Source organism: Neovison vison, chromosome 6, assembly GCF_020171115.1.
Source record: "Neovison vison isolate M4711 chromosome 6, ASM_NN_V1, whole genome shotgun sequence".
Taxonomy (NCBI): Eukaryota; Metazoa; Chordata; class Mammalia; order Carnivora; family Mustelidae; genus Neogale; species Neogale vison.
The window spans coordinates 5,748,039-5,892,217 of NC_058096.1; the positions used below are offsets into that span (position 1 = coordinate 5,748,039).

The window sequence follows — 144,179 nt, forward strand, 5'->3', positions numbered from 1 at the left end:
AAATGGCAGCCACCCAATCTCTGGCCCAGAGGAGCTGAGAGCTCAGGGCCCCACTCCTCAGTGCACCCTTGGAGAAAAACGCTCAATCCCTCCCGTCTCCCTGGCCTCTGGCCTCTGGCCTCTCTCTGAGCTCACCCAGCCTGTGACCAAGCGTCTCTGTCTCGGGCACACAGCTCTGCCTGGAGTCTCCAAACCTTGCAGATCCCTGAGCTCTTCCAGGGGAGTCTCCCTGGATCTTGTGGGGACCCCACTCACAAAGCAGTGGCCTGTGCCATGGATCACGATAAAGTAACCCCCGAGTTGAAAGCTCACTCCTCAGCTCTGTCTCTGTAGCCGGCTTCCCCACTCTAATACCTGTGAGCTCTGCAACACTCAGCCCCGATCCTTCTGTGACCCCACGGGACCTGAAGCCACACTGTTCCTGTGTGGGCTTCACCCCGGTTTAGTCTCTGGAGTGATGTCCCTCCGCGGAGCAGACTTTTAAAAAGTTCTGATTTTGTGCTCCGCTGCTTGCTGGGAGCCGGCCCCTCTCCCCGCGGTCTATCATCCAGTCGCTTTGGATTCACTTCTCCACCGGTCCTACCTTTCAGAAAGTGGTTGATTTTCTGTTTCTAGAATTGTTGCTCTTCTTCTTTTCGATCTCCTGTTGGATTGTAGGTGTTGGAATGGTTTGATAAGCTATCTAGCTGATCTCTTGCTACCTGATGTCGTCCCTGCCTGCTACTTCTCCCTGCTTGAAATCTTTAAATCATAAAAGGTGAGCTCCAAAAGGCAGGGCCTTGTTTCTGCTCTGCCCTTTCTCCTTATCCCTGTAGTATCATTCAGTAAATATTTGTTGAATTAATGAAAGAACATTTAAGCTTTTCCAAATTACTTCTCCCCCAAAGCTGGAGTTCTTATTAATAACATCATTATAGTAATCCACTCCCTACCTAAATCTCTCAGTGACAGGGAGCTCTCCAGCACACATGGAAGACAATTCACCCATCACTAGACCTGTCAACCACCTGTCAACTACCACACTCAGTTGTTTGTTTGAGTTGTTTTAATTTTTTTATTTGAATTGCTTTACTTCCAACTAAACTACCTGAGTCCGAGTGGATTCTTATACAGTAATGCCCCCTAGGATGATACGTTCATGATCACCTGTAAAAATACTTCTCCCTTGACCTGTAATAGACTCTTGGAGCTGGACAGGATGTTGCGTTGGGTCTTGGAAATCCTCAGCCTAGAGAATGGGTCCAGTGGATGTAGATGCAGTCAGTTCATGGGCCAGCACTAATCTGGTACAATATTCTAGCAACAGGTTCACCTTCAAACTTCTCTTTCCCTCACTTAAACATTTTTTATCCTTTTAACCAGTTCTGTAAATGATGGTTTTCAGTTGCCCATTTCTGGACTTGGTCCAATCTGTATATTCTTTCTGAAAATATGTCACACATATAAACAGAAGCAATACTCTAGGTGTGATCTGACCACTACAGACAATAATGGGCCCAGACAGACACCTTATTTCTCTCAGTGTGGCCTGATCTTTTCCATAGCCCCAACCATTAACACAGCATACCCATAGCACGTGCAGCTGGGAGTGGGGGGGATGGGGGAGACAATAATCCAAATGAAAAAATATATCTTTACTCTTTTTACATCTGTTTCTTGCCCCTCACAGGTATATTTATCCATGCCACAATGGAAACAATATGTCTACAAGTGTAGAGCAATGTTCCTTGTTCCCATCTAACAGAGATGGCAGAGATTTACGGCCAGAATGACATTCCATCTGATGGGTACTCCAAGTTAAGCTAGCTAGTGATGACCATGAGCAGGTGTGGGACTCAAAAGCTTTCAAAGCTTTATCTTTTATCAGCACTTCTGGTTTTATAAACAATGAAACCCATCAACCCCATTCTTACCCAGATTTCCTGGTAAATTTGGGTATGTTAGGGTTTCATGGGGACCCAAACATTTTGAATAAGAATTTGAAGTATCTTGGCACAAGACCTGCAGGTCAGCCTGACCTGCATGGCCAAAAGATTCAGAAAAGCCCTCCTTTTCTTTGAAATTAACATAAAATGTATTATTTGCTTCAGGGATACCCGTCTGTGAATCATCAGTCTTACACACTTCACAGCATTCACCATAGCACATACCCTCCCCAATGTCCATAACCCAGCCACCCTATCCTTAATCCCCCACCCCCAGCAACCCTCAGTTTGCTTCCTGAGATTAAGAGTCTTTTATGGTTTGTCTCCCTCCCTGTTCCCATCTTGTTTCATTTTTTCCCTCCCTACACCTATGATCAGCCCTACCCTGACTCTCAAATTCCTCATATCAAAGAGATCATATGATAATTGTCTTTCTCTGATTGACTTATTTCACTTAGCATAATATCCTCTAATTCCATCCACATCATTACAAATGGCAGGATTTGGGGGGTTTTGATGACTGCACAGTGTTCCATTGTGTGTGTGTGTGTGTATATATATACACACACACATATATATATCACATCTTCTATGTCCATTTCTTTTGATGGACATCTAGGTTCTTTCCATAGTTTGGCTATTGTGGACATTGCTGCTATAAACATTCAGGTGCACGTGCCTGAAAGGTCCTCTTTTTTAATCTTATATTGGTTTTTCATAAATGTTCCACTATTTAGAGAAACTTTTAATCTTTGGTATTCAATGGAAATTTCCATTCAGATTTCTTGTGCTATGCAAATTTAATTTATAAACATTCTGTTTCTTCATTTATTCACTCAACAAATACTCACTGATAAACCATTACGTGCAAGTCATTAGCCAAGGCTTCACATGGGACATGAATTTTCGTAAGACTGCTTGCAGGGGACCCTGCAGTCTCATAAGCAAATCTACTAAGTCTTCATCTGCCTGACTGCAACAAAAACCATCCCAGGACAGAAACATGTGGCCCAAGATTACAGCTCTTTACCTCAACACTGTGTCCTTAATCGGCTCCATTTAAGACAGTCATTCATCAGCTAAGAATCTGCCTTCTGGCTGCTAGCCTCATATTTCCCTTTCCCCATCTTCTCAAAGAATATGAGAAACTTCATCAAGTGTTTTAATGAGATGAAAACACGCACACAATATACCTAAATTCACTAATTAAACACAAGAAGGAAAATGAGGCTAATTGGTTATGGTTCATCAGGAACCTAAGCTGGTACTCAGTGTTCATTATTTCCTATTGTGAATGTTCAGAAACCATCTGTTTTCACACACCATTCCGGGAGCTGCCAGGGGCTGACTTGATGTTTACCAGTCCAGAGAGTCTCTGTTTTTCCCTCACATGAGCCCATTCCCAGTCTTTGGAACCCTTATCCAAAACTGAATCCTCAAAGGCACCTGGCAGTTCTGACGAACACTCCAGGCTGAGAAAGGCTGTTAGGCTTCATGGCTATCCTTCCACCTTCCCTATGTCTACCTCCCTTTATATATTGTTCTACTCTTTCCATCCAGAAGACGCTCTTTGGCAAACAGTAGCATGAGTGATTCTTTTGACTCTCCTCCTTCTTCTGCATAATAGAATCTTCCTAAAGGAAAGATCTCATAATTCTCAGCGCCTTGCCCCTCTTCTTAGAAATTCCTGCTAAAGAGTTTTACTCTATTTAGATAAGCACCTCCCCCTCCACCCTTTGTACATTATCCCTCAAATCTGAGTTCAAAGACCTTCCTGTGCAGCCTTCTGTCTTCTTTACATGTCTTTCCCTATAATTTTATTTGTGCATTTTATATCCCATTTTGTTTTCGCAAATCTTCTATTCTTTATAGTAAATATCCATTCAAAGAGTTGGTAGTTGGGTCATTGGATTTTTAAGACATTTTTTAAAAATAAAGAGGACAGAATATTCCAGAGACTGGGGAAATTTGTATCTAAACAGCAGACAGAGTCAGGGATACCAATAAAATAGTTTGAGAAGTTTGTGGCCAAAGGAAAAGAGATCATGTTCAAAATTTGTAGCATAAGAACATCAAAAGTAAGAAGCCACCTCCACTATCATTGGAATAGTTGTGCAAAGAAACACAGAATTTTTCTCATACTTGCACTGAAAACATCAAAATTACACATGCTTGCCATGAAATAATCCAAACATTCCAGAGCTGCACCGAGTTCTGAAAATGCCATGAGCAGTACCCAGAGACAGACCACAATAAACAGTTCTGCATGTATGGTCCTGAAGACACGAGGGTTTCTTTTCCTCAGTCGGTATTGAATCTGAACACAATAAATGAGGTTTTATGTCAGAGACATCAGAAGCATCAGACTTAGTAATGTTTGGCAAACAGGATGTTCTAAACCCAAATGGACAAAAATGTTCTAAATAAGCCATTTAGTCCTCAGGACACTCAACCAAGATGAAATCCTGCCATTTAACCCCCATTTAAATACACCAGTTGAGAGGTGTCCACATTCTCCTGTTTCTTTTTAACTTTTTATTTAAATTGAATCTGATTAGCATATACTGAATTATTAGTTTCAGAGGTAGAATTAAGTGATTCATCAGTTGGATATAATGCCCAGTGCTCATCACATCATGTGCCCTCCTTAATGCCCATCACCCAGTTACCCATCCCCCTACCCACTACCCCTCCAGCAACCTTCAGTTGTTTCCTAGAGTTAAGAGCCTCTTGTGATTCACCTCCCTCCCTGTTTTCATCTTATTTTATTTTTCCATACTTCCCCTATGTTCATCTGTTTTGTTTCTTAAATTCCACATATGAGTGGAATCATATGGTATTTGTATTTCTCTGACTGACTTATTTCACTGAGCATAATACCCTCTAGTTCTATCCACATCATTGAAAATGGCAAGATTTCACTTTTTTGATGGCTAAGTAATAGCCCAGTGTGTGTGTGTGTGTGTGTGTGTGTGTGTGTGTGTGTGTGTGTCAGTGTATCTTTATTCATTCACCTGTTGATGCACATCTGGCCCATAATCAAGGTATTATAGGTTTGGTTCCTTCCAATGGCTGTGAGGTAAAGATTTGTTCCAGGTCTCTCTCCTTGTCTGGTAGATGGTTCTCCTCGTGTTCATGTTCACATGGCTTTCTTCCTATGTGCAAGTCTGTCTCCAAATTTCCTTCTTTAATAAGCACTCCAGTCATATTGGACTAGGGGCTACACTAATTATGTCATCTTTGCCTTTGGAGACATATCTTGACAGAAGTTGCTGTGGCTGATATCGAAGAGATTACTGCCTATGTATGCTTTTCAATGGTGTCCTTAGAGAGCTTATAACCACACCTCTTTGGGAAGGAGTTGCTACATTGTAAGAAAGCATTTTAGATATTTGACTTTTTCTTAATATTTACAATCATTAAGAATTTGCTTCTCGTGCACCTGGGTGGTTCAGCAGGTTAAAGCCTCTGCTTTCGGCTCAGGTCATGACCACATTGGACTCTCTGCTCAGCAGGGAACCTGCTTCCCCCTCCACTGCCTGCCTCTCTGTCTACTTGTGAGTTCTGTCTGTCGAATAAATAATTAAAATCTTTAAAAAAAAAAAAAGAATTTGCTCCTCTTCACTTTAAAGTCCATTTTGATCCCTCTTAAATACTCATGATCCACTCTGGGCTTGCAACTTACAAGAGTATTTCGAGCTTCATGCCTTCATGTCATCCGTGCATTATTCACATGAGACTATGGAAGTCATTACTTTTGCTTTCTTTTCTCCAAGAAAAAGGCCACTTTCTAAATTAAAATTTCTAAGGCAGTAATATATGGTTCTCTTTCTTCTGCCAGTCTATAAAAGGTTCTGTTATAATTTGTGTAAATTAGCAAAGTGAATTAAATCCATATGCAAAATATATGTGTCACCATGCACATGCCGAAACTGAGTATGAAGGGAACCCTCTCATCTCAAGCAACAGAGCAGTGGAGCTGTCCAAACACAGTGTTTGGCTCAGGACATCAGTCATTTTATCATCCACTCACCAGGTTTCGGAAGAGTTCATCATTCAATTTCCTATAATCTCAACTCAAGACTTCCTTATTTATTGGACTGATGCTCCCCCACCATCTGCAAATGTGCCAAACACTTGTCCAAGGGCTGGTTCCTACCAGTTTCCCCATATTCCACCAGAGAGTTCTTCTGACCTTTTATCCAAAATCGAGATAAACATGTCTATCAATTGGTTTTAAAGTTTGTACATATTTGTTTTCTCATGATATATGTATAAACAATGAATATAAACCATACCTCAAAAAATTCTAAATCTAACCAAAATCACCATTTGTTCATTTCTCACCAATATTTAGACCTCATGTCCCCTTATTCTCCTCTCCTACCCAGCACATGGTTGGCCAACAGCATTCCCACAATGGGGAATGGGGAGAAGAGAAACAGTGCTGGGAGGGCAGGTCATCACCTTACCTCCTCTCCCTACAAATTGTGCCCCTACCAGAGTCAGCTTTCCAGGGGCTTTGAAGGGACCAAATCATTTGCAAGGAAAATCAGAGCAAAGCCCTGTGGAAGAAATTTGTCCCACTCATCTTCCTTCAGCTTCTGTCAAGTTCAGAGTGCCACCTTGTTCTCCTCAGAATCCCAGCTTAGAGCTGTAAGATGTACTTTGTAAGGAGAATACATTGACTTGTGGCTTCTGAAGACAGATTTCCTCTGGCTGGTGGAAAGGAGGACAGTCATGTTCACATTAGAGCACTATGCTCACAACGCTGTGGGGGTGACTAAGGGGTGGCAGAATCCCTATGTCCCAGGGAGCCCTGTCCTCACCATGGCTATCCAGGGAAGTTCTAACATTCCCAACAGCAATGCCACAGACATTGCTCAAAAGAGGCTTCACATCCCTCTGGGGGAGTCATGTTCCTTCCCAGCTGGGAGGTGGATTTGCTCTTTGGACACATTCAAGTCTGATGAAGGATGCACAGATGATCTGTCTGCATCATGGAATTTTTGGCCCCAGATGATGTGTGATGAAAAGGGTTTTTTTTTCTTTTTTTTTCTTTTGACACAGAGAGAGAGATCACAAGTAGGCAGAGAGGCTGGCAGAGAGAGAGGGGGGAAGCAGGCTCCCCGCTGAGCAGAGAACCCAATGTGGGGCTCAATCCCAGGACCCTGGGATCATGACCTGAGCTGAAGGCAGAGGCTTTAACCCACTGAGCCACTCAGGCACCCCGATGAAAAGTTTTGATACTCATTTTCTGGTGTGATTAGTGAGCACCTGTTGAAAGCAATTTTAAGTAATGGCAAAAATATCTACATACGTGCAGCACTTCCCAGTAACCTGTGGGAGGAGGACCAGCCAAGCAGCTGACTCGGGAGCTTTCCACTGAAGGTGCACGGATGAGGAAGCTGGAGGAGACCTAGAGAACCATCTGAGGGGCACCATCAGAGGGCGAAGTCTGGGGCAGGAGCACCTGTTCTGGGATCTGCCGATTTGAAACTGCAAGATGAACAGCAGACAGTGGACCCAGGTGAGGCCCGATCATGGTTCCAGGAGCTCAACAGGCACAAACACATCAAATGTGAACTCAAACACAGTGAAGTAGAAACCACGCGCCAAAGCCCAGAGTCTGAAGTCCGGACGCAGGAGACCAGACATGTGAATGACAGAAGTTCCAGAAAGAACAAAAGGCCTGATGGAAGTGAAGGACCGCCTCGTTGAAGATGCTGCTGCCCCTTGTTGCTTTCATACCGTGCAGGTAAACTCCAGGAGTTGTCTGAGAACCAGAAACAAGGGAAGAACGCTTGGAAGGTGGGAGGCAAAAGGGCTGATTTGAAGGGGGAAATTAAGGCCCAGCCCCTGGCCAGGTGGGAGTGGCTCCCTGCCCCCAGGAGGTATATTCCAGCCACTGGAGGGCCTTGGGTGGTTGTGGGGGGGTGATGTGGAGCAGCCTGGAAGGTGAAGCCTTCTTTCCCACCTGCATCCTGCCCTCAGCCCCACAGGGTCAGCAGTCAGCGGTCATCAGAGATGCAGGTCCCTGGGCGGGGCGGGTTGTGATGTGGGTGGGGAGGCAGGAGGTCCCGGGGCTGCTCCTCCCCAAAAGGTCAGAGAGAAGGCAGTTAGCCTCAACCAGGGCCGCAGGTCGGGAGCCCCTGTGGAGCTGTTAACACTGTAGGATGCCAGGGGTGCCTCCAAGATCTATTAAACCCAAAATCTCTGGGGGGAGCTCCCAAATGAATGTAACATGCTGCTAATGTTGAGAAACATTTCTTTTTTTTTTTAATTTAAAAAAAATTTTTATAAACATAATGCATTATTAGCCCCAGGGATACAGGTCTGTGAAACACCAGGTTTACAGACTTCACAGCACTCACCATAGCACATACCCTCCCCAATGTGCATAACCCTACCACCCTCTCCCGACCCCCTGACCCCCATAGCCATGAAGTCAAGAACTTTAACCCCTCAGAAAACTCAGGTGTTGTAGGAAGGAGAGTGTGAGTATAGAGACAGGGAAATAACACTTCAAAGAATTGTGAGTTTGCTTTTGTTCATTCTCTTGTGCCTTGAGGTATTACCTATTGCTCATTTATGTTTGTTTTGGGGGCCAGAGAGTACAGGTGAAGGACTAGTCCAGGAGGAACTTACTTGGACAGATTGGAATTGGAATTGTCAGCAAGATTGGATTTTAGGGCGCTGGGTTGGCCCAGGAGCTTAAGCGTCTGCCATCAACTCAGGTCATGATCCCGGGGTCCTAGGATTGAGTCTCTTGTTGGGCTCCTTGCTCAGCAGGGAGCCTACTTCTCCCTCTTCCTCTCCATCTGACCCTCCTCTGCTCATGCTCACTCTCTCTTTCTCAAATAAATAGAATCTTTAAAAAAAAAAAAAGACTGAATGTTTAACATACACTAAGTTATATGTTATTTATGCAAACACAATAAAACAGTGATACAAAGAAAAATTGAAACAAAAGTGGCCTTGATAATAGCAGATGAAGGGGAATTTAAAGCCAAAAGCATTAACTAGGAAAGAGAGATGTGACGTGATGCTAAAAGACAAAAAAAAATGCATGAAGAAAATATAGACGTTTATGTAACATACAACATGGCAGATAGGAAAATCAAAACATCCAGAAATAAAAGGACTTGTTAAAAACACATCTTTCCATAAACACCTCGTGCTAAGTATATGCCAGATGCTATACTAAGGACATACACGAATATAATGAACAAAGTTAATTTAATAAATATGCATGTAATATACAACTATACTAGTAGATGTTAATAGAATACATGTCATTCTCTTATACTTGTTAAATAATTTCTAAACCCTTACGCTCTTGGCCACAAAAGAAACTTTTATCAGTTATGAAGGGGTGATTTTTGTAGACTATATCCTATATCCCAAATATAGAATCAAAAATCTATAAGAGAAATATTATTAAAAACATAGAAAATTAGGGGCATCTGGGCGGCTCAGTGGGTTAAAGCCTCTGCCTTCAGCTCAGGTCATGATCTTAGGGTCCTGGGATTGAGCCCCACATTGGGTTCTCTGCTCAGCAGGGAACCTCTTTCCCCCTCTCTCTCTGCCTGCCTCTCTGCCTACTTGTGATCTCTCTCTGTCAAATAAATAAATAAATACTTTTTCTAAAAAAACTGAAATTACAGGGATGCCTGGGTGGCTCAGTGGGTTAAAGCCTCTGCCTTCGGCTCAGGTCATGATCTCAGGGTCCTGGGATCGAACCCCGCATCGGGCTCTCTGCTCAGCAGGGAGCCTGCTTCCCCTTCTCTCTCTGCCTGCCTCTCTGCCTACTTGTGATCTCTCTGTCAAATAAATAAATAAAATCTTTTTTTTCTCAATTTATTTATTTTCAGAAAAACATTATTCATTATTTTTTCACCACACCCAGTGCTCCATGCAAGCCGTGCCCTCTATAATACCCACCACCTGGTACTCCAACCTCCCACCACCCCCCCCGCCACTTCAAACCCCTCAGATTGTTTTTCAGAGTCCATAGTCTCTCATGGTTCACCTCCCCTTCCAATTTACCCAAATTCCCTACTCCTCTCTAACGCCCCTTCTCCTCCATGCTATTTGTTATGCTCCACAGATAAGTGAAACCATATGATAATTGACTCTCTCTGCTTGACTTATTTCACTCAGCATAATTTCTTCAAATCTTTAAAAAAAACTGAAATTACAAATTCTCTAGAAATAAACAAAAACAAGAATATCTCATACCAAAAATCCTATATGTAGTAGGTAAAGCTACATTTAGAGAAAAATTCAAAACCTTATGATTAAAAAAAGTTAACAATTACTGAACTTTTTACTTCTGTTTCCTAGACTTCATGTATTTTAAGATTATCTTCTTAGATGAGTATACCTTTACAATTGTAATATTCTTCCAATATAATGAAACCTTACACAAAAATTAACTCAAGTTGGATCAAAGCCTAAATGTAAAAGCAAACACTATAAGACTTCTAGTTGTAACATAGGAGAATATCTTCAGACCCTAGGACAGGCAGTGAGTTCTTAGATACAAAACCAAAGGCAATATCAAGGGGGGGGGATGAGAAAATGTATTTCCTTGAGACCAACACTTTTGCACTCTGAAAGATACCATAAAGAAATGAAAATGCAAGCCACAGACTGCAGGAAAATATTTGCAAGTTACATGCAATAAAGGATTTGCATTCAGAATGTATGCAGAAGCTCTCACAATGCCGTAATAAGACAAGCCAATGCTTTAAAGGGTAGAAGATTTGAACAGACATTCCATGAGAGAAGGCATATGAATAAGCCCACAGAAAGGTGTCCAACATCGTGAGCTATTAAGAAATGCAAATGAAAACTGTACAGAGAAAGCCCTGCCCACCCACCAGAATGACTGCAATCAAAAAGATAGTAAGTACCAAGTACTGGTGAAAATGTGGAGAAACTGGAATCCTCATACATTGCTGGGAAAGCAAAAAATGCAGCCACTTTAAAAATCAGTTTGGCAGTTCGTTTAAAAATTAAACATGTATGCAGGATGCATGGGTGACTCAGTCGGTTGAGCATCCAACTCTTGGTTTTCAGCTCAGGTCATAATCTCAGGGTCCTGAGATGAGCCCCGGCTCCGTGCTCAGCACAGAGTCTCCTTGTGCCTCTCCCTCCTCCTCTACTCTTCCTCCTGCTCCTGTGCACTCTCTCTCTGTCTAATGAATAAATACAATCTTCTTTTAAAAAGTTAAACATGGGGGCGCCTGGGTGGCTCAGTGGGTTAAAGCATCTGCCTTCGGCTCAGGTCATGATCCCAGGGTCCTGGGATCGAGCCCCGTGTTGGGCTCTCTGCTTAGCAGGGAACCTGCTTTCTCCTCTCTCTCTGCCTGCCTCTCTGCCTACTTGTGATTTCTCTCTGTCAAATAAATAAAATCTTAAAAAAAGTTAAACATGCATGTACTTATTGGCTCAGCAAGTCCACCCTACCCAAGAGAAATGAGTGAACATTGTACCCCTGAAAACACTAGAACACTGGAGGGCACAGACAGCAGGTGGATTGTGGAGGCCAGCTGGAGCCAAGAAGAAGGGGTTAGCAGAGGATGGGATGCTGGTTTGGGGGACCTTCTGCTGGAGGCCAAGCTAAATTTGGCACTTCATCGGTTGGCTGAAATTTGGACGAAAATAATCTGCAGGCTGAAAAATCAAAGGACCGGGCTCAGGAAAACCATGGCCACTGAAAAATAAGCAAGGAGAACTGGTGGGGGCACCTGGGTGGCTCAGTGGGTTAAACCTCTGCTTTCCACTCAGGTCCTGATCCCAGGGTCCTGGGATCAAGTCCCGCATCGGGTTCTCTGCTCAGCAGGGAGCCTGCTTCCCTCCTCTCTCTCCGCCTGCCTCTCTGCCTACTTGTGATCTCTCTCTGTCAAGTAAATAAATAAAATCTTTAAAGAAAAAATGAAAGAAGAAAGAAAGAAAGAAAGAAAGAAGGAAGGAAGGAAGGAAGGAAGGAAGGAGAACTGGAGAAAAGAGAGAGAGGAGCCCCAAATTCTGTGTCTGCCCTGGCCAGACCTCTGGCTGACCCCCTAAACAGGCGCACAGAGTGAAGACGCAGATGACCTGGCCAGAATAAGACCCTAATGCGACTTTGCGCTGTAGTTAATAATAACATCAATATTTGCTCAAGTGCAACAAATGTGGCCCTTGACCTCAAGACGCAGATCAAACAGGACTCTGTGAGAACGGGGGACAGGGGCATGGGAGAATTCCCTGTACTTCCTGGTCAACTATCTTATCAAATTAAATCTGCTCCAAAAAAATAATTATAACTTTCTGTTAATGATTAAAACTGCAAGGTGAGGGGGGCACCTGGGTGGCTCAGTGGGTTAAGCCTCTGCCCTCGGCTCAGGTCCTGATTTCAGGGTCCTGGGATTGAGCCCCACATCAGGCTCTCCACTCAGCGGGGAGCCTTCCCCCACCCCACCCCTGGCCTGTCTCTCTGCCTACTTGTGATCTCTGTCAAATAAATAAATAAAAATATTTTTTTAAAAAAATTTTTTTAAACTGCAAGGTTAGGGGTGTCTGGGTGGCTCAGTCAGCGACGCGTCTGCCTTCAGCTGAGGACATGATCTCAGGTTCCTGGGATTGGAGCCCTACTTTGGGTTCCCTGCTCAGCAAGGAGTCTGCTTCTCCAACTCTCTCCGCTCTTCTCTCTCTCTCTCTTTTGCTCTAAATAAATGAATAAATAAATATCCTTAAAAACTAAGAGGTTGATCTTTGGAAACTTGAAGGTATGGGTGAAGAAGAAATGCCAGACTCCCAGGGCTGATGGGCAAGGAAGGGCTCGAGAAGCTCTTGAGAACAGGGCACACCCGAGCAGATTTGCCATGAAGCCAAAACTGCCAGCAGCCAACTGCATCCCCCAGAGGACACTGCCTTCATTAAATCAGAACAAGTGTACAGTGAGGCGACAACCACATTGTTTAAAAAACTCAGCAGTGGCTCTCCCCAAAAGCTCAAGCTGAAAGTGGACAAACTGGGCTTTTGGCACAATAGAGTAATAAAATCCCCCCCCAAAAAACCGAGAACCTAGATTATTTAATAATTAAGAGGTCACAGCCCCATACAAATTAGGCCATGGAATAAATACACATTTTAATAAATGGGGGAAAAAATCCCAAAACAATAGGGGCCCAGTGGCAGCACTTAACCCTCAGGGCCCATCCAATTAGCATAGTGAGCTCTGAGCTCAGAGAGGCGTCCACAGAGGCCTGACCTGCACAGAGCTATCAGGAGGTCATCAGGACTGGCATCCCCAAGGTCGGCGAGGGCATGTCCAGTCTGTAAACCACAAGAAGTGAAGGATGGGTGAGAAGGAGAGTGAAGGCAAACACTCCAAAGACAAGTCAGTCCCTTGTCCAGGCACCTGTGTCACTTCTCAGACCCAAAGGCCGAGGACCCATGAGGAAGGACCCTACAGCATCACGGCAAGACTACTACGTAATGACTCTCCAAGTCCTTCCCCAAAGGGACTGTGGTCCTTTACTCAGGTAAGCACACACAGGGAAAGGGATACACACACGTCTGAAGATGTTGGACACTGCGTCTGAGGAAGCAGAGAAATGATCACAAACTTGGGGAGAAAATGGGGCCAATAGATTTTTTTTAATTTTGTTTTATTTTTTCAGAGTTCCAATATTCATTATTTATGCATCACACCCAGTGCTCCATGCAATCCATGTCCTCCTTAATACCCACCACCACGCTCACCCAACCTCCCACCCCTGTCCCCTCCAAACCCTTAGTTTGTTTCTCAGAGTCCGCAGTCTCCCATGGTTTGTCTCCCCCTCTGATTTTCCCAATTCACTTATCCTTTCCTTCTCCTAATGTCCTCCATGTTATTCCTTATGTTCCACAAGTAAGCGAAACCATATGATAATTGACTCTCTCTGCTTGACTTATTTCACTCAGCATAATCTCTTCCAGTCCCGTCCATGTTGCTACAAAAGTTGGGTATTCATCCTTTCTGATGGAGGCATCATACTCCATTGTATATATGGACCACATTTTCCTTATCGATTTGTCTGTTGAAGGGTATCTTGGCTCTTTCCACAGTTTGGCAACTGTGGCCATTGCTGCTATGCACACTGGGGTACAGATGGCCAACAGATTTTTTAATGGGAGGGAAAAAAGCATGTTTGTGTGCTTATCAGGCAGTAAGGAGATAAGAAATGATGGTTGAGAGAAATTGGAAGGGGAGGTGAGCCATGAGAGACTATGGACTCTGAGAAACAATCTGAGGGTTTTTAAGGGGTGGGGGTGGGAGGTTGGGGGAACCAGGTGGTGGGTATTAGGGAGGGCACAGGTTGCATGGAGCACTGGGTGTGGTGCAAAAACAATGAATACTGTTACGCTGAAAAGAAATTTAAAAAAATAAGAAAAAGAAATGGTGGTATAGGGAAGGGACAGGAAATTGAGACAGCCATGTCCTGGAGTAGGGGGCAGGAATGGGTCCTAGGCACAAGCAGGAGAGTCTGTCTACACTGGAAGCCAAGACAGCTCCTCTGTGACGCAGCACACATACGCACACGAGCAGGGGCAGGTGTGGTGGGAGTACAATGATGTTCTATCCAACACTCACAGGAAGGAGGAGGCAAGGTCATTGGATAAGAGTGAGGATGAAGGAAGTGTGGTGGGAGTCTGAGATGAGACACTCTTGGAATCGACGTCTAGGGGAATGGAGCAAATGGACCAGAAAAACAGTACCGTGCAATGGCAATGGTTGTACTTTTATTTTTTATCAAAGTATAACTCACAGACAGTATCATATTAGTTTCAGGTGTGCAACAAGGTCAGGAGTTGAAGTAAGACTGTCAGAGTGGTTGTGTTTTCCTCCAGCTCCATTCTGCTGATCAACTGTGGGCCAAGAGCATGGGGAGACCCGGATTAGCCAGACTGCCATTTCATCGAGCACTCACGGTAAAGCAGGAGAAGACAAGGAGTTGAGAATGTGCAACCAATGACCCTAATGTTTGAGCCAGAAAGGCCAGCAGTGAGAGGAGAAGAGAGGCTCATGGAGGCAGGAGGAAGGACAGCAGAAAGGGGTTAGGATCGCTGAGCTGTGTGTAGGTTCCTGAAGGGTCCAAGGACTGGCAAAGTCCTTGACAAGACAGAGGTAAGCCAAAATGCCGAGAGGTGGTGGGCAGAGACTGGGGAGCACCCAGCTGAGTCTGGAGGGGTTCACAAATTGGTAATGGCAAAGTCCCGTGCAGTGCTAGAAAGTTCCAATGGAGCTCTGTGATGATAGATGCACTGTGTGTCTGACGAGCCAAGATGGCAGCCACTAGCCACAGCCACCTGAAACACGGCTGGTGCAACTGAGAAGGGAGACTTGACTGACTCTGAATTCTAACTGGTTGAAATGTAGACAGCTACACATCACTAGTAGCTACCATATTGGAGAGCCCAGATGAATTGTATGAATGGAGGTCTTTGGGATTTGTCCTGCGAAACCGACCACCCTGACCTGCACATACACAGGCAAGTTAAGGAATGTTATGTGTGAGACTCATGCCATATAAGTGATCTCGGGATCCTGGTTAGTGGACCTCTGTTGGCCTACCAGTCAGAACTGGCCCTTCTGGTCTGGACAGCAAGAGCTGTGAAATTTTCTTTGCATCCCCTCCTGCTTCAGGCCAGGGTGGTCCCCCAGAATGGAATCCGGAAGGGGAGGCAAACACACCCAGCCCAGGCTCCTTGAAGATGTAAAGACATGGTAACATAGGAATGCAGCTCGCTCCAAACTGCACACAGGTGAATAACTGTTTAACTTCGAAACCGGTCATCTGCCCTATAAGTCTGGCCCTATGGGGATGGTCAGTTGGAAGTCCCAGCTGAGGGGAGGACGCTCCGCCCGGGCCTCTCCACCGGGACTCCGGCCTGGCTGGCTCCACAGGCCTTCCCCAGCTAGAGAGGCCGGCTGCGGTAAGGACCCAATTTGATGGAACTCTGTCTTACTCTCCTTTACTGCTTACTACTGCCCCCACCTGTACAGACTTCCCTTTTCTTCTTTCAGTTCCGATTAGATTTTTACAATATCAATAAAGTGCCTTTTCCCCTTCAAAACTGAGTGTACGGTTATTGTCTATATTTTCTTCAGAACAACAAGTGAACAGCAGTATGAGACATAAAAGCAAGGAGTCTGGTGGGGTACAAGTCACAGTTGTAGGCAGAACAGGATTCAAGACCCCCTCCTTCGATGAATCAGCTCTGCGAATTCAAATCACAAAGAATCAAGGGTGGAGGGGGAACGGAGACAACAGTAGTGACCCAGAAGGTAGAATCACTAAGAAGGAAGGGAAGGGACCCATGAGCCATCAGCAGATGATTGCAGCGAAAGGGAGAGAGGGGCATGGTCTGATGACCTGAGGTTCAGAGCTGAGGAGTTTAAGGAAGCCCAGATGGGGCAATAAGGAGCAGAAGCAACACCTCTGCTCGAGGGAATTCCAGAAGGTGTGGTGGGATTACCTAAGCAGTTGAGGAGGAATAGGACATGGAGGGGATGTTCAGATACCTCTGGGCATGGGGCATGAGGAGAGCAGGAATGACCTGGGATTCCACATGGAGATGAGTGGTGGGGGACTTCTGTGGGTGGAACTGTGGGTGTTAATGGTGGACAGACAATCTGAGTTCCCTCTTCCACCTGCAGAGGGATGAAAGGATTCAGGGAAAAGGCAGCATCCACGACAGTCTCTTGGGAGGGAGTACAGAGACCAGGAGAGGGGTGCTCCTTTTTCAGGGACAGGAACACCCGATTTCAAGCACTCTGGCTTTACTCTTAACCTTTGTCAATGGGCACGGAAGAGTCAAGAGACCATGAAAGATGCCTCGTAAATGGGAAAACACTGGAATAAAGACAACAATCTCCCTACGTTAACCTGTAAGTGCAGGGCCATTGCAGTGGAAACCCCAGGTGAATGTTTTGAGGAATTCAATAAGCTTATTTTAAGATTTATATATTAAGATTAATAAAGGTCTCTAAATGCTAAGTCATCTTTTTAAAAAGCCAAGGGAAGTAGTGGGCTTGTCCAAGTAGACTTTAAGACACCCCTCAAAGTTATAGAAATAAAGAGCAATGTGCCCTGGCAGAAAAGCAGAAAATACGTCAAGGGCACAGAATAGAGAATACAGAGCAAAATCTATGTCCATATGGGGATGTAATATATAGTAGAGACAGTAGCAAAAACAGCAGGAGAGAGCACATTGCTTAGCAGATATGTTGGGGAAATTATATCAAGGAAAATGGCATTGAATCTCTACCTGATACATCAATAATAGTGAAACCTGAGTGGATCTAATACTACAAGAAAGGTAAAACTATGACATTGGTAAAAAGATATATAAGAGAATATCTTTATCATTTACGGGTAGGGTAGGACTTTTTAAACAAAACCCCAAGTGCACAGAAAACTAGCAAGTATGATTACATTTACATGAAGGCAAAGATAATAGATGACAGGACGAGACAAGATTTTGCAATGACAAAACCAAGGTATCAAAAATGTAGAACAAGAAATGTCTGCAAGCCAACAAGAACATTTCAGCAATCCTAACAGAAAAATGAGGAAGAGCGATTTACAAGGAGGAGGCTGGGAAAGGTGGCCTGCCTCAGAAGAATTACTCAAAATCTTCAGTCCGTCAGAGAAACACAAATTAATGCCACTGAAAATCACTTTACACCTATTAACCCAAAACAAATTCAAAAGCTGACTGCTCTAGCTTCCATCTTCCTGAAAGCCTGGGCTCCCAGACCTGCTGGAATTGTGTCTAAAGCCCACTGATACACTCAGCACTTGATAACTAACTGCAAATCAATTTACGATTATCCTGGGTTGGACTGGCTAAGAAACGTGGGAGAGCATGAGGGGGACCTGGGGAGATCCTGGAAGGCAGGTCCATTTTAGATATGGAGAAAGGCAGAGAAGACTTTCCCAGAGACCAGTAAGTGGCACAGAGCTGTGCACTGTAAGTGTGTAAGGGTGTGGGTATGTGGGTGGGTGGGGTGTGTATTCGTGATGGCTGGGTGTTATGTGGAAATCTGGGGCTCTGGTAGAAAATGTGTATGGGTCCACAGTGAGAGTTGAATCAGAGGACACAGGTTGGGGCCAGACTCAGAGCTTGAACTTGACTTCTGAATACCAGGCCAGTCATCTTTCAGAACAATAAAGAGCAGTATTTGGGCAGAGAGTGTAATGAGGCAGGAGGAACGAACGTAATGCCATTGAAGCAGACTCCCCTCACACTGTGGACTAGATCAGGAGAACAGGTGTACCCCCTCTTCTACTCCCAGTTCCATCTCTTAGTAGCCTTCAGATCCAGATAGCCATCTGGGTCCCTGGTGTCCAAGGTGGACACACTGGAGGTGCAGTCTGCCTGAAAGAGATTGGACCCAGCAAGAGCTCATACCAAGCCCTAGACAGAACCTGGGGCATTTGCAGCAAGGTATGCTCAATGGTGATACCCAAAGCTTCCCAAACTCAGGAAGCTGAATTTGAATTGCTCATCACCTACCCTGCCTAGAATGTGTTAGACTTTGGAGAGATTCTCTGCTAAGACAACACACCTTCTGGAAACCCTTGGAAGAAACAGATGGGTGGGAATATGGGCACTAAGGCAGAAAACAACCATAATGCTGAATCTGGTTCCAAATCAACCCACACTATAAGCAAACAGGGTGGAGAAGGGGACAGGATGCAGGAAGCTACACGGTACTGCCACTGCCAAGGTGCCAAACAATGAGAACAGATGCCAACCTACAGGCAAACCAACTCTTTAGAGTCTGGCTTGCTGCACTCTGGGAACACCTAGACGTCACATCCTGGCAATAGGCAATCTTGATCACTCACATGACAGGAAGCCCAGAAGTTGTTTCTTATTGGGAGGACTCAGGATGATGACGCTGAGCCACCGGCTGCTTATTACTGAAGAGAATGTTCTTGAACATTGTTCTACAAGAAGAGAATGTGGCACAAGCTGATCAAGAACCCAGAAGATAAAGTGAGTGAGAAGACATCGCTCAATGTGCCTCTTTAAGACCTACTCCCTAGCTTTCTCCACCCTGTTTTTCTGCCCTAGGAATCTTGTTTTCACGGAAACTGTGTTGATGACACACACAGCCCTGGTGACCAAAAAGCTCCCTTGCTTTCTGGCTTCTAGATTCATTGAGCAAAGGGGAGCCACAGCAGGAGATTGGGAAGAGGAAGAGCAGCACCTTCTTGGTATTTGTTCCTGTGACTGCCTCCTGCAGGGCGGCTTCTGTCACTGCTCCCATTACAGCAGAATTAACAATCTGTAGATCCTGGAGCCACGTCCTCCTTCTCATTCCCTTGATCCTGAGGTAACAGCTATTCCAGCTCCCTCCTGCCCTTACTACTACACTCCCCTAATGGTTTCCTACACCCTGACTACACACCTTTGTACCTGTACTGAGTACTTTTTTAGTTTATTAGTTTAATTTATTATAAACCCTTCTTGGGTTTCCCGAGTTTGAGTGTCTAATGTACTTCCTATTGGGACCCTGACTGATTCTGCTGCCCCACCATTATGATCAAATCCAACAATGTATAAATCTCTGCCTGGGCCCTTCTATGGGCTTCTTTTATGCCTTGATTTTAAGAAACATCTATATCCCTCTGGGGCACCTGGATGGCACAGTCTGTCAAGTGTCCAACTCTTGGTTTCGGCTCAGGTTGTGATCTCAGGGTCAGGAGATCAAGTGAGAATGCTTGGGATTCTCTCTCCCTCTCCCTTTGCCCCAAACATTGTGCTGTACAGGAGATTTTTCTCAGTTCTTAAAGAGTTTTAAAGCTTTTCTTTATTAAACATTTACTATATTTCAAGTACTGCACCAAAAATGGCAAATGCATTTTCTTATTTAACTCATATACCCTGAAAAAATAGAGTATATCGCCATCCTCATTTTATAGATGAATACTCTACAGCTCTTTCCAAGGTCACCCAGTAGATAAAGGTTGTGTTCATCTGTGAGAAATTATCAAGAATCTCTGATCTAGGTCTTCATTGATTTTGCATTACCGTTTGGGGAGAAATTTGGTGGTGTTTCTTCTCAAAATGGCTCAAGGAACTTGTAGTACTACCTCGAATTTCAGCCTCAACAATTGTCAACTCTGCACCTGGTACTTGCAGCTCTCAGGTTCTCAGTTTTTTGAGAAACCCCATACTGTTTTCCACAGTGGCTACAACAATTTACATCCCCACCAATAGTACACAGATGCTTCTTTTTCTCCATAGCCTCACCAACACTTGCTTCTTGTCTTCTTGATTTTAGCCATTCTGATGGTGTGAGGTGGTGTCTCATTGTGGTTTTGATTTCCATTTCCCTGATGATGAGCAATGTTGAGTATCTCCCATGTGCCTGTTGCGCTTCTGGATGTCCTCTTTGGAAAAATGTCTATTCAGGTCCTCAACCCATTTTTTAATAGGATTGTTTGGTTTTTGGTGTAGAATTGTATGAGTTATTTATATACTTAGGATATTAACCCCTTAAAAGGAGTCACATTTACCTTAAAGTTTTGAGATTATTGACATAGTGGACTAAATAGTGTCTCCCCAAGATTCATATCCACCTGAAACAGAGTCTCCTCACAATTTATGTCCATGCAGAACCTCACAAAGTTAGTTTATTCAGAAATAGAGTCATTGCAGATTCAATTAAGTTGAAGTTCACAAGATGAGATCATCCTAGATTTAGGCGGCCCCTAAATCCAATGGCTGGTGTCCTCATAAGAGAAGGAAAGGGCACACAGAGGCAGAGAAAGGGCAGCCACATGAAAATGGAGACGGAGATTGGACAGATACAGCCACAAGCTAGCAAACGCCTGGAGCCAGCAGGGCTGGAAGAAATAAGGAAGGAAAGATCCTCCCTAGAGCCTTTGGACAGAGCACGGCCCTGCTGAAACCTTGGTTTTGGACTTTTGGCCTCCAGAACTATGAGAGAATCAAATTTTGCTATTTCAAGTCACCACATTTATGGTAATTTGTAAAGTAGGAAACGTGTGAATCTTATTTGAACCATCATGGAAACACCTCATAATCTGAGGCAAAAAATTAATCTGAAAGAATTATATAAAATAACAAAAAATCAGGAACTCTTTGGAGATTATGGTTTATTAACCCATCACTCCAGGTCTGGCCTGAGGGAGTGTGGTCAAATCACTAACAGGCCCAATGTCTCCTGTCCTGTATTAATTGGCATCCCTGTGTTTACCTCGGAGCTTACAGGGGAAAAGGAAGGCATTTGGGGATTCTACTCCCTCTGTACATATTTTTTTGGGATTTTCACCTGAGCAGTTCTCTCAGTGGAAATCTCAATCAAGCACCGCTTTCCCTATTAATTGGGATCAAAGGCCCACATCACACAATAGTCAAAATAAATGAGGCCAAGCAACATGTCATTTCCGTAGGAGAACCTACAAATGTTTGCTCCTACAGGGAGCTGAGAACCACAGACCCAGAGGCATTCTTGGAAGTGGTGGGGTGGCAGCATTTTGGTTAACCTTCCTTAAATTTCCCCAAGCCCATAAAGTTGGGTCTCTGTAGACCCAACTGCTTCTCCAATCATAAGACATTCTACACCCACCACTAAAACACCAACTCAACCTCAGGGACCCTCTTGGTGGTTAAAGATTGCTGCTCCCAGATGTCATTTTTAAAAGGCTAATAATTTAACTCCATAACCCTTTCCAACTGCTGCATGAGAGAAAAACACAACATCATAACCAAAATCAGAAGACAAATGACAATCTATCCTAAGTATGACATATGTAGATGGAGCTTGTTTCTTTTTTTTTTTTTTTAAGACTTTAATTATTTATTTATTTGTCAAAAGAGAGCACATGCGCAAGCAGGGGGAGCGGCAGGCAGAGGGAGAGGGAGAAGCAGGCTCCCTGCTGAGCAAGGAACCGGATGCGGGACTCAATCCCAGGACCCTGGGGTCATGACTTGAACTGAAGTCAGATGCTTAACCGAGCCATCAGGGGTCCCAACCCAGCTTATTTCCTCACTATACAAAGAGTTCTTACAGTAAGGAGCCACCAATAGGGAGAGAAAAACAGGATTGGAAATGAGTAGTTCACAAGAAAGCAAAGGAAAATTGTCTCAAACTGGTTCATAGTCACAGAAACTAAGACAAAAATAATAAAAAAGAGTTATTTCAATGTTGGCAAAAATTTCAAGTTTAAGTATGAGAAACAGAAACATTCTTATACACAGTGGGCTGGCTCATAAGTACAGGAACTGGGAAGGAATTTGGCAACATTTATTTAGAATGTACCAACTAACACAGTTTAAATTCTTAAAATACCATTTAAGAATGTAGCCTATGGATATCTGCATAAAAATACAATAGCGGCTCTATGGAAATGCTCACCGTAGCATTATTTGTAATAACAAACAAGTAGAAACTACCCCCAAAGTCTAGAGTACAAGCTTGGGTAAGTCAGTATAGTAACACTGACTTTGGCTTTTCAAAACAATAAGAAAAATCGGTATGGGCTGAAATGGAAACATCGCCTGGATATTTTTCGTAGAAAGGAAAAAAAAGAACAGAATGTATTATCTTATACTATACTATATTTCCTATCCATTACACTATATTATAGCCTTCTCACCAGGCCACAACTTGCTTTTTCACTTAAAGGGCATATATATATGTATATATATACATATATATATTTAAATTCTAGAGGAATCTACAAAAACTATATTAATAATTGTTATTAGTTACTAATACCTCACTAATAATTAGCCTTTATTAAATAGTTACTTCTGAAGACTAGGAAAAGGACCAGCAAGTGAAGGGAATTTTTACTTTCCTTTCTGCTTGATTTTTTTCTTTTCACCACAAGGATGAATTATATTTGTGATTTCAGAGGATGATGCTGATGTTGAAGGTGATTGGGGTCAGGGTGGCCTCACCCTGTAGGTCAAAGGTACTTGGTGCAAACTTACAGCTGTTCCTGTGAGTCCCTATTTGTTGATATCCTGACATCTTTTATGCCAATACTTTGAGGCCTTTACCATTTCAAGAAAGTTCTTGACCTTCTTCAGGCTGTCATTACACACAAGCACAGTTAATTGGGTCTTTTCGAGTGCATTAGGATTTGCCTCTGCCCTATAACACCTACTGCTGCATCACAGACAGAAACAGAGACAGAAACAGCAAGAAGGAAAGGGAGAGAGAGGCAAAGACAGAGAGAGGGCTGTGAGCATGTCTCCAGCCCTGGCCAGCTTTGTGGAGGTGTCAAGGGTCCTATCACTAGAAGCCTAAAACCCTTAACACAGGTGGTTACTTTTCTGAGTTTGTTGCCTGGGGAGACTCCACCAGTCTTTATGGCTCAGAGGGGCTGGGGAGGCCGTGTCCTTGCACCTACAGCCCAGAACCCCATGACTCCAAGGCCCACCCTGCCCCACCCTAGAGGGAGCTCACCTAATTCAGAGCACAACAGGGAGGTGTGGGGGAGCACTTGCCCTTGGGCAATCAGAGGCCCCTCAGCCCCATTAGGGAGCATGTATGTGTATCCTGAGCTGAGGGCTTTGGAGACGCCATGAGCTGTGCTAGGCACTTCCGGTATTTTTTCATGGAATATGCCCATTGCCCCTGTGTGTCAGGTACCAGCATTCTTCACAGCTCTCCTGATGGCACCAAGGCCACTCGAGGTCACACAGCCATAACGGAGAAGAGCCAGGAGGGCTGCCCCTTCTCCCCATCCCAGCAGATTCCTAGACTCATGATTTCACACAAAGACCCTGGCAGATCCCACCCTTGTGATTTTAGGAACCAAACCCAAGCCATCCGCTGGAAGATGCAGTTTGACCTTCAATGGCTTTGATTCTTGAGTTGAAGACCCAAAGGATGCTGTGCTGTCATGGGTTCATAACCACAGGTCAAGTCTCTAGGGGTGAAAATGAACCCAGACATGAGCTTATAATTCCCTGCCTTTGGAATTTCTTTTGGCATTCCCTTTTCTCCAGTCTAGACCCCAGGCTGGTTATTGCTGAAGGAACACCACTCATCTCCAGATCCTTAATTCCAATTCTCCTTTGTTGGAAAAAGAATGCTCTTCCCTTCGCCAGGGTAGGATGCTACATACAGAGCAGAATGGTTTGCCGATCCCATGGTGAACCCTATGGTGAGCTGTAAAATCCAGAAGTTGAAGCCGAGAATTACGTTAACCCTTACTGGATCTTCCCATCACCACATTCTGTATTGCAGTAATAGTTTTCACTGAAATATGCACATGGCCTGATTAACAGTCATCATGGAACCATGAAGCATGGATCGAGTCATAAACCGTGGGGAAGCGCCCTTCCTGCCCCCGTGCTCGGCGCACTACGCAGACGAAATCATTGTTCACATTCACAACGTTCTGAGGGTTGGTATTATTTGTATGCCCATTTTATCGCCTAAAAAGAGGTTTAATAATTCACCGAAAATTGCACACCTGGAAAATAAGAAATGCAAAATTAAGCCACAAAGCCTAAGATTTTACCATTGTAACATTCAGCATAGCTATTGTCATGGATCAAAACGACTGCCATTCAGGCACATCGTTACCATCCCAAAATTTTCAAACTAAGCACTCCTCTCTCTCTAGAATTCAAAAATGAGCCTCTTTTCAGGCTCAACACTTTCCATCCCAAGGGTTTTGTTACCTTCAGATCTATTTTCTCTTGCATTCATTACACGGATCTGCTAGCTGACAATCAACTCTCTAAATAATGCGAGGAAACCAGACAACCTTAGAAATAAGGCATCATGGAAAAGCTGCTACTTTTAAGCCCCCTTTATTTTTTTTTTAAAGATTTTATTTATTTATTTGCCAGAGAGAAAGAGCGAGAGAGTACAAACAGGGGCAGCCGCAGAGGGGGAGGGAGAAGCAGGCTTCCCACTGAGCAAGGAGCGTGAAGCAGGGCTCGATCCCCGGACCCTGAGATCATGAGCCGAAGGCAGACGCTTGAGGACTGAGCCACCGGGATGCCCCATCCCCTTTCATTTCTGATGGAGAACCGATGACAAAACCAACTAAGCTAGCAGCAAAGGAAGGATAATATTCTGACAGTAGGAACTATCGTAAAATCACTTTAGAAAGGATGGCATTTATAGTCCCTTTTAGACATTCGAGACGGCTTTGGTCGCTGTGTTTTGGGGGCACAAAACAAGAAAGACTGAAAGGACACGTCTAGACTGGGTGGACAGGCATCAGACGTGCTGGTGTGGGAACACGTGCCGTGAAGCCACGATACCTTCTAGGGGAGGAGTCAAATCCCAGGAGGACGCTCATCAGTTTCGCCAGCGTCTTTTATTCGTTTTTTCATAAAATGATTAATGATGCAAAGATTAAGGCGCACCTCTTTCCCTCAGGGGTCCTTGGGCTGAAAGTTTGTCAGCCTCTGTCACCACCCCGGGCTCTCCTGGGCCCTCTTGAACACAGAAAAGGCTTTGTTATAGGAATTAGCCTCCCGACCTGAGCTCTGAAAACCACTTCACTGTGGCAATGTCGTCGCCATGGTTACAGGGCCCTCCACTTCGGTTTCCACACCTCACCACAAAATCCCCAGGGGGGGAAAAACAAATAAAACTCAAAGCTGGGCCACATGCTAGTAAATTAGTCTAGATTATTAGTCTTTGAAGTCAAATATAAAAAACTATTTTGGAAGAGGGACGACGAAATATGCAAAGAGGATTTTAGAAAGCCACCTGTAATTGCTGAGCTATTTGGAGTTTCAAATCGACAAATAGGGTTGTCAGGAAAAATAAATGCTTTCCCGGTTACAGATATTTCTTTGAAAACAGACTGGTTCCTTAGTGCCTATTCATGCAATTTCTACTGGTTTTGTTCCTGAAGGGAGAACCACTGCGACCCTTTGAGTCAGGACAAGAATCCCCTGGGTGTCACTATTTGAGAGCTCACAGCATCGTGGTCTTGGCGAGCGGAATTTGTGCTTTTATATAAGTGGCATTACATTATGTCTATTTCATGTCTTGGTGGGGATCCCACGACGAGTCACTTCAATAGGGAAAAGGGAAAAAACACTCCTCTTCAAACATGTATTTCTGATATAATAAAGTAAAAGTAAGAGTAACAATCTAAAAACCATCATTTATTCTTTCCCAGAGACCAAAATTGCTTATAATGAATCACAGATGTTCCATATTGGATCCTGGAGGAAAACAAAGGTCCTAGGGAATGGCCAGATCCTGGAAGGAGCTGCAGGAGGGCTCCCTGGAGAGATGGCCATACGCCGGCCCCACGCACCAGCCGTGGTGAGCGATGCAGAAGGAAATGACCAGCTCCACATGGGCCAGAATCTCGACCGTCATTATGAAAGTAAGGTCGACTCATAAACTACATAAAGATGGCACAGTATGAGGGGCAGTTACTATTTACCTTGAAATTTTGCAAAATTTACAAGGCCTGAGGACAACTGAATCATGCCAAGAGGGGAAGCCATGTGCTTTTTTTCTGCACAGTTCAGAATTAAGGGGAAGTGGTTCTATGGAGCCATAGACACATCCATGCCCACAGTAGTTAAGAACCCCAGCTTTGAAGTCGGGCAAATCTGGGAGGCAAACCCCAGCCCTTGAGAGCCAGGAGAACTTAGGTGTGTTATGCCCTAATAATAGGTCTGTGATTAAAGGAGTGAGACTGATACAAAGCAAAGGTCAAGCAAAGCTTTATTTCGCGCCAAGCATCAAGAATCTAACCGAATCTAATCTAATCGGGGCCACACCTTTTACAAGAGAGGGCAACCCTTCTCTGTTTCACAGCCTAGCTTTTAAGGACAAAGGCCATGCGGTCGGGCCTGGCCACGCACAGGTGGCCAATGAGATTGTAACACACACAGGAAACTCCACAGTGATGCTAGGTGACCAACTGAGTTACAATTTACCCTAGTAGACCATTGACCCAGCCTATTACACCTTGATTGGGATTGGCGCCCAAAAGGCTCCCAATGCGCGGGGCCCATACTCCTTGGTAACCAGGGAGACAGTATACATCCCCCTACTGATCGGATGTCTCCACCTGGCCTGACCCACCTTTGTATCTGGACTTTGTTACCTGAAGCTGGTTTGTCCCCTGGGGGAAGGGGAGCAGGGACAGTTTCTAAATAGGTGCTTACAAGGTGAGCTGCACATTGTTTTTGAGCATCAAACTCCTTGAGGCAAAGTGGGGATGGTAACACCAACTGCGTGATGGCACGAGGCTTGGAACGCAGTAACGGTGAGTAGGTGGGGGCTGCACTATCCATAAGAAACAAGAAGGTGGAGGAGGAGGTGGGTTGGAGAAAGAAGGAGGAGAAGAGGAAGGGGAGGAAGGAGCAGGGGGAGGAAGAAGAGATAGAGACGGAGAGGTAAGGAGGAGAAGGCCAAGCAGGAGGAAGAGAAGGAGGGAAGTGAGAGAAGAACCAGAGGAAGACCGGGTGATGGGAGTAGTTCCAGCATCTACAACATCTTGCTGTGTATAAGCAGGCGGTGGGGGGAGGTCAGTGGTGGCTTCTAGATACGGGTTCAAACCCCGACTCTAACATGTGTATGTTCACAACCCCTGAACCGTCTCTGTTAGTTCCAGAATTTACCATTTGGTTTTCCCTTCAGACCACATCGGTTCACTCTTTTGCTTATAGTGACTGAAGGAAAGGACTCAGCCAACTCCCTCCCCCAAAACAGGAATATTAAGTAGGAGACTCCAGCTTGAGGTGTTTCTGCAACCTTTCATCTTCCCCTGTTCCCTTTCTCCTCTTATCTCTGTGGAATCATCATTCTATTTCGATGTCCATTCTCCAGAGCATAGCCAAGAAGGGGGCCTCAGCGGCTGGGCTGTTCCTCAGAATTACTCAGGGCCACTAAGCCATCCTCCTCGTGGAGGGCAGTAAAACCAGGAACTGGCTGGACTTCTGGCCACAAGAAATGTTAAGAGGTCATCTACTGCCATTGGCAATATTTATTGGCTTCAGAAATGGGCCTGGGAGGCAGAGAGCAAAGATGTCCGAAGAAATGAGACTTAAGGAAACAATGCTGCCCTGATTTTCCATCTTTTGTGGAGACATTTCCATGGAATGTTTTAAATTAAGAACCAGAGTGATTTCCCGGGTTCCAAGAGCAAGGTAGCTGTGCCATTGCAGGACTCTGGAATGGCAGATCCGTGTGTGTGTGTGTGTGTGTGTGTGTGTGTGTAAGTTAAGCATTTGAAACATAATTTACAGATTGTTAGAAATCAACTCTCATTTTGCACCCCATCAATTATTTCATTCAATCACAATCTATGTTGTCCGGAATAATGAAGAACTGCCCACATTCGCAGCCTCCAACATAAGAACTTGACCAGGTCTGAAGGTATACAGAGGAGAGATGCCAGGTGTCAGCCAAAATTTAGCAAGAGCTCATAATAGAGCTCAATCATTTTACAGTGTACCTAAAACAACACTTAATTCCCTAGAAACACCACAAGCATTCTATGATACAGGTCAGCCTGGCGTCTTTCAGGACCTGTTCAGCATCTTCACGGACTTAACATTCATACAGACTTGGCTGCTACCTGGCAGCTGTCATTGCCTTTCAGAACATCTCCTCAATGTGTGGGCCCCCTGTGCAGTCTCCCCACCATTGGCTTCCCAGCCCATTCCAGCAGTATTCCCAAGTACTTTCAGGCTCCCCAAACAAGGCATTTCGGGATTATCTAGAGACCTGAGATCTAGAATCTAGTGCTATTCACCCTCCTGATGTATTAGCTATGGCTTATTTTCTGTATGTGATGCTCCGACACGGGGGCCTTGCTGACCCTGGAAAGACGTCTTTGCAGGACCAGTTCCTAGAGATGGTAGACAACTTGTATGCTTTTCAGATGCAAACCCACCAATCTAGAGCCCACACCCCTGGCCACTTTCTCTCATACTCTGGACCACTACCCCCTGCCCTCATCACCTGGAACCAGGTATCAAACAATGAGGGACAGCCCTTATGCCCCAGAGTCTGCAGAAATTATTCCAACTAGCCTGTCCTATGTCTGGTTACCCCGCAAAGCCATGTCTTTCCTGCGGGAACCATAGTAAAGCTCCTGCCCCCATTTCCCACTCCTTCTCCCTTGTCTCCTGACCCAGCTGGTGCTTCCCTGTGTGCCCCCTCCTCTGGGAGCTATGAGTAACAAACTACCATTTCAATGGCAATTGTCCCCTGATTTGTTGGCCTTACTGAGTCTCATGTTTCCTTTCAACACATTGTATTTGAAAACATCAAGGAAACCAAGCTTTCCTAGAGGGAAGGGAGTCAAGGATTGAGGTTCTTTGCTAGGACCACACATTTGTAGGCAAAGTGACCCCAAAAAGGAATCTTCAGTCATCCCTGTAAGAAGGGTTTTCCATCTTACAAAAGTTTTCCATCTGTGCTAACGTTTTCAATCCAAATATTGGGTCCCTACTTCTTACAGTGATCTACCACAAAAACATCCCATTTTTATTCTCTTTCCCTTTCTGAGCCACCATCTTTTATCATCTTTTTGAAATGACTTTCTTATGCCAGCTTTAATGTATGTATAATTACATTGATGCAATTATTCAACACATTTATTGAGCACCAACTGTATGCGCTGTTCTAGGCCCAAGGGATACAACAGTAAATAATAAAGACAAAAATCTCTAATCACATGGAGTTTATAATCCAGTGGGACAAGCCAGACAGTAAGCAACATGAATAAATGGTATGTTGAATTGGGCTTAACAGGACAATAAAGCAGGAAAGGGAGAATATATGTGCCAAGAGGTTGGGGAGTTCACATTTTTTTATAACAGCTTCATTGAGACATAATTCAGACACCACAAAATCCACCTTGTACACTGGCCAGCTCTGCGTTTTCTCATGTATTCACAGAGTTGTTCACACATCCCCACCATCTACTTCCAGGATGCTTTCATTTTCCATCCCTTCCCTGAAAGACGCCATAACCATAAGCATCCCCTCCCTGTTGCCCTGTGTCCCCAGCTCCCAGCAACCACTAATCTACCTTCTGTCTCTGGACTTGTCGGTTATGGGAATTTCACATAAATGGAATCAGACAATCTGTGGCTTTTTCTGTAGTTTCTTTCTGTCAGCATAATGTCTTTAAGGTTTGTGTATGTGATAACATATGTCTGTATCCCATTCCTTGTCATGGATGAATATTCCATTGTATGTACACACGTAACACTGCATGTGTGCATTTACTGCAATTAGTTTATTCACTCTTCAGTTGATGGGTACTTGGGGTTTTTTCTACTTTTTGGCTACTGAGAATATGCTGCTGGGAACATTTGTGCACGAAGTTCTGTGTGAGCTCCTGTCTTCAGGGCTCTTAGGGATATACACAGAAATGGAGTTGCAGGGTCATAAGGCGACTCTACGTTTTGCCTTTGGGGAGACAGTTCTATTCTGAATCAAGTGATCTAGGGAGGCCTTGTTGATAATTGACATCAAGCGGACTTGGGAAGGAGGTGATCTAAATAAGCCCTATCTAGAGATGGCAGCCAAGCACACCAGCAGGGCTGAATTAGAAAGAGCAGGGAGGGAGCTACATGTTCACCCTCGATGCATCACATTTAAGTGGCAACCTGTTAAGACCCTTATCATCAAACGGGCCATAATATTCCAGCCCCCTGACCGTAACCTCTTATCCCAGTTCATCCACAGTAATTTCCTTCACTGATTGATTCAGATTTCACCCAATGTCATCTGAGATTCTGTCTTCCCCTGAAATCGTTCATGAAGGAATACGCAGCACGTGCATGCCCCATGATAATACAACGAGATTAAGTTACAGACACATGGGGGGGGGGCATGAATAGGTACCCTGCTGCTCCTGCCAGATAAAGGAAGGCTAACTGGAAAGTTCTGTTATTGCCCACATCCCCCAGCCCCGCCAAAGTCACCAAGCTGATGCCTGAGCAACAGCTGGGTGACAGACCCAGCAGGCTGGAAAGCTGTTCCTCTACAGACAGGCTCGGGATCACGTCTTCTTTCTGCCCCCGTCAAACAGGAGAATGAGAGAGTGAGCAAATGTGCTTGGCCACTTGCTTCTCCTGGGAGTCTTGATTGCAGCGGCTGCCCCACGATGGCCTTGGGCTTATGGTTCAAGAGGGCAGTGGGAGTTCTAAACAGTGTGTGCTGCTAGGAGGGACTAACTGGGCCCCGAGGAGAATGGAGAGGCCGGGGAGGCTGCACTGAGGAACAGATACGGGGGTTAACATGTGAGGGGTGAGGTTTGTCGGGTTACAAAATGAGCAAACATATTCCAGGAGAGAGAACAGCAGGGGTGCAGGCTCAGACACAGGAGAGACCCAGGGCAGAGGAAAGGAGGGGAAAGAAAAGAGAAGGGAAGGGAAGGGTAGGGTAGGGAAGGGAAGGGAAGAGAGGAAAGGGAAGAGAAGGGAGATTAAGAAAGAAAGGAAAGGAAAGGGAGAGGAAGGAAGGAATGAAGGAAAAGAAAGAAAGGAAGGAAGGGAGAGAGAGGGAGAGAGAAAATAGGGGAGAGACACAGGAAGGGAGGGAGGAAAAAAGAAAGAAATTAACTACAGCCAGGTTGTGGTGGGGAAATGCAGAGAGATAAGCAGTTTTGAAAAGCACAGCCACATCACATACGGCCTTGCTGGACATTTAGAGCAATCTGGACTTCGTGCTAAAAGCTAGAGGGTGGCCAGGGAGGATTTCAAGCAGCGAGGTGACATGATAAGGTTTGATGTGGCTGACGATCGTGGACGCAGCACCAGTGAGACCGGAGACCAAGCACTCAGCTAAATTCCCAGTCCTCCCCACGACACTGGATGCAGCCCCCAGGCCACCTGAGCATGCTGCTTTGGGACCTTGTAATATCCAGATCTGAGTCCCTGTTTGGCACAACTCGATTTCGTAGGAAAAGTACAAATGCTCCTTGAGATAACAAGTATACCACGGTGAGCCACACTGATCTTGATCAGTCAAGATCAGACCAGTCCAAATTCAGCCACATGAATGGTGTCAGTATTTCCAAAAGGATCCACAGTAGAAGCGTTCGTTTGCCTTTCCTTCCTTGTTCCTTTTTTTTTTTTTTTTTTACTTAGAAAGTCAGTCCAATCAAAGTGGAATTATGCCACTGTCTTAGGACGCAAAGCAACTAAGATCCATGCTCGTGTACATACTATATGGACGTGTGAAATGATGTTCTTCTATCCACTAAACTAGTATTTCACCAAGATCATATTTGCCCTTGGAAAATTCACAGTGGGGGCAGGCTGCCTCCTTTGAGCGAAACAGGAACTTGAGCCAAATTTAAGTAAATCTTAAAGGACAGCTGATCTTACTTGACATCAACATCATCCTGGTAAAGAGAAAGAAGAGTGTAGGACCTCTACTACATCATTATGTTTCATAAAACTTATCTGTCATTGCACCTTTGAGAAGAATCTTATTGTTGCTTGCAAAAAAAAAATCTTTCCGGTTCTTAGGTATATTTCTAGTTTCTTCCTTCGTCTTCCCCAAGATAAACCAAATGAACTTTTAGCCAAGATTAAACATCCACAAAGGAAATACCATTACATGGAACTCTTTGCAATCTTAGAGAACTGTGTCCACCGTCTGTAATCATTTCTCCCGGGGTCTATGTGTCTACAGGAGGAACCGGTGGCTTGAAGCACTGCCTCGGTGGGAGCTATGTGTTCCCTCTGGAAGCTCCCAGCACTCCTTCCCCCTCAGTGTTTCCATCTCTGGTATCATACTATTCTTCCAACACACACACACATGCATGCACACACACCACAACACCTACCTTTCCGTCACTTCCTGACAGTTTTAGAATAAATTCTATTGCTTCTGTCCCTAAGCTATGTGTGTTCTTTCAATTCCAAAATACGACCTTATCCGGGGAAAGACTGGATCCGAAGGCTAGGAATCATTGCTTTCATCGGTATTTAAAACCAAAGTTCCAGGGGCATCTGGGGGCTCAGTGGGTTAAGCATCTGCCTTCAGCTCACATTGTGATCTCAGGGTCCTGGGATGGAGCCCTGCATCGCATCAGGCTCCCCCTTCTCCCTCTGCCCCACCTCCCCACTTGTGCTCTTTCTCTCTCTCTTTCTCTCTCTCTCAAGTAAATAAATAATATCTTTTAAAAAAATCAAAGATTCAAACCCCCAGGGACTTACAGCTTTTCTGCCCAGAAAAGCTGTACTTCATTGTGTTCAGCTGATTTTCTATGCAAGACACGCAATGACTGCACCTTCCCTCCAACTGTCAGCTAAGTAGAGACTGTGTAAGCGCAAAATCCAAGCATTAAGTTTGTTTTTCTTTTTTTTAATTGAAGTACAGTTGACCCATGTTACATTAGTTTCATGTAGTTTTTTGTTCTCAAATCCTGTTTCTTCTTTACTTCCTACTTTTTTTTTTAATTTTCATTTTTAGACAGCGTGCATATGCCCATGTTTTAGAATATCATCTACAGTGAATGAATCCACAAGAATTCAGCTGGACTCCAGTGGCCAGCATGTCGGGAGCCTTCAGCATGAGGTACTGGCTCCCATTAACCCACTCATCTTTGGCAACAACTGTGAAGTCACTGTTATGTTACCCATTTTACAGATGAGAAAAACTGAGATGTTAGGAAGGCACACAACTTGCCTTAATTCACCAAAGATCACACAATGTGAGGAAAGAGCAGAACCAAAGATCAAAAGCGAAGCTGTCTGACCCCAAATCCATGCTCAAAACTGTTCTACCATGTCTGCCTACTCCCTGGCACGACCAGAAAAACTTGGAAACAGACATGAATCCAATTTTTTTTGCTTAAAGTGTGTCTATGAAGCGTGAAGGAAGAAAGCAATGCTTCATTGGGGTTTTCAATACCAAAAATTGGGGTGAAAACGTGACTACAGAAGATGGCCTATACAAGAGCTATATTCAAACTGCACAACAATTTTGTGTCGTGGGGGCCAGCCAAGGGGGAAGGGGCCATGGCCAGGGCAACAGAACAGGGCTCTGAAGGCCTCCTGAAGAGTTGGGTGCTTACCCTTTAGTTGCTGGATCTGGGGGCAGTGGAGAGGAAAGGGCCCCTGGGGAGGGGCCAGGGCAGCACACTCTTCAGCTACTGCTAGATAAGTCGTTCCACATTTTGTCAACCAGTGTGGTCAACCGAGGGCCATACAGCACGGAATGGGCCAACCTGAGTCCACTCTGTCCTCACTGTGGTATCACGGGCCACACTGAACGCTGGTACCAATTGCTCCCCTGTATTCCATAGCCTCTTGGAGGAGGCGGGAGAAAATAAAATCTTAAAGAACAACTGGCTTCCCACAAATCAGTTTTCTTCAAAACATCCTGGAGGCCAAGGAAAAGGTTTCAGAATAGTCCGTGGATGTGGTGGCAGCGTCGTTACGTAAGTCGACACGAGAGCCAGATAATTCGTCTAAATTTCCACGAGGTGACAATTCATAATTAGTTTAAGAGTAACACCTGATAACATGGGAAATGCAGGTAAATTTCAGCTGATGATTCTCCTTTTTTGAACAAATGGTCAGTGTCCCAAAGTTACAGGCTGACTCAGACTTCACAGCAGCAGGATCTGACCCGCTTCGGTGGCCGGAAGGTGTCTGCTTAGCCCAAGAGGCTCTCTGGAGAACGTCAAGATTTTCCTGCAAATTAAATGGCTTTAATTGTTTGGCTACACCGCTAAAAATAGTAGGGACAAAATAAACCTGGCCTTCGAAGTCAAACAGAGAGTGTGAGTGCTACTCCTACTCCTCACTAGCTGTGTGCTCCTAGGGAGCCTGCTTGACTTAGCTGAGCCTCCATTTCCCCGGCTGGAAATAAAGCTCTATAAAAATAACACTTAGGTCGTAGGATCATGGGAAGGAGTAAAGACAACAATAAATTTAAAAATGCTTTAAAGGGTATCTAGCCCATAATGAACATTTCATAAGTATTTGTTCTTTTTTTCTGACCAAGATATTCACTTAACACTCAGGCTCAAGGCGACTATGCTGAGTCGTGCGGATTGCGTTCTCTAACACCTGCCACTTAAATTCCACTGCTTGGTGTTTACTGAAGAGAAATAAAACATCTGTGCACAAAGGGGTGTGTCCACAAATGTCCGTGGCAGCCTCATGCAAAATGGCCAAGAACTGGACATGACTTCAGTGCGCATCCACAGACCTAGGAACAAACGGACTGGTAATTCCATTCTCGGCAATGAGAAGAAAGAAACCCAGGCTGACATTAGCACCAAGATGGGTGCATCTCCAAAGCATGGTGAAGAGGGAAAGAAGCCAGACCAAAAAAGAGTAAATAGTCATTTTACCCATTTCTGTGTAGTTCTACAAAAGGGAGATCTATAGTGTCAGAAAACAGAGTAGCTGTTACCTGGGGAGGGGTTTGTAGGGGAGGGAGCCGCTACCAAAAGATCACAGGTGATCTCTAAAGGGTAATGGGAATGTTCTGGATCTTGACAGGGGTATGGTTCCATAAAAAAACACAGTTGTCAGAATGCACCAAACCAGACAGGTCAAGTGGATGCCAGGGGATATAGTAAGCAACATAGCTGGTCTTTGTCTCCAGTTCTGACACAGAGCTCTGAAAACCCTTGAATTCCCTGAGTGATAAGAGCATCTTTTGTTATTCATAAGGAACCCCTTTGGATCCCTTTGGACCTGAGGCGTGGGAAATGGGAGATGGGAGCTGGTTGCCAGAAAAACCAACCAGGTGATTGGAAGTTTGGACCTTTATGCATTACGTAGGAAACCTCAATTAAAAAGCTCAGAAATTGGGGCACCTGGGTGGCTCAGCGGGTTAAAGCCTCTGCTTTCAGCTCAGGTCATGATCCCAGCATCCTGGGATCCAGCCCTGCACCAGGCCCTCTGCTCAGCAGGGAGCCTGCTTCCTCCTCGCTCTCTGCCTGCCTCTCTGCCTACTTGTGATCTCTGCCTGTCAAATAAATAAATAAAATCTTTAAAAAAAAAAAAAAAAGCCCAGAAATTAACCCCAGGAATTAGTGTCAGAACTAAATTGTAAGACACCCAGTTGGTGTCAGAAAATTGGAGAACTGGGTGGTGTTGGAAAAACAGCACAGCTGCATATGATTGCATAAAATAAGCCTCAAGGAAGTTGAAAGAAAGAAAAATCTACAACCAAGCGAAGAGTTTTTCAAACTGTTCTTTGTATTGGGTCTTCTCAGAGCGAATGTCCCCAAAACTATACTCAGAGAGGCTCTCCTGCCATCTGATTTTTACACTGGAGATCCATTTGAACAGAGAGGTCCATGGCTTAAAAACATATTTGAAACCTACTGGTTTTTTTACAAGTCTGTTGGAAGTGATCAGTCTGGTTGGCCCATGCAGGTGAGGGAACAAGGGCTTGGCTATTTCCCAGAGTCCAGATTCCTCCTGGGCAGCATTTCCTACACCCAGCTGCACATCTAACCCTCTGAGGAGCTTCCAAAAATACTCCGGTGCCTTCTCCGTGGATCAAAGACACCGTCACAGTACAGAGTCCCCAATGATTCTAGCCTGGTGGAGAGCCATCGCTTGGTGTACTCAGGAGCTATCCAGAACTCCCAGTCCCCTGCCTAAATATTTCACAAAGAACCTCTTCATACCAGCGAAATCCCTCGTAGCATCTCTGAGTCAGTCAAGCTGACCAGTTAGTGGATTTGACCTCACAGTATCTAAATCCCTGAATCTAGTTAAAGGCTGGAGAATATCTCTACCCCTTAGGGCAAACTAAAATCAGGTTGTATTTCTCTGCTTTATTTTTGAAGAATCTGAAAAGAAATTAACCTATGAGTGTGAGGTTTTTAATAGGAGCTTTATTTCTCTCCCTAGATAATTTCTGTTTCCTTTCAGCCATAGACGGACGTTTTTTATAAAAGGAACACAGAGAACTCTGATCTGCTACAAAACCAGCAAACTAGAATTCATGCCCTGGGACTAAAGCATATTTCACCTCATTAAATCTTCCTCAACGAGGAGCCAGAAGGAAACATCCTTTCGGCTAAAAATACCGTGCGGAGCTCGTTGCGACACCGGTGCATCCTTCAGTGGCCGGTGACAGCTAAGCCCTGGAGGAGATCTGAGTGTACCCTTCAGCATCAGCGAGCGGAGTATACCCAAGGACGACCAGACTGGAAAAAGCAGATGACAATTTTACTTTTTTCTCTCTGCAAACTAAGGCTTTGGATCGGAAGCCACCAACTAACTTCTAGAGCGCTCTGGGCTGACAGCGCTCCCCTTCCCTCTGTAACGGGGGCTGCGGTGGGTGACACAGTAAGCAGCCCAAGAATCTGAGAATGAAGGGGATGGAGTTGCCCCCATTGGTTCAACTAAGAAATCAGTATATGTGGATCATAGCTGAGAAGTTCCAGTCCCCTCCCTCCAGGGCCTGAACATCATGACCATGGCACTGAGTCTAAAGGCAGAACACGAGGACCATCGGGATCCAGGGAAGGATGTGCTCTGAGGACAAGGCACGCACTGCACTGCCCAATGGGGAACAGCCCAGGGGGCACGGCCACAGTCAAGGACAGAGAGAACAGGGTTTGTGGGGAAGGCTGCTCCGGACCACGGGGCGGAACCCAGGTAGATCTCGGTCCCAGCCTGGCCATCTCTGGGCTGTGTGACCTTACAGGAGTACGGAACATCTGCCCTCACACCTCCCTGCTGCCTCACTTTCCTAATCTGTCAAATGAGGGTGCTGTCCCCCTCATCAGATTACCATAGGGATTACGTGAAGCCCTTAATACAGAGCCTGACTCACTACAGGCACCCAACAAATGTTAGCGAATAAACACACAAGGAAACACAATAACCACAGCGGCCTGATTTTATTCCTAAAATCAGTTTGACTTGTGTGAGCGGGTGAGGAAGTGGGCACGCTCCGGCCCAGACAGCCAACAGACTGTCTGCTAGACATGAGCCCGTTCCAGCCAAGCTACTCCTTGACCCCATAGGCTCCTACCTGGCCAAGTTTTTCCCCATGTGTATCCTCCCCCCGAGAGCATCATGGTGCCTGCGAACAGTCCCCAGACTTCCAGCTCTGGAAAACAGCCCGACCTGCTGATATGTTTTCAAGATTTTACAACTCATTTTTCCTACTTCCAACAAAGTCCCTCCAAAGCAAACATAAAAAAGGAAGTTGAAGCTCTTAGACAATCGTGAAAGGCATGCTTTCTTTTTTTTTTTTTAAGATTTTATTTATTTATTTGACAGAGAGAAATCACAAGTAGGCAGAGAGGCAGGCAGAGAGAGAGAGAGGGAAGCAGGCTCCCTGCTGAGCAGAGAGCCCGATGCGGGACTCGATCCCAGGACTCTGAGATCACGACCTGAGCCGAAGGCAGCGGCTTAACCCACTGAGCCACCCAGGCGCCCCGAAAAGCATGCTTTCGTAAGGACAGGAGGGTATCTCCAAAGAGCTGGAAATACACAGGATTAGGACTGAGGGCTGGAATGGGGAGGGACAAGCAGTGGCGTGGCTCACCGGTCTAGACTCCTGGGAGGAGCTGTTTGGAGGCTGCAAGAAGATCCTGAATCTTTACCCAAAGTACCCATAGACAGTCATTGGCTGAGTTTAGACTCCTTCCACGGAAGGCAAGGGTGTGAAATTCAAACAATCAATTACTGGTTTAATGGCATTTAAGAATGCACAATGTAAACAATGAATCTTGGAACACTGAAAAAATAAAATTTAAAAAAGTAAAAATAAAATAAAAACAATGCACTGTTTTTTGCCCAAGATACACTATCTTGGATAAAAGCGGGATAAATGGTTGCACTAATTAATTGGCCAGTTGACATGCAGGGTTTCTGTCTGTTCTTCTTCAGTCCTGTTGGTGAATCCCTTCCGCCCGCCCTTCTGATTTCAAGAGTACCCCACCTTGCAGGAGAAGAAGGGGGCTCTGGGGGCAGCACGCTGGGTCCAGAAGCTTATGTTCTATCACCACCTAATGGCCCTTCTCCATTATTACAACTCACTAGGGTCACCAAGCAGAAGCATGCTTGCACAGGTAGGTGTCCTCCTGAAACTGTTTTGTAAAGGAAACATTTAAAATTTTTCCTCAAGGAACTCTGTAGGCAATACGTCTCATTCTCTTCATGCATCTCTCACCTTTAGCCTAGAAAACAAAGAACTCAAAAAACCACACACCGCCTTTATTGCCCATGTGGGATGCGCAAATGAAGACTCCAACCCAAAGAAATGCAAGGACACCCCAGATGGGAAAAGAGCAGAGGGCACAAGAGAGCAGTTCTTGTTCAAGGCTTAGAAAAAGTGTGCCTGGATTTTCGTGTAGTTGTTTTTCCACTTAAAAAAGCAAGGGTATTATAGAGGGCACGGATTGCATGGAGCACTGGGTGTGGTGAAAAAATAATTAATATCATTTTTCTGAAAATAAATAAATTGAAAAAATTAAAAAAAAAAACAGGGAAAAAAAAAAAAAAAAGCAAGGGCACCTGGGGGGCTCAGTCAGTGAAGCGTCTGCCTTCAGCTCAGACCATGATCCCAGCGTCCTAGGCTCCCTGCACAGTGGGGATTCTGCTTCTCCCTCCCCCACACCCTCCTCGTGCTCTCTCTCTATCTCTCCAATAAATAAGTAAAATCTTAAAAAAGAAAATCAAATGAGAAACCGTTACTCAAAATCTGGGCCTTCTGTAGACTGATAAACTCTCTTGTACCTCTATTAGTTTCAGATCATTAATTATTCCATTTTTCTGGTCTTTTCTTTTATCAGAATGACTTAGCTTATTCCCACGGGGTTTTCTTTTGAGTTTTTTTTTTTTTTACATATTCATAAAGCTGCTTGGTTTCTAGAAATCTCCTATACTGATGAATTATGAGGAGGTTTACAACCGTATTTAGATACTGCAAACTCCGTGCTGGGGACTCAGCAGCCACAGAAGCCACGGAGGCCACGGAGTCGAGCCTGCAAGAAAGCCGGTGCTGTTTACTTGGCATTTCAGACCTGCGTGGAGTCCGCATTGCAGGAATACTTTCAAGAGAAGGAAATGAGAGTAAATAAAACTACACTCGTCCAATGTTAATTTTCTGATTACAGAAAGACAATATAAAAAAAAAAGTAAGTAAGTGGTCACCATTGTTCTCTTGCTTATTATTATCACAAATAGTTATTTTCATTTGAAAATACAAGAACCAGGAGAAAAATTGGCATCCCGCTAAATAAATCTATCTCCGTATGACTCCACCACCAAAGGACTAAAATTCAGCCCAAGCGACAACAAAGAGCTTGAGGACTACCTGTGACTGGAATTGTTACTAAGTACACCCGCTCTTGAGACAAAACAACACTTAATGCAATAAAGTACAGAACAGAAATTAATTTTTAATTACATGCATCTTTTCCACTCTAGTCTCACCTCATGTTTAGCAAAGAAAGAAATGTTTTTCAGGCAGCCTTCTTCAACAATTGGGCACAAAATATCTTCATTCTCTCCAAAATGCCTCTTTTTGTTACTAGGGTAACGAGAAAAGAGCTGTTGCAGAGTTCCTCGGAGGCACACAACCTCTGCCACCACGCACACATTCCCAGGTGACACAAACAAACTCAGCCACAAAATCGATAGGCAGACAGAGGAGGAGGTCAAGTTAATGGCCACCCCATGGGGAAATGCCAGGATCACCCTTAAATAGGACCGCATCGAGGGGACAAGCTCTTCTGACAGAACGGAAGCAAAGCGTGCATCAAGAGAAAGGCAAGGACTCGCACCAACAGGGGAGAGGAGAGGGAGGTCAACAAAATCTCATCAGGGAGGAAAAATCCCCATGAGAGACTGGGATGGGGCGCTTGAGCAGAGAAACGCTTCGAGCCTACCTGGTGCACACGTCGTGGGAGCTGGACCAGCTCCTGGTGAACTCCAGCATCAGGAGGCACAGCGACAGAATCGAGCTCTGCAGGTCCCAGCCTGGGGCTGCAAATCAGTGAGAAGGAACAGAAGCAGCCACTCCTTCCGTGCAGAAACGTGCAAAGACAATGGGGTGCAAATTTATCTGTCCTTACCATCATCCCCACACGTGTGAATGGCAGACTTACATTTAAATAAGGTTTCAGAGAGAATGTGCACAGCTGTGGGGACAATACAAAATATGACGTAACAAGACAACCAGTGTCATTTGAAAACACGGACCGAATAACCAGGACAACCAAAAATGCCCATTCTGGGGCAGACAGAAAGGTTGTGTTAAGAACCTAGACTTGGCCACAGGCAGACTGAGTTCAAGCAGAACCACATAGAGACTATAAATAAAGAAATTAATGTTCCATGGGACAAGAGATCTGCCATTAATCTTTATTTGTGTGATTGTTTTATGGAAAGTTCTTTATTTTCAAAGCTCTTTTCAGCTAATTCTGAGACAAGTGGCAGAAGAAACATACAAAGAAATACTTTTATTACACCACAAAGAGAAGTTCTAAATTTTGAAATTATTTTTCAAAATCGATTTTTTTCCTCCAGGGTATTAGTAAGAAGATCTATTCATGCAGAGCAAAAAAAAATTAAAAAAAAATTTAAGCAAAGGCCAAGGATGTCAGGCACATGAAAGTATGCACGAGTTGTCTTCGCATGGAATTTCACGTTGCTAAGATTAGGTAGACATATCCGTGTACATCTAACCACGTCAGGTGGTACAAGCCTCAGTAAACCCGGTTGTACTGAGAGAGGCGGGCTAGCTTCACGCCAAAGCGTTTTGTTGAGTTTGGTTTGTGGGCAGACAGTTGAAATACTGCTTCGTAGCTTGGGTTTTCTGAAAGAAAGGGAAAATACCAGGGAGAAGACTTCAGGAGAGAAAGCCAGTGTTTCCCACGATCGTCGCTATTTCTCATGCTTTAGGGGGAAGTATTCCCTTGGACACTATAAACCATTACTCATCATTTGCTTTCAAATGCAAGGAAAGGAAAGGAAAATCTTTTCATGGAAAACTAGACCAGGTGGACATACCTTCTCTGTACTAACACATATCAAACACCTTAAGGAGACATTGACTAATGTCTCTGATTACAGTTTCCCACTGATATTTCAGAAGAATGCAGAGGACGAATCAACGAGCTTAGTCCTGGGGAGGGAAGCCTTAATGGTCCACCCCTCAGCTGGAGGACAGTGTTGAGTAGCAGCCCTTGGAGAACTGTTTCATACTAAAGTTCATTTCTCCTGGGCCTTAATTAAGCATCAATTTCAGACACAGGAAATGAGAATTCCTTCATCGTTCCATTCATTGTTGTGCCTGGTTTCTCCACTTTCTCCCTAAAGTCAAATCTCTTCCAATAAAAAGCCCCATGAGTGAAGAGATGGGTCCGCGACGGATGCTGCAGGGGGCCTGCCCAGTGGCACGCATGACCGCGTCATGCTGGATTCGGCAGGATGCTGAGTCTCTCGGGAGTCGGAGGTAGGACTTGGGGGGGCGTCCCAGACCCTCCTTCAGCATCAGGCACTCTGACCTCACAACACACCGCTATGGACGGATTCCAAACAAGGGAATCCGTGAAACAGGCAAATGCGCTTGCGCGCCGCAGCTGTGCTTGCCCTTTTTTTTTTTCTTTTTCTTCTTTGAATCAGCCTACAGAAAGCCATCTGGCTTCAAGAGAGATAGTCTGAGCTGTGGCGCTTCACATTTGATGTGTACTTTTAATTACCACAGTAAAATTGCATAATTTTAAAAGAACCTTGTAAGCACAGTGAATAGAAATGGATTTAAACTTACAAGTTTTCACTTTGGGGGGCTTTTTGGTATAAGAATAAATAGTCAGGATATTTCCCTTCCCCAGCATTCTTCAGATAGAATTTCTAAAAGTAAACTTGCTCATTTTCTTTCTTTCAAGAAATATTTTCTCAGCCCATTCATTAGAAGTAAGACCAGTGACACCGGTAAGATCAACAACAGGCTTCTCAACGGTAACAACAGAAGAAAATGTTTACATTTTCTTAAATAAAAGAAATGGGATTATTTCCAAAATGACAACCATTAGGCCTTCAAGGGGAGGTCTGTGTGTCCAGAAAGAAACCACCTGGGAAATATCAAATGCTGGGCCAGATTTGGTTTGAAATTTCCATGATCTGATAACCACGGGCTACTCTCACCAGCTCCAAGATTTCCTAAAAATATATGAATTTTTTTTCATTCGTCTTGATTTTATTGTCATAGATTTCTGTTGGTGAAATTTTTTATATTAACTTTTTATGTATAAGCATAAGAACAGCAAGGGGGGAGATGCACACTAATCGAATTGGTCCTTGGTATACAGGTTGGCCCTGTCCCTGAGCTAATATTGACAAAGCACCAGGGATTTCTTTTTCCTCCTCCCGCTGAGGCTTTGCCCACCCTTCATGCCACAGGCTCCGAGACGCACTGCAGACCTTTACTGAACACCTGCTCTGTGCTTCAGCCCCTCCCTCCTTCTCTCCTCCCTCAGCCCCCTGATGTCTGCAGCCCCCAGATCTGCCTCACATGTTTCCGTGGAGACAAGGAGACCAAATAAATTTCTACTAAGGAAACGGGAAGAATTGTTCTAACTTAAATTTTAAACCCTTCCAGCATCAGAGCACATTTTAGACCTCACTGCCCAGAGAATAAACTGCTGCCACAAATCTGTTCATAAGATTAAATGATATTAATAAGAACATAACACTTGCCTTGGTATTTGCCAAGTGTCTGGAATAGCCAGATATTTCTGTAGCGTCACTGATCTTGACTTATTTTCACACAGACGGTCTTATCTATGTAGCCCACGGTATTTGAGCATTTCTTCTAGGTCCTCAGTACCCACTATCATTAGATAGTCTCATCATCTCATTAATATATTTACACAATTCCCACCAGACTGTTGAGAATTACCTGGCTATCCTACATCGTCGTAAGTTTTAAAATTACAAAGCAGCAAGCGTCCTTGTCGAAGACACCTAAAGTGATTTTCACGCGTTGCGCGAGGTTTCCACGCGGGCCTTCTGGTGGGCATCTGATCAGTGAGATTCCTCCCGCTCCCTGTCCGGCAGCAGTGCTTCCCTCTCAACAACAGCCTGCGCTGAGATTGTTCCAGGCTGTCGTTTTACGACCATGAACCCTGACTGCCACTCCCCGGTAGCTCGGTGAGTGTCTGGGCTGGGACGAGTCCGTGTACTAGAACGCCAGTAACAGAGCACTCTCCAGGCCAGGACTACGGGCTTACCTGGAAAAGCTGAAGAAGTCAAGCATGAAGAGGCCTAAGAATCTTCTCCTTCTTCCTCTCCGGCCTCTTCTCCTTTCTCAGCTTCCTCAGCTTCCTCTTCCTCTGCTTCCCCTTCTGCTCCGTCTTCCGTTACTTCTCCCGTCTTATTTAAACAAAAATTTCATTATTTGTGAGAAAGGTCACAGATACACTGAGGAAAGAAATGGAAACTCTCACACTAGAGATGAAGGCGTCCCACATCCCCACCCAACACAGACACATCCATTACACACACAATATACACAACACACATCACATGCACAATACACAACACCTCATACACACAACACACACAATATACATCTCACACACTATATACACAACACATCACACACAATACATACACACATCACACACACAACACACATCACACTCGCAACAAGCACATGCACCGAACACATACATAGTATACACAGCATGCATCACACACACTAAAAAACGCATACACCTATCACACACGCAACACACACATCACATACAATACACGTATCACATATATCACACACATAACACACGCAACATACCACACACACAACATCACACACAGTACACACACACACACAGGCCCCACAATTTGGAATGGTATTGCAGAGCACTACATTAATTCTAATGGGTATTCATGATTTCTCTTAAGCATATAGTCTTTACTCATATTAACAGACTACTGCCATCAAATTACTTTAAAAATTTAGAAGTCTATTAGAAGAATAAAATACAAAAGGAATCTCAGCGAATAGAATTCTATCACAAAAGATGAAGCTTTTAAGTGTTTAAGTCGGATATAGTTTGTTATAGGATTTTTTCAAGCCAAAGTCATCAGCAAACCTATGACACATAAGGTGAAATTACTTCCAAATTAATAGTACCTCCTATCTTTATATATAAAAATGGGATTTTTAAAAATGGAATCTTATCTAACAACAAATAAAATAATTATTGGAAAGATGTAATTTACAGATAATTTTAAAAATCATAGCATAGAATAGGCTAGAAATAACCTTTAGATCTAGGAAAAAAGATTAATTTGACAAAATGACATTAAAACTAATGGAAGCAGATCAATACTGACCACCTTCTCGCCCCCAAGAACCGTACACAAAATTCATGAATGAAAGTAGATTACAAAAGCGTATTCATCAAGACTTATGTGTGTGTGTGTGTGTGTGTGTGTAACTAGTGGCTACCTCTGGTTAATGGGGCTGTAAACTATTTTTGTCTTCTTCTTTAATCTGTACTTTCTAAATTTTTATGAAGTCATGAACTATTTCTGGGGTGCCTGGATGGCTCAGTCAACTGAGCATGTGACTCTTGGTTTCAGCTCAATTCATGATCTCAGTGTCGTGAGATCAAGCCTCAAATATGACCGTACTGGCTGTGGAGCCTGGTTAAGATTCTTTCCCTTTCCTTCTGCTTCTCCCTGCTCATCTAAAAATAAATAAATAATTTTTTTTAAAGATCATGAACTATTTATTTGTTTTAAAGGATTTTATTCACCTATATATTTTAGAGAGCAAGAGAGGGAGAGCAGGTGCACGCACATAAGCAGGGGGAGGGGGAGGGGGAGGGAGAAGAACAAGCAGATTCTGCCCCAAGCACAGAGCCCTGTACAGGGCTCAACCTCATGACCCTGAGATCATGCCCTGAGCAGAAATCAAGAGGCTGATGGTCAACTGAATGAGCCACCCGGGCACCCTGATCATGAACTATTTCTAATTTTAAAAAGCAACAATAGATTTTTTTTTAGGGGAATTTCTTTTGACCTTCCAGACCCTCTTTAATGTTGATGACTTTCATCCACAAAGGACTTGATGAGACACTGAGATAATACGTTTGGTGATTTTTGATAAATTATTCTCCCTACCCTTGAGTTCTCATCTTGATTGAGCTCTTTGATTAGCATTTTCAAACACTCATCAAAAAACATCCATTCACAATATTCCAAAAACTCTGGGTTACAGTGAGAGTCACTGAATGTCAGCTCACATGAGGAACTGGGATACGAGGGAAAATCTGAGAACGTCCCTTCAGACCTGCCCTCAGAATCCACTAACATTCTCTCAGCTGATTCCACTACACACAGACATGATTCCATCCCTGCGAGGGTTTAAATTTAAAACTCCTCAACACCAGGTAACAGGCCACAGACTCAACAAGCAAGAATCTCAATCTGCCTCTTTTGGACACGTAGCACATCGGCAGCAATATATAAAAATCACATGCCGACCTTGCAGGGCTAAATTAATGAAATTATCATTAAATGCCTTATAATGAAGTCCCTCCCCCAGTGCCAATGAGGAAGCAAACCAAAATTTCTCAAAAAAGAGAAATATCCTTCCTGGAAGCTTTCACAATTAAGAATTAGAACATTTCAACAAGCAGGAAAAGAATGGTAAAGAAGAGGGGTCATCTGTAAAAAGGTTAAGCCGAGTTACAGACCTCCTTGGGTCTGGGGTCTCTTTCCCCCTTCTCATTTCCTGCAACTCATTTCAATCACTGAAAGAAAATTAAGGTGCTGTTTGAGTTTTTTTTTACTAAACACAAGTTCTTAATATAAAACAAACATTATTGTCTTTGAAATTAGATGGACCTTTTATGAGGAGTTTTTGAAATTGGCTTCCCCCTGCCAATACCTCAGGTTACCTAGAACTTATATTCTCATCCAGTGATTCTGAGTTGATGGGGCGTGAGAAACACCTGAAGAGCTTGCTAACCCGTAGTTTGCTGGGCTGCACCTCAGAGATTCTGATTCAAGAGATCTGGGGCCAGGCCTGAAAATGTGCATTAGCAGAGGTTCCCAGGTGAGGCTGCTGCTGCTCTGGGGACCCCACTTTGAGAACCTCCACTGCATTTCTATTCCCTCCCTTGAATCATGCTGATTGATGGCCAGAGCACAGTGAGCACTCACAAGGAGCAGGTTTGGCATTCATCTTCCAGGGAGGGTATGTTTCTTCCCACACTTGTGCATGTAAGTTAGAGTCATATTACATCATTACATCATTTAAATAAATAATTACATCATTTAAATAAATATCATGGAAACCAATGAAATAGGAGCATGAAAGGCTTTTTTTTCTACATGAACTTAACAAAATGCTTTAGAAAGACCCAGTACTTGTAAGTCACCTTAAAAACTCATCATCAGGGACGCCTGGGTGGCTCAGTTGGTTAAGCAGCTGCCTTCAGCTCAGGTCATGATCCCAGCATCCTGGGATCGAGTCCCACATCAGGCTCCTTGCTTGGCAAGGGGCCTGCTTCTCCCTCTGCCTCTGCCTGCCTCTCTGTCTGCCTGTGCTCGCTCTCGCTCCCTCTCTCTCTCTCTCTGACAAATAAATAAATAAATAAAAACTCATCATGAAATGAGGTGCCAAAAATTGGGATACCCAGGGAGGTCTCACGAGACCCCGACAGATTACACACCTGGCTGACTTTGTAGGCATCTTTAAATTTCTGCTCTAGGGACGCCTGGGTGGCTCAGTTGGTTGGATGACTGCCTTCGGCTCAGGGCGTGATCCTGGAGTCCCGGGATCGAGTCCCGCATCAGGCTCCCAGCTCCATGGGGAGTCTGCTTCGCTCTCTGACCTTCTCCTCGCTCGTGCTCTCTCTCACTGTCTCTCTCTCTCAAATAAATAAATAAAATCTTTAAAAAAAATAAATAAATTTCTGCTCTATTTTAAAGAAGCCAAAACTAATTTTCTACACAGAAAAAGTAGTTACGTTTGTGTTAGAAAGACAAAGGGTGACTCTAATCATTGAACTCTTGTTTAAAGAAATAGTCTTTGTCCTGCATCAAAAACACTAACAGTAAGTATACGTGTGTATATTTCAAATTGGGGTGAAAATTCTAGGCTTCTATGTGTTTACAACTTAGCACTTGAAGTGACTTCTTCAACTGGTCAAACCACCTTCAGTTCCAAACACAGGATGTGAGGTCCTCCCTGGTACCTGGGAATGCTGGTTATTATTTAAGTATACAATCTACAAGCAAACTTATCAGCCAAACCAATAATAGGTTATATTACATTACAGAGGATAAACCTTACTTCCTTAAATGTGTCTTCAATAGCTTTAATGCTATTTTTTAGTTGGGTTTTTGTTTTGTTTTATTTATTTTTTCTTTTGTTGGTGTTGGTTTTAAGTAGGCTGCACGCCCAGCATGGGGCTTGTACTTACAATCCTGAGATCAAGACCTGAGCTGAGATCAAGAGTCAGAGGCTTTCCTGACTGAGCCACCCAGGAGCACCTCTAGTTTTTCTCTTATTGCTGTAATTGTGCTTTTAAATATTATAGCTTCGGTACTCTTAATTTCTGAATACTTATTTTGTGTGATTCTTAATCTTCTGTCTCTGTGACACTTGATTCTCTTCTATTTAAGTTCTTCTTATTCTACCTTTATTCATAGAAGGCATTTCTTTTTTTTTTTTTTTAGATTTTATTTATTTATTTGACAGAGAGAGATACAAGTAGGCAGAGAGGCAGGCAGAGAGAGAGAGGAAGGGAAGCAGGCTCCCTGCTGAGCAGAGAGCCCGATGCGGGACTCGATCCCAGGACCCTGAGATCATGACCTGAGCCGAAGGCAGCGGTTAACCCACTGAGCCACCCAGGCGCCCCATAGAAGGCATTTCTTTTTTAAATTCTCTATCTTATTGAATGCATATGTTTCCTTTACATCCTTAATTTTAAGTCTTTTTATAATCCTTTTCCTTCTTGTCAGTGGGTGTTTTCTCTTGTGGGCGTAGGAGGGTGGCTGAGAGGAAGGCTCTGCCCCAACAGGAACTCAGAGGCTCTTGCTCTGCAAGCTCTTGCCCCCTTCAATCCTGGCCTCCTAAAGGAAGACAGACTCTCAACCTCAGTTCTATCAGACCACTAAAGGCATGCTGGCCCAAGCCCTACAGGGCCTCACTCACCAGTCACGGGAGGCAGGCTCCTGGCGACTCTACGGCTCACAAGTGGACGAGAACCACTGCTCTAATATAACCTCCAGGTTGGGGGAGGGCATGTTAGAAATTCTTCCCAAATTAGTCACGCTCTCCCTGGATGGATTCCCACTGGAGCCATGTTATGATTTCCTAATGTCGCGTATCTTCCAGACACATCATGACAAGCTGTGTGTGTGAATTTTCATGATACACAGCTATCTTTGACGCGATATTACATGCTATCTTGACATCTAGTAAAATCTGGAAGGCCGGAAATGGCCAAAGATTAGGTCTCCTACCCAAGCAGCCTGCTTTACCAAGGACCCAGGCACCACCGTGCCTGCCTTTCCCCTGGAATTATTCCAACAAGCCAATCACAGGGCACACTCAGCCCTCTTGATACCACGAAGCCTGCCTCCCACCCCTCCAACTGTTCCCACTGTCCCAAGGGCACCCCCGGGCCCCTGCACTGTGGTGATGTCCTCATCCCTTGGGCTTAGAGAATATGTCATAAACTGCCGTAAATCTCATCTGCCCCATCTCAGGGGCTGTGTGTTGGCCATCCCCATGACCATCGGAAGGCATCCTTCCCCTAACAGTGAGGTGCATAGGAGGCATTCAAAACAACACGGCTAAGCACCATGCAAGCTGCATTAACTGTGCACACTGGGCAGTAAGGTGGAGGGGAAGAACGGTAGCATGACCTGGTCCAGCCCCGCAGGCTCCACAGGCAACACCTCCACCAGGGGAACTCCAGCTAGGGGCCCCATCACACCCTATTTCCCCATCCACCTCTCTTTGATACATTTATCTCTGGCTTGCTATAGCTCCCTTCTCTGCAAGCTAAAGGAGGATTTTCAGGGATGTAGGATGCACCAGCTTCTTTGTGTCATGAAGAACAGAAAGAATGTGGCTACAGCCACAATTCTTTGACCTAAAAGATGATTTTATTAAGCTTCACTGTTAAATATGCTACTGCACCTGTTGTCACCGTCCCTCCATTTCTTCCATAGGTCCATAAGTAGAAATTTTTAAAAATACATGAATTCATATAAGTTTTAAGTTGAATCTAAAAACTAAACAAACAGGGGCACCTGGTTGCCTTAGTCAGTTGAGCAGCTGACTCTTAATTTCGGCTCAGGTCACGATCTCCGGGTCGTGGGATCAAGCCCTGTGTCGCGCTCTGCATGCTAATCCTGAGTCTGTTTGAGATTCTCTCTCTCCCTCTGCCCTTCCCCCCCTCATACTCTCTTTCCCCTCTCTCTCTATCTAAAATAAATAAAATCTTTACAAATGTATTTAAAAATTAAACTGTGATACATTTCATCAAAAAGAAAGACATTAATGCATTGATAAAATATATAAACAGCAAAGACATGATAACTAAGTGATGCCTACTTATTTTATGTATAACACATAAGGGCTTGAAGCCCTTAGAATGGAGATTACAGATATTTTTTCCCCACTCTTACTCCTAAGAAAACATAATTCATTAGTAATATTGCCTAGTTATGTGTTTAATTCTGTCTATATCCAGAGAACATGGGAGATCTGTAGCTATCTAGGAAAAATCAGACCATACATGCAAACAATTAGAAAATTAAAACAAAACTGTGTCTTTTCTGAATTTACGTCCCTGTAACTGTGTCTTTGGTTCAGTTTTGAACCAGTAAATAAAAGTAGTCAAAAACTTAATCCTCCACCAAAATAAAATAATAACATTTCTGAAACATTTAGTATTTAAACACTGATTTCTGGTTAAAGAAAGAAATGTGCAAGGTAGAAGAGAGTGAGGCCATCCCAACTTCAAACAGGTCTGCACTGTACCAGCCCACTGGAATTTCGGTTTGCCTGGATCAAAGTAGTAGGACCAGGCTATATCTCCTACAAATGTAAGGAAACAAGAATTTTTCTAGCCCTTCCTAAAATGGCTATGATAAAACTTCCTATGATAAGTATCTGTGGGGCCAGTATATTAGAATTACTTTAATTATAAGTGGAGGGAGAAGTCCCCAAAAATTCCTCATGCCTTACAACTCGGGCAGTGAGCTTATGGAATCTTGCACTGGAAGAGTTGAAAGCAATCTCACATTCCCATAGCCTCTCACTCCATTCCTCCTTTGGACAGACGAGGTCACCAAGGCCAGAGAGAGAGTTAAATAATTTGCCAAAGGTCAGAGGATAAGTAAGCAACACAATCAGGATTGACTTTGAGGCTCCTGGTCCCTGACTCCGTGTCCTTCCTACCTACCTACCATGCTATGTCTCCACATCAGGAACAGAAAAGGCAAAATCATGGAAGGCAGGTGATAAGAACCCACCACTTCCCCCATTGCAGCCCCATGTTCTTGGCCAGCTCTGGAAGCATACTCTCAGATTTCTGAGGTTGGCAGAGAAAATACAGAACCTGAAAGACTGCTTCAGCTGTCCAGATCAAGTCAGCCCCACAGGTCTGCCCAGCATGGGGAATCTCCAAAATAATCCTTACACCGCTGGCAACACCCCAAGTGTCAGTGCTAAGATAATGTCCAAGAAAAGAGAGGCCCACTCTTGTTGGTTTCTCAGCCATGTGTTGAGTGTACCTCTCTAGGACTGCCAGTTCAGCCCGCGCTTGGGCCCTCCCTTCCATGACCGCCAGCTTCTCTCACGGGGCACAGCACCCTAGTCTTCCTTATCTCTGACCCGTTCTCTACACCATGGTGAGGGATGTTGTCCCAGGACACAACACACCTTACCGTGTTTCCCTCGTATTGAAAATTTTTCATCTTTTCAAGAAACTTCCATCCATTATCCTCAGGATGGCTGGAAGACCCTCACAATTGGGCCCCTGCTTACCCCCCACCCTGCCATGTCCCTCGCCACTCCTTATTTAAGCCATATGGACCACGTGCTACTTTCTCACATTGGCCACCTTCTATGACACTGCTTAAAACGACACCTTCAAGGAAGACATTCCTAACCCATAAGACTGAGTTATGGGATCCCTTCATCTGTTCCCATGACCATCATTTATCTGTCTCCCTGACTGGTCTGTGTACTCCTTTGGGCATAGCCTGTATCTTTATTCATTTTTGGATCTCCAGGATCCAGCCCTGTCTGGAACCAAGGTGTAAGCTCAATAAATGTGCTTAGTGACCAGATAAAGGAACAAATACTCTGCTAACAACTGTTCAGACCTCTAAAAACATTAATTTCTCTTTTATCCACATGATATCAAATTAAAATGTGCAACAGAAAATTATCAGCTATGGAGAATTTCACATTTTTCTAAATTCAATTATCTATATGAACTGCATTCAGCTGAACCAAATGCACTAACAAGACACACGCTGCTAAAAATGGGGTTATCCTTAGCGCAAGGCTGGAGGACGGAAGGGGGTCCCACAGGAATCAGTGCAAGCCAGAGCTTTGACAGTTACCCAGCAGCAATCAACATGGGACCAAGGACTCCCTACCACTATCTGAATTGACCTTAATTTCTGAAAAGAGACATTAAATGGGGAAAGTAATTGCCCAGAGTATTTATAGAATTACTTAGCCACCAAAAAAATCAAGAATGCTTTGAAGAACCCAGGATGTGACCATCACCAGCTCTCCTAGAACATAAGCACTGGGGAGCTGGGATGCTGTCGTTTTCATTGCTCTGTCCCCAGTCCCCAGAATCCTGCCTGGCAGGCAGCAGCACAAGCTGTCAATAAAATATTGAATGGATGTACTTATATTTGCTACTTCTGCCTCTAATCCCTCATAGGAGGAGGGGGATATATTATGGAAATAGAACTTAAACTCCCATCCTTAGCTCACAGAATTATAAAACATCAGAATTGGCAGAACCTTAGAAGTCATCCATATTCAATGCCTGAGATGGACCTTTATGATTGGCAAATAATTATACCAGCAAAAATGTTTTGTTTTGTGAAATCATTATAATCACATGGTCAGTTGAGCTAAGCTCTTGCAAATCTTAGGATAGGCTATGCATCATTCAACTGACAAAGCCACAGCTTAAAATCATTTTACCTTGTTGCTCCTATAATAAAGATAGTCAGGGAAAGCCTCCGCAAGTGGAAAGTCTTAGAACCTTTTCCGGCAGCTATCCTGGTTGGGAACTTGGCCAGCGAGCCAGGCCACAGAGGCGGCAAGCAGCCAGGATGAGGGACAGGTGTCAGCTCTGGTGAGTGTCAGGCAGTGGCTGGTTAGGACAGGTGGCTGGTGTGGAAGGAAACCGAGGGCCAGCCCAGAGTGACCTGAGGAGGGCAAGTGGTCTCCGAGTGGCTGAAAGTCTCAGGGACAAAGGCAGAGTTCTCTCCATCTCCCGGCACTGCAGGGAGGACCTCAAAGGCCTAAACCTATCTCTGCCCCTCAAGAAATCAACTCTCCTCAGGACTTGTTTTGGAGGAAGCCGAGTGGGCTTTACAAGCCATAATCATGTAGTCAGGCAAGCCAAGGTCTTAAGAGATTTTGGAGAGGACCACTGAGTTGGCAAGAAGCACAACTTAAAATAATTGTTACGTCAGTGGAAACCCAACGCAAAGGTGAAGCAGCTACAACATGTCCAGGCTCCCATGAAGTTCTCACAAGGCCCCCGGTCCGCAGCCCCCTCCTCAGAGTGCACCCTGCAGCTGAGGTGACCTTCCACTTCCTTCTCTTCCTTCTCAGGTGCCACACACAGCTCGCCCCTCCTCCCTAGCTCCCTGTCCCTCCTGGGTCAGCAGGGAAGGCGACCACAAAGTCCCCTCTCTATTGGGGTCTGGAGCAACAGAGGAGATCTTCTCAGGCATGAATGAACAGTCTTCCCAGTGTTCACCGTCTTGCATCCCAAATGCCCCCAACCCCCCAGCATGTAGTAAGGCGCATCTTGGCCTCTGGCATTTAAGAGTCGGGACCCTTGGATTGGTGGTCAGGGGAGGTCCATTTCACTACAGGAGGTGATGGCTTCTGTCTCCGTTTCTGATTTGTTTTTTAAACCAAGAGTGATATTCTTAGATAAATATTTCTCACCATTAAAATGGCATCAGAGGGGCACCTGGGCAGCTCGGTCAGTGAAGCATCTGCCTTTGACTTGGGTCGTGATCCTGGAGTCCTGGATCATGTCGTGTTCCCTGCTCAGTGGGGAGTCTGCTTCTTCCTCCTTCCTCTCCCTCTGTTCCTTCCCCAACTCAAGCTTTCGCTCTTTCTGTGTCTCTCTCTCAAATGAATAAATAAAATCTTTTAAAAATAAATAAATAAGATAAGATGAAATAAGATAAAAAGGCATCAAGTACGTCCCGAGTGAGCATGTGCAGCAGTTAGAGGAACAAGCCCACGCTTCAGATGCTTACTCAGCTGGTTATCCCTCGGTTTACTGCTGCCAGATGCCGCAGGCAGTTGCTACTATTGTACACTTGAAAACTGTTCTTAACACACAAAGGGAAGGTCTGCAGTGATGGTGCACACTGAGTCAGCTCTCTAGTCCATTCCACAGAGAGGCAGCGCATCACATTCTGGTGTTCACACTGCCCCATGGCTATCAGGGACATCAGCCCTGGACGTCACGACAGGCAGGCTACATAGGACGCTGAACAATGTCCCTGTACATCTGTAATTATTTCAGAATGAAAGGTTAAAATATGTTTGGACTCTTTGTCATCAATAGTGTGGCTGAATGCAGGGATGAATGATGTTTTGTTCTCCTTAGCACACAACGCTGGGGACAGGGAATAGAGTTACTACCCCTCCCACATTCCAAGAAGAGAGCCACAGATTGGTGGTGGATCTGGGCTCCCGGGAAGAAAGCAGAGGCCTTGCTTTTTAAGACCCTAGGCCAGCTAGGAGAGGCGATGAATCTCGACAGTCCCTATAAAGGGGGCTTGGAGCTTGGGTTTGGAGTTGTCTTGACAGAAGCAGCCAGAGTGGAGACACAGGGGCAGAAGGGGAAACAGCGAACCCCAGGGCAGCAGATGTGCTCCGTCAGAGGCAGAGGGCCTGACCCAGCTGAGGGGCCAGTGCCACCAGCCCCTCAACCTGATGGAAGGTCCCGCCAGCGTGAGGTGGAGGGCTGAAGCAGATATCATGCTGTTAGACAAACAAAGAAGCTGACATTCTTGCCACATGATTTAGGACCCAAAGGAGGCCACGGGTCCTGGAACCCTTCTATTCCCCACGGAGGGAGCAGAGGGAGCCCTGCTGTTCAAATACAACCAGCCAGAAGGAGCAAAACAGCTTGCATGGAGCACTGGGTGTGGTGAAAAAATAATGAATACTGTTTTTCTGAAAATAAATAAATTGGGAAAAAAAAAAGAAAGAAATAAAAAAAATTTTAAAAATTATAATAATAAAGTAAAATAAAAGCAGGATGATGGGAATAAAAAAAAAAAAAAAAAGACTCCATGAAATCTTTGTCAGGTGGTTTTCAACAGACCAGAGCTTTACCCAAAAAAGCTCTGGCTTTTTGGATTGATCTGGGCTGTAAGATCTAGAAGAATCTACCAGGACGTGTCTAGTGTTTTGAAAATCAGTGTTTAAAGAGGTAAGACCTGGGGCGCCTGGGTGGCTCAGTGAGTTAAAGCCTCTGTCTTCGGCTCAGGTCATGATCCCAGGGTCCTGGGATCGAGCCCCACATCGGGCTCTCTGCTCAGCAGGGAACCTGCTTCCCCCTCTCTCTGTCTGCTCCTCAGGGAGCCTGCTTCCTCCTCTCTCTCTCTGCCTGCCTCTCTGCCTACTTGTGATCTCTGTCTGTCAAATAAATAAATAAAATCTTTACAAAAAATAAATAAATAAATAAAGAGGTAAGACCTAGTAATCTAGTTAGCTTCTCCGTTGGTTACAAATGAGCCGATCTAAGCCCAAGTGCACCGTGGGTCAAAAGGTGTGACGACAAGTAGCCTGGGTGGCCGTCCCATCCTAACCCTGAAAAACAAACCCAAGGTGTGCCTGGGCGGCTCCGTTGGCTGAGCGTTTGACTCTTGATTCCAGCTCAGATCATGATCTCAGGGTCAGGAGACGACCTAAGTCAGGCTCCAGGCCCAGCAGGGAGTCTGCGATTTCCTGCCCTCTGCCCCTCCCCCACGCACTCGCTCTTTCTTTCTCTCTCTCAAATAAATAAATAAATCTAAATGAATGAATGAATGAATGAACCCAAAAACACTTAAACAGATGGGAGGTTTTTTAAGTACAAAATGCCACCATTCAAATATCAGACAGTTTGGTCTCCTTTTCAAATTTCAGTCCATTTTCCTCTAGATTCAATCCCAAAGCTAATCATGTTACTATGTCATTTGCGATGCCCACTGACAAATCATGGGGTTTCTTTCTTATACAACTGAATTAAAGTAAGTCAAAGAGCATGGATCGCTTGTCAAATGAGAGAAAGTCAGAATCTATCTTTATGTAGAATATGATTAAGGAGTTGAAGATGAGTTTGATCATTAATGTGAGTAATACATTCATCTAAAATGAAAATGCCTGGACATCTGGGTGGCTCAGTTGGTTAAGCAACTGCCTTCCGCTCAGGTCATGATCCTGGAGTCCCGGGATCGAGTCCGGCATTGGGCTCCCTGCTTGGCAGGGAGTCTGTTTCTCCCTCTGACTCTCCCCCTTCTCATACTCTCTCTCTCAAATAAATAAATAAAATCTTTTTTAAAAAATAATAAATAAATAAAATTAAAATGCCTTTTACTTAGTCATTTCTCCACCAGAGCCCAGGCAAAAATAACAAAAATGATTTTTTTTTAATTCCTATCAGGATTCATAGGATTATAATTTACCTTGTAAAGAGTTCTCAATACAAAAAAAAAAAAAAAAAAATTATTAACAAAGAGGACCCCAGACCTGCTGGCTTACCACCTCCCTGAACAGTAGCTGAGAAGAGAAAGTAGACCCCTCTTTGCTATAGTTATGAAAATGTTACCTTCCCTGGGAGAAAGGGATTAGGGTATGTTTCTTTGTCTCTCTGTCTTACAGGAAGCAACTGGGTTTCAGAAAGTATAAATCAATAATACCATAAGAGGGCGCTAGGCAATTCCTGTAAAGTCTGCGTTATAAAAACATGGATTTTTAAGTGACAAGTAACGAGATTGATACTATATTTAATTTAAAATTTATTATCTCTGAATGACACAGGCTGCCATGAAACTCCATCTAACTTCTAGAGTGGGATTAAAGATCTTGTGTTTTTCCAAACTAAAGACTTCAAAGAGTCTTGAATTATCAACACTTTGAAATAGCCATCTTTTTTTTATTTTATTTTATTTATTTAACAGAGAGAGACACAGTGAGAGAGGGAACACAAGCAAGGGGAGTGAGGTGGGGAGAATCGGGCCTCCCGCTGAGCAAGGGGCCCTATGCGGAGCTTGATCTCAGGACCCTGGAACCACGACTAGAGCCAAAAGCAGATGCTTAATGACTGCTTATGACCAAGGCGCCCCTAGCCATCTTTAAATATGAGGAACTTACTGCCCTGGCCCCTCCAGATTTAAATTCTTTAAGATACAAATGAATTGATACCCACACCCACCCCAACAAGCCCATAACATGGTTCCCTAGGGCCCTTTCTAACCACATTCTATCTGCTGGGAATGAGATATCTACACCTCTTCTGGAATCAATAAATCAGTTAAAAAAGTCATAAGTAGATAAAAATGCGAACCATCATGGTTCAGTAAACAAGTCTTTGTTACAACTGGCCCAATGCATTTCGACCACTGAAACTCTGAGGGGGGCTCAGCCCAATGCCCCCAACCCCACACGCTCAGCTCCCTGAGCACCATCATTTCCGCTTACCTGGCTTCCCAGCTACATTTTCAGAATTCCATGACTAAGTGGCCCATCTGATACCCCATTCTCTCAGCCTGACCATTCTAGAACTACAGTCTACCCTGCGCTCCCATACCCACCCCCCTGCCCTTTATTCTGGGGCCCCTGAATTGGGACCCCTTTAGAATTAGATCACAGGTCTTGGAGCTGCTGATATTCCCATGATTGGATCTGAACCGACTATGGGTTTCCCTCCCCAGGGCCCCTTCTTTATCCCCAGGTCCTACTGGCTTCCCACAAAACATCCCACCCCCTTACCTCTGTGCCTTCAGTAGGCGATGCCCTTGGCAGGCGTTCACTGGGAATCCATCATTACTCATGACCAAGGAATAAGGTCCCTTGTTTTATGAAGAACTTGAACCTAACCTACCAGTCACAATACAACTATAGATTATTAAAGCCTTGTCTAGCCTGACCCTCCAGGCCTGGGTTCAGGGTCCTTCTCTGGCTTCCTTTTAATCCTCAACCTGCCTTAACCACGATAGTGAACACTTCCTCCTGCTTCCTCACTGGCTAAATGCTCAGCTCCTGGTTGCCCTGCTCACTTCAGTGTGCCCAGGAGGATTCCTGGCACATGGAAGGTGCTGCAATGCTTGTTGACCTGAATCCAGAGAAACCATGGGGCAAAAAACCAACACTCACATTCTTCTCTTGAGACTCAGCAAGGTCACCCGCGTCCCCGTTGTCCTCTTTTTGTGCCTCATTTTCTCCACTCTCTTCAGTCTTCTCTGTCCCCTGGTCATGAAGCAAACCCATGGTATCACTAACCTTAGATAAGATTTCGAGGGAAAACCAAACCACACATACTATGGTTTTCTTACTTGGATACACAGTATATAAACAAAGGGAACACAGACTTCCTATCTATTTGGTCACTTCGCTACTAGTACAGAATCACCACCCCCTGCATTGCTCATTGGGCCTCCTGTTGTTGGTCAGTACATGTGAGTCATGTGCATGGTAGAGAAATAAACACACTAATGAGGAACTATCATTCATCCATTTAAGGCTTATGAAGAGAACTCCAAAGGATTTGATATTCAGGCAGAGTTTGTTTTCTATTGCTTGAGTGGTGGCAGGTTTTATAATTTTAGAGAGTAAGAAAAGATGATAAAGAATAGAGAGAGAGATAATAGATGGATAGATGGATGGATGGATGGATGGATGGATGATGGATAGATGGATGGATGTACGGATGGAAGGATGGATGGGTGGGTAGATGGAGGGATGGATGATGGATGGATGGATGGAGGGATGATGAATGGATGTGATGGATGGATGGATGACGGATGGATGGATGGATGATGGATGAATGGATGGATGGACGGATGGAAGGAAGGATGGATGGATGGAGGGATGGATGATGGATGGATGGATGGAGGGATGATGGATGTGATGGATGGATGGATGATGGATGGATGGATGGATGACGGATGGATGGATGGATGATGGATGGATGGATGGAAGGAAGGATGGATGGATAGATGGAGGGATGGATGGATGGATGGAAGGATGGCTGGATGGATAGATGGAAGGATGGATGATGGATGGACGGATGGAAGGAAGGATGGATGGAAGGAAGGATGGCTGATGGATGGATGGATGGATGATGGATGAATGATGGATGGACGGATGGATGGATGATGGATAGGTGGATGAAGGATGATAGGTAGTGAATAAATATATGGATAGATGGATGGATGGTGGGTGGGTAGATGGATGATGGATGATAGATAAATAGATAGATAGAGACTCTATCTATGCAGAGTTGAATGACAGAAAAATGAAAACCAAGTAGACATTCTGAGGAAGGTAGTCAGGGGGAAGATGGTTCAAGATACTAACTCTTACCTCTACACTGCTCTGTTCCTCTCCCACTACATCACCATTGGGAAGAGAAGATGTTTCCTCAGATGATTTTTCCACCTGCATTATATAAATTGAGAATATTTGAGAATTTTCTTGAGGATAATAGCTTACATTTCAACATTTTTTAACTATTCAAATTATGTTTGTCTTCATCCTTCATTTTATCTTTACAACACTGTAGCCTGATAGGTAGGATGGTTACTACCACTCACACTTTAGAGATGAGAAAAGGCAGAAAGCGTAACACTGCAAATCAGAGGTGGGACTAGGTTTATGCCTCCTACTTTATGCTCTTCAGACTTACCCACAGTTGCCAACCTTCTAAAATATTAAGCTAATTTTCTCACCATAAGAAGTTGTTTTGTAACTGTGTGAGGTGATGGATATCAACTAAACTTATTATAGTAATCATTTCACAATATGTACATGCATCAGATCTTTATATTGTATACCTCAAACTAATACAATGTTACATGTAAATTATATCTCATCAAAATTGGGAGGAAAGCAGTTACTCGTATTTCAAAGGCAGTTAAACCATAGATTCATCCTCTAATGCCATGCTCCTATGATAGTCAATATCAAAATTTCCATATGTACCTGAAACTATCCTAATACATACATATAGGCTATTTTTTTATTGGTTGCTATTTTTGTTTAATTTTGTGGTTTTTCAAGCAGACATGGAAACATGGGGCACAACTTGATTTTTTAGCTTAATGTATCATGGACATTGGCCCAAGTTAAATCAGATGGTTCTAACCTCATTTAAAAAAAGAAAATCTGCTGAATATTAAATATACAATTTATTCAAATATTTCCCAGCTGACAGTTTTTCAGAAATTATCTGTTTGTACTTTATAAACAACACTTTACTAAGCTGAATAAAATAATGGGTTTTTTTAAATTTTTTTAATTAGATCTCTTTCCAAAAAAAGAAACTGTAACAATTCATATTCCATAGTAAATAAATGAACATTCTCTTTTCCTTAATCTTCATGACCAATGAAGATGACAGCTCTTTTTTATCTCCAATAACACATTGGGGACAAAAATGAATTTTATTTTTGTTTTAATTTATTTAATTTATTTAATTTTTTCTTAATTAATAAGAGAAAGCATATTTTTCATGAGTTTTAACCACTTATATTTCCTGCCCAGCTACCTGCCTTCATATCTTTTGCCCCTTTTCACTTCAGTTGTCTGTCTTTTATTGTCAATTTTTAGAGGTTCTTAATATAATAGAAATATTGGCTCTCTGTCATGTTACAACTTTTTTTTAGTCTATAAAGTTTTACAAATTTTGTTTTTCAGTTTTTAGTCTTTTACATACAATAAATTTATCTAATTTTTATTATCTGAAATGCAGTGCTCTTCTTCTACATTAATTAAGAACACCCACAGCTTTAATTACTCTTGAATTTAATTTTACATAGAATGTAAAGTAGGGCTCTGTTTTTTCATCCAGATAAACAGCAAAGTATATCTGCACTATTTATAGATCATCATTTTTCCATTTAATTAAGATGTTTTTGTCATTAAGTTTTATGTATATATTTGGATCTGTTAATATACTATTCTATATATGAATATCAAGACATACCCATGAATATATTTATCAGTTCCCATGCCAACATACTGCTTTTTTTTTAATTAAGATTTTTATTTATTTGTCAGAGAGAGAGAGGGAGAGAGAGCGAGCACAGGCAGACAGAATGGCAGGCAGAGGCAGAGGGAGAAGCAGGCTCCCCGCTGAGCAAGGAGCCCGACATGGGACTCGATCCCAGGACGCTGGGATCATGACCCGAGCCAAAGGCAGCCGCCCAACCAACTGAGCCACCCAGGCGTCCCCAACATACTGCTTTTATCAGTGTAGTGTTTAACGTGAATTTTAATACTCAGAAAGGCAAATTGCTACACAAAATCTTTTTTCAATTTTTCTCAGCTCTTCTCAGACATTTTTTATTCTAATAAATTTTAAAGTCATTTTTCCTGGTGTCAAATTTTTTAAAATAAGCTTTTGGTTAAAACAGCATTAAATAGGGGTGTCTGGGTGGCACAGTTGGTTAAGCATCTGACTTTTGGTTTTGGCTCGGGCCATGATCTCCGTGTTCTGAGATCAAGCCCTGCATGGGCCTCCACTACCAGCATGGAGTCTGCTTGACATTTTCTCTCCTTCACCCTCTGCCCCTCCCACTTGCGCTCTCTTTCTCTCTAAAATAAATAAATAGATAAATCTTTAAAAAATAAAATGAAATAGCATCAATTATATTTGTTAGTTTAGAAAATGTTCACTTCTTATCGTGTAGTCAACATATCCAGACACATTGTAGGTCTGCCTATCACTTTAGTATTTGTAGGTGTCCATTAGAACAAAATTATGGTCTTCATAATATGAAGCCCCATATTTTTCTTGAAAAATTTATTCATAATTATTTTATGGATTTTTATCACCATCGTGAATGAGGTTTGATTTTTACATTCTAACTTCCTATCCATTATTGTTGATATAAACAAAAACTACTAATGTTTGTTTTTCTTTTATCCAGAAATGTCATAAACTCTTAATTCTAATAGATTTTATTGAAGTTTCTTGAGATTTCTAGGTGTACAATTACATCATATACAAATAAAGATAATTTTTAAATTTCACATGTATTACATATATACACGATACATTTTATTTTCCTACATTACTATAGTAACTACAACTTTTAAAACAAAGTTTAATAACATAGTGATGACAAGCATGCTATCTTGCCTTTAATTGTAATAGAAATGATTTAGTATGTCATGATTCATTGTGACACTTACAGCTGCCTTTTGATAATTGGTTTTTATCATGTTTAATTAGTTTCCTTCTGTTTATATTTTAATCCATTTTAGTTTTAACTAGGAAAGTCTGAAGAATTTTATCAAATATCTTGTTGGTATTTATGGAAACAAACATATGGGTTTACTCCATCAATCAGTTCATGGAACTAAGTATGTTAAATACTGCTTTGTATTATACAGTTTGCTAACATTTTATTTAGACTTTTCCCCTCTGTACTTATAACAGGAATTGATCTAGGTAAAATTGGAAGTATTCTAAGTAATATATCAACTGGTCAGGGGTTTATTCTATTTCATTTTTCTGTTAAAATTATATATAATCAAATTACATGTATGTATTCAAATTACATATACTCAAATTATATATATATAATTATATACTCAAATTATATATTTATAATTTGAGTATATGTATATATACTCATATATATATGAGTATGTATATGTATGCATATATATATATATTTATATGGGCATGTCCATATGAACAAAGACACATACTTTCTCCCTCATTTGTATTTAATTGATTTTGGGTTTTGTTGGGTTCATACTGCCTACATTTTTATCTTGTTTTCCTATTGTTAGTTATTTAAATTGAATATTTCTTTTAGAGGCACCTGTGTGGCTCTCTCAGTTAAGCATCCGACTCTTGATCTCAGCTCAGATCTTGATTTCAGGGTCATGAGTTCAATGCTCACATCAGGCTCCACACTGGGCATGGAATCTACTTATAATTAACTATTTTACTAAGTTTTTACCATTCTTTTTTATTTTTTCCGTTCTTTTTCAATCATAAGAGTATTTAAAAGTAATAATTTTACTCTGTGTAGAGAGAGATTTGCTCATATATTGGGGTTTGGATATGAAATAACCTCTCTTGTTTACTATTTGATGATTTATCATATCGAGAGTTTTTTTGAGGGGGAGGGGCAGAGAGAGAGAGAATCATATACAGATTCCATGTCCAGCACAGAGACCCACTTGGGGCTTCATCTCTTGACCTCAAGATCATGAACTGAGCTGCAATCAAGAGCTGGGTGCTTAACCAACTGAGCCACCCAGGTGCCCCTATAATACCAGTTTTATTTTCTTTGGGATATGGGGTTATTTGAAATGGGATATGTTTATTTCTTAAGTTTCTATGATATTTTTCTTTCAGGTTGTAATTCTGTGTTTGGGATAAGAACATACTCTGTAAAATCATTCCCTTCTGAAATTTATGAAAGTTTTCTTTTTGACCAAGTATATGATCACTGTGGAAAATGTTTTAATAAGTACAAGGGAAGACTAAATTATTAATATCAATCTAATATACTGTTACTCATGTGAGTATGCATAAGTATATCCTATACACATCTATTAAATCAAGTTTCTAATTATAATTGTACCTGATAAGTAATAAATACAATGTATCTATTAAAAGATGTTTTTAATAAGTTTTCATTTTATTTCTAGGAGTTTCTGATTCATGTATTTGTGTATTTGACTGCTATCATGATCCATAAAGATTCAGGACTACTGTATTTTCTTCATAGATTTTTATCATTTTTCATTGTATTATACGTTTTTCCTATTTAATGCTTTTGGCCTTGAATTCCTCTTTGTCTGATATCATTAATCCTACTCCAGCTTTCTTGTTGTTTGTACAGGCCTGCTGTATACTCATTCTTTTATTTCAAGTTTTCTTGAAATGACTGTCTTATTATGCACTCATAAATAACATATGACTCAATCTTTGTTAAAATCCAATTTCACTGTCGACTCCAATTCCCTTACAGCCAAGTAATCTCCTTTTGAACCCAACCTTCCAACAGATAATGACTATAAATTCTGAATCAAAAAGAGAAACAAACAGGGGCACGTGGCTAGCCCAGCTGGTAGAGCACGCAACTCTTAATCTAGGGTCGTGAGGTTAAGACCCATGTTGGGTGTGGAACCTACTTTAAAAAACAAACAAATAAGCAAGCAAACAAAAGAAAAAATAAGAGGAAAATGAGCCAAAGCAAGAAGATTCAAGGGAGACTTGAAATTTGAATGATAAAAATTATTTGTATATCCATGTTCATAGCAGCATTGTTTACAATAACCAAGAGGTAGGTACAATCCAAATGTCCATGAATGAGTGAATGAACAAAATGTTGTATATACATACAATGGAATGTTATTCAGCCTTAAAAAGAAAAGTTATCCTATCTCATACCACCACACATATGAAACTTGATTGCATTATGTGAAATGAAATAAGCCACTCACAAAAAGACAAATGTTGTTTGATTCTACCTATATGAGATATCTAAAATGGTCACAATTAGGGGTGCCTGGGTGGCTCAGTCATTAAATGTCTGCCTTCGGCTCAGGTCATGATCCCAGGGTCCTGGGATCGAGCCCTGTATCAGACTCCCTGTTCAGCAGGAAGCCTGCTTCTCCCCCTCCCACTCCCCCTACTTGTGTTCCCTCTCTCGCTTTGTCTCTCTGTGTCAAATAAATAAATAAAATCTTTAAAACGGTTTCACTTATTTGTGGAGCATAACAAATAGCATGGAGGACATGGGGAGTTAGAGAGGAGAAGGGAGTTGGGGGAAATTGGAAGGGGAGGTGAATCATGAGAGACTATGGACTCTGAAAAACAATCTGAGGGGTTTGAAGTGACGGTGGGGGGACGTTGGGGGAACCAGGTGGTGGGTATTATAGAGGGCATGGATTGCATGGAGCACTGGGTGTGGTGAAAAAATAATGAATACTGTTATGCTGAAAATAAATAAATTAATTTAAAAAAATAAAAATAAATAAAATAAAATAAAAATAAACAAACAATAAAAATAAAATAGTCAAATTTATAGAAACAGAAAGTAAATTATCATGGAAGGAACTGGAGGAAAGGAGGAAATTGGCAGTTGCATGAGTATAGTATTTTTCTTTTGCAAAGTGAAAAAGTTCTAGAGATCTTTTGCACAGCAATATGAAAATACTTAACATTACTGAACTATGTAATTTAAAATGGCTAAGATGGGGCGCCTGGGTGGTTCAGTGGGTTAAGCCACTGCCTGAAGGTGAGGATTTCAGGGTTCTGGGATTGAGCCTTTGTCTGGCTCCCCACTCGGCAGTGAGTCTGATTCTCCCTCTCTCTCTGCCTGCCTCTCTGCTGATTTGTGATCTCTCTCTCTGTCAAATAAATAAATAAAATCTTTTTTTAAAATGGCTAAGATGGTTTTGAAAAAAAGAAAGAGGACAATGACACTGAGTGAGTTACTGTTTGGGGGGCCTAAGTCTGAGAATAAGCAAATCTTATTGGGGAGATAAAACCAACAGAAAACTCGGGGGGTTTTAACTGAAGAATCAGGAAATAGAACTTGGGGCAACCATAGCTACTAGGAAATGAGGACAGAATCCTGGACAGGAGAGAGGGAGCCCCAAATTCTGCAGCCTTGCTGTTGGGAATGTTAGAACTTCCTTGGATGGCCACGGTGAGAAGAACAGTATTTCCTGTGATGTGGGGTTTCTGCCACGCAGTAGTCACCCCCACAGCATTCTGTGAACATAATGCTCTAATGTGGGCATGACTGCCCTCATCTCCATCAGCCAGAGAAAATCCAATTACATATGTAAGTGGATGCTTGTTACTGATATCTTAATAATATTCCCCTGACCAAAATAATGTATAAAAGACCTTGATCCTGGGCACCGTGGTGGCTCAACTAGTTAAGTGCCCAGCTCTTGGTTTTAACCCAAGTGCTGATTTCATGGGTCATGGGATCAAGCCCCAAGATGGGCTCTGTGCTCAACAGGGAGTTTGCTGGTGATTTTCTCTCCCTCTCTTTTTCTTTCAAATGAAATCTTAAAAAAACAAAAAACAAAACAAAACAAAAAGACATTGATTCTAGTGCTTCCTTGCCTGACATTTGACAACCACAGTATAGGTTATCCATCATAATTTCAGTAATTTGCTTTAAATATCAAATTGATCATATCTTATGTCTTTCATTTCAATCTAGCATGTTCTAGAGCAATAGTTTACACCTAGAGATTCCCATCACCTTCATACAGTTGTATTACTATATAGGTGTTTAGGACCTAGTCCAGATCTACTGACTCTCCTCACTTGATGTTCTTGATATATTCCTATCATACATGGTGAGCGTGTGCTTGGCATTCATGGTATCTTTCATGGGGCATTGCTTGGTATATTCATGGTATAATATGTTTCTGGATAATTATCTTATATCAGGAGTTTTCTTCCATTCATCCACTTTTTTACAAATAAGATACAATGTTTTCTAACTTTGAAAACAGGCTTAGGGATTATGTTTATAGATATCTTATCTAAAACTTTTTGGACAGAGTTTATTGTTTTGTTTTTGCATGCCAGAGAAACAACCACAGTTTCGTATCGGGTGCATTATTCTTGTTAGAATCCCCATAAAGACTTTTACCTTCAAAAAAATCATTAAAAAATTAACCACGGTTATTTTAAGTCTTCTGTCTTCCACAGTTGTTTTTCTTAGCTTGTTTCATTCTGCTGTTTCCCTGAAAGCTTTTGCAGTCCACTACAAGCCAGACTGCTTCATTCATCACATAGAATGACCCAGAGCCCTCAAGAAAAAGACTATATTCCAGGTACTTTGGGGTATAGGCTTCTGATGGCAACACTTAAAGATCATTGAGACCATACCAGTGGACTGAGACAGAATTTCCAGAACCCTAGCTGAGAAGCAGATGGATTCATGAGACTACCAACCCCAGATCCAGCAGAATGAAAATTAATTACATAGAAATTAATGAATCAGTGAAGGATGAGTACGGTTTTTGTTTGGTTTACTGTTGGTGTTATCTTAATGTCCTATTTTCTGAATATATAAGGAAACCCTCTGTCTTTCCTGTTAAGCTTTTTATAAATCACAACAATGTGGCAGACTCTATTTTTGTACATTGAAATGAGACATTTGTAAGTGATATCCCCTCTGCCTGAGCCCTTCGGAACTTGAAAATTCTTATTAAGTCTTTCTGTGTTTCATGGCAATAAAGGTCTCTGCCTAGGTTCCCTTAGAATGTGTAAACCTTATTGCCAGGACATAACTGGAAACTGTGTATACAACCAAAGCCTTGCCAGGAGTGTGCTATTAACAATGATGCTCATTTAATCAGATATGACCAGATGGTTTTAAAGAACTATGGTTGCCTTTACGGAGCCAGTGCTTACTGGCAAAGCCCTCATCGGGAAAACTGTCCTCATACTTGGCCCCCGTACAGCCTGCTTTAGACAAAAACAATATTCCAAAAGCAAAAATGCTGAGTATGTTACTTAATATCACTTTATAAACATACATTGTCTATCTAATTGTTCAAGAGTATCTATTTTAAGAGTGAGATTAATTTCCTTGTTGATACTTATCCACAATGTTGTTTACTACACATTGACACTGTGGCAAATAATATCATTTCCATAAATCATCAAATGTCTGTCTTCCCAAAGGGCAATTGAAGGACTTTCCCCACATGTGCATGCATAAACACCTATAAATCCAAGCAATGCTGACAACACCAGAGGTTCCAGCACAATCTGTGCTGCTAATTAGTGCAGTATCTGCAGAGATCATGTATGTCCTATGAGCTTCAAGCCCCTCCTCTGGAAAGAGCAGAATCAGGACTGGACGGTCTCTTACCTCTCTCTAGGCTGGGTTTTATAATTCCATGGCCAGACCTTTCTTTCACTTAGTTAAAGAGAATTTCATGCAATATGACAAGACTTAAGCACAGATCAGGGCGGGATATAAAAACTGAAATTAGATATTTTTTTAATGGGACAAGATAAAACTTAGCAGAGGCTGAAATAGATTTACATATCTTAGTAGGATATATCTCAAAGGATAATGTTGTTTTTTAAACAGCCAGCTATAGAACATTCTAAAAAATGTGATACCAATCAGGCATTAAAAGTACAAAATAACATACGCATTGCTCGTGGAGATAAATATGCAATATATATATGTAGTTTCATATCTAATTTTTTTAAATTCATGATGTTGAATAAGGAAAGGTTAAGTATAGGCAAAGAGAGGAAGGGGCCCCTGGCTAGGCTCTAAGGCTATTCCTGGCAGGAAGAAGCTAAGCCAGAGAGAACAAGTGATAAGGGAAGAGACAGGACCACCTGGCTGTGATGTGAGGGAGCATCACTCTCTGTAATTACATTGTAATTTCAGAACATGACCAGACCTCAAAGAAGTCAGTCATTAAGGATGTTATCAATAGTCCACACGCAAACCAAGATGGCACAAGAATCTCAAGGCCACAAGCTTCCTGGTCAAGTTTTTGATGAAAAACCGCCACTAGAAGCCCTCAGTGGCAACCCATTCGGGAACCACCTCATTCAAGAGAGCTGCTTCTTTCCTTTCTGCTCTCACCCTCACTTAATAAACTTTCACTTCATTTCACCCTTTTTTGTCCCTGAGATTCATTCTTCTACTCTGTGAGACAAGAACCCTGCAATCTTGCAACAACGTTGACAGTCCCCAGGGAGGGAGGGAAGCAAAGTAACCTTATAATTGCTCTGTAACGTTTGAGTTGTTTAACCAAAGCAAATATGGCATCACATTCATTTTCCAGAGACACGTATGTGAATACTAAAATGAGTCCCTCATTTAGTGCTTGCTAAACAGAAGTGTGCGTCAGAGCTGGTGCAGCCACTCTGGAAAACAGCATAGACGTTCCTCAAAAAGTTGAAAATAGACCTACCCACGACCATATTATGCTAAGTGAAATTAGTCAATCAGAGAAAGACAATTATCATATGATCTCTCTGACATGAAGAATTTGAGAGGCAGAGCAGGACATCATGGGAGTCGGGGGAGGTGATACAAGAAGGGATCAGGAGGGAGACAACCCATTAAGAGACTCTTAAACTCATGAAACAAACTGAGGGTTGATGGGGGATGGAGGGGAAGGGATAGGGTGTCTGGGTGATGGACAGTGGGGAGGGTATGTGCTATGGTGAGTGCTGTGAGTTGCATAAGACTGATGATTCACAGACCTGTCCCCTGGGACAAATATTACATCATATGTTCATTAAAAAAACAGATTGCCCCCCCCCAAAAAAGAAAGAAGTGTGCATCAGAATCAACCAAAGAACTTTTTTTAAGTGAAAATCCCCAGGCCTCTCCCAGTAATTCAGAATCAGCAGGTCAAACAAACTCTGGCATCTGAATTTTTAAAACTATACAAGTGTTTCTACAGCACAACAACCTGTAATATAAAATAGTACCATTTAAAATGAAACCAAGCAAAAGATACACAAATGGTCATAACAGCATTACTCATATAGCTCAAAAATGAAAACAATTCTTGACTGTTTCCTTTGCTGTGCAGAAGCTTTTGATCTTGTTGAAGTCCCAAAAGTTCATTTTTGCTTTTGTTTCCTTTGTCTTTGGAGACAAAGAGGCAACCCACGGAGTGGGAGAAGATATTTGCAAGTGACAGTACAGACAAAAGGTTGATATCCAGGATCTATAAAGAACTGCTCAAACTCAACACACACAAAACAGGCAATCATATCAAGAAATGGGCAGAAGATATGGACAGACACTTCTCCAGTGAAGACATACAAATGGCTATCAGACACATGAAAAAATGTTCATCATCACTAGCCATCAGGGAGATTCAAATTAAAACCACATTGAGATACCACCTTACACCAGTTAGAATGGCCAAAATTAGCAAGACAGGAAACAACGTGTGTTGGAGGGGGTGTGGAGAAAGGGGAACCCTCTTACACTGTTGGTGGGAATGCAAGTTGGTGCAGCCACTTTGGAGAACAGTGTGGAGATTCCTCAAGAAATTAAAAATAGAACTTCCCTATGACCCTGCCATTGCACTCCTGGGTATTTACCCCAAAGATACAGATGGAGTGAAAAGAAGGGCCATCTGTACCCCAATGTTTATAGCAGCAATGACCACGGTTGCCAAACTGTGGAAAGAACCAAGATGACCTTCAACAGACAAATGGATAAGGAAGATGTGGTCTATAAACACTATGGAGTATTATGCCTCCATCAGAAAGGACGAATACCCAACTTTTGTAGCAACATGGACGGGACTGGAAGAGATTATGCTGAGTGAAATAAGTCAAGCAGAGAGAGTCAATTATCATATGGTTTCACTTATTTGCAGAGCATAACAAATAGCATGGAGGACATGGGGAGATAGAGAGGAGAAGGAAGTTGAGGGAAATTGGAAGGGGAGGTGAACCATGAGAGACCATGGACTCTGAAAAACAATCTGAGGGATTTGAAGGGGTGGGGGGTGGGAGGTTGGGGTACCGGGTGGTGGGTATTATAGAGGGCACGGATTGCATGGAGCACTGGGTGTGGTACAAAAACAATGAATACTGTTATGCTGAAAATAAATTTTTAAAAAAAATGAAAACAATTCAAGTATTCATCAACTGGTAGGTGGATAAGTAAAATGTGGTCTCTCCATACAATAGAATATTATTCTGCATAAAAAGGAAAAGAAGTCCTGATACATACTAGAAAATGAATGAACCTTGACAACATTATACTAAGTTAAAGAAGCCAGGCAGAAGGAACACAATGTTGTGTGATTTCATTTCTACAAAATGCTGAGAAGAGGAAAGTCTATATAGAAGCAGTACATCAGTGGTTCCTTAGGGCTGGGAGCATGGTTAGGTTGAGGAATGGGGTGTAATAGCTAAGGGGTACTGGATTTTTTGGGGGTGACTGATGAAAAATGGAAGTAGATCATGGTGATGGTTGCACAAATCTGTGACTATACTAAAAAGCCAGTAATTGTATACTTCTGGTAGGTGAATTTTGTGATGTCTGAACTACAACTCGGTTTTATATTTTTAAGATGACAACCAAAAATTAAACATTTAATTTCATTATGTAACTGAGAAGTAAATTAGACAGAATTAACTGACTAATTAACTGAATTAATATGGAAAGGACTTAAGAGAAGGATAGATAATGATACTTGCCTTTTTAAAAATATTTTATTTATTTGAGAAAGAGAGAGTGTGAGCAGGGAGAGGAGCAGAGGGAGGAGAAACAAACCTAAACCAAGAGCAAAAGCCCACAGTCCCGGATCCCTAACAGAAAGCCAACAGATCAGCACTAAGTCAACCCATGGTAAAGCTTACCACACAGAAAGTTATGACCATGGATCTAGACCATCCATTCAACTTTTTAGCAACTCGTTCTTAGATAACCAAGGGTCCGCAGACATCTTAGGAAACATCTTACAGAAAAATAAAAAGGAAACAGAAAGGAAACACAATGGTCACTTGTTTGTCCTCACTTGACTCAATCTCTCAGAAGCGTTGGACCCTCGTCCATGAAAAATGCTCCTCCTTGGCAGCCTTCATGCCACACGCTCCTGGTCTCCTTCTGACTCAGACTCTCCATCTCGGCCTCTTCAGGTGGCCTCTGCTTCTCCTCTACCCAGCTTTAAGCTTGGAGTACCTCCAAGCCCATCGTCCTTCCTGTCAACCCTCCCCCTTTATTTTAGCCCCACCCGCATGCCAGCAGACCCCACATATGCATTTCTTCAACCAGACCTCAGTGAGACACACAGCAATCTGCAACTGCCTACCTCACTTCTTCAATTAGTTGTCTCATTCAGACCTAAAAAAAAACCCTGAAAAGTCGGTCCTCCACTAAAGTGAATGCATACACCCAACAACCAGAAACCCCATCCTCACACCCACATTCAATCTATCAGCAAGTCTTACCAATTCTTCCTCAAAACAGACCTAAAATCATCCACTTCCATGCAGTTCTATCCCACCACCCTATTCCAAGCTGCCATGAATTCTCATCTGTATTACTATGGGAGTATGCACCCTTTTAGTCCATTCATCCCACAGTAACCAAATGACTTTTCAAAAAGGAAATAAGATTACTTCTCTGCTTAAACCACTTACAATGTTTCCACTGCATGTAAGACAGAATCCAGAGCCCCACTATGGCCCATGGGATGTCCACCTGCAACTCCCACCTCCTATGGTACCTCCACCCTTCACTGCAGCAATGTGGGCCTAATGGCAGTTTTAGAACTTTCCACATTCTTTCCTGCCTCAGGACTTTGTACTCGACCTTCCCTTTGCCTGAAACAGTCTTCCCTCTACCTTTCCTTCTCGTCTTCAAGACACAAGTGACCTGAATGTCCCCACCAAGAAATGTACCTTAACACCAAGGCACCATGTCTTTCATATAGTAAGTAAACTAACATGACCCCATTAATAAACACCTATACCAAATAAAACTCCCATACCAAACTCCAATGCCAAATATAAAAGAATGAATTGCATGTAATAGCTTTTCTTAACTGTGAATAGCATATATGAAATGTATTGCATTTAAGTTGGTCAAAGCCAAAAAGGTGTTTCACTAAAAGGGAAGATTTTCTTCCTCATATAAAACCTTATTAGCAATTGTGAAATCTACATGTTACCTTTGGAGAAGGAATTGCCACTAGACCTTCGATGTTAACCTAGGCACTAAGAGGTCCCGAGTGGCATAACCTGAAGAATGCTGACCTATGAAAGACAGCACAGCCACATGCCTCTGAGACAGACCCATCTCTATAAGGCAGGCTTTTGAGTTATTTCTCCTACAATAAGAATTAATTTGGACTCAGCCATCACAAATCTCTTTTGAAATGAAGCTGAGGACAAGCTAACAAATTAATTAAGGAACAAATGAATTAAACTAATGCGTACTTGTCTTGACTGGTGGAGAGTCATGTGTGAGATTCTTGGGAGAAGTAACGATGCAGAGGCTGGTGCGTGGACTGAGCCAGGTGATCTCCATCAGGCAGAGTCAGGATATTGGCTTTATCAGCCTAATTCTGTAGTTAACTGACATAATTATGTGTAATCAAAGATAAGACAACACCAGAAGAGAAAAAGAGGGTGAGATTTATCTCGTTCTTGTGTCTGGATCTCACCTTTCCCCTCTCTAAAAAAGCAAAGTCAACTCATTTTAAATAGAATTAATACAGGTGATGTATTATTATAAAATTAACTAAAATAAGCTACACATGTGTAAGACTTCATCCGAATAAGGAATTTATTTAAACTATGTGGATGTAGAGGTCATCATTTATTAAACAGTCTTGGATATGATTTCTAGCTTCATTTATTATGACTTGTGTGGAGACCCAGTGGGGTGTTCAAGCTTACCTTTGAGCCTGGAGGGGGAGCCAAACCCAGAAATGAATAAATAATATTCTCTTCTTTTGCAGAGAAGAAAGAGTCAAAATCCTGGAAGCAAAGAAAAAGAATGTTTAAACCCCACTGCACAATTGTGAGCCAGAATATTTGCCTAAGTTGATCATTTTTATTAGTCATTAACTTGGAAGATACAACTCAAAAGTTTATCCCAGTTTGTTTTGTCAAAGATGACTAACCCCCGAAAGTTAAGAAATCTCTAACCATGAACTATAAGTTCATTTTTATCATTCCACTTTGCAGAATACAAAGCAGCGAGAATAAGCACACACAGGCGCGCGCGCGCACACACACACACACACACACACCTGTTTGTGCCCAGGAATTGCAGACAAGACTCAGATATACAGAATGAAAGAATTCTCCGTAAGTGTCATATCTTCAGCTGGTTTTCTTAAAATTTGGCCCCATGGATTTGGACCCTGATCAGCTGAGACTAAGACAACACAGGGTTTCTCCAGAGTTACTGTAATAGCTTCTACGGGACAAGACCCATCTCAGACCTTTTGACACCAGCCGCTGCAGGATCATGGAGGGCTTATGGTGGCACCTGTTTTGGCAGAGTGGGAAAAACTACAAAGTGTGGTGAAACCTGGTAGCTGATTGAAATCTGGAGCTCAGTGAAGCCCCACTTTGCCCCCCACCATATGCCCACCCAGGGGTCCAGCCCTAAACCCTCTCTTCAGGAGCATGATTGTCAGGAGCCCAGAAGAGTTTCCTTTCATATAGTTAAAACATAGGAGCACTTCCCCCAGACGACTTCGTGACTGCCTGTCTCTGTCATCGGGGCAGCGATCAGTTTCTCCACGCACTAAGGACAGTGTGTATGGCCCAGTTTGAACAGAGGGTGCTCAAACCAGCTTAGTGTTACTGCCCACTCTACTCTTACATGTGTTAAGAAGCATAAAACCAAATACAGGCCACTGACATAGGGAAGAAACCGTTATGTACACTTTCACCACTCTTGTTCAACATAGTATTAGAAGTCCTAGCAACAGCAATCAGACAACAGAGAGAAATAAAAGGTATCCAAATTGGTAATGAAGAAGTCAAACTCTCTCTCTTCGCAGATGACATGATTCTTTATATGGAAAACCCAAAAGACTCCACCCCCAAACTACTAGAACTCATACAGCAATTCAGCAACGTGGCAGGATACAAAGTCAATGTGCAGAAATCAGTGGCTTTCTTATACACTAACAATGAAAATACAGAAAGGGAAATTAGAGAATCGATTCCATTCACTATAGCACCAAGAACCATAAGATACCTTGGAATAAACCTAACTAAAGAGGTAAAGGATCTGTACTTGAGGAACTATAGAACACTCATGAAAGAAATTGAAGAAGACACAAAAAGATGGAAGACCATTCCATGCTCTTGGATCGGAAGAATAAACATTGTTAAAATGTCTATACTGCCTAGAGCAATCTATACTTTTAATGCCATTCCGATCAAAATTCCACCGGCATTCTTCAAAGAGCTGGAGCAAATAATCCTAAAATTTGTATGGAATCAGAAGAGATCCCGAATCGCTAAGGAAATGTTGAAAAACAAAAATAAAGCTGGCGGCATCACCTTACCTGATTTCAAGCTTTATTACAAAGCTGTGATCACCAAGACAGCATGGTACTGGCATAAAAACAGACACATAGACCAGTGGAACAGAGTAGAGAGCCCTGATATGGACCCTCAACTCTATGGTCAATTAATCTTTGACAAAACAGGAAAAAATATACAGTGGAAAAAAGACAGTCTCTTCAATAAATGGTGCTGGGAAAACTGGACAGCTATATGTAGAAGAATGAAACTCGACCATTCTCTTATACCGTACACAAAGATCAACTCAAAATGGATAAAAGACCTCAACGTGAGACAGGAATCCATCAGAATCTTAGAGGAGAACATAGGCAGTAATCTCTTTGATATCAGCCACAGCAACTTCTTTCAAGATACGTCTCCAAAGGCAAAGGAAACAAAAGCGAAAATAAACTTCTGGGACTTCATCAAAATCAAAAGCTTCTGCACAGCAAAGGAAACAGTCAAAAAAACAAAGAGGCAACCCACGGAATGGGAGAAGGTATTTGCAAATGACAGTACAGACAAAAGGTTGATATCCAGGATCTATAATGAACTCCTCAAACTCAACCCACACGAAACAGACAAACACATCAAAAAATGGGCAGAAGAGGGACGCCTGGGTGGCTCAGTTGGTTGGACGACTGCCTTCGGCTCAGGTCAATGATCCTGGAGTCCCAGGATCGAGTCCCGCATCGGGCTCCCAGCTCCATGGGGAGTCTGCTTCTCTCTCCGACCTTCTCCTCGCTCACGATCTCTCTCACTGTCTCTCTCTCAAATAAATAAATAAATAATCTTTAAAAAAAAATGGGCAGACGATATGAACAGACACTTCTCCAATCAAGACATACAAATGGCTATCAGACACATGAAAAAATGCTCATCATCATTAGCCCTCAGGGAGATTCAAATTAAAACCACATTGAGATATCACCTTACACCAGTTAGAATGGCCAAAATTAACAAAACAGGAAACAACATGTGTTGGAGAGGATGTGGAGAAAGGGGAACCCTCTTACACTGTTGGTGGGAATGCAAGTTGGTGCAGCCTCTTTGGAGAACAGTGTGGAGATTCCTCAAGAAATTAAAAATAGAGCTTCCCTACGACCCTGCAATTGCACTCCTGGGTATTTACCCCAAAGATACAGATGTCGTGAAAAGAAGGGCCATCTGTACCCCAATGTTTATAGCAGCAATGGCCACAGTCGCCAAACTATGGAAAGAACCAAGATGCCCTTCAACGGATGAATGGATAAGGAAGATGTGGTCCATATACACTATGGAGTATTATGCCTCCATCAGAAAGGATGAATACCCAACTTTTGTAGCAACATGGACGGGACTGGAAGAGATTATGCTGAGTGAAATCAGTCAAGCAGAGAGAGTCAATTATCATATGGTTTCACTTATTTGTGGAGCATAACCAATAGCATGGAGGACAAGGGGCGTTAGAGAGGAGTAGGGAATTTGGGTAAATTGGAAGGGGAGGTGAACCATGAGAGACTATGGACTCTGAAATTCAGTCTGAGGGGTTTGAAGTGGCGGGGGGGTGGGAGGTTGGGGTACCAGGTGGTGGGTATTATGGAGGGCACGGCTTGCATGGAGCACTGGGTGTGGTGAAAAAACAATGAATACTGTTTTTCTGAAAATAAATAAATTGGAAAAAAAAAGAAACTGAAGACTAAAAAGTAAAAACCTGGTTAACTGAAAATAATAATAAAATAATAATAATAATGTAAAAAAAAAAAAGTTATGTATTCTTGTGTGTCAATCTTACCCAAAGCTTTATTTTCCTACCTGTTGCCCAGACTCACTCAGTGGCTAATTATACTCTCTCACACGGAATGCATTTTTGTGAGCTGCCTCAAATCTTAGCTGGAGGAACTAGAGCATCAAGGGCAAGTGGTCATTTGGTATGGATTCCTGGAGCAGGCATACGCAGGATGTTAAAGATTACATGATAGATGGGCGCCTGGGTGGCTCGGTCAGTTGAGCACTGGATTCTTTGATCTCAGCCCAGGTCATGATCTCAGGGTCATGGGATCAAGCCCCACATCAGGCTCCATGCTCAGTGGGGAGTCTGCTTGAGATTGTCTCTCTTCTTCTCCCTCTGCTACTCCCCCCAACCATGTACTCACACACTCTCTCTATCTCTCTCAAATAAATAAATAAATCTTTTTTAAAAGATTATATGATAGAACACATTAGTAGTAGTAGTAGAGAATAGGTGAAATACAATAAAGTAAATTCATTCCATTTTACAAAAATTCCATAAAGATCTGTAACTTCTCTAGTTGGCCAACTCTAGAAGCTTTCAAATCAAGAAAGGTTTTCTTTTTTATCTTTTTCAAGATTTTATTTGTTTATTTCAGACAGAGAGAGAGAGCATGAGTGGGGGTGGGGGCTAAGGGGGTTAAGGGCAGAGGCAGAGGGAGAAGCAGACTCCCTGCTGAGCAGGGAGCCCGACACAAGGCTCAATCCCAGGACCCTGGGATCACGTCTTGACCCCAAAGGTAGATGCCAACCGACTGAGTCACTCAGGTGCCCCAGAAAATGTTTCTTATCATTGAGTGAATTGTCTTTTGCTTCAACTTAGGTCTAAATAGCTTCTCTTTTTTTTTTTTCTTTCTCTCTGTCTCTTTTTTTTTTCCAAATAGCTTTTCTATCTTCCAAGGACTGAACAATAATTTGTCATTATTTTTAATTTGACACTAACAAACAGATACAGAAAATAATGAGTATGAAATGGTTTTTCAACTACCAGCTATGATAGTATAGCAGATTAGAAGCCCTTAAACATTGTCTCAAAAACAATTTTTAAAAGAAGTCAGATTAAGAGAAGAAGTATAGACACATTGCTGAGCTGATAATGGAAAGATCATTGCAGGTGAGACCAGGGATTCTAAGAATAAGCACATACCAAGGCAGAGTTTCTGATACAACCAGTAGATCTTTATGTCCACTTTGATGCCACAGAGAGTGAAGGCAGGAGTGACTGAAGCCTCAAGCCCAAGGTGTGGAGTTTTATAAAAGGAGGGCAGCAAGGGAGGGAGTGAAGGAGTCAGGCAGAGGGGGGCAAGGAAAAAGACAGTTTCCCCATAAAAGAATGACAGACTAACAACTGGCTTCTTAACACCAACACAGAAGTCAGAAGAAAGTAAAATCATAATTTCAACATCTTTTTTTTAAAGATTTTATTTATTTATGTGAGAGAGAGCATGAGAGGGGAGAAGGTCAGAGGGAGAAGCAGACTCCCCATGGAGCTGGGAACCCGATGCGGGACCCAATCCCGGGACTCTGGGATCATGACCTGAGCCGAAGGCAGTTGCTTAACCAACTGAGCCACCCAGGTGCCCATAATTTCAACATCTTTAGAAAAAAACAACCATTGACCCAAAATTTTAGACCCAGTGAAACTATTTTTTTCAGTGAAACCATTTTTAGACATGAGAGTAAAACAGACATTTTTCTGAAAAATGTTATTTTCAAACAAAAATTTAGAGAATTTACCACTAATAGTCACTTAAAGAAACTTTTATAGTCTATATTAGACCAAAGGAAAGTGATTCCAGATGTATTATCTATGATGCAAGAAGAAATCATGAGCAAAGACATTAATAAATATGTGTGTAAATCTAAACCCTAACAAGTATTGACTATAAAACAATCACTAGAAATGCCTAATTTGTGGAGTGGAATGAAGGCCAGCCACCTAAACTACTAAAAAAAAAAAAAAAAAAAAAAACCACAAAAACAAAAAAAAAACATAGGGAAATGGTGATTAAGATCTTAAGGCTCTTTTAATGTTTGGTGCACACATAGTTGTACATTTTGTTATTCCTCTTTAAGCTCTGTATTTTTATCACATGATACATTTTATAATAAGTTTTTAGTGATGTGAAATAGTTTGTCCGGTAATATCTATGCTCTGAGAACGCCCTTCCCCCTCCCTAACTGGGCTTGTCTCCCGCCTCCCTCACAGTCCTGAGGATGCTTGCCTGTGCTGAATGACCAAGGTCCCCTTCGATTGTGTTCAGGCCCAGGCAGGCAACCAGCCTCTACCTGGGCTAAGACCCATAGACTCCAATTTGGCATTGACAGACATGTCTGTATTACCAGTTAGTATCCTCTGCCAGGCGGGTAACCTGGCCTCCACTGCGCCTGGCTTTCCATCGGGTGTCTCCTTTCTCTAGCTAATGGTTGTCAGCCATGCCCTCGGAATAATATCTTCATCTGTTCTGCATAGATAGAGCAGCAGGAGTTCACGCTGGCAGGAACAGGATGGTACTCAGAACTACCATCGACATCCAGTCCCCTTACTGCCGTGGTGCGAGAAACCCACTGCCCGTCCTTAAGGTTCCCGCCCCCTGCCACCATCATCAGACGAAGCACATGAGTGACCATTCGAGATGAGACCCGTGATTCTACATACATAATTATTCTTACAGGAGGCATTTCAAGCTCGTGGGAAGACACATTGGCTGACCATCCAGATTCACGCCCTTTTAAACCTGACAGGACCTTGGGAACCTCCTTTCAAAATCTGAACCTACAATACAAATAATCATTTTTAACTATTTTCTGGAAACCAAGTCCTCTGCCTTATTAATGCACTTTTGTTAAGAGTGTCCACAGACTGCAGAAAAGCAAATTTAGCAAAGCTGTTCATAAGATATACTACTAATACCTCTCTGAAAGCAGAAATGAAAAGAATTAACATTAACAGTTAAACAAATAATTTATAGGCTCAGGACACCTGGGTAGCTCAGTTGGTTAAGCATTCAACTCTTGATTTTGGCTCAGGTCATGGTCTCAGTGTCCTGGAATCAAGCGCTGAACTGGGCTCTGAGCTCACAGGGAGTTGACTTCAGATTCTCTCTCCCTTTCCTCTGTCCCTCCCCTGCTGGCACACACGCACTCTCTCTCTTTAAAATAAATAAATAAAATTTTAAAAATAATAATAAGGAGAATTTATAGACTCATCTCACTAGATCCATACTTGCAATAGGAAAAAATTATAAAATAATATTCAAAATGTTCTATTACAAAATAATATATACTGAAATATTACAAATATTAGATATAGATATATATCTATATATATATCTATCCAAATATTAGAAAATAATCTTCTTAAAAAGTAGAAGTCTTTTTCTTAGGAAAGAGGAAAACTTTTCTTTTTCTTCCACAACTAAAATGAAAAAAAAAATCACTAGATCACACCAAAATGGGATAAGAAATGACTTTGAGGTTTTCTTTTCATAGAAAAAGTAATTGCAGAACTTTTACCCTAAGAGTTAACATACATTAAAAGCTACATATGTCAATATTTTCTCTACTATAACTAACCTTAATTTAAAAGGACAATTAAAATAAGCAAAATTAAGAGATTTAAAATATTACTTTCACTGGAAAGTATCAGGGGCGCCTGGGTGGCTCAGTGAGTTAAGCCACTGCCTTCGGCTCAGGTCATGATCTCAGGGTCCTGGGATCAAGTCCCGCATCGGGCTCTCTGCTCAGCAGGGAGCCTGCTTCCATATCTCTCTCTCTCTCTCTCTCTGCCTGCCTCTCCATCTACTTGTGATCTCTCTCTATCAAATAAATAAATAAATAAATCTTTTAAAAAAAAAGAGTCACTGGAAAGTATCAGAAGAAAAAATGAAATTATTCTTTTGATAATTTCAGAGTGCAGAAAACTTTTGAAAGTAAGACTCAGGATCAGGAAACATAAAGAAAAAGGATTCATGAATTTGTCTTCACAAAAAATGTTTTAAATTCTGCATTCTAAAAAAAAAAATCACTCCAAAAAGCCAAAAGGAAAAAAAAAAACAAAATACCACGGGAAAAATTTTTGCAACATCTGTGGTCATAAAAGGGCAACTTTCCCCTCACAAATGAAGACTCTTACAAACCAATAAATATTACTTGTAACCCAACAGAAAAATAGCAAATCATAAGGGGGGGAAAGATAGCTTATAAACATAGGAAAAGATAGCCTCACTCACATAGACAGAAATCCAAGTCAGCTCTCATGCACTGAAGTTCTCTGAGTTTTTAAATGTTTCTTTTCTTTTCTTTTCTTTTTTCTTTTTCTTTTTTTTTTTTTTGGTTCTTTGCTTTAATCTATATGACCATATTTCTTTAATATGAATTATTATCGACTATTTCTTTAGCTTCTGTGGTATTTCCTGAACTGTGTGTATATTATTTCTCCAGAGAAAACAAAACTAGCACAGAGATTCAAAGTAATGAGAATAATTTCACTGATCTAATAGCTAAACTCTTCTCTTTTTCTATCACAGGCTCTTGCTCTTTGGGCATTCTTATTGGCATCTCCAATTCTCTCATATTTCTTTATGATCTCCAATAACTTCTTTGAACTGGTTTCCCCATCTGGGTGGCTCAGTCGGGGGAACATCTGCCCTCGGCTGAGGTCATGATCCCGGGGGCCTGCGATGGAGCCCCGCATGGGGGCTCCCTACTCAGCAGGGAGCCTGCTTCTCCCTTTCCCTCTGCTCCTCCCTCTACTTACACTCTCCCTCTTTATCTTTCTGTTGACTAGTCCCATTTGAGCCTATTGAGGGCCCCACCTCCCCCTTCCTCCCTTCCTCCATCATCTCTAAATGTTTCTTTTCAACAATTTGATTTACTAAACATAACTATAAACTCTGGAGGCAAAGGTGATTTTCTGGTGAAATGAACTATTAAATGTATAAAATAAAAGTGCTGTTGAATCAAAATGTCCAGAAGAGTTTTTTAGCTATCTAGATACATTTCCACAAATTTACCTTGCATCCGTATTAGGATTTGGCTTCTGCAAATAATTCTTTATAAAAGTGAAAGCCGACCCTGTGTCTGCCTGGATTCATGAATGTGTACATCGTGAGGCTGATCAGAATTCCTTTTCAACGAAATGTATACTCTGTTTGTACGAGTGACCTGCACTCTTCAAAATAAAATCAGGGACCTAAAATAATCCCAAGAACTACCAAATCACCATTTTATTGTCTCTATCTTTCTGTGAATCTTATATATTAATGACTCACAATGGGTCTACCATCCATGTCCTGAAAACCATCAACAAGTTCAAATACTGCCTCCAAATTAGCCTCTTTTTTTTTTTCAAGATTTATTTATTTTATTTTGAGAGAAAGAGAGTTGTGGGGGAGAGGCAGAAGGAGAAGGAAAGAGAGAATCTCAAGCAGACTCCCCACTGAATGTGGAGCTGGACTCATTAACCTGAGATCATGACCTAAGCCAAAATCAAGAGTCAGATACTCAACAGACCGAGCCACCCAGGCATTTCCAAATTAATCTGCTTTAAACAATTTCTGATAAACATACATGCAGAAGAATTTCCTAAGAAACCAAATACTCACCCCACAATACTGCTCTTCATTGAAGATCTGGGGGGGCAAAGGGATTCCATTTTGAGGTTTTTTCTCTCCAGGAACATTCTCCCTCATCCACTTCCTATTGTCTTCATCTCCAGCAATGTCTAATTCCTTAAAGTCGATCTTATTAGCTTCCAAAAAGCCTACTACTTCTTGCTGCTTCTTCCTAATCTGGTCAAGAGTAGAGAAGGATTACTATTAGACTAGGGGTTTTTTACAATGAATTCTGTTGTGCTGAAAAGAAATTTTTAAAAATTTTAAAAATTTAAAAATAAAAATAAATTTTAAAAAGACTACGGGGTTTTTTATGGTTTGCTTATATTTACATAAATTAAATCTTTTCTCCAACTATACCATACAACACAAATAATCTTGCTATTTTTTAAACAAGGAAAATGATAAAGTCACACCTCTTGGTTATAAAAGGTCAACAGAGTCATTGTTTAAATTCTAAAATTTTAATCTCACCAATGTTTCAGTCATGGTATAATCAACCTAATACAAATAGAGAGGTCCTCATCATAGCTTTTACTTGAGGTCTTTGATATGCTTTTAAATTCTCTGCTAAGCCTTAATGCCAAAAAAAAAAAAAAACAAATAAAAATTGGTAATGAAGAAAAGGGAGGACTCAGAGAAGAGCAAGAAGGAAAGATTGAAAAGACAATTCACCACGAAGCTCAAATACCAAGTACACCCAACTAAAAAAGTGCCTCCCTTACAGTTATGAAAATGGGCATGTGAGTCACATTGAACAAAAGTGCCTTCAGAAATAATAAAGGAGATTGGAAAGCGCATGTGGAGATGAGTGAAAGGCAAAAGGACAGAGGAAAAAACAGGAGAACCCAGTAGCTGTGTCTCCCAGTCACAAACAGCAACACAGTCAAGTACCCTGTCCTCCCTCAGATTTCTCCTTTCCACGCACTCGGAGAGCGGGACGCCAGCCTCGCCTCAGAGACAACTCTTGGTGCCCCTTTCTTTGGTGCCCCTTTCCCCACCCCAGCCACCAGCCACTATTGCTCAGGAATGTGGCCCTCTTCACAGATCAGACCTCCACCCCCAGAGATAACTCCAACCATTCTCTCTCTTCAAAGAATTCAGTCTCCAAATGCACAATGCCCTCTTTCATACACACTGGTAAACACCGTGCCACTGTATGGACCCTACTTAGGAGCCTCTGGGAGAGAGGTCTAGAGTGGTCCACCCACCAGTCATAAACACTTATTTACCCACTCTACTCTGCACAAGACAGTGCACCAAGTTCTTCGTGTGAACAGATTCACAATCTGCTTATGTGGGTGAAAAAAATGCAAAGAACTCATTTGTACATTCTAGGCAGTGAACGTGCTGAAGATGATCAAGAGGCAAAATAAGTCATTTCTTTAAAATCAGCGTAAAATATTAGAGATTTTCTTTGACACGAAAAATATTATCTTAATTGGTTAAATCTTCTTCATAGAATGTTGTCTCATATCAAAACAAACCATTAAAACTGTTTTACAGGGTGTGAGGCCCCTGTCATTCTCGTGTAACTCACTCATCAGCAGAGGTACTAGAATTTGAGAATCCCAAACAAACATTACAAAAGGCTCATGCCGATCCCAAAACTAGTGTCTAGTTTTAATGCCCTTCTTTGGGTCAAACCCAATTCCCTTCATAGATTTGTATACCAAAAAAAAATTTATTTTATTCACTTTTGCCAAAATGAATGAGCCTATCAATGACTCGTGTGTAGAGTATTTCTTTCTTAATATAAGGAAAAATAAAGTCCATATAGATACTTAAGCCCTGGAAGCAGGTCACAACCAAAACCAAATTAAGTTTTGGATTATGTAGAATTTGGTGGTAACATTATTGTATATTATTCTATGAATTATCAATATGACAAAAATGAATATAAAAAAATTTTTACAATTAAATGTAAATTGCAAGTAAAATTATATATATAAGTTAGTTATCCAGGTTTGTAAAAATGGTAATCACACATTTACTTTTTAAGTAACATTTATTCCATCAAGATAGCAAAGGTAATGCATCTAAAAGTATTAGATCTATAAATTGAAGGCCACTGTTTGCTACAATACAACACTTAATCAGTAAGACTCAGTTTGGAGCAAGTGTGGACAAAAATAAAAATTAAAGTCCTACAGAAAGGTGTGGGGTGACAGAATTTCCCCTAAGCTTCTGGCATAAGCTTCTGGCACATTCCTGAGTGTCACATTTATCAAAAGCAAAGGAGGAGCTCGTGTTTCTCCCCCCTGTGCCCTCCCCCAAGGCTAAGCTAGCATAGCCCTCAGACCTTCTGCTCCTCGTCACCAAAACTGCACTCCAAATTCCATAGCTTCACAGCTGAATTTCTGAATATTACAAAATCCCATCAGACCTGATGACAGGTCATTGGAACTAAATTACTATTTTAATTAATCATGCTTTCTATACATACTCTAACCTTGTCCATAATTATCTGTGCCACTCCATAAATTACTTATTCCTTTGGCTATTTCCAAAGATAACTTTGCTGTTTGAAGAGTACAGATTTCTCCATTTTAGGCAGGTTTACTTTTAGTTAAAGATTCAGAAGGCAACATCCTTTATTCTGTCTGGGATCCCAAATTAGCCTGGCCGCCTCACCAACATTATTTCTACCTCTATTAATCATGCCTCAAGACCTGAGATGAAACAGAAGGATTTCATTTTATTCCACAATTTCTGAATAGATGAAAAACCATTCCCAAAGTCCTGACTTGTGTTTCTGCAGTTAGAAAGTCAAAGAGGGATGGAGAAAATGGGAGGGGAAGATCTGTTTGCTGTTACCTCTTGCAAGACAAGCAATTGCATCTGCAGGAACTTAACGAACTGTTAATTGCTTGACCTTGTGTTAATTGCTATTTCTCAGCCCCTCACCCCTCAAAAAAAGAGAAGAAAAGTAAAATCGGTTTCTATCCTCCCCAAACACCAGTACTTTATACTGGGTTAAAGGCATCACTGATCTTGCTGTTTGGAGCACCTGAGTTCTGCTGGGGCTGAAGGTGAGTCTTAGGATGAGCCCAGAGGAGGAGAGAGCAGGGCAAGGAGTACATAAGCTCACCTGGTGACACGGTCACCTCTGCCCATACCCTGATGACCACCCTGAGTGGGGACCCCTCTCCCACAGTCTTCCCTCCTATTCAAGGAGCCCCACAGACCCTCCCAGGCAAAGTGCAACTCTTCTCCATGTGGCCTCCCCAAGGACATCAGCTCCCTTTGTGGCCCCCAGGGGAGAAGCATACATGGCACCCAGTGGTTCTCACCACAGACACCATCTCCTCCCCACCTCCTGCCCCTTCTCCTCCCTCCAACAGCACCATGGCCAGTGCTGGTCCCACAGGCTGTACCTTCTTTCCAGGCAGCCCCTCTGGAGGATCTGGGGTCCCTGATGTCTGGGTCACTATGGGTCTTTGGGACTTCAACAGAGGCTCAGAGAGCTCAGTGTTCCCTATCCTGTTATATTTACTCTTAAGAAAGTGTTCTTTTGGGGCGCCTAGGTGGCTCAGTGGGTTAAAGCCTCTGCCTTCTGCTCAGGTCATGATCCCAGGGTCCTGGGATCGAGACCTGCATCGGGCTCTCTGCTCAGCGGGGAGCCGGCTTCCTCCTCTCTCTCTGCCTAGTTGTGATCTCTGCCTGTCAAATAAATAAATAAAATCTTAAAAAAAAAAAAAGAAAGAAAGAAAGAAAGTGTTCTTTTCCAGAAGTTGCCGGCCACTGTTGGTTACCGTAATGTGTCAGAGTGATCTTTGAGTCATTTGCTTGGCACCTCCCTTTTATTGTCTTATACAGTTAGGAGCTTTTCCGACCGAGGTCACTGCACTTAGTGAAAAGCACACTGCATTTGGCGACCTGCATTTCTCCCCTGGCTCAGAAGGCTGCTGTCTGAGCAGGGGTCCACTCCTGAATGACTTTGTCTGCAAAATGGGAAAAGCACCACCCTCCTCAGGTTCTGGTGAGAACCAAGGAACATCACATGATGTCTGGCAGAGAATCTTGGACAAGGTGAGAGCCTGCACAGGGTTATCTCACTGACTTGTCCTGATTGCCAAGCCAGGTTAAGTAATCTGATCACCATTTTAAAATAACAAAGCTAAGGCACCAATGAATTAAGGAATTTTCCAAGGTGTACACCAGGATCCATTTCATTCAAGGGCAGAGTTTTTGACCACTATATTTACACTCAAGCAAGGCTGGAGGAAATGATGGAGAAACTCAGGAGCCACTCTCAGGATCTATCCTCAAAGGTCATGGTTCCAAGGGCTGTGCATCTTGAAAACAGCAAGGACAGTCCTCTCTCCCTTTGACCCCCAGCCCACTGTGGCACTGGCCTTTGGGAAAACACAGACCTGTTCCTGCTCCCAAGTTCTCTTCACTATGTTCCTTCATAAATCAGTAAAACATGTGACATTGCCTTACCGTCAACCATTCAGAGACATGACACATAGCTGCATATGCATAAGCCCTTATAAAGAGACATTTCATTTTTCATTTATTTCATTCATCCCCTAGAAATCATATGACCTCACTGACTAAGTTACAGGCAAGAATCCATTTTTAAAGAGAAGAGAAACAAGTGGTAAAGTGTTTGCAGACCGACCACCACACACACTGGCAGCTGCTCTGGGGTTCTCCTGCAAAGAAGCTTCTGGGTGAAGTCCCCCCACCCGGGGAAAATCATTAGCACTGATACCATGGGAATAATCAGTTGTCCTTCTTTAGGATAACAGAGAAATTATTCCACCCATTTGACTTGGGACAATTATTCTGACACATAATCATCACAGACTCACATATACTAATATTAGCTAATAATTATAACAACTACAATAATACTGATGAACATTAACTAACATTGGAGTGCCTGGGTGGCTCAGTTGGTTAAGCATCTGCCTTCAGCTCAGGTCAGGATCCCCAGGATCCTGGGATGGAGCCCTGTATGGGCTCCCTGCTCAACAGGGAGCCTGCTTCTCCATCTTCCTCTGCCCCCCCCCCCATTAGTGCTCTCTCTCTCTCTCTCTCTCAATCTCTTTCTCTCTCTAATAAATAAAATCTTTTAAAAATATATTTTAAACATTAACTAACATTAGATAGCAATAATAATACCTAATACTTAAAACAACTATAATATTAAGTAGCCATATGTAATAATCATAAAATTAACTAATAATTATAATACGTATTAAGCACTGATTAAGCACCATGTAAGGCACCCAGGGGCTTATTTCCTAAATCTTCATCGCAATGCCATGAGATGAATACTATTCTTACCCTCGTTTTACAGATAAGGAAATTGAGGCTTAGCAAGATGAAATAACTTTCCCAAGGTCAAACAGTTCCAAGTGACAACAAAACATTTACTTAGGGAACCAGAATTAATGTGGCTTTTCTAAAATCCTAGAATGAACAGTGCTTCTCCAGCCCCTCTGAGGCTAACTCAATCATATGCCCAGACTTCAAGAATGTAAGACCTCAAATAATCCTAAGAACTCCACAAGTTTGTCCACCATCTCTGGAAGGAGGCATCTCACACATGGCCTATAGATCATGGAGATTAGTCACTGATAAAAGTTTCCGTAAAGCATCATCAGGATACTGAAAGCCTACTAAAGCCATTTTCTTCAGTAAAAATTATTTTTAATCTAATAATCCAAAAATGTGCTCTTTATGGATCAACTAAAAGTTTCTGAGGTCATCAACAGCCACAAAAAATTTTGTGGTTTTACATCTGGAATTTTTCCTCCTCTGTTTCTGTTAAAAGATGCTCCACAGATACTAAGTGGTTGCTGATGGGCTGTGCTCAGAGGAACAACCAGCCTCTTCTTTCTTGTTCTCTTCCTGTCCTCTGGAAACTGCATGAACTTTCAGGGCTGTGGGTAGGGGCATTCAAGAGCCAGCACTGGGGCTGCTCCCAGCCAGCTGCTGGCCAAGGGTATCATCCCTGGGTGAGTGAAATCCAAGCTTCAGGATGGCCCAGGAACTAGATATAAAAGGAAACAGCCCCCTTGCCGGTGCTGTTTCATTAGGACTGATGAAATGGCTTCCTCTTACACCCCCCCAAAGCCTCAAATGCTCCCAGAAATGTCAGTCTCCAATAGATAACTGCAGGTTCAAGCCTAAAATCAAAGACTGAAGCATTGTCAAGGAGAAGTGGCAGCTTCAGTTGCCCTTGTTTCTTCAGGCAGGTCTATCCTGCACAGAATGAAGGCAGAAATTGGAGGGGTAATTCTGAGCCTGGTCCCAGGGAAAGCAAAGGCAGCTTTATGGGGTGGGCTCCTCATACCTATTTTTGGCCCATTTGAATTCCTAGAACTTTTGAAACTGTGGCCTTAGAGATGTTTGCTCTTGTCACTGTGACATCATTTTCCCCAAATAATACTATTACACATGCTAACTTTACACTTTTGGTATAGTTACATCACACACGTAAGTACAATTGATCCTTGAACAACGCAACTTTTAAACAGCATGGGTCCACTCATACACAGATTTTTTTTTCTATAACTACCAAAAGTATGGTAAATGTATTTTCTCTTTCTTACAGTTTTCTTAATAACATTTTCTTTTCTCTAGCTTACTTATTGTAAGAATACATTTTATATTACCTATAACATACAAATACGTTAATCGACTGCTTATGTTGTCAGTAAGCCTTCTGGTCAACAGTAGACCATTAGTGAAGTTTGGGGGAGTCAAAAGTTATACATGGATTTTCCACTATGCAAGTGTGAGTGCCCCTCACCCCTCACCCGAATTGTTCAAGAGTCAACTGTAATTACCTCCAGGAGTCATTTTGGTAATCTGGTTCATCACCCCCTCCAAATATTGTGACACAAAGTGTCATTTATTTGCAACTTTAAATTAGTCTACGCCTTACAGAATAATCGGCAGAAACACTCCACCAAAAAAAAAAAAAGGCTTTGATTCTATAATATATGCGAACACAACACAAATCACATGTTTAAAAATTCTAGTATCACACACGCCCCCTTCCTGGAATCCCTTTCACACCCAGCTAGCCCGGATCACTCATTTTCCACACGTCTTCAACACGGTTAAAGCAAACACAGAAAGCAAAGGCAAGCAGGCTTGCTGCGGAGTCACGGCTGACTTACACTCTCCTCACAAAAGAAACTTCAGGCCTACGCTGGGCCAGACCCGCTGCTTCTACTTCCCGGTCTGAGTTTCTCAGAAAATCCAACAGTATGAAAGCCCCACCAATTCCAGCAGACACCTACCGCTATGGACCCAGAAGATGTGGCAACAAACACTTTGATAACCATTTTGACAGTCGGAAAAAGGGCTCCCCCCAACACACCCCCGTGAGGGAACGCGGCGTTAGACGGATCCCGACCGCGGCCCCGGCCGGGCAGGTAGCTGGTGCCAGGTAGCAGCAGGCGCAGGTGCCAGGTGCGAGCTGGCGGCCGCCCAGCGCGGTCTGAGCCCCCGAGCCTCCCGCCGCAACTTAAGCCCTGCGACTGCCAGCAGCGGTGCGGGCGGCTCGGGCTTTCCCGGCCATTGGCCGGGGGCGAGAGGGGATCTGCCAGGCGAAGACGGGATTGGTGGATAAAAGCAGCCTCTGACTTTAAACGCCGGACAACAGCCCCTAAAAGGCCAGGCTGCGCCGCGCACCAATCAGGCCGCCGAGCACCAATCAGCGCTGCGCAGGCATAGACGCCTGAGGTGACAGCCGAGCGCCTGGGCGCTGGAAAAGCCCAGAAGACGCCAGCTCCTTCCCTGGGGAGGCTGTGTTTGCAAGGCTTTGGGCAAACGGACCGCAAGGGTCGGAACAGCCACACAGGGCTTGAAATAAGCAAAGTCGTCCTGACTTTCACATTTTCCAGTCGGTTAAAAAAAAAAAAAAAATTGGTGAACTCTTATACAAGAGATGCCTTGGCCCACTTCCAGTTTTCTCCCTTTCCCACCTGTTGCTCCTAAAGAACGAAGCTGACAGACCACAAAGGTGTAAGGTTTCACCGACATCCCAGACAAGGCAGAGCTGCAGAGGCGGGCTGTCAGCAGGGATGAGTTCAACAAGCGAAATGTCTTCACTATCTCAGAGACATGGGGAGAAAATAAATGTTTCTAACAGTCTCTCTCCGTCTTCTTTATGTACATAATTAAATCGAGTAAAAAGCCCAAATGCTACCGTCCAATTTTTCTGATGAGTTTCAAAATCAAGCTCAAGGACGTAGGACACAAAGGCACCAAGGGGTCATTTACTCCTCTTAGATAACTGAGTCTCTTCTCCTCTCTCTCTCTCTCTCTCTCACTTTCTTTTTATTCTTAAGTCCTGTGCTGCTTTCTGAGGAGGTGGTTACTGGCATGCTGGAGCAGGGAGGGGTCTGGAAGCCTTCTTTACCTGCCCCCTTCACCAGAGTCCCAGGGGCCTAGAGGCCTTCTCCCCTCCCGTAGGACAGGTGTCTTTGCTGAGAAAGGACACCCCATCCCTGCAACATAGCTCAAGTCCATATACATAGAATGAATGATTGAGATGACTGACATTTAACTTAGGCCTCACTATGCAAAATTGCTCCCCAAATTTAGGCCCTTGATGAAGATGATTAATGGCTCCCCAGATTTAAGTCATTAGCATTGTAAATTTTATTTTCAAGCCCACCAAAGATTATAGGACATTTGTGCTCCTCTTTCTTGTATTTTCAAAATCATAAAGCAAGTAAATACTATTTTTTGTCATACAAACTTTTTTCAACACCTTAGTCTCAAATTCTACCACATAAGCAACCCATTTTTCTCCAAACACGATTGAAGAGAGTAATAAACTATGCATATTTCTCAATGATTTTGTAAATTAGTAACATAAACTAGTTGATCCTCATGTGCCCTAAAGAGTACACAACTGCTGATCATACAGGGCAATGCTGCCTTTGACAATGACACACCCCCTCCATCCACATGCCCTAGGGAGAAAGAATAGCCTATTTGAAGTGAGAGCTAATAATTTGTAAATGTTTGCCACGTGCCAGGGGTACTCTAATTGTTTTGCATAAACCACTCCCTTAATCTGCACAACACTAACACTGGGTCCTACTCCCATCTTAATCTGCACAACACTAGCACTGGGTCCTACTCCCATCCTTTGTCAAGGATGAGGATAGGAAATGGTGCATCCAAAACATGAACCCAACCCATCCACACCAGAAAAACTCCTAACATACTACCCTCAAATTCCTAGTGTACCATCTTTACACAATGGATTATTTTTAGAAGTTTACCTTTTTAATAATGACCATGAAAATGTACAACTTGGGACTTTGAAAACTCTAACTGAAAGATCTTCTCATTTATGATAGTGGCCCCAATAAACTTCAAGATTATTAATAGGAATACGAAACATTCCAAGTGAAGCTCAACAAATCTCTGCTTAAAATAAAAGCTCAACAAGTCTCTGCCTTAGAAAATTCCCTTCAGGGATGCCTGGGTGGCTCAGTCAGTTAAGCGTCTGCCTTTAGCCAAGGTCCTGATCACGGAGTCCTTGGATCAAGTCCCACATCAGTCTCCTTGCTCAGCAGGGAGCCTGCTTCTCTCTCTCCCTCTGCTGCTCCCCCTGCTTGCTCGCTCTCTCTCTCTCTCTGGTAAATAAATAAATAAAATCTTTTTTAAAAAGAAAAGGAAAAGGGGTGCCTGTGTGGCTCAGTAGGTTAAGCCTCTGCCTTTGGCTCAGGTCATGATCCCAGGGTTCTGGGATCGAGCCCTGCATCCGGCTCTCTGCTCAGCGGGGAGACCGCTTTCCACACTCCTCTCTCTGCTTGTCTCTCTGCTCACTTGTGAACTCTGTCTGTCAAATAAATAAAATCTTTTTTAAAAGAAAGAAAATTCACTTCAAAAAAGCTGTGTGCTCTACTGAAGAGGCAAAAGGCTTATCATTTCACATCCCTAGCCCTAGAAGCTAAGTGAAATAACATTACTTACTTTGTTAAAGAATTTTTTTCAGCTTTATTTAAGTATAATTGACAGATACAATCCTAAGATAGCTGAAGTGTACATCATGATGATTTGTGGAACATACTCACTATGAAAGAAAGATTTTGTCAAATTTTAATGATAAAAGTGTGAGGTATTGACTCCAAACTGGGCAGTGATTCTCAGATGATCTTAAAATAAATGATACCATATGCTGTATTTCTGTTTACATAATGTGATAGGTAAACTAAAATGAGAAATGGATATTTGTATTATGTAGAATGACAGTGGTGATCACCAGAGTAACAGCAGTGACTTGAATAGTATCTCCCCTCAAAATTCATGTCCACCCTAAACTTCAGAATGTGACCTTATTTGGAAACAGGATCTTTGCAGATGAAATTGGCTGAAGATCTTGAAATTAAGTCATCCTAGATTTCAGATTCTCAGACCAATAACTGATGTCCTTACAAGAAGAGGAGGCACACACAGAGAGACAGAGAAAACACTGTGTGAAGACAGGGCTGCAGAGACAAGACTGATCCTTCCATGAGCCAAGGAGAATGGGACCCAAAAAGGCAAGGAAGGATTCTTCCCAGGAGATTTTGAAGGGAGGGAGTGTAGTCCTGCCAACACCTTGATTTCAGACTTCTTGCCTCCAGAACTGTGAGAGAGTAACTTACTGTTGTTTTAAGCCACTGGGTCTATGTTGATTTGTGGAGTTAACCAAACTAATACAGAGAAATAAAGGTGCATGTTACTATTTAGCAGAATTCCTAAAGGCAGCTCTTTGGCTTTGTACTCACTGGGTCTCTCCCCTTTTATAACACACATGGATACCAATGGAAAAGAAACATCCCCTTTCAAGGGCAGAAACATAGGCTATAGACAAGAATAGCTAGCAAAGCAGAGGAGAGACCATTTGGATGGCAAAGGAAGCTCTGAGGGGCCTCCATCTTTCAGGATCCTCCACTCCTAAGTACAAGGGTTGGAATATTCACTTAATTATAAGCTGCCACTTTTGTTACTGTCCTGGGAGCACCAGCAGCCATAAAGCCAGCATCTTTCAATGAATGTCAATCTAGGGTGACACCCCTCTGCTGTATGTCCTCCTAGAGATGCTGCCCAGCTCACCACCAACAAAAAGTGCCACCACCCGCCTTCCAGGGATAACTCGCCACCTAAGGTTGTTGAAATACAGCCCACCAAAATTACAGTGTACAGTCTAACAGCACAAGAAGGAAGGGGTGGTGGCATGAAGGAGAAGGCTTGCCCCTGCCTTGCCCCTAAAAAACTAGATCTAAACAGAGTCAGTTTGGAAGCACCCACTACCCCTAGTACATAAAATCCAAATCAAAAACTCTAAGAGGTAAATGTGGTAAATTTGACTGTATACAAATATCAAAATACATGTAAACAAAATTTAAAACAAATTGGAAATATTTACAACATATACCACAGACCAAGTTTTCATATAGGAGACCTGAGTTTCACAGAACAGCGAAAGTTCTACAAAGATGGACACCAAGTGAAAAAATGGGCAAAAGGCAGGAAAAAGCAAATGGCAAAGTCCAAAATGTCCCTAAAAATATTTTTTAAATGTTTCCTAGCGAAGATGTGAATAAAATTCAAGTGTCAACTTTTGACACTTGGGCAAACATCTTTTAAATAAACAAGATTAAAAGATTATCCCCATTGTTGGTTAAAAATTGGGAGACATTTGCCTAGAAGACAAACTTTCATATACGTTCAGAGAGCCTCAAAGTGGGCATTTCCTTTGATCCTTCAATTTCACATGTAGGATTTATTCTAAGGAGTCAGGGGTGACGTCTGTTGACCTTAAACATCAAACTGTGAGTTATTTTGCCAGCAAATGGATTTAGTCAGGAGTAACAAAGAATTGCAACTTGGGACATTCAAACCATGGCAAAACCTTAGACAAATCCAACAAACAAAGGAGAGGAACATGATTTTATGGAGAAGGAAGTTGGGAGGGATTCAAAAGTCCTTCTGAGAAAGCAAGAGTTCAGGGTGATGACTCTCTCACTGACTTGAGTAACAAGGGTGGCCAATTTCTTGTAGGAGAGGCCATGCACATCTTCCCCTCTTGGGCCCATAATTGATCATTCCTTCCTGTTGACACTCTTCTGTTGGGGAATCTGTAACCGACACTTCTGTTGGAGCCTGTAATTGAGTTGAATGACAAAGGGCTTCCCCTTCTAGCCTCAGAACTACTTTAGCGATTTTTCCCTTTATTAATTTTCACACCTTAAAGACTCACTTATGGGGATATTCAACATGGCATTAATACATATGGGGGAGAGAAAAGGAGCGGAAGGCAGAGAGGAAGAGGAAAAGTAATATAAATGTTCATTAACTCTGCCTATGCAGTCGCTTAGAAGTCCTATATAGTCATTAAAAATCAACTGCAATTCCATCATCTAGGTAATTTTTAATTTTTCGTCGTACTTCGCTGTACATTCTAAATTCTACGCAACCAACATGCATTGCTTTGGGATCAGACTTTCTTTCACCAAAGAAGTTCATCTTTATGAAGAGAGATTAACGGGAGCGTTCTGCTGTCTGTTCCCTTCTTCTTCAGGAAGAGATGACGAGTCTATACCCGCCCACCTGGGTCCACCCCCCACCCCGGGAACCTGGCGTCTACACCTGCTCGCGCCGCCTGGCAGCCAACCGGGAGTTGGGTCCGCGCACCTCCCGGCAGGGAACCGGACAGACACGCGCACTGGGCTCGGATTCAGAACACCAGCACGCGGGCGAGTGCGGCCGAGAGCGTGAAGGGACAGTGCACGGCCGCGGGATCCGTTCGTTCGCCCCAGACGCGCCCGGGGCCGCGGTGGGCCGCGGTGGGCCGCGGGAGGTTAAGGAGCCGAAGTCGCAACGCTCAGCTCAGCAGTGCGCAAGCGCGCGGCCCTCGCCGCCCCGCCCCCCGGCTCGGCCGGTCCCAGGAGGCGCCGCGCGCGGGTTTCCAGAGCGACGCGCGGGACCGGGAGGCCGCGGGGTTGTCTCTGCCGCGGAGCCGCGCGGAGCAGGTAACGGCCCGGCCCGGCCTCAGGCAGAGCCTCCTGCTCAAGCCCTGGGCCTCTCGGTGCCTCCGGTCACTCAGCCCTGGCCCCTGCCCGGCTCGGGCCGCGCCGCCTGGCTCTCCCTGGAGTCGGTAACGTAGCGGGGCCGCCGGCCGCCTCTCCCGCAGAGCGCGCCCGCCCGGCCCGCACCGGGGGTCTCCGCCCTCGCCGCGCCGCCGGGGCCCCTCCGCACGCGGCCTGGCCGCCGGGGCGTTCTCTCAGGGGCGGCCCGCCGCGGCCCGGGGACCCACGGCCGCCGTCAGCGCCGCCCCCAGCTGCGGCCTCCGGCCAGGGCTTGGTTCGTGCGTGAATCCGCTGCGTGGAGGTTCGCGCCTGCCCACCCGCTTTAGCTTCGCTTTGCGTCTTTCCTTCCAACCTTAGCGTCACGAGTCCTTATCCCCGGCCCGAGAAGGGGTGAATTCCTTGACATTCCTGCGGTGTGTCATTTCCTGCCGCCCGGTGCCCGCCGGGGACTTAAGGCCCGCGTTCCTGTGCTGCGCGGCCCGGAGCCCTCGTGTCTGCACCCGCTGCCTGTGAACTGGTCCAGCCTCACAGGCTCAGAACCTTCCGAGCGCCCACGAGCCCGAGACGTGTGTCTCCAGCCCCGACCCCCTCCCAGCACCTCAGACCCGGGGTCTCAGCAGCCTGACCCTCTCGACACGTGGGTGTCTAAGGCACGGCCTGACATTCCCGCCAACCCGTGCTGGCCACACTTCGACCCACCCCGTTCCCGGAAGCCGCTCCCCGGGTTGTCTAGGCCTTGAGGTCCTCCTTGACTCCCGTTTTCCTCCCTCCCCGCATTCAGTCTGTCAGCACATCCTTCGCATCACACACACCCTGGATCGATGCACAGCCCCTCTTTCCCGCCAACCCCCACTCCTCACCCCGGCCCAGGCCACCGTCTGCCCCCGCCCGGATTGCTTCGGTAGCCGGCTGACTGGAATGTGGACAGTCTGACTCTGGTCCCTTTCTCTGTCGTTGCCAGTGAATCAGGCTTCCTTGTGAGGCGATGTGTTCCATAGTTTACACAGATAAAGATAATTTTTAGTACGTATGTTGCAGATTGCAGCTCTTAAACGGGTAGCCAAAGCTACATAAGTGTGGGAGTGTTAACAAGCTAAAAATGGAAAGATGCCCCTTAGCTTCCTTGGGTGTATGACTGTGTCCCTGCATAGAACTTTGACAAGACCTTTTAAAACCATACAGAAGAGTAAAAGAATCCAGAGCCTCCGTCCAAGTGAGAAAAAGAAGACATGTAGGAATTTAGGTTCTGTCTACTCCCTACTCTGGTTTTTGGTTTTTGGTTTTCTAGAGAAGCACCAAAAGAAGAAAATTGTCATGGAGACAAGTGATCAGCCCAGTGTTGGTCAATTTGACAGGGAGAGCCTGGGCGCCGGTACTCCAGTCCGTCCGTCCCAGAATGATGCAGGGTCCTTGTCTTTGGGGAGCCTAATGGCCTGCACACACCAGTACCCCGCCAATCGCAAACCCCAGCTCCCATTTTTTATTTTTCCATCAAGCGGAACCCCAGCTAACCAAAGTAGCATGGTAGGATCGCTGCAGCTTGCAGAGGGGCTGTTTATAAACTTGCAAATCACGAACCTCCACCTTGCTCAGATTTGATCTCACACCTTTCCCTCACGCAGTCACTTCCTAGAGGAACTAAAGCCGTCTGATGGGAATCTGCTCAAGCCCCAGCTACCACAACTGCCAGCCTTACCTGCAGCCATACCCATGTTATCCCCCCATCCAAGGCCACCCCTCCCTGTGCTTTGGAGTCCCCACCCATTTGTCAAAAACCTTACGCTTCACTATCAGCAGTCACCTGTTCCATCTCAACTGGGTCTTTACCTTGGCTTTTAAACATGCTCTTTTGTCCCATCACAAAAGAAAGAGGAAGAAAAGTCTCCCTTCATTTTTCAGCTTTGACAGGCAAACTTTTTTTCTTTTTTTAAAGAATTGCCATCCTTCATGCATCCATGTCTTATGTATCACCCCTTAACCCCCTCTATTCTGCCTTCCACCCTCTTTTCTATACTAAAACAAAAACAACTGATCAGACATTTCCAGGGCTTGTCTTGTTCAATCTCTCAGCAACATTTAAATTTGGCCACGCTGCTCCCATCTCTTAAAACGCTGTCTTCCCTTGGCTTCTGAGCCCCCGTCTACCCTGCCTCTTTCTGCTTTTCCTGCTACCATGCTGGCTGGCTCGCTTTCCTTTTCTGGGCCCCTTTATATTGCAGTTCCTCAAAGCCCAGTTCTCATCCGTTCTCTCTCTATGCCCCTCTTACTCTGACATGAAGCACAAATCCATGCCCACCACCTTTATACTCTGGACTCCCAACTTTCTCTCTCCAGCTTGACCCTCCTTTCTGTGCTGAAGCATATGTACAACTAGCAGAATGGCCTTGCCTCTTAATACCTCAGACACCAACTCCGTGTGCAGAAGACAAGTCTCCCATCACGCCTCCCAACTGGGACCTTTTCCGTTGGCACCAAGGATTCCTCCTTAACCTTTTCTCTCACCCCTGCATCCAGTGGGTCACTGAGCCCTGGTGACATTGTCCCCTGTTCACTTCTCTTAATTGCCACTGGCACCTTAGTCCAAGCTGCCACCTTCTTTCTGCAGCCTTCTGAAATCCTCTCCTCTGGTTTTTCTTTATTCTGTTCTCCACATACAGTCTGGTAATGAATTCAAGGTTTTTGTTGAAAATAAGTAAAATATATCAAGTTGTTAAATGACCAAACCTACATCACATGGCTCTAACCACCCTAACATAGAACATGGCACATTTTCATATTATCAAATAAAACTTGAACTTTGATATATGTATATATAGGTATATTTAATTCATGGATTTTTGTGATGGATGGCCTTTAGAAGTTACTGGGCACAATTAACTAACTTCAGATTTTGAACAGTTTGAGGCCAAACAGCTCACTGTGCCGGAAGAGCTGACACTAACTCACACATCTGGCTACATGTGCCCTTTTTTTCCCTTTTATAGCAAACTCCCTTTCCTCTTAAGCAGTGTTAATTCTTTTTTTAAAATTAACATATAATATATTGTTTGTTTCAGGGGAACAGGTCTGTGATTCATCAGTCTTAACAATTCATAGCACTTACCATAGCATATGCCCTCCAATGTCCATCAACCAGCCACCCCATCCCTCCCAACCTCCCTTTGCCTCCAGCAACCCTAAGTTTGCTTCCTGAGATTAAGAGTCTCTTATGGTTTGTCTCCCTCTCTGGTTTCATCTTGTTTCATTTTTCCCTCCCTTCCCCTATGAGCCTCTGTCTTGTTTCTCAAATTCCTCATGTCAGTGAGATCATATGGTACTTGTCTTTCTCTGATTGACTTATTTTTCTTAGCATAATACCCTCTAGTTCCATCCATGTCACTGCAAATGACACGATTTCGTTTTTGATGGCTGTGTAATATTCCTCTGTGTGTGTGTGTGTGTGTGTGTGTGTGTGTGTGTATGAGACGTCTTTATCCATTCATCTGTTGATGGACATTTAGGCTCCTTTCATAGTTTGGTTATTGTGGACATTGCTGCTATAAACTTTAGGGTGCACGCACCCCTTCAGATCACTACATTTGTGTCTTTAGGGTAAATACCCAGTAATGCAATAAGCAGTGTTAATTCTTAAACTTCCCTTCTTCAGTATTAGAATGACCAAATTTCTGAAGCAAAAAATTTCTGAAGCAAGAACACATAATCTTGAAAGTGGGTGTAATGCTTGAAATAGTGTTTTTGAAAGCCCTTAAGATAGGTGATCGTTTCACCAATATGATACTATTTTTATAAGCTACAGGAAGAGCTTTTCTATTCATGTAATACTCTGCTTAATTTTGTGTCAAAGTGTCTGTGTTAAAGAGGTTTGTTAAAGAGCTCAGACCTTCCTTTGTACTATAGGAAGACCCTCAACCTGGATCTGGTTGCTCATTTCTCATGACCTGACTGTGGCCATGTTCCTGGCAGGAAGACCACTAAAACGACCCTGTGCCCTTCTCAGGCATGGGGAGGTATGTGCTGTCTACCTGTCCCATCACAGGGGATGTGAACCTTGATGACCAGGTCAGAGTGGTATCTGGCAGGTTTCTCTACAAGGTCACCATCTTTCCCTTTCTCTTTGATTAGTAGGATGCCAAATTCTGTTCTTTATCAGTCTGACATTTACTGGCCTTTAACATCCATTGACAACTCCTGCCCATCTCACTTACCTCTGTGATAGTTGTCAAGTTGTTGCCTCTATTCCCACCACTCCTTGTTCGCTTATTAGTTGTCATCCTACCATAAGGAAGAGCTTTCTCCTCTTTCCTCATCCATTTAGTTATTCATTATATCAGGATGGACTCCCAGATTCCTACTTTATTTTAGTAGGCTGTCATCTTGTATCTTCATTTATTTTGATCCTCAAATTGTCCTATATTTGACCAGTGAGAACTTTGTTAAGCTGGCTTCTGTGTCCTTTGACACATATCAGCCTTCTCTTGGACTTCCCTTATCCCAGGCCTGGAGTTACTCATTCCTCCTAGGAACCTGATTCTTCTTAGTGGAGAATGCTATTTTAGTGGAGTTTGGTGCTCAGTATACTCATTGTTTCTGGGTGACCATTGCTTCGAGGCCCTCAGGGAGCAGAGTTAGGAAAAATACATACACGTGTACACATAGATCTATAACTGTTTCTGTCCATGTGTGTGTATTTTTAACCCACTATTCTTATTCAACTCAGGGGTGTAAGTTTTGGTGGGTTTTTTTTTCCATGTAAGTAAAACTCTTACAGGTGGAAATAAACTTGGCCTCCATAATTCTAAATATATTTCCCCAGTTCACTTCTTTGTTCTGTGTAGTTAATTTCCCGACCTTGCCAGCTGGCTTTGAGCCTCTTTCCACGTCTTCTCCACCATCTCCCCCCACTCCCCTCCCCACCCCCATACATTTTTGCTTTCCCACCTGCACCAAAGTGTCTGCACAAGGGTCAGCCCTCTTGCTTTTTCAAAATGTCCATCCTGAATGCTGGTGAGAGTCCACTCTCTTCTCCAATTAGTTTTTCCAAAACCAGCAATCCCACCAATTCCAAAGAGTTGGTCATGTTTTTCCTGGATGTAGCCTGGGCGAGCATAGGCAAGAAGGTTTTGGGGAGCATTAAGTTACTTCTTGAAAACATTTGAACTCCCCCTCCTGTCTGACTTTTTGAAATTTGTAATCGTGCATTTGATTTATATTCTAATAGCCTGTCTCATTTTGGTTCATGATGTTTCTGTAGATAATCTGTATTAGTCTCCTGTGTCTGCTGTAACAAACACAAACTCAGTGGCTTAAAACAACACAAATCTATTCTCTTACAGTTCTGGGGATCAGAAGTCTGAAATGAGTCTTATGGGGCCAAAATTAAGGTGTCCGCGGGGGTGGTTCCTTCTGGAGGCTCCAGTGGTGAATCCATTCCCTGGCCATTTCCAGCTTCTAGAGAAGCCTGTAGGTGGCCTGTGACCCCTTCCTCTGTCTTCAAAGCCAACAGCAAAGTGTCTTTTTTGCTGACTCTGCTTCCTGCATCATACTGCTTCTTCTGACCAGCTCTTTTGGGGTCCTCACCCCTATAGCCCTTGTGTTTACATCCGGCCCACATGGGTAATCTCCCCACCTCAAGGCCCTTCATCTAATCACTGTGAAGTCCTTTTCACTATACAAAAAAGTTCTGGCCACAAGGTCTAGGGATTCACAGGTTCTTGGGATTAGGACATCATTAGGCTGGCCTAGTTGCTTTATTCAGCCCTACATGGTACCAAATGCAAGTCTTATATCTTAAAAACAGGATTTTAACTCCTTTCATGGCAGGTGATGGGCAGCCTATAGATACTGATTAGAAAATGAACATCTCAGGGCACCTGGGTGGCGCAGTCAGTTAAGCGTCCAGCTCTTAGTTTCAGCTCAGGTCATGATCTCAGGGTCCTGGGATCAAGCCCCGTGTTGGACTCTGCTCTCTGCATGGAGTCTGCTTGGGGTTCTCTCTTCTCCTTCTGCGTGAATCCTCCTCACTCTGTCTCTCTCTTTCTCTAAAATAAGTAAATCTCTATAAAGAAAAGAAATGAACATCTTTTAGGGTTTTTTACATACTGTACATGCAGAGATGCATCTCATTCTTTCATGTTTTATACTGTGCATTAGCAGTATTATTATTAATCATAGTCATAATGATATATTATCCAACCCTTTAATTTTTGCCATTCTGATGGATCAAACTGGAATCTAATAGTTTTCATTGCATTTCATTAATTAATTGAACATCTTTTTATATATTCCTTGGGTGTCTGTGTTTCCATATTGTGCTTGTTCTGCAATGTGTTCATATACTTTTCCCATTTTACTAATGCATTATTATTACACTTCTTTGTAAATTAAGGAAATTAGCTCTTTGTCATATGCCTTGAAAATAGTTTTCCCATTTTCTCATGTGCCTTCCAACTTTGATCTGTTGTTGTTGTTGTTGTTGTTGTACAGAAGCTTTAAGGTTCTGTGCAGCTGCTTTTATTATGTCCTTTGATGGTTTGTTTCTAACATTTACATTTTCACTCCATCTGATACTTACTTGAGTGTAAGGAATACAGTAAGAATTTGCTTTTGGTTTGGTTTCCAGATGTCTGGCCTATCCCCCCCTCCCATCATTTATTAAATGTACTCTTTTCTCCACCTTTATCTTACACTAGATTTCACTACATATGTGCTTCTGTCTCGGAACTCTATTCTGGCACGTGGCTCTGTCTCTTCAAGCACTACAAGCAGGCTGTTTTAGCATCTGGACTTCTGGACTTCTGTCTCTGCGTCTGACAGAGGTCATCCCTCCCAGTCATTCTTGTTCAAAATCCTTTGGACTCTCCCATATTTATTTTTCCATAAGAATTTAGTGTCATTTTGTCAAATTTCAAAAAAAATTACTCTTGACATTTTATTAGGAGTATTTTGATTATGTAGATTAAAGTAGGGAGAATTTACAATTTTATCATCTGGGTCCTTATGTAAGAATACCATACATCTTTCTACTTATATAAATTTTTTATTTCTTTCAGTAGTTTTAAAGTTTTCTCTATATTGTTTGTATTAAACCTGTATCAGATACTTTCAGATTCTTAGCTGATACAGTAAGTAGGATATTTTTATCTATTTTCTGAGTCATTTTCATTTGCATACAGAAAAGATTGATTTTTATGTCCACTTAATAACTATAAAACTGTAGTTTTTATTGAATGCTCTTTACGTTACAGTGTTTTATAGGGTTTTTTAAATATACAATCATGCCATCTGCACATGATAATTTGCCATTTCTTTTCAAGTGTTTATTCCTCTTATTTCTTTCTCACATCTAATTTCATTGTCTAGCACCTCCAAAACAGTATTCACTAACAGAAGTAATAGCGGGCATCTTTATCTTAATCCTCTTAGCAACATCAGTTAATGTTTTACTATTAAGCATGAAGCTAGCTTTTAAGTTTGAGATGTGTATTTGTTTATCATGTTGGGAAAGCATTTATTTAGGGCATCTTAAGTTGGGTCAGGAGTCATGAAAACTTTGTCAGGAGTAATAGATAATGGAGATAGGAATTAAGCATAGAAGCAGCCTGACCATTAATTTATTTAATCAATGTTTATTGAACACTAACTATGTCCTGGGAACTCTTCTGGGCACTGAGCAGTAGACAAATAGTCAAAAGGCTGCAGTCTTGAAACATACAATTCAGTGGGGCAGTCAGGCAGGAGATAAGCTAAATAACTATAATATGTATTATATCATATGAGATGTGCTATAGGGAAAAATAAAGTGGGAAAGGAAACAACAGTGTTGAAGTATACAGCAATCCATAAACAAATGAGTATATATAAATTAATACAGATTCAAAATGTTTAATATTCTTCTATATAAATGTTCATTTGTGAGATCTTGACATTTTCCTTTCATAATATTCTAGGTTTTTTTAAATATATTCTTTCCCTAAAAAGAGACCAAAACATGTCAAAAAATACTGCCCTGGAAACTTCATAAATACTACAGTGTGAAGAACCCTCAGCTCAGAACATATAGTTGATCTTCATACATCTTAGGAACGTTTGATAAAGGACAGCAGGTATGTATTAATTCATTTTAAAACATTTTAGCATATTTTTTGGTCTGCTTTTGTGAAAAAGAATTGAAGGCAATGACACAAAAGTATAGTTTCAGAATGATTCAAATGTATATCTTGATCTTGAACATTCTTCTTTCTTTTTTTTTAAGATTTTATTATTTAACAGAGAGAGAGAAATCACAAGTAGGCAGAGAGGCAGGCAGAGAGAGAGAGGGCAGCAGGCTCCCTGCTGAGCAGAGAGCCTGATTCGGAACTCGATCCCAGGACCCTGAGATCATGACCTGAGCTGAAGGCAGAGACTTAACCAACTGAGCCACCCAGGTGCCCCAAACATTCTTCTTTCTAATTCTATAACTAAACAAACATGATACATGAATGTATTGTTCTGCTGGGCAGCCATCCCTTTTTGCAGTGCATTCCAGAAAAGCATATCATCAGCTGGATTACATTTTTTCAATTTAAATGGTGTTTTTAATTGTGGGTTGTATTCATGAGTCATAACAACAAAGAAACCACTGTAAACCCTGTTATGATAGAACCAGTGCAATTATGCTTCAACGGTAATCAAACAGCACTTTATACTATAAACACTAGTCAGTGTTCAAAATACAAATGTTGCCAAAATCTGAACTATACAACACCATAAACTGGTATATCAAAAACTAGTCTGCTCACTCTATAGTAAGCACTAATAACATAATTACTAACTACTTATTTTTAAAATCTTGAAGGCAGAGGTTTGCTTTCTTCATAACGCCAGTGCCTGGTAGATACTAAATAAATGTTCTTTGGGCTGCCTGGGTGGCTCAGTTGGTTAAGCAGCTGCCTTTGGCTCACATCGTGATCCCAGAGTCCTGGAATTGAGCCCCACCTCAGTGTCCCTGCTCAGCAGGGAGTCTGCTTCTCCCTCTCCCTCTGCCCCTCCCCCCTGCTCATGTTTTCTCTCTCTCTCCTCTCTCCAATAAATGAAATTGGAAGGAAGGAAGGGAGGGAATAGGAAAGAAAGAGGGAGGGAGGGCGGGACATCTGAGTCACACTCAAGGGGAGGGGATTATACAAGGACATGAATATCAGGAAGTGGGAATCAGTGGGAGCCATCTTAGAAACCACCGTCCACACTGAGTACATTCCAAAGACAGCTGAGAACGGTATGTGATGACCCCTTCTTCATCACTGGAGGCACTGGAATGCTCCAGTACGCCCTTCGGTGGAAAAGTGACAATGTGGAAGAATCACTTGATGGTTTCCCCCGAATGAATGTCCACAGTCAGGTGATCATTATCATGACAACAGGAAGGGTCCTGATAACCAGTGAAGTGGACTTCCAGTCTTCCAGATGTGCCTGACCACCTTTTCCTAAGCCAATACCGTAAACTGAATCTAACGAGCTTGACGTGATTCTTAAGAGAAGGATTCAGGAATAGAACTGGTTTGGGAAGTTAAAGCACAACTTCTTTGTTCTAACATCTAGTTCCTGCTTGTACTGTACAAGGCAGATGTCCACTGCCTGAGCCTGGGTGGAAAAAGGGTTTCCACAGGGATATTCCCTAGGCTTTCAGCAGGAGCCCCAAATGGACTTCTCTCATTCCCTGATTCTGCTTCTCCCCTTTATCTTTTCCCTCTCTCTCCTGATAACTTCTGCCTTCCCATTTTTCCCCTCAAAATTTGCCTTACTTCCCTAGATAAATAATGAATAGAAGGGAACTTCCTTAGTCTGATAAAGGAAAACCTACAGTAACATCACACTTAATGGTGAAATACGGGACCCTTTCCTTCTCAGATCCGAAACAAGACAAGGACATCAACTCTTACCAACACTTGTAACCAACATTTTACTGGATATTCTGGCCAACTAATCAGGCAAGAAAAAGAAATAAAAGGATCCATGTTAGGAAAGGAGAATTCAACTCTATTTATAGATAACATCATTATCTGTGATAGAATCTATAAAAAAGCTGCTAGAACCAGTAAACAAGGTTACATGATGCAACATCAATATGCAAATATCAATTTTATTTCTGTGTACTAGCAGCAAATAATTGGAAATTGAAATTAAAAGATAATATTACTTAACAATACCAGTATAATAGCAGCTATCATCCAACATATGAAATGTTGGGGCACCTGGGTGACTCGGTTGGTTAAGCCTCTGCCTTCAGCTCAGGTCATGATCTCAGGCCCACAAGAGGCTCCCCATTCAGAGGGAGTCTGCTTCTCCCTCTGCTTTTCCTCCCCACTCATGCTTGCGCGCTCTCTCTCAAATAAGTAAATACAAATCTTTTAAAAAATATGAAATATTTAGGGATAATTCTGAAAAAAGTGATGTAAGAGATCTATGTACCAAAAACAACAAAACATTGCTGAGATCTATGTACCAAAAAAAAACAAAACAACTAAAGATGGCCTAACAAGCCAGAGGTATGGCTTGACCATGGCTAGAAGACTCAATTTTGTCAAGTTATTTGTTCTCTGTGAATTTATCTATCAACTCAACATGATCCCAGTGACAATCCCATTTGACAATCCCAATTGACAAGCTGATTTTAACATCCCCATGGAAACTCAGAGGACCTGAATAAAATAGCCAAACAACTTGGAGAACAAAGGACAGAGTTGGAGGACAAATGCTCTCACATTTCAAGATTAATTATAAAGCTGCAGCAACCAGAACAGTGTTGTATTGGTGTAAAGGTAGAGAACTAGAGGAGCAGAGCAGAAGAGAGAGCACAGAAATAGACCCACGTACAGACATCTCAGTTATAAAGATGCAGACACAGTTCGGTGGGAAAGGGCTGGTCTTTTCAAGAAATGGTGCTAGAACAATTGATATCCTTATTTAAAAAATATGAACTTTCATCAATTTCTGATCCACCATAATTAACTCAAAATGGATCAAAGTAAAGCAAAACTATAAAATTTCTGGGAGAAAATCTTTGTGCCGTCCAGTTATGTAAAAATTTCTTAGTTGTAACACCAGAAGGATCATTCATAAAAAAAAATTGGCAGTTGGGCTTCATCAAAATTAAAAACATCTTCAAAAACTTTTAAGGAGTGAAAACACAAGCCACAGTTTGGAGAAAGTATTTGCAAATGTACATCTAATTTTTCTACATATAGCTGCCCAGTTTTCCCAGCACCATTTAAATAAATGGTGCTGGGAAAACTGGGCAGCTATATGTAGAAGAATGAAACTCGACCATTCTCTTACACCGTACACAAAGATAAACTCAAAATGGATAAAAGACCTCAATGTGAGACAGGAATCCATCAGAATCCTAGAGGAGAACATAGGCAGTAATCTCTTTGATATCAGCCACAGCAACTTCTTTCAAGATACGTCTCCAAAGGCAAAGGAAACAAAAGCGAAGATGAACTTCTGGGACTTCATCAAAATCAAAAGCTTCTGCACAGCCAAGGAAACAGTCAAGAAAACAAAGAGGCAACCCACGGAATGGGAGAAGATATTTGCAAGTGACAGTACAGACAAAAGGTTGATATCCAGGATCTATAATGAACTCCTCAAACTCAACACAAAACAGACAATCATATCAAAAAATGGGCAGAAGATATGGACAGACACTTCTCCAGTGAAGACATACAAATGGCTATCAGACACATGAAAAAATGTTATCATCACTAGCCATCAGGGAGATTCAAATTAAAACCACATTGAGATATCACCTTACACCAGTTAGAATGGCCAAAATTAGCAAGACAGGAAACAACATGTGTTGGAGGGGATGTGAAGAAAGGGGAACCCTCTTACACTGTTGGTGGGAATGCAAGTTGGTGCAGCCTCTTTGGGGAACAGTGTGGAGATTCCTCAAGAAATTAAAAATAGAACTTCCCTATGACCCTGCCATTGCACTCCTGGGTATTTACCCCAAAGATACAGATGGAGTGAAAAGAAGGGCCATCTGTACCCCAATGTTTATAGCAGCAATGACCATGGTTGCCAAACTGGAAAGAACCAAGATGCCCTTCAACGGACGAATGGATAAGGAAGATATGGTCCATATACACTATGGAGTATTGTGCTTCCATCAGAAAGGACGAATACCCAACTTTTATAGCAACATGGATGGGACTGGAAGAGATGATGCTGAGTGAAATAAGTCAAGCAGAGAGAGTCAATTATCATATGGTTTCACTTATTTGTGGAGCATAACAAATAGCATGGAGGATATGGGGAGTTAGAGAGGAGAAGGGAGTTGGGGGAAATTGGAAGGGGAGGTGAACCATGAGAGACTATGGACTCTGAAAAACAGTCTGAGGGTTTTGAAGGGGCGGGGGGTGGGAGGTCAGGGTACCAGGTGGTGGGTATTATAGAGGGCACGGATTGCATGGAGCACTGGGTGTGGTGCAAAAATAATGAATACTGTTGTGCTGAAAATAAAAAATAAATTTAAAAAATGTACATCTAATAAAAGACTTAATGACCAGGTTATAAAAGAGCTCCGAAAAGTCAACCATAAGAAAACAAGCAACACAATCGAAAAACAGACAAAAGATTTGAACAGGCATTCCATCCACCCCCGAAAAAAGGAAGATGTTAGGATGGGAAATAAGCTCATGAAAAGATGTTCAATATTATTTGTCATTTGGGAAATTAAAATGAAAATCACATGGGATATCACTAAACAGACCTATTAGGTTTTTAAAAAGAGTGACCATATCAAGTGTCAGCAGCAATGTGGAACAGCAGGAACTCTTAGACACTGCTGATGGGAATGCAAAATGGTACAGCCTCTTTGGAAAACAGTTTGGCAGTTTCTTAAGAAGTTAAACGTACACCTACCATTTGCTTCAGTCGTTCCATTCCAGGGTATTCACCCCAAAGGAAAGAAATCCTATGCCCATATGTAAGACTTGTGTATCAATGTTCATAGCAGTTTTATTTGTAATAGGCAAACAATGAAGAGAGCAGAAAGGTCCATCATCAGGTGATGAGCAAACAAATTGTGGTATAAGTCACACAATTGGATAGTACTCAGCACTTAAAAAAAGAATGAACTCTTGATATACCTAGTAACTTGGATGAATCTCAAAATAATGATGCCAAGTTAAAGAATGCAATCCAAATAGAAGTGCAGACTGTATGATTCCATTCATATAAAACTGTGGGAAATGCAAACGTAAGGGGACAAAATATAGTCAGTGGTTGTCTGAGGTAAAGGTGGGGAGCAGGGAGCATCAGGGGAGAGGAATGACACGGGGGCCAAGGGAAACTTCTGGAGACAGTGGATGTGTCAACTCTCTGGATGTTGGTGTTCATCTCCCAAGTATATTCATGCGTCTATAACGATCAAATCAGACACTTCAAATATGTGCAGTTTATCACATGTCATTTGCATACTGTATTTCTATATATGCAATAAAAGAGGTTTAAAAAATTGTATCCAAATGGCTTATGATTTAGTTTTCTTATGAAATATATGCTGTCAGTATGACAACTATGTTGACCCATTGGATGCATTAAAAATGATCATTTAAATGTTGGTGAATCACCTAATAAACTCATTCAAGTGCTGGTACCATTGCTACTGATATGCTTAATATGAAACCATCTGGTCCCCATTTCTCTTATGATGTGTTTTTGTCCAAGACTACTGTTAATACTAAGAACAGCTATCTTTCTATTTATTATGGCAGAAGGAAGTACATAAGTTTACCTAAAAGCTGATATTAATAACACTGAAATTAATAAGTCCTAGTAAATTCCACATTGTGGCTTCACTAGGTTGGAAACACTCTGTCTCAAAAGAACATAGCACCATGTAAAGCATTTATGACAACTTTAAGTTTAGTAAATTCTAAAACATCTTACAGATATGGATTGAAATCATAGTTTGTGTTTACATCAGGCCCACATAGACAATCTCCTGACCTCAGGCCCCTTCACCTGATCAATGCAAAGTCCCTTTTACTACATAAAGTATTTGTGTCTTTTTAATTATGAGGCAGTATAGATCAATGAACCCAGTAATTAATCTGAGTTACTTAATGTTTTTTATCAGTGAAATAGATTAGGTTATAATAGTGACCAACAGTAGACTGACTGTGCCTCATACCATGTACTATAGGAATGTATTAAAGGGGCACCTGGGTGGCTCAGTTGGTTAGGCATCTGCCTTCAGCTCAGGTCATGGTCCTGGGGTCCTGGGATCGAGCCCCATGTCGGGTTCCCTTCTCCTTGGGGAGCCTGCTTCTCCCTTTCCCTCTGCCTCTGCCTGCTGCACCCCCTGCTTATGTGCTCACTTGCTCTCTCTCTGTCAAATAAATAATCTTAAAAAAAAAAACCTGACATTACATCCACTAGATAATTGGTGACAATAAAGAATTTTCTATCCACCCATCCCACATACACAAAAAAAAGATTTCTCTATAATAAGACCACATTTGCATCTCATGAAAACTATACCTATTGCATTAATGAGCAGGAAATACTAATAGACAATTTTGTTAATATGGCATCTTCTCATTGAGATATTTTTAATTGTATGAGATTATTTTTTCAAGCGTGTTAAAGGAGCTACAATTCAGTCTCCAAGCCATAGAGACCTTGCAAAATAGAGACTCACAGGAGACTGTGTACAGTGTGACAATTCAGCCATCAATAGAGGCTTATAGTTCTTTCAGATCTAAATGAGGAGGGCAATAATTCCTCAGATGCACCTTCTTTTTTACAGCTAAACCTATAAAGCCTTCCATTAGAGTACATTTTAATCTGGTAGAATTGTTTTAAGAGTGAGGTTGTTTAGAGATATTAAGGCTTATTTGGCTCCAGTGGATTTCCATGAGAATTTTTTCCTTTTTTTTTCCTGTGATATCAGTGTTTACTAAAGAAACCAAGATGGCTAGCTCTCTGCTACATCAGACATGGGGCATCAAAACTCATTTTAGCCCTCTGGAAGCATGTGATTCAGAGGGAGTATTTTTTTAATGTAGATGGAGTGGAGTATAAGCACGTCATCAAACCTCCACATTCTGATCCAAAAATGGAAAAAAATACTCCAGCACCCTAACCTTCCATTCCTCATCTCCCTGTTCCTGTCATGGAACAGATTCTAAGTGAGTGGCACTGATTAATCTGAAAGATTACGGGATGAGTGATAATTTTCAATACAGTCTCAGATCTGGGACTCAACACTAGAGGTAAAACAAGAAAAGCTGAATAGCAAGTTTTTCCCATAGGCCTGTCACAGGGTTTGAAATAATGGAACATTTTAAGGTTACAGTGATACATAAGTTGGGTCAAATGATGTCCATTTGGGGGTCACGCAGCATAACGTAAGTGAAAAAACTTTCAAGGCCTACAGACCTGGATTCAAAACTCACTTCTCCCAACTCTAGCTCTGTGACCTTGGACAGGTTATTTCTGAGCCTCAGTGCACTCATCTGTAAGATAGGGTTACTAGCACCCATTACACAGGACTGTCCTCATGATGAAGTAATCCACCGTATGTAAGCTCTTACCTCTGTGCTGGCATAGAGCCTACTGCAGGGATGGTGGTGATCATTAGTCAAGCATTTACAAATGTGGATCATGTGGCAGCACTCTGCTAGGCCTGAAGTGACAACAGGAACAAGACAGCCTCTGTCTTCAGGGAGCTTTCAGTCAGATGGCTTTAGTCAAGTAATTTTTCCCAGTAAGGTAGTCTGGGGAAATAGACTGACTTGTGTTTGCATCTCTCGCATAAAGACACAGGCAGGGCCCTGGAGAGTCCCAGCATTTGTCCCAGAAATACTTGTCCAAGAGGGAACTAGTATTCGTTGATTGCAAACTACATGACAGGTACCGTGATGGGTATTTACAAACACCATTTCATTTCTCCCTATAATAACCCCATGGAATCAGTGCTGCTATCACGTTGTGTAGATGGTCAAGGTCACTTAACCAACTGACAGACTCGGGTTTGAACCCACGCTGGTATTCCTTCGTATTGTCACCTTCGATTGTCACACACCCACTCCTGTAGCTTTTGAACAATTTGTGACTGTAAGTGAAACACAGTCTTGAATTAAGCCTGTATCCTACGATACTGGGATGGCTTTCTCAGAGGTGTGTTACAAAGAAGGAGGAGGGAATTTTTATAAGGCTTTAGAAGGGGAAGTCAGCCAAGAACAAATGGTCAAAAATTCTTCTCACAGATAAGCTTCTCGCAGTGATGTGGATTTATCAGGATGGATGGGGGAGGAAGTTCGGAGCTAAAGTCATGAGCAAGGAGGGGTGAGGAGGAACTCGGACAGGCAAGGCTATGAGGGCCAAAGGGAACATTTTTGGACCTTTGGAATTTCATATACCAACATCTTGGTCTCTTCTTAACCATTTGCAAATGTTCAAAAGTGAGGATCTTTGCCTGTGCCTCTGTCCCCTGTTACACAGCAGAATGGGTCTGGAAAAATTGATTCTTTGCCTTAGGATGTGTGGTGTTTGCTGCTGATACTTAATGAAAAAATCCCTGACCTTGAAGGGGGAAAACATGAACAAGTGTTTAACCCGTCTGAGCGTGTCCTCTTCACGTGGTCTGAGCCTGTCCCCTTCACATGGCCAGGAGTACATGATGTGAATGCAGGTTGTGGAAAGCCAAGACTCAGCCAAGGTTGAGAGTCAAGCCAAGGCAGAAAGAGGCAGAAACTGATTTATGGAAAAAAAAACTCTTAATAGAGGGCACCTGGGTGGCTCAGTGGGTTAAAACCTCTGCCTTCAGCTCAGGTCATGATCCCCCGGTCCTGGGATCGAGCCCCGCATCAGGCTTTCTGCTCAGCAGGGAGCCTGCTTCCCCCTTTCTCTGTCTGCCTCTCTGCCTACTTGTGATCTCTCTCTCTCTGTCAAATAAATAAAATCTTTAAAAAAAAAAAAAAACTCTTAGTAGAGAGGATGTTAGATCCCTGTTGTGAAGGGTCTGATGGCAGCTAATTTCTCTTTTGCTTTCTTGATAAAACAGAAGAGTCGAGGGTATTAAGTGAAAAGAAATAACCCTTGTAAAACCCCTGGGAGCTGAGTTCCTTTGTTTCAAGTGCGTTGATGCAACATCCCCTGGCAGCATTACTGTGCCTTAGTGCAGGGACATTGCAGAGGGACGCGGAGCCATCTGGCGTGTAACCAAAGCCAGCCTTCTGGAGAGCCCACGTTTGGGGTCCTTCTTGTTTGATTTCATATTGTCTCCATTTTAAATTCTCATTTCAGATAACTCAGGGCTTGCTTATCAACAGTATCCAAAGTCCGTGTGCAAGGGCGCCAGGCTGCCTCAGTCAGTGGAGCGCGCTACTCTTGATCTCAGGGTTGTGAGTTCGAGCCCCACGTTGGGCATAGAGAAATTACTTAACAAAAATTTTTTAAAAAAATAGTTTGCGTCTGTTGGAATCACTCTTTCTAAATTACCGTGGCTCAGGGCTATGTGAGAAGCTATGTGCAGCGGCCGTCCTGAGCGAGCTCCGAGCTGGACTCACTGCACCTCAGAGAGCAGCTTTCCTGTGAAATTCGTGTTCTTGGGGAGTGTGCATTTAACTGTGGGCTGCCGGCTCTCCCAGGGCCCTTCAATCAGAAAGGAAGAAAGAAGTCTTGCTGACCTTGTGGGGCGCGTGTGGGAGAGCTTGTGTGAGAGACGCAGTCACCCGGCCTTTTTTGTCACACAAGTGGCTCAGCTCAGTCAAGTTCAATACTGCTGCCTAGGCTCTAAACCAAGAATTTAAAAATAGAGAGGAAGTAAAATGCAGTAATCTATTTTTCACTGAATGTTAATTATGCAGGGTGCAAGGAACAAAGGGCCGAAGATTTATTTTAGCTACATGGACCCTGAAACAGTGTGTGAAAGTTGCTTTGGGGAGTAATTCACTGAACTAAAACTTTCATGACCTAAACATTCCTGAAGAACTACTGTGTTTAAATCGCCTTGTACGGTACTCGATTTGAATCAAATCCACCCAAAATAAAAGAGACTCTGTCTAGGTCTTAATTAAATAAAGTTACTCCGCCATGGACTTCAGTGATAAGGACTTTGGACTATGTAGGATCTTTTGTCTCTGATAAGAAACTAGGATCACTTCATCAAATTTCATTTCCATCTTCAGTTTTTAAACACATTTCTTTGAAGTCTGCTTTACTTTATTCTTACTTAATTCCTAAGTAAGAGTTTTTTTCACACTGAATATTTAAGTTTATAACAATTAGACAAACTCAGTTTGGATTTTTCCAAATCCATTATTTGTAAAAGTCCAGTCTTTATGTAGCTGCAAATATAGGCCGTTCGTTATTAAACAAATGTGAACTTTCCGTTGGGTAGGTTGTCTTCAAAAAGCCTCCAATACTTGGATGATTTTTCCATGCAAATCAGCATGTTTTTCTGACTTCCGTCTGTCATCATGTAACATATAATCAGGGAAGTTATTTTCATGTTATAATAGTCTAAATAAAGCACAGAAAGGAATGCAAATTTTTTTAAGTTAAAATGTAAAAAAGCCTTATAATTATGGATCAAGTGTACATCCCTGGGACTCACTATTACTCTTATATTTAGAATGAATGTGAGCTCTAGAGAACTAATAGATTCATCAGTTGTATTCTATATTATATGTTTAATCTCAAAAGTGTAATTTCATCACTAATAAATAAAAGTGTGTGCATCTCCACAAATAATGTCTGGCTTTCCTCAGTGTTCCACTTCATACCAGCCACCCACACCTACCAAGTACTGTCATTTTCTTCAAGGCAAAAAAAAAAAAAAAATGTCAGCATTCTTCGAGAACGAGGATGTAATTCAGTAATTCATAAATTGTTGTCATTGTTGTTCTCTGATATGAACTTTATCTTCCATTACCTGTGAGCATAACCTCACCAAAGTTTGGTCTCGTAAATCTTATATCTTATGTGGAGAAAACATAAAAGCCAAACTGAGATTTTTCCAGAAAATAACTGGAAAGGAATGTATTGTTTCCCTTTCCTAGTCCTCCATTTATAGTTAAGTATAATAAGACATATGTTCATTTTAATGTCAGTAGCTATAAATCTAAAAATACTTTTCTTCTGTCAGGTGGTTTACCATGTCTCTGCCTGGTCCAGCAGAAACAGACCTAGACCGGCAGCTCCCCGGTGCGGCATTAGGACCTGGTAGGCTGGGCGCTGAGCACAGGGGCAGCCCGGGCGCAGGTGACTGTCCCAGTGGCAGCCCCGGACACGCCTCCGATAGGAGTGTTGACTATAGCAGGTCCCAGTGTTCCTGCAGAAGTTTAAGTGCTCGCTGTGATTACTCAGAAGACTTTCTCTCTGAATGTTCAGAAACTGCTCTTAATAGAAATTATTTAGAGAGACCCGTGATAAAAGAGGAAAAGGACGAGAAGAAAAAGTACGTCTCTAAAATCTCCCAACCTAAAGGGAAGAAGCAGTATTTTCCAAGTAAGACCAAATTTCTGTTTCTAATAACATTTTTTTTCCAATTTATTTATTTTCAGAAAAACAGTATTCATTATTTTTTTCACCACACCCAGTGCTCCATGCAAGCCGTGCCCTCCATAATACCCACCACCTGGTACCGCAACCTCCCACCCCCCCGCCACTTCAAACCCCTCAGATTGTTTTTCAGAGTCCATAGTCTCTCATGGTTCACCTCCCCTTCCAATTTACCCAAATTCCCTACTCCTCTCTAACGCCCCTTGTCCTCCATGCTATTTGTTATGCTCCACAAATAAGTGAAACCATATGATAATTAACTCTCTCTGCTTGACTTATTTCACTCAGCATAATCTCTTCCAGTCCCGTCCATGTTGCTACAAAAGTTGGGTATTCTAATAACATTTTTATTTAATGCTCTAGTATTTTAAGTAGATCACATTCCATTTTATTATCCTCCCATATTTGAAATGTGTCTGTATAAGTGAACTTTTATAGAAGGAATTAGGAAATAGAGAAATTAAGAATCATAACAAGACAGCAGGAAGTTAGGCTGAAAATGTAAAGCCTAGCCCTCTTGCCCATCTCACCCTCCTGGAGCCCACTAGTGAGGCTGGTTCCGTTTTTAGTTAACAGGTGGCCTCGTTACAGATACTTGGATCTCACTGACTTCTTGCCTTTCATCTCAGCTGAAGAACCAATGTTTGAATTGCCAATGAAATGTAAAAACCTGTTTCAACACCCCAAGAAGATGGGCTTCAAGTCCGGTGAGGCAAAGGTCATCCTTTGAAACAGGGGTGGTTCCACAGGCTGTTGATAATGTCACTCCCTCGCAGACTGTCAGAGTGCTGACACCCCCCATTCCTAACTGTCCAAACTGGAAGGAGCCTTGTGATATCCCTAACCTCATTCCCTGCCTCCCTGCCTGGACCGTGATGACTCCCTTCCATTTTAGGCAATCCTGGGCTTGTAAATACCCCTAATAGAGAAATAGCTGAAACGCTCTTCCACTGTGACCACCAGAACTGCCATCAGTCAACAACTAGAAAATACGTTAGCATGTCATGCTATATGTGGAACACACCTACCGTCACCTTTACCCCGTATCTCCCACCCCCAGCCTCCTGTGACCAGGTGTGCCTAGGACTCCCTGTGCTACTTCTGAATCATCTTCAGGTCCCCTTCTTCTAAGATGTAGGGTAGGGATTCTTAATCTAAGACCCATGTCTGTGAGTCCCATGAAAATCTTTGCATTTTTTGTGTCTATTTACATTTTTAAATTTTTCTAGGGAGAAAGGACCCATGAGCTTCTACCAGATCCTCAAAAAGCTAAAAGCCCCTTTCCCAGAGAGGTGGGAGCCTTACACTCACAGGCAAGGCCCACGGTAGGACATGAAAGGTCCAGTTCCTTCTCTCACCTAGGACTCTGTCAAAAGAAGTCTGTTTGTGGCATTTGGAAGAGATTATCACAATAGAACCCATATCGTGGGTAGACTCTATGGTTATAATCCCTTATCCACATTTGTAATTCATAAAACTCTGAAAATCAAACATTTTCTATACCTGTGCACCCAAACTGATTTAGCAACAAAAACCTGATTTGGACTAACATGAGACTGATCTTTATTCATTTCACTTAGTGTGAAGAGTCCTATATTTCACAAAAATACTCTTTGATTAAAGTCTGCCATCCCCAACCCTACAGGGAGTACTATGGAAAACACTGTACATGCAGCAGAATAATAATAATAATAATAATTCAGAAACAGTCTGGCCCCAGGGTTTTATGACAGGGGTCTATACACTACATTTTATATCAATTCTGTACTTTTGTGGGGCTGCATGAAAAGCAGTTAACATTTATAAAACTATTTCTATAGGAACTGAACTATGGGTTCTAAGTGCCTGATAACTTAACTTCTAAAAATTGTTTCCTCATTTATTCCACAATTATTTATTGTTTCATGCAAGATACCTGCTCATAAATTGGGGCCCTTCGTTAAGAGTAGTTTAATCATTAGGCCAAATCTGCCTCATTGTATGAAATGAGATAGAAATTGTAAGAGATACTTAACTCTAGCAAACAAACTGAGGGTCGCTGGAGGTGAGGGGGGGGATGAGGTAACGGGGGGATGGGCACTAAGGAGGGCACCTGATGGAATGAGCACTGGGTGTTGTTTGCAACCGATGAATCACTAAATTCTACCCTGAAATTAATAATACACTACACGTTAACTTAAAAACAAAAAAGAAATTGTAAATTTTGTCATTCTTACATGTGTAAGTTAGTGTAATGAGATACAAAATCATTAAGGACTAAACCCTGTTTCAACTTTCCATAACCTTAATTAGTATACAAATATGCATAATATGTAGTATGAATTTATTCTATATCACTCAAACACAAGTGGTATATTTACCTTCTGAAGGAGACCAGTCTGGTTCATCCTCCCCCAAACACCCACTAAGGTGGGCAGAAGATGCAATCTCGGGCAGGTTTGGGGGGTGGAGGGAGGGTGGGTACCCTTCCACAGATGAGAACACCAGAGAAGGGTTCTGGTCCTTCATTCTCATCACTTATGTGCTCCTTGTCCAAGCACACTAAGAGGCTGATACTTCCTGTTTTCAAAGCACCCATACTCCGGATGCACATTTCCTCCTGGGGCCTTGGCCAGTGCTCCCAGGGCCACCGAGATTCATCCCAGGCACCCACTCCTTCTGACTCTGCCCTCCCATCATGTGAGTGTAGCATAAGACAGGGACAGAAGTCTCCACTGCCCACAGAACCCACCACCCGTCATCCCTCTAGTCAGGGAAATCCCTCTCTCCACCAGGTCACACCACCCAAGAGTGTAAAATATTCTAAGCTGGGAGTCAGACTTCCAAGGAGAACATGTAGGACCTGACACCCCTGTTGTAATCCAGCCCAACCCACTTTGCCTGGGTCTGGGGCTCCCCTAGCCAGCACCCAAGGTATTAAATTGCCTGGTGTCCTAGTAGGTGTCCTAGAGTCAGCCCTCCGCTTTCCGATTTTCAGTGTACTCAAAAAACTATTCCAAAATACTCAAATATCCAACCAGAGCCCTTACGAAATCATTCCCAGTGGGACGATAGTTGTAAAGCCAGTCCATCAATTATTGGTATGATGCGGATACTATGATCGTTGTCACCATCTAGTCTGTCATAGTCACGACTGAAATGCTTTATCCCCGAAAGCATCCTGTTTCTGCTGGCTCACTTCCATCGCAGGCAGCACCCCCTTCCAGCCACCCATACCAAACATGTTAAGCTGAGTCTCAGATGATGTGTGCACACTTGGGCCAATAGCTTAATGTTCGGACTCCAGTGACATTGGCCACTGAGTGCTTCCTCTCTCTGGGATGAAGACCATGTTTTTTTTAGATCCTAGGATCTAGTTTCAGTCTCTCTCAGAGTGTGGATATAATAATACACACGCGCACACACACACACATGCAGTGTGCACATATATGTACATAAGTGTCATAGGAATGCACGTGCGTATGGGACCTGGGTTCTCTGTCTCCCCACCCCCTAGCTGTGTGCCCACCGGTAAGTGACTTCACAAAGCATCGGTTTGTTCATCTTTAAAAGGGGATAACAGCACAGTGACATTACGTATACATTTGACATAGTGCAGTTATACAAGGTTGGTGCTTAGAAGTTGGGTGTAATATTATTTAGATACATTTTGTTTAAAATAGACTTCTGAATACAAGCCAACTAACTACTTCCTTTTAAGTCCAGTCCAAAGTAATGGGGAAAATTGTCTATGTTGGACTTACTGAGAGATGGACTATCCATACAATTCCTCTAAGCAGCTCAGTGGCTTTCTGGGTTTTTTTTTTTTTAATATATGAGATCATCATATATAACACTGGATTTTAAGGTTATTCTCGAATTGCTTTATAACATATTATCGGAAGGGTTATATCAGAAAGTCTACATAAAGCATTTAGTTCGATGCTTAACCCATGGTAAGCCCTTAGTAAATGATATCTATTGTTATGGCTTTTAGTATAGCTTTAATAATAGAAATAAGCATAAGTTTTCCAATCAAAGAAGACCTGGTTTTCAATCCATGCTGTGTGTCTTTGTGGTTATGGAACCTTGGACAGTCTTCAGCTGTTAAATAGACTCCTGCTGACCCTGAGTGAGGTATGAGGTATCCTGCATATGAAATCCCTGCCCTAGAGCATGGCTATTCATTACATGTGTTCTTTCCCCCTCTAGTTTGCCTGTGTACGTGTGCACAGGTGCGGGGGGTGGGGGAGGGGGGGACACAAACGTGCATATCTGCCTCCATATGCGTATTACTAGTAACAAACTGGATTGTCTGCTTACACAGGCCAGAAGGAAATCTCAGTTGAAAAAAAGCACACCTGGAATGCACCACATTTACATTCCCAAAACGATATGATTACCCAAAGAAGAGACGCTATGACTCACCGCATACTGTCAGCAAGGCTTCATAAGATTAAAGAGCTAAAAAACGAAGTAGGTGATATCCATCGTAAGTTGGAAGTCACAGTCCTGGAAAATCAGTTCTTGAAACAGCTTCAGCTTAGGCACTTGAAAGCTATAGGGAAATATGAGAATTCACAAAATAATCTACCTCAAATTATGGCAAAACATCAGAATGAAGTCAAAAATTTGAGGCAGCTACTTAGGAAATCCCAGGAAAAGGAAAGAAGTGCGTCTCGGAAACTTCGAGAAGCCGACAGTGAGCTGCTCAAGACTAAAGACGCCTTGCAGGCCCTGCAGAAGCTTTCTGAAGACAAAAACCTTGCAGAGAGAGAGGAACTTACTCAAAGACTGTCTGTTCTTACAACAAAAACGGAGGCAAATGACAAAAAAATACAGGTCCGTATTTCAGAGGCCTCGAAATTGTAATGTCCCAAAATGGACATGGAGAGGAGGGTGTATGTGCATCACGCTTATGCCTGCGCAGTGAAGTATTACTAGCTGCTTTGCTGCCAGACCACACCAGTGATGCTGTCCAAGGAGGGGGTCGGGGCCAGGGGCCAGGGGAGATGTTCCTTCTGTGGTCCAGTGAGCTCATTCTGCGGCCAGGCTCGTTTGTCTGGAAATGGCCATTCTCTAAGCTTGTTGGTGTGCTGGAAAGATTATTGGGTCGGTTTGGGTTGGGCTGAGTGAAACCTCTGCGAAGCTAACCTTCTGCTTTAAATTGTTTATTAAAAGCCTACTTTCCTAAAAGCCTACCCCCTGCATCTCTCCCATCCCTCATATTCCCTGGTCAGTTGTCTTCTCACTACCGCCGACATTGTTGGTATGTTTGAAACAGGAGTGTTTCCCGGATAATGCTCCTGGGAACAGGGAGGGGAAAGGAACCACAATCATTGACAGGAATGCATTGATCTTCCTGAAGGCACATGGTCATCAGAGGCTCAGGGACTGCACCATAAGGGATGATTTGGGAGGACACTGATTCTACTGAGAATTCTGCCAATGTTATGTTAGTCCTTGGTCTCTATGGACTGACATAAATTTTAAAACTTTGCTGTTTAATACCTTATTATATGATGGTAAGAGGCCAATTTTTTATGAACTTGAAATAAGAACATATCAAGTTCATTTCATGTAATTTCTTGTCGGTAATTTCCTCTTTGGTAAAAATCTTCCTCTACTTTTAAAGACAATTTTCTCCCATAAAATGAGCAGCCTCATTTTCAGTCATGTAATTCATAATCCAAAGTTCTATGATTTGACCTTCTAAGTAATATTGGACCCATCTTAGCACATGTCTGTCAGGGAAAAATAAATGTATTTTTATCTCATCTACATATTTTGACATATATATGTTAAGTAGTTCATGTTTTATGTCTGTAACCAAAATCAAAAAGAATTCAAGAACTATCTTCTTACCAGATGCACTTGGTCATATGGGAAATTTTGTTTGGTTGTAGGGCATTTGGTGGTTGGAGAAAATGCTTATGAGCCAAAACATGTAGTATTTTTTTAAATGTTAATAGTTTGGGGACTGGGATTTTTAGGATTATTTCATCCTTCTAGCTTACCATATTGCCCACTCTTCTTTAATGAGAAAGTATTAATACTATAATGGGGGAAAAAAGAAAGAAAAGGCCTTTTGGCCAAGCCTTTGTCAAAGTCCAGACCAAAGAGTTCTGCAATAAAATTATCGTGCTGGAGAGGATGGAGAGGAGGTACTCACAGACCTGTGAGCCCTGAGTGCCGATGGCCGTGGTGCTGGCAGAGATCTCCTGGTCTTAGAATTCCTTCCTCCTTGAGGGATTGGGGTGAGTCTCTGCAGCAGCTTCCAGGGTCAGTCAGCTGAGACTCGAGCCCTTACGCCTGCCCTCCAGCAGCTGAGGCTTGACAGAGCTCCTGAGTTCACCTGCCACACTAGCAGGTCTCCTCCATGTGAGCCCAGCCACTTGGGTTGAGTTTTAAAGATGGCACTGGTTTGGCTCCATAGCTCAGGGGTTAGAGCACTGGTCTTGTAAAAATGGCATTGGTTATATTTATTCGTTTTCAAGAAATGTTCAAAGGTCATTTGTATTTTTAAATCAAATTCCAGAGTGTAAAAAAACATTAGGTTCAAAATATATTGATTCTCTAGAATTGGGATCTAGGGTTTTTTGGCTTTTGTGTCTGTGTGTGTGGTTACATTTAGTTCTAATATATGGCATGCACTAAAATTGTTAAAAATTCACATTTCTCAATAATGCAATTACTGCCATTACAATTGAAGTTTTTTTTAAACAATACTACATTGGTGACAGAAGAGTTGAAATATATACTGTTTTCAGAGCTTGGAAAAACAACTGAGGTTGAACAATAGAGCTTTTAATCGGCAGCTGGCCATTGAGACCCGGAAGACGGTCGCAGCTCAAGTAGCTACAAAGACCCTGCAAATGGAAATAAAACGCCTTCAGCAAAAACTTAAGGTACTTCTTTTAAAACAAAATGTAACAAAATTTGTGAAATTTTGCTTCCCAAAAATATCAGAACTATTCTTTAAATTATTTAACTTCAAGAAGCTAAAAAAAAAAAAAAAAGAAGAAGAAGAATCTATTTCTCAAATTAGCTTTTTGTCCCTACAATCATACGAACAGATAGAAGATCTGAAATTACTCGGATGAGTTCCCAGCCTGGTGAATGTGTGCAGTAGGGAGAAAAATTAAATCTCTCAACTATTCATCAACAAAACCCTATTAACATTCTCATTCCATCACATGAATTAATATTATTTTGTTTTGCTATCATTTTTTTTAAGATTTTATTTATTTATTTGACAGAGAGAGATCACAAGTAGGCAGAGAGGCAAGGCAGGCAGAGAGAGAGAGAGAGGGAAGCAGGCTCCCTGCTGAGCAGAGAGCTCGATGCGGGACTCGATCCCAGGACCCTGAGATCATGACCTGAGCCGAAGGCAGCAGCTCAACCCACTGAGCCACCCAGGTGCCCCTGTTTTGCTATCATTTTAATGGAAGCCAAACTAAGTTTTTTTTTAATTACCTTTCATGATTAAAATATGGTGAGTAATTGTAGTGGCCCACAGATTTATTTTAAAGTCTCTCTTGGAAATGTTTGCAAACCAGTTCTGTTTCATCTGGAAAAATGACATTGCCTTTTATGATTCATGGTCATCCCTGGTAATGACCCAAGGAGAAAAGGAATAGAAACTTTAAAGATGTTTTAAGTGTCCTGACTGCCTCGGTCACTATGGCTGCATAACATATTACTCCACAATTTAGTGGTGTAAGAAGTGAGAATATTAATTCTGTTCACGAATCCACAATCTGGGCAGGGCTTGCTGGAACGGCTCATCTCTGCCACTCCTGACATAGGTAAGGTGGTTCAAAGAGGGCGCTGGAATTCTCTAAAGTCTCACACATACGTGTGCAGTTGGTGCCGACTGACAGCTGAGATCATACCTGGGGTGTCGGCCAGAACCACCCACATGTGGTGTGGCCTCCTCACAACATGGCAGCTAGGCTCCAGGGAGAAGAGTGGAGAGATACAGACAGAGGACCAGTCCCATAGCATCTCTTGCACCGCATTCCCTTTGTCAAGGCCGTACAAGAGGAGGAGCAATGGCTTCTTGATGGGGAGTCACCAGGTTCTGGGAGAGTAAGGGACCAGAAATGGGATCAGAAATATTGCTGAACCAATTTTAGAAAAATGCAGTCTGCCATATTAACGTAAATCATTAATACCTGAGTTTGGGGAGAGCATGGTCCCAAAGTTCAAAATTTCTGTTTCTGTACTTTGAAACTCATTTTCTTCTCTTTTCCTTTTTTTTTTTTAAAGATTTTATTTATTTTTGGACAGGAGAGAGAGAGGGAGATGGCGAGCATGATCGGGGCAGTGGGGCAGAGGGAGTAGCAGACTCCCTGCCAAGCGGGGAGCCCAATGTGGGACTCGATCCCAGGACTCTGGGACCGTGACCTGAGCTGAAGGCAGACACTTAACCAACTGAGCTACGCAGGTGCCCAGAAATTCATTTTCCAAGTCATCCAGCAACAATTCTAGACTCTGTTCCATTTCTAAAAGTAAGGAGATAGAATGTCAGTCTTCCACTCCCAAATGAGGTGCTACACCTCCACCCTACATCCAGGCTCCAAGCTCACCCCTCAGTGTGGCATTGTCTATTAAGATAGTTTCCTGGGGCACCTGGGTGGCTCAGTCGGTTGAGCAGCTGCCTTCGGCTCAGGTGGTGATACCCAGGTCCTGGAATCAAACCCCAGGGCTCCCTGCTTAGCCTGCTTCTCCCTCTACCTCTGCCTACCGCTCTGCCTACTTGTGCTCTCTCTCAATCTGTCAAATAAAGAAATAAAATCTTTAAAAATATATATTTCCTATCTTTTGGAAGCCATCTACCCTGATCTTAATATGGTTCTCCACCATGACCCAACTTCCCATTGAACTCTAACCTGATCGCCTCTGAGCTTGTGAGTTGTCTTTCCTATAAATATTCCCCAAACATTCCATGAGCATTCCTAAATGTGGATTTTCCTTCTTATTGCCTCGCTTGATTAACTGATTGACCTCAACTACACAGGTATCTTGGATTGCGTTCTGAACCTGTTGTCTTTGATTTTGAGTCTGTGGAGGGCACCCCAGGCTTGAACATTTGTTCCAAGCCTGTGGGAAGACTGTCCTTCCCATGACTTCCTTTTGCCCCCAGCCAGCCCTGCACCAGCCACCTGTCAGTCAGCCGTTCTCACCCGCCTTCTTCCTGCTCTCTGCTGCTGAAGCACATACTCTGCCCTTCAAGGAGTCGGACCAAATCAAAAGAAATAACTGAATTTTCCAGGTGATCAATGCTTGTCCCTCTGATCATTAAAAGCGTTCTTGTCTTAGCCAGTAGGGGTTAAAAAAAAAAAAAAGAAATCTAAGATTTCTACACAATATCCTCCTTAAACATAATATCCAGAATAAACTTGATCGATTTTTCATGGTAACAAACTGTCCCCATCACTGCTCTTTCTTGCTAAATGCACTGCTATCACAATGAGAAAGAAAGAAAAAGAGAAACATACTGTAACATTTTTGCTCCCAGAAACCTAATTTCTAGAAAAGATTAATATTCTCCTATGTTATCCTCTGATAGCAGATTAATTTTATGATTAAAATAAATACAAACTCTGCCTTATCCAGTTAAGATGTGCGAAAATATATAATGTTTTTATTTTCTATAATAACTTTACTTCCTTAACGAGCCCCATTCCCACAAGTAGGAGGTGAAAATGGGGACAGATACGGAGATTAAACAGAAGCTTGTCTCAGTCTGTTCCATTTAAAACCGGTCCTAGTATAGGTTGTCTCTGAGGCTTGCAGCAGTTTTCCCCAACGCCACCTCCCATTTCTCAGTGGAGATAGCATCTATGGGGAGCGGTGCACACTTTCTGTTGGTAAAAGGAAAAAGAGGCCCCTGACCCTCTGGGACCGCTATACCTAGTTCTACTGAGAATTGACTAGTCTTAACTAGCCAAGCCCACAGGATCTGTCTGGTGTGTACTGAATATGGCTGGTGAAACTCACAGCCTCTTCTCTGTGGGTCAAATCTTGGTGATCTTCATTTGTTGTCTGTTGATGCCAATGCCTTGAGAGCCATCTGTCGTCTGATCCTTGGCTAGAGCATCGATCCTAAAGTATGTGCTGTGGGATCACCTGGGTTGGTAATCTTGAGGACTGGGGAACCAGTTTCCTAGCTCTCCACGCAGCTCCCCTCTGTGGGGTCCCACTCTTTGTGGAAGTGAGGGAACCACTATCTTCGGCCCTTTGCCTGGACATTGCATTTTGCCTTTTCCACTTACCACTTGGCAATGCCATGTTACCCTAACTCCACGCTAACCTGGGGGCCTGATGAAGAAGTTTGAATTGCCTGGGCCATACCAAGGTCTCCTGTGCTGAGAGTTTCCCAAACCTCAGAGTTGTTTCTTCACCCCCTTAATATTTCCAAGGGGCACAAGGAGACCAGAACCCCATCCAATCTCTCTCTCTCTCTCCCTCTTTCTCTCTCTTCCTCTTTCCCTCCCTCCCTGCCATCTCTGCCCCAACCCTTCCCTCGGCCTCTTCCTCCAGGCTTTCCTGTCTAGTCATGCAGTAGAAGACACCCTTCGCTCAGATCCTCCTTTGATTGTGGTTTTGAATAAACTTGGTCTTGAGTCTAACAGGCTTGCCTCTTGATGCATGTGTAAGAAGAATGTTTGTGTTTGGTGCTTAATGAAACCTCCCTTTTTTCTTTCCCTCAACAAGCCAGGATTTCATATCTTTAGTTTTGCCAAGACTTTAAGAAGTCAATACTTTTGGGGCACCTGGGTGGCTCAGTCGGCTGATTGTCCGACTCTTGGTTTTGGCTCAGGTCGTGATCTCAGGGTCATGAACAGAGAGTCTGCGTGGGATTCTCTCTCCTTCTGCCCCTCCTGCTTGTGCTTATGCTTGCTCACACACTCTTTAAAATAAACAAATCAATCCTTAAAAAATAAAAATAAAAAGTCAATATTGAAATTTAAAGCTGAACAATAATGCCTTTGTTCTGGGCTTTACCCACCTGCACGTACTGTCTAAATGCAGCCCTGTCTAGTAGAACTTCCTGTGATGGGGGGAATGTTCTGCCTGCACCACCAAACTGTGTGGTCACTAGCCACAGGCAGCTACTGAGCACTGGAAACATGGGTATTGTGACAGAGGACCGAACTGTTCATTTCATTTTAATTAGTTTAGATCACAACATAGCTAGTGGCTATATTGGACCGCGAGGAAAAAACCAGCAAACTTCACAGCACAGACCCCAGGGACAGAAAAAGTACAGTGAAAGAAGCTGGCTGGGGAGAGGATGGTGGGGTTATACACACTGGGGAAGTATGTGCTATGGTGAGTGCTGTAAAATGTGTAAACTTGGTGATTCACAGACCTGTACCTCTGGGGCTAATACTACATTGTATGTTAATTTAAAATTTTAATTAAAAAAAAGAAAAAGAAGCTGGCTCACAAAGCCCTCAGCAATACTGTCTCTGTCACAAAATCTGTTGCTCTGTTAAAAAGTACTTTTGGGGGGTGCCTGGATGGCTCAGATGGTTAAGTGTCTACCTTTGACTCAGGTCATGATCTCCAGGTCCTGGGATTGAGCCCTATGTCAGGCTCCCTGCTCAAGGAAATTCTGCTTCTCCCTCTTCCTCTGCTTCTCCCATCTGCTGGTGCTCTTGCTCTCTCTCAAATGAATTAATAAAATCTTAAAAAAAAAACAAAAGAGTACTTTTTGGTGTCAGGAATGATATATAATGTTATGGCCGATTTCTGTTTCTGCTAGCATCTGAAGATTTTATTCAAAGAATACTGAGTCCACTAAAATTGTTTTATAGAAGAAATCAAGGCTGATAATAGCAAACATTTATACAAAATTTGGTATTGTGCTTCTCTTTAGGAGAAGGAGCGAGAGCTTGAAATTAGAAACATCTATACTAGTCGGATACTTAAAAACTTACATGACAAAGAAGATTGTCCAAAAGGTACATTTTAATTACTTTTGGTCCAAATCTATTTTTAAGGATGTAGTTGTATTTTTCTACTTTATATCATGCCAATAATGGATATTTTAAAAGTTGTCTTACTAGGTACTGAAACATGTTGTGATTCTAGAAGAACAATGAGCTGTGGGACACGGTGGAAACGGTGGGAGGGCAAAGACACGCTCTCCCGCCCTTCCAGCCTCCGCCAAGGGCCCACGTGTCCTTCCTGCAGGCGGGCCAGGGGCCCCACTTTCCAGCTGGGAGCAAAATGTCTGCCAGACAGTGAACTAAGCACATCTGGTGGCCAGTGCGTGGGTTTGTAAAATCATCATTTAGGTACAATTTGCCTAAGTAAAATGCACCCATTTTCAGTGTGCATTTCGGCAGGTTTTGACAAAAGCTGCCATGCGCGTGACCAGCAGCCCGGTCGGTACAGAATCTGCCGCCCTCCTGAGGCAAACACTGCCTTCCTGTCAGAGCAGCTTCCTTCGCCCACTCTGGAACTTCCTGCGTGGAGTCACAGCACCTGCTCTTCCCTGTCGGCTTCTTCTGGCCACACTAATGCTTTTGAGACTCACCCGTATTGCTGCTGCCATCATTCGTTTGTGCCTTTTCATTGCTGAGTAGTATTTTCCCTTCAAGACGGGTCGTGCGTATTACCCACCCCTCCTCCAAGATCTAACAGCGTAAGACTGATCAAAAGGGGTACGATAGGAACACTCACCCCTGGTTTGGTAGAAAAAGCCACTCCGTGCTTACTTGGTTTTTGTTGCTGGGTTTTTTTTTTTTTAACTGAAATTCAATTAATTAACGTATGGTATATTATTAGTTTCCGAGGTAGAGGTCAGTGATTCATTAGTCTTATATAACACCCAGTGTTCATTACACCACATGCCCTCCTTACTGCCCATCACCCACTTACCCCATCCCCCCACCCTCATCCTCTCCAGCAACCCTCAGTTGGTTTCTTATGATTAAGAGTATCTTGTGATTTTTCTCCCTGATTTCATCTTGTTTTATCTTTCCCTCTCTTCCCCTCTGATCCTCTGTCTTGTTTCTTAAATTCCACGAATGAGACAGAATTGTCTTTCTCTGATTGACTTATTTCACTTAGTATAATCCCCTCTAGCTCCATCCATGTCGTTGCAAATGGCAACATTTCATTCTTTTGATGGCTGAGTAGTATTCCATTGTGTATATATACATCTTTATCCATTTATCTGTTGATGGAAATCTGGGCTTTTTCCATAGTTTGGCTATTGTGGACATTGCTGCTATAAACATTCGGGTGCACGTGCCCCTTCGGATCACTACATTTGTATCTTTAGGGTAAATACCCAGTAGTGCAATTGCTGGGTCATAGGGTAGCTCTATTTTCAACTTTTTGAGGAAACTCCATGCTGTTTTCCAGAGTGGCTGCACCAGCTTGCATTCCCACCAACAGTGTAGGAGGGTCCCCCTTTCTCCACATCCTCGACAACAGCTGTCATTTCCTGACTTATTAATTGTAGCCGTTCTGACTGGTGTGAGGTGGGATCTCACTGTGGTTTTGACTTGTATTTCCCTGATGCCAAGCAATGTTGAGTATTTTTTCATGTGTCTATTGGCCATTTAGATGTCTTCCTTGAAGAAATGTCTGTTTGTTGTCTTCTGCCCATTTCTTTATTTTTTTTAATTTTTTATTAACATATAATGTAGTATTAGCCCCAGGGGTACAGGTCTGTGAATCATCAGTTCTGCCCATTTCTTGATTGAATTATTTGTTCTTTGGGTATTAAGCTTGGTAAGTTCTTTATAGATTTTGGATACTAGCCCTTTCTCTGATAAGACATTTGCAAATACTTTCTCCCATTCTGTTCGTTGTCTTTTGGTTTTGTCAGCTGTTTCTTTTACTGTGCAAAAGCTGTTTAACTTGATAAAGTCCCAATAGTTCATTTTTGTTTTTGTTTCCCTTGCCTTTGGAGACATGTCTAGCAAGTTTCTGCACCCAATTCACAAAGGTTGCTACCTGTGTCCTTCTCTGGGATTTTGATGGATTCCTGTCTCAAATTTAAGTCTTTCATCCATTTTAAGTCTATTTTTGGGTATGGTGTAAGGAAATGGTCCTTCTTATGTATGTGGTTGTCCAATTTTCCTAACACCATCTGTTGAAAAGACTGTCTTTTTTCCATTGGATATTCTTTCCCCACTCTGTCAAGGATTAGTTGACTACAGTTTAAGGGTCCACTTCTGGGTTCTCTATTCTGTTCCACTGGCCTCTGTGTCAGTTTTTGTGCCAGTACCATGCTGTCTTGATGATTGCAGCTTTCTGATACAGCTTGAAGTCCAGAATTGTGATGCCACCAGTTTGGTCTTCTTTTTCAACACTCCTTTGGCCATTCAGGATATTTTCCGGTTCCATACAAATTTTATGATTATTTGTTCCAGCTCTGTGGAAAAATTGATGCTATTTTGATAGTGATTGCATTGAATGTGTAGATTGCTCTAGGTAACAGACATTTTAACAATATGTGTTCTTCTAATCCAGGAGCATGGAATTTTTCCAGTTCTTTATGACTTCCTCAGTTTTTTTCATGAGTGTTCTATAGTTTTCTAAGTACATATCCTTTGCCTACTTGGTTAGGTTTATTCCGAGCTATCTTACGGTTTTGGGTGCAATTGTAAATGGGATCAACTCCTTAATTTCTCTTTCTTCTGTCTCATTATTAGTGTATAGAAATGCAACTGATTTCTGTGACTTGATTTTATATCCTGCCACTTTGCTGAATTCCTGTATGAGCTCTAGCAATTTTGGGGTCAAGTGTTTTGGATTTTCTGTGTAGAGTATCATGTCATCTGTCTCTGCGCTTACTTTTAAAGGCAACAACCTCAAACTTCCTTGCCTTCCTTTGTTTGCTTCTGCTTTGTAATTCAGAATAACAGCCAGCAGAGATGATCATATCAACCATGGAGTCATTTAAATGGGACCACACTTTGAGGAAACTGTAGATTTAGTGGCAGGCTCCAGCGACAGTAATCAGTCTAAGCTTTGGTAACTAAGGTCACTGCCACAGGAAGTCAGGAAGTCGCTGTGGCTCACTGCCTCTGGACTGAGGTCCGTGCAGGGAGGGTGTGTCCTCCAACAGAGCACCCTCCTAGCCTAAAGCCTCCTTGTTTTGGAGTCTAACACTGTGACACCCACAACCTTTGCAGTCCAAAATAAGACAAAACAGGTGAAATGGTAGGGGGAAAGGGAACTGACAAATGTTATCCATATATTGAAAAAAAGTTTTAAATGTTTGTACATTTCCTTACACTACAAACTTCAATATTATTTTAGATCTAAAATCAATGTTGCTTCCACATGTGAAATGTTTCTGACATATAATGTACCTGTTCTATAGTTTCTTCAACCAAATCTGTACAAGCAGACAGAAGCTTTTCACTGACAAGTGTGAAACACCAGGAAACCCAAAAATCAGAAGATGTTCCATCTTTGACAGCTAAGGTACAACAGATTTGAGTTCTTGAAGTGTCTGAACCTATCTTTGTGAAAACAGTATAAACAGTCTCTTATTTCCCACAAAAAGTATTTGTATTCATTGAACAAAAAAACAATTTAAAATTATGTATACCCCCCCAAAAATGTGTTTTTGCTGCTTTTCAAAATTATAGGGTAAAAAGACATCTGGAAACATTGGTCAAAAAGAAAAATCAACTGAAATAACCTGTGCAATTCCACACTCTATCAGCAAAGTTGCAAACCAAGAGGATTCCAAGAGAAAATATGAAGGTAATTTTAACCACTTTTAAAAGTTTCCTTTACTCTTACTTGATTTAAGTTATGAATTATTCTGTGTGTGTGTGTGTGTGTGAGAGAGAGAGAGAGAGAGAGAGAGAGAATACCTAAGGGGAGCCTGAGTGGCTCAGTTCATTAAGCCTCAGACTCTTGATTTTAGTTCAGGTCATGGTCCCAGTGTCCTGGGCTCGAGCCCTGCACTGGCCTCCCCCCAGAGAGAGGAGAACCTGCTTCTCCCTCTCTGCAGCTCCCCCTGCTTGTGCTCTCTCTCCGTCAAATAAATAACATCTTTATTAAAAAATTAATAAAAGTACACATAAAACATATGCACTGTAAAGAACTATTAGGAATGAACACCTTTGCAGCCACTACCATGCTTAAAAACTAGGACCTCACAGTGTTCCCCAGAACCCCTGGGAGCGCTTCCGAACCACAGCCCGCGCCCCTCACCCACCAGAAATAACCACCACCTTCCACTTTATGGACCTCGTTCCCTTCTTGTTCCTCACAACGCGCATCCTTAGATTGTACATTCAGTTTCGGCACACTGAGTAGCAAACCCAAACCCCGCTCAGGAAGCGGCAAGGGCCCTGCTAACGAAGACTTTAAACGCAGACTCCAGGGAGAAGATGCAGAGACTCGGGCTTCAGCTTCCCTGGATGTCCCCAGCCAAACCAGGCTGCGGCGCACGGCGGCGAGGGCATCACCTTCACTGGGCCCGGCAGGTCAGGCCAAGGACGCTGGGCGCCCAGGAGGTCTGCGGAGGGGGCATCTTGGTGCCAGGCCTCAGGGCTTCAGCCTCTGCCTCCAGCCCGGGCCCCTCCACCTGTGGTACGCAGCTGTGGCGCTGGCACCTGGCCTTCCCCGCAGGCTCCTGCCGCCCGGTTCTCTGCGAAGACGTCTGGCTCCGAAGCCACGTGCTCGTCGGTGCAGGCGGTGGCGCTCTGAGAGCGCACGGTCCCGCCAGCTGTCCGAGGATGGGTGCGCGCAAGGCCGGTGTGCGCGCCTTCGCCCGACCCGGCGCGACGCGGCCGTCACACCTGGAAACTGGCCGGAAAGTCTAGGTTGATCATGTACCTCCAGAATTTCATTATCTTTTAAAGATGTGTATTTAGACGGAGTGGACACGCGAGTGGGGCCGGGGGCAGAGGGAGGGAGAGAGAACATCTCGGGCAGAGCCCCGCTGAGCCGGGATCGTGACTGACGGGAAATCCGGAGTCCAAGCCTGAACCGACGCTGCCACCCAGGCCCCCGGCCCGTGGCGTCCATGTTCAACTACTGCCCACGGGAACGTGCCCGCGCCCCACGGCCCGGCAACGCACGCGCTGCGGCAAGTCCCCCGGGCCCCGGCCCCGGGCTCCCCGGCGGAGCGGGCGGGCTTCAGGAGAGGCCGTGCGCGGCCACCGCATCAGCGCGGGGTCCCCGGACACGCTCCAACGACGCGGGCTTGGCGGGGCTCGCTGCGCGCCGCCGCGTCTGGGGCAGGAGCTGCCGACTCCGCTCTCCGTTCCTTCTGCGGTTCGCGGTCTGCGGTCCGCCGAGCGGCGAGTCCGCGTCGGTCATTGTGCCGGGGCGCTTATCCCTTCGTCAACGACTGCTCTTGGAGCGCACAGTGTCGGCCGCTCCGGGCACCGCGGCTGCAGCAGGGACGACCCGACGTCGTCCTCGTGCGCTTCTGTTCCCGCGCGAAGGAAGAACGCCGCATGAAACAAGGGGTGCAGCGCCTCTGAGGGCGGTGACGCTGCCGAGAACGACGACACAGAGGGAAGGGCAGGGCGGCTATGGTGGGGCTGGGGGGAAGGAGCGACCGAGCGGACACCTGGGACACCTGCGACGGGCATTCCCGGCGAAGAGCGTGGGCCCCGGAGACACCGCGCAGAGGGACTGAGCTTGAAAGTGACCAGGACGTGCGTCTTCCGTGCAGGTTTCCGCAGAAGGTGCGCACGTCTGTACCTGCAACAGCCCTTCCCTGTAAGAGGCGAGGCTGAGGGCAGGGCTTCCTAAGTGCTGGTAAGGAACGGAAAGGAAGGGTCACGTCCAAAAGACTTTTTCATTTAACATCGGATGGTGACCCTCCCTCCCCTGTCAGTCCATGCGTACTGCCCCGAGTTTATAATAGCTTATTAACATCTTATAATAGCTGCCCCAGTCCCATGGACTGTGCATGCCATTTCTTTACCCCTGACCCCTTGACACACATGTAGGATGTTTCCTTGTTACCAAACCATGCTTCAGTTCACATCCTTATACCTATTCTTGTGTATTTTTATGAAGTTTGGTTGTAGAAGTGAAATTGTTGGAGCTAAGAGTATGTTCACTTAAATTATGATAGATACAGGAGTACCTAGCTGGCGAGGTCAGTTGGGCACCTGACTCTTGGTTTCAGCTCATGATCTCAGGGTGAGGAGACTGATCCCTGGGTCAGGCTCTGCACAGCGGGGAGTCTGCTTGAGATTCTCTCCATCCCTCTGCCTCTGCCCCTCCTCGCCAACCCGACACAGCATGCCCGCTCTGGCTCTTAAAAAAAACGTTAAAAATTTTTTTGATAGCTCAAACTGCCATCCAAAAAAAAAAAAAAAGCTTGTAGCAATTGACACACTCACCAATGAGGAACAAAAGTTCCAATTTCCCCATATTCTCCCCAAATCTAGAAACTATCTGCCAATTTGGAGGGGGGGAAGTATCATTGTTTTAATGGCACTCTGCCGCCTAGCAGTGATGAGCATCCTCTGACAACTTCTTAGCAAATGCATGTTTCTTTTGGCTTTGTAATTCTTATTTGGTATGTTCTAGGAAAGTAGGACATTTCAAGCTTGTTCCCAGCCCCTTTCCCTGTATTCTCGTGAGGAATGCAGGTTATGTTCATGTGCCTGTCCAATGTCAGTAAGTGTGCTCAGCATGCCTTCTTGAAATAGAAATCTGCTCACTTTAAAGACCACTAAGTAAACTATTTTTTGAATATAGATTTATCGAAGGAAGAGGAACATTTGGAAGAACAACCACCTCTGGAGAATATTGGAAGACTGAGAGAGAAGAAAGAAGATCAAGAAAAGAAAACCACTTTAGTGAAAGAAGAAGAAGAACTACCACCAGAAAGAATTCAAGTAACTCATCCTGAGCGGGAAGGCAAGCAGGAAGACGACGCGGGGAAAGAAAAGTCCAAAAGAAGTCTCCAAATAAATGACACGGACAAGACGCCTGGTAAAAATGCTGCTGCAAGTATCAAGATCCCCTTCAGAGAGAGAAAGCATTACTCGTTCACAGAAGCCATCGAGAACCTGCATCACGGGCTCCCTGCCTCTGGCGGGCTGGTCAGCGCGGGTGTGATGAGAGGCGGCATAAGCACCAGCAAGCCTCGCGGGAACTCAGAAGGCCTGAAGCCAGAACACTCTGTGAGTGGGTACGAACCCTCTTTTGGCCAGTCTTCCCGAACAAAAGCAAAAGATGCTTTCACAGAGAAGAAGAACAGTCTGATGGAAGAACTCTTTGGGTCAGGCTATGTCTTTAAACATGACCAGACCAGCACGGCTGCTCCTCAACAGGCTGACGAGACCCCGGAAAGTAAAAAGACGCACCATCTACCTCCCAGTCAGGCCTCCGCCAGCAACGCTTTCGGAGATTCTAAAGTAACTATGGTAAAGTCCATTAAGTCATCTTCACCTACAGAAGGAAAAAGAAAAATAATTATTTGAATATAATCAATATCCTAATACATTCTGGTATCATATTCTCATTCTTATGTGCCTTTAATCTCATAATGTTACTGTGTGTCTGCGTGGGTTTCTGCACTTGACCTGACTTTGGGTAATTAAGGTTTTGTTATAACCTAATTTTAAAAATCCACTGTGTATTAGCCAATGACATTTCAAATATAAAACTGTATCTTTTTTCCCTATAACTGAAACATGTCCATTATCTTCTGGAAGACTGACTTATTCCATGGCTTCAATATTCTGTGAGACTCCATGGCTCGTTAGTCCAAGTCAGTCAGCCAAGGGTCACACATCTCACATACGTAGGAATGTTCGCAGCAATCGAATTGTGTTTTAACTAAAAAAACATGGAAGCAGTTTTGAAAGAGAAGATTCTATTTAAAAAAAAAAAAAAAAGGCACAGTGATTACCAACAGTAGTTCTATGAAAATTATTTTTGAGTGTTCTCCAATTTAGCTAAACTGCCTTTGTGATGACTCTCTCCTTGTCTACACCCGAGATTCACTATTTGTATTTCTATTTGTTACATACCTATACCATGTCCTTTTTCCTGTTAATCTTGCCATAAAAGAGCACCGGGCATAAGAGTGTCCACTCCAGCGAGCTGCTCTATCCTAACACTCCAGCGAGCTGCTCTATCCTAACACTCCATTGCACTGACAGCATCTCTTATCGGAACTAGACAGGGGCTTCACTCCCAGCACTAATCATTTTATTTACCTTCATTTATTTTTAAGGGCAACTTATTTCCAATGTGGAACATGCTATTTCCAAAGAGGTTTATGGATTGGTGTGTAATATGAGCACTTTAAAAAATTGAGAATAGTAAAATAAAACTTTTAAAAGAAAGTGAAAACCATGGTGGGAAAACAATTGTATTTAAAACCAAAGAGGAGATCAACACTGTAAGGGCCTAAGCTTTGATCTTTACGAAAACCACAGAGGGGAACAGAAAAGGAAGGGAAGAGAGGGAAGGAGGGAGGAGAGTTAGATGTCCCATAGGCTTCTAAGGGGAGATACGCAAATGCCTGTCAAATGACATAAATGCCTTGCCCTAAATTCTGAAAAAATTTACTAAAAGGATTTTTTAAAATGATATATAGAATAATATTCCAGTGTTGCAATGTCTACTTGCTTTATAGCAGGGTTAGGATTTTTCAAGGGATCTTTTCTTATGCCTGCCCACAACAAGAGCATAAAAAAAAAAAAAGAGCATAAATCATAAGGGTCTGACTCTAGATCTCAGCTGGGGTCTTGATCTCAGGGTTGTGAGTTCAAGCCCCACATTGGTCTCCACACTGGGCATGGAGCCTGCTTAAAAAAAGAAGAGAGATCTAGGCTGGCAGTACCCCCAGGGCAGTAGAAATGCAAACTACCTCTAGAAAAACCTGTCCTTGACCAGGCCTCAAGAAATTCCCACAAGATAGTTAAAGCAAAAATAAAAATAAAAAACAACAACAACAACAAAAAACACCCACATACATGCAGTCCAAAAAATGATAAGACACAAGAAAACAATGTGCTAAGAGAACCAACAGGCACAAGAGATATCAGGTTCAGATCTGCAAAGGCTCTACATGTTGGAATTATTATATACAGAAAATAAACACATTTAAAGAAATAAAAGAAGTTTCTGAAAATATGAATGAAAAGAACAAGAACTCAGCACATGTGACAAAACGTAAAAGACATACATATAATCATTTAATTTAAATTAACTCTATAGGGCGCCTGGGTGGCTCAGTGGGTTAAAGCCTCTGCCTTCGGCTTGGGTCATGATCCCAGGGTCCTGGGATCGAGCCCCACATTGGGCTCTCTGCTCAGTGGGGAGCCTGCTTCCCCCCTCTCTCTGCCTCTCTGCCTACTTGTGATCTCTCTCTCTGTCAAATAAATAAATCTTTAAAAAAATAAATTAACTCTATAAATGGGCTTCACAGCAGATGAACCCAGAACTCAGAGAGCAGAAAGAACTGAAGAAATGATCATCATTGAAGCAGAGAGAGCAGAGAAACGATGTGAGGGGAGTTTTACAGGCACGCAGATGAAAAAGGCTGAACTAGTATGTAATCTGAGCTTCTGAAGAAGAGAGAAGAGAGAATGGAGCAGGGCTAAGCATCTAAAGAGATAAAGGGTGAAAAATACTGATTCAGAAACTCCAATAAATTCCAACAAAATAAGTAGAAATAGAAACAAAACAAAACTCACACCTGGCTAGGCATGAAGACTGCCAAGCAGTTTCTTTTTTTTTTTTTTTTTTTTTAAGATTTTATGTATTTATTTGACAGAGAGAAATCACAAGTAGATGGAGAGGCAGGCAGAGAGAGAGAGGGAAGCAGGCTCCCCACTGAGCAGAGAGCCCGACGCGGGACTCGATCCCAGAACCCGAGATCATGACCTAAGCCGAAGGCAGCGGCTCAACCCACTGAGCCACCCAGGCGCCCCTGCCAAGCAGTTTCTTGACGAAGGGAAAATCTTAAGACCAACCACGGAAGAAGGCAGCGTATTGTCAAAGGAACCACTGTACTACTCATCGGTCATGACAGTAAGGCAGAAAACACTGGGCTGCCAACAGGACAGCCATGACCTAGAACCGCACACCCTCCAGTACTACTCCAGAAGAAGGAAGAGGCAGGACACGTTTTTAGAGCCTCACTAATGCGAAGATCAGCTAACCTCTTCTGTAGAGGGCCAGACAGTAATCAGTTGGGCTTCACAGGCCACCTACCCTCTGTAACACCTTCACGACACCACTGGAAGGTGGAAACAGATGCAGGCGATACACAAACAAACAGGCCTGGCCGAGTTCTTTTTTTTTTTTTTTTTTTTTTTAATAAAGAATTTATTTATTTGACAAAGAGTGAGAGAAGGAGAGAGAGCACAAGTGGGGGGAGCAACAGAGGGAGAGGGGGAAGCAGGCCTCCTGCTGAGCAGGGAGCCCGATGCGGGACTCGATCCCAGGATCCTGAGATCATGACCTGAGCCAAAGGCAGAGGCTTAAGCAACTGAGCCACCCAGGTGCCCCAGGCCTGGCCGAGTTCTAATACCACAAACCAAGTGCAGCCTGCCGCCTCACTCCTGTTCGGACTGACAGACCTCAGGGAGAACTTGTTTCAGATAAAAGGTCTCTTGTGCGAAAGAGAGAGTGGTGAATGTGTAGTCCTAAACATCGCGGTTTTACACCATCTCTTATGGGGTCACAGAGAGGGAACACATGGCTGAGGCATCATACGTCTGATGACAAGCACCTCGTGCATCGGGGGGAAGGGCTGACATTCAAGTGTTGACTCACACTGCTGCAGAGGGGAGGAAAGCATTAAGCATGGACAAATTTTCTAGTGTTAAAACAAAAATTGAGTAACTTCAAAATTTAAAGGGGAGGACGGAAAAAAAAAAAAAAGGCAATCGTGAGATAACAGAAAATACGTCCTGGCCTCTGCCCAGGCTCCCAGCACAGAGCTCTGAAACCCCAGTAACTCCCTGTGGTAAGAGCAGTCGGAGCACCTTTTGTTCTGGGTATTTGGTCTCTGACCCCTTCCTGACACAGGGATCTGGAAACCCTGCTAATTTCCTAGGTGATGGGCATGTCTTTTGTTCTAAGAGGTGACTCCAGGTGGGCTCCTGGCTAGGGGCTGGTCACCAGAAAGATCACACTGGGACTAGAAGGTTGGAACTTTCAGCTCCACCCCATACTCTTGAGTGGGGAGAGGGGCTGAAAGTGGAGTCGATGCCCCCCGGATGCCCATCCGAGGAAGCCTCCATAAAATCCCAGCAGCATGGGGTTGGGAGAGCTTCTGGGATGAACGCGTGGAGGTACCAGGAGAAAGGCATCCCTGGAGATGGCGTGGAAGGTCCACGCCCCTTCCTACACACCTTGCCCTAAGGATCCCCTCCATGTGCTGGCTATCAGAATCATTTATCATATCCTTTCATCATAAACTGGTAAACGGAGGAACTGGCTTTTCTGAATTCCGTGAGCTGCTCTAGCAAATTAATCAAACCTGAGGAAGAGGTCATGGGAACCTCTGATTTATAGCTGGTTGGTCAGAAGCACAGCCTGGACTTCCTGGTAACGGGGAGCCCAGCAAATATAAATGCACAAGATGCATTTTTAAGACAAAGATGTGAGTGAGACAGCCAATAACTCTAACCCAAAGGACACATACAAGAAGACAACTTCAAACTTGTATTCTTTATCACAAATGGAGCATTTGCAAAAATTTTATCCTAATATATTTTAAAGTTGAGAAGAAATGGATAAATCCTACACTAATTTTCCTACATCAAGAAAAAATACAAAACAAATAACCTCATAATCACTAAAGAAATTGAAATCTGTAGTTAATCTTTCAGTAAAAATAAGAGAAAACTCAAAGATTTTACCAGCAAATTCATCATATATTCAAAGAATAAATAACTCAGACTTTAAACCTGTTCCAGAATATAGAAAAAAGAATACTCTCCAAGTCATTCTTACAAGACTGGCATAACCCTGATAACAAAACCAGTGAGGAAAAAGACAATAATGTCCACACTCAACACTTCTATTCCACCCTGTACTGGAGTTTCTGGCCAGAGAAATCAGGCAAAAATGAAATAAAAGGCATTGATTGGAAAAGAAGAAGTAAAACTATCTCTATTTGCAGATGACATGATCTTGCATATAGAAAATCCTAAGGTATCCACTAAACTATTTACTGGAACCAATAAAATGAGGTTACAGAATATAAGATCAATACACAAAAATCAATTTCTATATAACAATTTCATTTAAAATAGCATCAAAAAAATACTTATGAATAAATTTAACAAAAGAAACACAAAATATCATCTGAAAACTACAGGGCATTGTTGAAAGAAATTAAAGATCTAAATAGTTGGAAAGATAGCCCATGTTCATGGATCGGAAGCCCTTACACTGTTAAGAAGGCAGTACTCCCAAGCTGACAAATTCAACACAATCCCTACCACAATCCCAACTAACTTCTTTGTAGAAACTGAGATACAAATTCTAAAATTCATATGAAATTGCAAGAGACACAGAATAGCCAAAACACTATTTAAGAAGAAACACAAAAGGGTCACCTGGGTGGCTCAGTGGGTTAAGCCTCTGCCTTTGGCTCAGGTCATGATCTCAGGGTCCAGGGATCGAGCCCAGCATCAGGCTCTCTGCTCAGCAGGGAGCCTGCTTCCGCCTGCCTCTCTGCCTACTTGTGATCTCTGTCTGTCAAATAAATAAATAAAATCTTTAAAAAAAAAAAAAAAAAAAGGGGACGCCTGGGTGGCTCAGTTGGTTGGACGACTGCCTTCGGCTCAGGGCGTGATCCTGGAGTCCCGGGATCGAGTCCCACATCGGGCTCCCAGCTCCATGGGGAGTCTGCTTCGCTCTCTGACCTTCTCCTCGCTCATGCTCTCTCTCACTGTCTCTCTCTCTCAAATAAATAAATAAAATCTTTAAAAAAAATAAAAAATAAAAAAATAAAAAAAGAAAGAAAGAAACACAAAATTAGAGGATGCACACGTCCCAATTTTAAAACTTACTACAAAGCAACTGAAATCAAAATATCGTGGCATTGGTCTAAGTATAGACAAAGAGGTGGACAGAATACAACTGAGAGTCCAGAAATAAACCCATGTCTCTACAGTTCACTGATTTTTGACAAGGTTGCCTAGACCACTCAACTGGGAATATACAGTCTCAACAAATGGTGCTTAAAAAACTGAACATCCACATACAAAAGAATAAAGTTGAAATCTTACTTCACTCTCTATACAAAAATTAATTCAAAGTAGGGGCGCCTGGGTGCCTCAGTGGGTTAAGCCTCTGCCTTCAGCTCAGGTCATGATCCCAGGGTCCTGGGATCAAGCCCCACATCAGGATCTCTGCTCAGCAGGGAGCCTGCTTCCCCCTCGCTCTCTCTTTCTGTGTGCTGCTCTGCCTACTTGTAATCTGTCTCTTTGTGTCAAATAAATAAGTAAAATATTTTTTAAAAAATAAAAAATAAATAAAAATTAATTCAAAGTAGATAAAAGACTTAAGTATAAAAGTTAAAACTATAAAACTCTTGAAGAAAACAAAGACATAAATCTCTGGGTGAGTTTGGATTTGGCAATGGATTCTTAGATACGACACCAAAAGCACAAGCAACAACAAAAATATTGGCAAAAGCTACACGATATTCATTCAACTTAAGAATAAACTCTCAGGCACGAGTCAGTACTGAGTGTTGAAAGAGGGATGCATACTCTTTACATTCCAAATACGCAAGCAGAAAAGCTAACCCACACAAGAGAGCCCCAAGAGAGGTTGGCATCCATACTAGTGTGCAAACCAGCAACACATACAGCTTTGAATCTGCTGACACCACTAAAGGCCTCTGTCCTGAAGGACTTATAAGAGAAGAACATCCTAGAAAATTCTTAAAACTGTTCATTGGTTAACACCTCAACTACAAAGAAAATACACTCCCTAGAAAAGACCTACATGGCCCTCATGGAAAGCCATTCTTTTCTAAGTTAAATCTTCCTGGGTATTGACTTAGACATGCTGGGAGGGGATTAAAAAAGCCTAACGGACAGTCTCTGGCCCAAAGGCACTTGTAGCATCACTGAAAACCCTTTATCACACACACAAAAGCATGTAAAACATTAGAGATGAAACTACATGACAGGAGACCTCCCAAATCAATACAAAACTGGTTGACAAATGAGTCAAATAGATACTGCGTAAGATGTTCAGATGAGGAGAGGAAGAAAAAAGAAATCACTGTCACCTAAGGTGATTAGAGAGGGCTTCACACATTGCAAGGGAGGCTCAGCACACACACAGACTGCAGGGGAGGCTCAGCACACACACGGACTGCAGGGGAGGCTCAGCAAACACACGGACTGCAGGGGAGGCTCAGCACACACAGACTGCAGGGGAGGCTCAGCACATACAGAGAAGATGGGACAACACAGTGGTCAAGGGTCAGAAGAGCTCCTTTCCACTGTACCCCTTTCTGTAGCTTTTGAATCCAGTACTGTGTTTATTACCTATTTAAAAACAAATAACACTTTTGAAAAACCACAATGTAAAACATGAAGGACACTTACATGTCCATTGTCTTGTCTTCATCAACTGCTGCTACGTGTGGGAAGGTCCCCAGCTGTCAACTGTACGTCTTCTCCTCTAGCCTCAGAGAGCTTTGTCAAAACTCCTTGAGTGCTAACTGAAAGAACGGATCTTTAGGAGATCAAGAAGGGTCTCGGCAGGGAGACTGGACAAGGATTAGTGATCCAGGGATGTCCCTGGGTGGACCCTGTGTGGCAACCAACCGTTCACTGCACACCCCACCCTTGATGCTGGCGGCTCACTCCTGGTGCTAACGCAGGGTGTGGTGCGCCTGAACCCCGCAGCTTCCTCGTGCCGCTGCCTTCGCCTCATCAGGCAGCCTTCCCAGCCCGCGTGGCCCACGCAAACCCTCTGATGCTTTTGCTATGAATGCTCCTGTGACCTCTGTTCCACATCCTTTCTTAAAACTAAGTCGGCCTGGGCCGGAGACATTTGAATGAAGAGCCCGACCCACTACGCACCACAGCACTCGGTCTCTCGTACAATTCGTGGAATTAACAATGAGCTACTTATCAGATCGACAGGGAACTCAAGAATACAAATAGGACCTTTGAAAAACCAGGGACAGAATGTAGCTCACCGGAGCTGCAGCCAACCAAGTTAACAGTTAAAGAAAGGCCTCTGTCACTTGTCACAGTTACAAACGTCATAGCAAGTAAGCGGCTGTAAGGAAGGAAGAGTCACACAAGCCCTTGCAAAAATTTTAATTAAAAAGAGTGTTTTACATGGGGAAACCAGACTTACTGTGGTGATCATTTCACAGTGTATACAAATATCAAATCACTACGTTATAGTCCTGAAACCAATACAATGTTATATGTCAATTAGAATTAAAAAAAAAAAGACAGTAAAAAAAAAGTGTTTTAAAAAATGTATCCACGCAAATTTATTTAGTCAGAAATCTTTGTTAACTTTGTTCCATTCTACAGAGCATAAATATTAAGTGCTTATAAAACACACTTCATCTGAAATGCTTTAAATATAAAACACAATTCAAGCCTCAAATAATGCATTATGATCTCATGACTACATTTACAAAACACAATGAAAAATTAACAACTTCAAATAAGTAGATAACACTATACAACGGCTCATCCCACAAATGATCCTTTAAACAGAGAGAAAAACCACACGAGCAATGTCAATTAGTGTTATTCTTTTAGTCGTACTATGGGAGACTTAAAATTCTGGTAGTGGTTTTAAAATTTAAATCACTTTCTAATCTGGATTAAAAATAGTGCAGTCTTTAAGGTACTTAAGTTAGAAAACTTTGATTCTCCGGTTGGCAATGTGACCTTTAAAGTATGCCAACGGTGCACCCCCCCGTAAGTGGATGCCCAGGCGCCATCTTGTAACAAACCCGGGACTGGCTGGCCAAGTCACACGTGCGAAAGCCTGGCCTTCCAGCTCGGTGACAAGTGTACAAAAAAACCAACCTGTGTGCTTTAGTTTCCTAACAAAAAAAAAAAAGTATAAATCAGATTTTTAACCATCTCAGTGGAAATCCATTCTCTAAAATGTCATAGTTGCATTCGTCTTCTCTCAGCTGAAAGGGTGAAGCACGATCGCCACAACCTTGTTACAGACTAAAATCCAACAGGTAATTCCAACTCCACCTGGAAATGGAGAAGCTCACCGTAAGAGAGCACGCCTACGATCCGCCCGCATTTCTGCTACCTTTAATTTACAGGAAGTCAAGCGTTCTGCAGCAGTGCTCGGCTAAGGAAAACTAGGTGTGTGTTTCGTCGATCAGAGTCAGCAGCCATCCTACTGATGCACAGGGCTGCCTTCCTTCCTAAACAGGAACTCCGCAGGACAACTGCCAGAGGGATGTGTATTGTTACATACGATATTAACAAACAGTAAAACTGCCCTGTATGACTATTTGTTTTTCCTTCTTAAAAAACCATTATAAACAGAGCAGCATCCACCCGTGCCTTTCTGGCCCAGCTGGTGATGGAGAGACAGGAAGTCAGGCAGCAGGAGTGGCCCTTGGCTCTCTAGATGCCTGGAAGGGCGTCCTCGAGCTCTCCTACTCAGTGGCAGTGGTGCCCACAAGGGTGGGTGGAGGCAGGGTGGAGGGTGTAGTGAAACCAAGATCTCTGAAGCAGTCACTCCTTTGCACTCAGTAATTCACCTCCAGCAACTGATCACAACCAAAGGCTGAGTGACATGCAGCATTATTCCTGACAGTAAGAAATTAGGACCTAA

The 144,179-nt window shown here is 42.9% G+C and overlaps 3 protein-coding genes across 7 annotated transcripts in view; 1 reads left to right on the forward strand and 2 right to left on the reverse strand.

The window, feature by feature from the left end:
- Positions 1-41,239: 41,239 nt before the first annotated feature.
- Positions 41,240-90,225, reverse strand: LOC122908285 (SH3 domain-binding glutamic acid-rich protein-like). Its single transcript, XM_044250912.1, has 7 exons — positions 90,066-90,225; positions 82,792-82,977; positions 73,787-73,867; positions 59,740-59,814; positions 58,531-58,623; positions 44,141-44,282; positions 41,240-41,724 (listed from the first exon to the last, which is right to left on the reverse strand). The coding sequence occupies exons 1-6, from the start codon at positions 90,108-90,110 to the stop codon at positions 44,175-44,177; spliced, it is 588 nt and encodes a 195-aa protein (XP_044106847.1). The 5' UTR covers positions 90,111-90,225; the 3' UTR covers positions 41,240-41,724; positions 44,141-44,174.
- A 5,543-nt stretch (positions 90,226-95,768) lies between these two features.
- LCA5L (lebercilin LCA5 like) lies at positions 95,769-134,856 on the forward strand. Of its 3 annotated transcripts, XM_044250907.1 has the most exons (10): positions 95,769-95,804; positions 103,808-103,963; positions 114,997-115,358; positions 115,982-116,119; positions 119,719-120,233; positions 122,162-122,299; positions 127,282-127,366; positions 130,750-130,853; positions 131,021-131,138; positions 134,109-134,856. In XM_044250907.1, the coding sequence occupies exons 3-10, from the start codon at positions 115,007-115,009 to the stop codon at positions 134,834-134,836; spliced, it is 2,178 nt and encodes a 725-aa protein (XP_044106842.1). In that variant the 5' UTR covers positions 95,769-95,804; positions 103,808-103,963; positions 114,997-115,006; the 3' UTR covers positions 134,837-134,856. The 3 variants fall into 3 exon arrangements, with proteins under 3 accessions (XP_044106842.1, XP_044106841.1, XP_044106843.1); XM_044250906.1 differs by lacking the exon at positions 95,769-95,804 and having other exon boundaries at positions 103,699-103,963; XM_044250908.1 differs by lacking the exons at positions 95,769-95,804; positions 115,982-116,119 and having other exon boundaries at positions 103,699-103,963.
- A 7,971-nt stretch (positions 134,857-142,827) lies between these two features.
- The window catches only part of GET1 (guided entry of tail-anchored proteins factor 1), a 15,609-nt gene continuing 14,257 nt past the window's right edge, over positions 142,828-144,179 (reverse strand). For 2 of the 3 annotated variants that reach the window (XM_044250909.1, XM_044250911.1), the window contains exon 5: positions 143,592-143,787. In XM_044250909.1, coding sequence (XP_044106844.1) covers positions 143,663-143,787 — 125 coding nt within the window. In that variant the 3' untranslated portion in view covers positions 143,592-143,662. The other variant, XM_044250910.1, reaches the window with a different exon arrangement.

What these genes read in the sequence shown, in the direction of transcription:
- LOC122908285 (XM_044250912.1), bottom strand. Translation starts at nt 90,110, where the DNA reads ATGGTTATCAAAGTGTTTGTTGCCACATCTTCTGGGTCCATAGCG. An exon ending in ATGAAGAGCAGTATTGTGGG is followed by an intron (nt 73,868 to 82,791) that starts GTGAGTATTTGG and finishes CTTTGCTTCCAG; the next exon opens with GATTTTGACTCTTTCTTCTC. An exon ending in CTGAGTCTCAAGAGAAGAAT is followed by an intron (nt 44,283 to 58,530) that starts GTGAGTGTTGGT and finishes TGTTTAAATAAG; the next exon opens with ACGGGAGAAGTAACGGAAGA.
- LCA5L (XM_044250907.1), top strand. Translation starts at nt 115,007, where the DNA reads ATGTCTCTGCCTGGTCCAGCAGAAACAGACCTAGACCGGCAGCTCCCC. An exon ending in GAAGAAGCAGTATTTTCCAA is followed by an intron (nt 115,359 to 115,981) that starts GTAAGACCAAAT and finishes TTCCGTTTTTAG; the next exon opens with TTAACAGGTGGCCTCGTTAC. An exon ending in CAAAGAAGATTGTCCAAAAG is followed by an intron (nt 127,367 to 130,749) that starts GTACATTTTAAT and finishes CCTGTTCTATAG; the next exon opens with TTTCTTCAACCAAATCTGTA.